The sequence below is a fragment of the Heterocephalus glaber genome, unplaced genomic scaffold (assembly GCF_053883595.1).
Source record: "Heterocephalus glaber isolate CG9 unplaced genomic scaffold, H.glaber_assembly_v1.0 deba00001509, whole genome shotgun sequence".
NCBI lineage: Eukaryota > Metazoa > Chordata > Mammalia > Rodentia > Bathyergidae > Heterocephalus > Heterocephalus glaber.
In genome coordinates, this window is record NW_028258325.1 from 6,597,257 (window position 1) to 6,741,435 (window position 144,179).

The 144,179-nt window shown below is 43.1% G+C and overlaps 1 protein-coding gene, 1 long non-coding RNA gene and 1 pseudogene across 16 annotated transcripts in view; 2 read left to right on the forward strand and 1 right to left on the reverse strand.

The window, feature by feature from the left end:
• The window catches only part of LOC101700277 (uncharacterized), a 26,068-nt gene extending 479 nt beyond the window's left edge, over positions 1-25,589 (forward strand). The window contains exons 2-7 of one of the 3 annotated variants that reach the window (XR_015441273.1): positions 8,016-10,552; positions 13,250-13,400; positions 14,865-14,984; positions 19,140-19,245; positions 22,630-22,699; positions 24,129-25,587. This is a non-coding gene — a long non-coding RNA (uncharacterized LOC101700277). Of the gene's footprint in view, positions 1-8,015; positions 10,553-13,249; positions 14,985-19,139; positions 19,246-22,629; positions 22,700-24,128 lie in introns of all 3 variants that reach the window. The other 2 variants (XR_002395875.2, XR_001183638.3) reach the window with 2 other exon arrangements.
• A 38,357-nt stretch (positions 25,590-63,946) lies between these two features.
• Positions 63,947-94,201, reverse strand: Hs3st1 (heparan sulfate-glucosamine 3-sulfotransferase 1). 13 transcript variants are annotated; one of them, XM_021260280.2, is made up of 5 exons: positions 94,062-94,199; positions 81,917-81,991; positions 67,471-67,551; positions 67,077-67,175; positions 63,947-65,738 (listed from the first exon to the last, which is right to left on the reverse strand). In XM_021260280.2, exon 5 carries the CDS (start codon positions 65,636-65,638, stop codon positions 64,712-64,714), a length of 927 nt encoding a protein of 308 aa, XP_021115939.1. In that variant the 5' UTR covers positions 65,639-65,738; positions 67,077-67,175; positions 67,471-67,551; positions 81,917-81,991; positions 94,062-94,199; the 3' UTR covers positions 63,947-64,711. The 13 variants fall into 13 exon arrangements, with proteins under 13 accessions (XP_021115939.1, XP_021115942.1, XP_087043497.1 ...); XM_021260283.2 differs by lacking the exon at positions 67,077-67,175; XM_087187371.1 differs by lacking the exon at positions 67,077-67,175 and having other exon boundaries at positions 67,471-68,150.
• A 12,606-nt stretch (positions 94,202-106,807) lies between these two features.
• LOC147825057 (UMP-CMP kinase pseudogene) lies at positions 106,808-119,330 on the forward strand (annotated as a pseudogene).
• Positions 119,331-144,179: the final 24,849 nt, after the last annotated feature.

Genomic DNA, 144,179 nt, shown 5'->3' on the forward strand with positions numbered 1-144,179 from the left:
TATTGGCTCTATTGGACAGATGATGGAACTGAAAAACAAGGGTTTTGGGCAATTTGCTCAATATTCTTTAGCCAAAAGGGTGTGAAGCAGGAACTAAAGCCCAGTCTGAAGCCCGAGCTTGCTGAACCATAGAGAAGACCCGGATGGACAGGGGGCGATTAGATACCAGGCGTACATGGTTGAGGGGAAGTTCTTTTTAAGCTCAATGGTTTATTTATTTATAATATTTGTATATTTAGTTAGCACATACACTTGTCACAGTATGACATTTCCATATGTATGTACAATGTGTAATGACTAGGTCAGGGTAATGGGTATATTTATCACTTCTGGCATATCATTTCTTTATGTTGGATGCAACAAGCATCCTTTCTTCTGGCCACTTTGAAGCACACAATTAATTGCTTTGAACCATAGTGATCCTACTATGCTATGGAACATTAGAAGTTATTTCTCCTGCCATCCAAGTTGTATCCATGAACACATTAACCTTTTCCTATGTATCCCTTCCTGTCCATACACATCTAGGTCTCTGGTAACCACTGTTACATTCTCTACTTCTTTGAGATCCACTTTTTACCCTCCACAAATGAGTCAGAACATGTAGTATTTCAGTATTTGTTTTTTTGTGCCTGACATATTTTACTTAATATAATGTCCTCAGCTTCCATCAAGGTTGCTACAAATGACAGAATTCTATTATTTTTATGGCTGTATAATATTCCATCTATACACTACTACGTTTTCTTTATCCATTCATCTATCCATGAACACCTCAGTTGTTTCCATCTCTTGGCTATTGGGAACAGTATTGCAATAAACATGGGAATGCAGATGTCTCCTTGAGATACTAACTTCAATTCCTGTTGATATATAGATAGCAGTAGGATTGCTGAATTGTGTAAGAATTCTATTTACAGTTTCTGAGGATCCACTATATAGTTTTTAAGAAAGGTTGTATTAATTTACTTTCCTACTAACTGTATTTGAGTGCCCCTTCATCTGCATCCTCACTAGTGCTCACTGTTTTATTTTTTTGATAATCGCTATTCTAGTTAGAGTGAGATGGTATCTCACTGTGTTTTTTGTTTGCATTTTCCAGACAGTAATGTTAAGCATCTTTTTATGTACTTATTTGCCATTGGTATATTATCTTTTGAGAAATATCTATTTGGGTCATTTTGCTTTTTTAAAAAAGCAAATTTTTTTGATGTAGTTGAGTTCCTTCCATATTTTCATACACAGTGGTACCTCAGTTCATGAACTTAATCCTCCCCATGATTCTGGTCACAAAATTTGTACTACGATTCTGGTTGCAACCAGTTCATGAACCAAGGCATCACTGTATTCTTCAATATGAATCATTCCCTTATTAGATGAATAGTTTCTAAATATTTTCTCCCTTTCTATAGGTTGTCTCTGCACTCTGTTGATAGCTTTCCTTGCTGTAGAGAAGTACTTTAATTTGCTATAGTCCCATTTGTTAATTTTTGCTTTTGCTGCATGTACTATTGGGAGTTATGCCCATAAAATTTTCGGCAAGACCAATGTCCTCAATTATTTCTCCTATATTTTCTTCTTGTAGTTTCAAAGTCTGACATTTATGGCTTGAACCATTGTCAATTTTTGTATATGTTAAGAGAGCAGTTTAGTTCCTTCTGCACGTGGATATCCAGTTTTCCCAACACCATTTACCCAAGAGAATTTTCTTCCTCCGATGTGTATTACTAATTTCGTCAAAAATCTAGTTGAGTGTCATCACTTGGATTTGCCTCTGTGTTCCTTTGTCTATGTGTTATGTTTGTTAGGCAACATGTTAATGGCATGGTTTGTTTCTTTTAAAGTCAGGTAATATAGTGCCCTCAGCTTTACTCCTTTTTGCTGAGGATTACTTTGGCCATTTGTGGTAATTTGTAGTTTCATAGTAATTTTGGCAGTTTTTTTCTACTTCTGTGAAGAATATCATTGATATTTTTATAAGAATTGCACTAAAACTGCAGATCACTTTGGGTGGTATGAAAATTTAAACAATATTAATTCTTTCAATCCATCCATATAGGATGTCTTTCTATTTTTGTGTATGTGTTTTCTCTTAATTTTTTTCATAAAATGCTCTGCAACTTTTTTTCCTTGTAAATATGATTCTTTCCATTGGTTAAATTTACTCCTGGTTACCTTAGTTCTGGTCACCATTTTAAATGGGCTTAATTTCTTGATCTCTTTCTCAACAATTCTGTTATGATGTGTTAAAAATCCACTGATTTTTGTATTTTAATTTGTATGCTACAATCTTATTGAATTCATTTATGCCCTCCCCCAACAGGGTTGTTTTTTTTTTTCTATACATAGGTCATGTTGTTTGCATACAAAGATAATTTAACCTCCCCCTTTCTTCTTTGGCTCCCAGTACTTTGCTTTCAAAGGTGGCCAACACAAACCCTAATCTAAACCAAGCCCCCATTCCCAAGGAAGCCTCTATTACATGACTCTCAGAGTTGCAGCAAGAATTGAGGGACCCACTGCATCTTTGGTGGCAGTTACTGCTTGGATTTCCACAAGCTTGATGTCATTATAAACAAGGCCGAGTTGGTGATAGTGGGGTTCTCTTGACAATTCCACACACCCCTTACTATTTGTGTATCCACCAGCTTCCAATACACTTCTGTTCCCAACAGCTGCGATTGAAGGGCTTCCCTCAGGCTCTCAGTCCCCCACTGACTGCACAAAAACCCACAAGTACATGGGATGTCTGCCATCCTCTCCCCATAGATTATCCAATGAGGAGTCCAGAGCTTCAAATACTCCACCTCCTGTTCCCCAATTGCCAAGGATCCTTAGAAAGATTAACCCAATGTTACCTCCCAGGTTGCTTTCTTGTACTCAACATGACACACTTCTGTGGCTTCTTTCCTTACTCGTCCTGTTTCTCATTTCTCTGTGTTTCACTGATACATAAATCATCATATCAATGGCTGTGCTATGGTTAAGATCTAAAATGTCCCCCAGACTTCGATACCCCACTGTCACAAATAGACAGATTATCTAGACAAAAAATTAACAACGAAATTTTAGAACTGAGCCAAGGTATTGAACAGACGGACTTGATAGATGTTTATAGAGTGTTCCACCCCACAAAATCAGAATGCACATCTTTTTGGCTGCACACAGGTCATTCTCCAAAGTGGACAACATGCTAGTTCATAGGACATGTCTAAGTAAATGTAAAAGAATTGAAGTCACCCCTGCATATTATCGACTATAGTGCAATAAAATTGGAGGTCAATAACAGGAAACCACAAAACTCCCACAAACACATGGAAATTGAATAACACCCTCCTGAACAACCATTGGGTCACAGAGGAAATTAAAGAAGAAATTAGACAATTTCTACAAGTAAATGATAATGTCAGTACAACATAAAGGAATCTATGGGTCACAATGAAAGCAGTTCTATGCGGAAAATTCATAGCAGTGAATGCCCATGTTGGGAAAACAGAGAGAACACAGATAAACAACCTAGTGCAGAACCTCAAGCTCCTAGAAAGGGAGGAGTATAACAAACGCAAAGCTCATGCAAGAAAGGAAATTATAAAGATCAGACCAGAAATCAAAGCAATGGAGACTAAGATAAAAATACAAAAAAATTAATGAATCAAAGAGTTGGTTTTTCAAAAGAATAAATAAAATCAATAAACCTTTAGCCAACCTTATCAAAAAAGGAAAGAAAAAGCTCAAATCCATGCAATTAAGAATGAAAAAGGTGAAGTCACAACAGAACCAGCAGAAATCCAGAGGATCATCAATACCTATTTGAGAACCTGTACTCTAATAAAATGGAAAACACAGAAGAAATGGACAGATTCCTAGATACATATGAATTGCCAAAGTTAAATGAAGAAAATATAAAAATTCTAAACACCCCAATTACAATGAGGAAAATTGAAAATGTAATAAAAAATTTGACAACAAAGTAAAGCCCAGGTCCTGCTGGCTTCACTGCTGAATTCTACAAGACATTTAAAGAAGAACTATTGCCATTACTCTTTGGACTCGTCAGGGAAATTGAAAAGGAAGCAAAGCTTCCAAATTCATCCCTGGAGGCAAGTGTTGCTTTGATTCCAGAACCAGAGAAAGACCCGACCCAAAAAGAGAACTTCAGACCAATATCCCTAATGAACATGGATGCAAGAATGCTTAACAGGATACTGGCAAACAGAGTACAGAGGGTCATCAAGAAGATCATACACCCTGATCAAGTCAGATTTATCCCAGGGATACAAGGATGGTTCAACATTCATAAATCAATAAATGTAATACACTATATTAACAGAATCAAGGACAAAAACCATATGATCATCTCAATAGATACAGAAAAGGCACTTGTCAAAATCCAACACCCATTCATGATAAAAACCCTACAGAAAATTGGAATAGAAGGTCTTTATCTCAACCTGATTAAGGCTGTTTGTGAAAAACCAACAGCCAACATCCTACTAAATCATCAAAAACTGAAAACTTTCATGCTAAAATCAGGAAGAAGACAAGAATGCCCACTCTCACCACTCCTGTTCAATGTAGTTCTGGAAATATTAGCCACAGCAATTAGAAAAAAGAAAGAAAGAAAAGGAATAAAGACAGGAAAGAAAGAAATTAAACTGTCATTATTTGCTGATGATATGATACTTTACATAGAAGACCCCAAAAAACTCAGCCAAAACACTTCTAGACCTAATTGATAGATTCAGTAGAGTAGCTAGATATAAGGTCAACACTCAAAAAACAATAGCCTTCTCATACACAAATAGCAGACTCATTGAGAGAGAAATTAGGGAAACAATTCCTTTTACAATAGCATCCAAAAAAAAGAAATATCTAGGAATCAACCTCACAAAGGAAGCATAAGACCTCTACACTGAAAACTCAAACACTCTGTAAAAGGAGACCAAGGATATAAGAAATGGAAAGATATCCCTTGTTCCTGGGTAGGAAGAACCAATATAGTGAAATTGACTGTACTTCCAAAACTACTATATAGATTTAATGCAATCCCAATTGAAATTCCAACAATATACTTCACAGAACTAGAAAAAACAATCTAAAAATTCATTTGGAACCAGAAGAGACCTAGAATAGCAACAGGCATTTTAGGCAACAGAGATATGGCTGGGGGTATCACAATCTCCAACTTGAAACTATACTACAAAGCTACTGTGATAAAAACAGCATGGTACTGGCAAAGAAACAGACCCAAGGATCAGTGGAATAGATTAGAAGATGCAGAAACAACTCCAGACATACTCAGCCACCTCATCTTTGACAAAGGAGCCAACCACCCTCACTGGAGAAAAGATAGCCTCTTTAATAAATGGTGTTGGAAAAACTGGATTTCAACCTGCTAAAAATTAAAACTAGACCCATACCTATAACCATGCACTAAACTAAGATCAAAGTGCATTAAAGATCTAAATATTAAGACAGAAACAGTAAACTTGCTGGAAGATAAGTTAGGTAGAACTCATGAGACATTGGCATAGGAAAAGACTTTATGAACAAAACCCCAGTAGCACGGGAACTAGCACGAATAATCAACAACTGGGATCTCATCATATTAAAAAGCTTCTGCACTGCAAGAGAAACCACCAACAGAGCTAAGAGACAACCTAAAATGTGGGAAAAAGTTTTTAGCAACTGTATCTCAGAAAAGGTCTGCTATCTAGAATATATAAAGGACTCGAAAAAATGAGACTGCCCAAATTCAAAGACCCAATTCAAAAATGGGCATCTGGAATGAACAGACATTTCTCAGACAAAGAAGTAAAAGCAGCAAATAAACATGAAAAAATGTTCAACATCACTGGTCATTTGAGAGATGCAGATGAAAACAACACTGAGATTCCACCTCACTCCAGAAAGAGTGGCTTGTATCAAGAAATCAACCAATAACAAATGCTGGCGGAGGTGTGGGGAGAAAGGAACCCTTCTCCATTGTTGGTGGGAGTGCAGACTGGTGCAACCACTGTGGAAATCAGTATGGAGATACCTCAAAGAACCAGGGTTAGAGGTCCCATTTGACCCAGCTGTACCCCTGCTGGGGATCTTCCCAAAAGAATTAAAAGAATCATACCACAGCGATATATGTGCACCCATGTTTATAGCTGCCCTGTTTGTAATTGCTAAAGCTTGGAAACAGACCAAGTGCCCATCAACTGGAAACTCGATAAAGAAGATGTGGTGTTTTTATAAAATGGAGTACTACTCAGCCATAAAGAATGAGAAACTAGAGACATTTATAGCTAAATGAATGCATATTGAGGCCATACTCTTAAGTGAAATAAATAGGACAGACGTGTAAATACCGAATAGTTTCTCTAGTGTGAGAAACTGAAAGTGTAAATAAGGATTAAAATGATTGAAATGAATGATTGATAATTTGAAATAGGAAAATGTCCAAAGGTATAGGGGTGGTGGGAGGGAAAGGGAAAAGGAAAGAAGAGAAAGGAAAAATTATGAGAAAAGAAAAAAAATGGAAACAAAGTCTATGTAAATAGGGAAGGGTGGAGGGGTGAAGGGTGCACAGGTAATGGGGAAAAAAATAAGAACCAAGATACATCATATACAGGTACAAGCACCCAATGATAAATGTAACCACACTGTATACCTAAAAGGTACCAATATAAGAATTTTAAAAATAAAAAATAAAATAAAATAAAATAAAATGTCCCCCAAAAGTCTTATGGATTTGGAGAGTGATTGGATTATCTGAGAGTTCATACTTGACTGTGCTGTTGGAGAAGGGGCCTGACTGGAGGGAGGCCACTGGGAACGTGATTTGGAAGGGTCTATTTTTGTTCCCAGTTCAGCTTCTTTCTTCTTTCTGCTTCCTGGCTGCCACAGGTTGATCAGCTTTCCTTTTCAGTGCCCCTCTTCCATGCCACTTTTGATTGGAGCCACCAACCTTGAGCTGAACCCAACAGAAACTGAGCCAGATCAAACCTCTCCCCCTTTAAGTTGTGGGTGTCCAGTTTTCTGTCTGAGTATGGGCAAGCGCCTAATATAGGCTCCTTCTGCGAAACCAGTTTAAGATGCAAGAGCAGCCCATAGCTTGCTTGTATGAAGAATTCCATGACTGTTCAGTGTTTCTCCTTACACTTAGTAAAACAAGCTCACTGTAACTCACTCACTGTATCTCTGTCATCCTCTCACATGATGGAGCACACATTTAACCCTCATCCACTTGACTGGCTCTTGGGCAGATGATGGTGCCTGTGGTACATTTTAGTTATCTTTTCTCAGGGTCACAAAGGTTTGAATGAGAATCATGGGTCAGCATTCATATCATAAAAAAGCTGAACGGAAAGACTCACCATTGCCACTTGTACCTTTACAATCTGGTGCAGAATGGGATAAGAGAAAAAAATCCTGCCACATTAAAAAAGGACATGTGTATTCTCTTCCAAAAACCATAGCAATAGTAGTGCCTACCCATGATTAACTGATGGCATTTTTTGAGCTCTTACTGCAGCCTATAGAATTCATGTACAGCTATATAGTAGCTGTATCCTACAGTTGTACATGCATTATCTTGCTTGAACCCTACTAAGATTCATTATCATCATTATTTCTGCTTTACAGATGAGGAAACAGAAGTACAGAGAGGTGGTGCTATTTACCCAATACTCAGTAGAAAGTTATGAAGGCAAAATTTGAACCCAGGCCATTGGACACCATAGTCCACAGTCTGAACCACTGCAAGTCACTGAAAGTTTTGTGTAAAGGGGAGCACGTTGTTGTTATGCTTTGAATTTTCACAGGTATTCATTAAATTGAGTTTGAGAATATAGTATGGAACTAACATCCAGATATCACACACGAGTTTGTTTTAGCTTGCAAAAACAGACATATTTTCAGCTCTCCCCCAAAAATGAAATGGTTTGGCATGTGGGAACTGACAAACAGATCCAGATATCAGCCTAATGATGCTTACATTGAACTCGCTCTCATTTGTTGCTCTTTAGAACTCTGAAACAACCATGTAAATGTGAAGGTCACCTCCTAGAAGATGGAAGACTGCATGGAAAAGAAGCAGGGCTCCTCAGCTGAGTCTCCCCAGACTGAGCAGCCAGCGATGCCTGAATTTCTTCACCTTTCCATTATGAACATTTTGGGTCAAATGATTCTTTATGTAGGTGCTTGTGCTGTGCATTGTATGATGATTAGCAGCACTCCTGGATTGATTCTTATAAAATCCCCCAGCTATGACAGTAGGTATTATAACTAGACATTGCCAAGTGACCACACACAGTAAGGGGGTGGGTTTAAATTGGGAAATCACCTTGCTAGACCATCAAGCCCCAGCTGGCACCCCTGGCTGAAGAATCACTCAATTGACTGTCAGAAAAAAGATGAACCATCAGGTGTTAGGATGGTTTGTTTGTCATCAAAAGTCAACTAGCACAGTCTCTGCAACAGAGGCAGTGTATATTCGCCACAACTTTCTGCTTCCTGGATGCACAGAAAGACTACATTTCCCAAGCTTCTTTGTTCTAGGTGGAGAGCGTGCAATTCAGTGCTTGCCAGTGAGGAGTGATGAATCGCTCTATCTGGAGCATGACTGCTGGTACAAGTCTACCTTGTCCATGCTTCTTGTATCTGCTTGCCTGGAAAGAAGGGACTCCAACACAGTGAGAGCTACAAAATAGGAGTCCTTACACCTTCGGCACCACTGGAGAAAAGCTGCCCGGCAAGGTTACCTGATCTCCCCTGGACTGTGACATAAGCCACAATGAGATTTAGGGTTTATTCCTTATCACAGCAAAATCTGACCACCATCTTCCTTCTTAAAATACATTATAGATCGGAAATACCACGTTTAGGTTTTCTTTTGAGACGAGAAATGAGAAAGTTTGAATTAGATTTTCCAGGAAAAGAACAGATTTCCTTCAACAACTTAAGCCAGTTACATCAACTGCCAGAGTGCAAATCCCAGCTTTTACATTCACTCATTCAGTAGATATTTATTACGTAACTCTAAATACCAACAACCACACTGAGAACAAAGCTGCCTGGATGAGTAAGACATGATTCCTGTCCCTGAGGAAAACACAGCCCATAGGAGAAGAAAACCACATTGAAGGAAAATTCTCAAAATACGTCAACCACAACCATGAATAACCTGTAAGCCACGTGCCTTGAGATCTTCAAAACATTAGTAAATAACTGCGTAGAAGAATCAGGAAAGGATTCACAGGGGTTATGCTATTATAGGAGTTGATTTCTATTATACAGAAAAATACAGTGAATATTCAAATTAAAAATTTATTACAGTAACACACACATAGCTATTAATCCTTCTCAAAATCCTATCCCTTACTTCAAACATAACTTATACCATCATTCGTGCCACTTTCTGAAGCAGTTCTGGAAGTCCCACTTTGTGAATATCTTTTTTCTGGCTGTCTCAGTGTCCTGAATTAATTCAAATGTTGACAGCAATTTATGTCAACTAAAAGCCTGACAGTGCATCCTCAACCACATCATGCACCAGATCTGGTGCTGTGCAACTTGTGGCTCTTCCTCAATGTTGAAATGACTACCTCGAAGGGTAGGTGTTCTGAATTGATTCAGGACATCAACAGGATAACTGAAAAGAATGGATAAATACAGATTTTTAATAGGTAACAAAGGGAAAAATGTATGGGAGTATTAACAACAGAAGAACATTGTTGACCAAGGAAGAACAACAGGAAAATATGTGGCAATGTGGAGTGGCATGGGAAAAGAATTGAGGAGACTCATCTCACCGATAGACAATGTTCTGTGTATTTATTGTCATATGAACTACTCCAACATGCAACAGCTTATAGAAACAGCTATTTTCTTTTCCTGCATGATTTTGTAACCAGGGCCTTATCGGATGATACTTCAGCAGCATGTGCTGCGGATGGGTGTTGTTCACATGGATTTGGCTGATGGGTGGGCTAATGTGCAGGATGCAACGAAACTTTACTCCCAAGTCTGATGCCTCCTAGGGCAGAAGGCTGGGCTCCCCTGAGACTGCTGACCTCAGCACCAACATCCCACCTCGCTAGTACAACTGGCCTGAAATAGCCAGACCCTTCATTTTCCGGGGCTCCCAGAGAGAGGCCCAGGGAGCAGAATGTGAAGGTACCAGGATGGTGAGCCTGAGATTACAGACTGACCTGGACTCACTTCTGCCATATTCTGTGATCCACGTAACTACAGAGGCTGCCCAGATTCCAGAGGAAGTGGTCACCCCACTTCTTCGTGGGATGAAGAGTGGAAAGTTTATAGTCCAGAGCAGAGGTCTTGATGTCTCTGTAAACCAGACAAAAGTTTCTGTCCGATTGAACCCTAGCAGTAGGAACATTGATATCTAACATGTTTTTCTGAGCCCAGTTGGACTCCTGCCTTTTTTGAGATAGAGTCATTGTCAGAGAAGAGCCTGAAAGATCAGTAAGACTTTTTTTAACCAAGCCAGCTTTGGCAGGAGAAGCACTCACATCAGATGCAAGAAGACAGAACATTTAGCAAGGTATAAAGCTGGTAGCCCTGCAGTAAGAGGGTGGTGCCCCTACAGGAAAAGCAACCAAAGAGTAGGGAGAGGAGGAATGGAGTGCATTCATTTGTAGACTAAAAGCATTACTCTGGAAGGTGAGGGAAAGAGTTTTAGGGTAATACTTAGAGTTTTGCTTAAGAAAAGAGGCAAATCTTTCGGCCCATTTAGTAAAGTGCAATTGGAACACAGCTCAGACATTTGCTTATGCATTTTCTACAGCTGCTTTTACGCTATAAAGCCCGAGCTGAACAGTTGCAGCATGGACCACAGACTGCAAAACCTGCAGTACTTACTATCAAACCTTTTATTGACATTTTCAGACCTTGCTTTTAAAGATCAATCCGATAAAAAAACAGATCAATCTGATAACAATGATCCTCTACTACTGACCTGTCCTGGGAGCAGAAGGGCAGGAGGATGGATTGTGTTGAAACCATCTTCACGAGTCATGTCAGAAACACGGATGAGGATACACTCATGGTACCACAAAGGGCTGGGCAGAGACAGGAACAGAAAGAGAGGTGGGGCTGACATAATCCTGTGTGTAGTCCACGGAGGATGTGTGTGCTTGCGTGTGTGTGCGTGTGCTTGCGTGTGTGTGCGTGTGCTTGCGTGTGTGTGCGCGCACTTGCCTGGAGAGAGCCAGGAGAAGGAGCTGTCACAGACTGAGATTCCCTGCCCTGTTAGAGTGACAGGAGCTGCAGGAGTGGGGAGCACATGGGGAGAGGCTGTCTGTGAGGTGAGCGCTGAATTCATTCTTCTTGCCTCTGATTGACCTCATCATTAGGCCATTAGTTAAGACAGGCGCCATGGCCATGAGTTTCTTCTGAGGCCAAACAGAATAATTGTGATAGAAGCAATGCACCTTCATGTGAGTTTAAAATGTTTTATTAATTTCTCCGGCTTAACCACTACCTGATTGTTGAAGGGATCCTCTAGCATTTTAACTTAGATCGGCTTCCAGTCTCTGGGTCCTAGTCTATCCTGCTTCAGGATCTCTGTTCATGTTGCTTCTTTTGGGTAAAGGCTGATGAGAAACCTCTCTAGCTTCCAAATGCCCCTAATAACTTTTACTAATCCCTTAGGGTTAGGTTGAAAGACCACTTCCTCCCGGGAGTCTGTTTTGCATTCATGTCTCATTAGTTCCCCCTGAGTGAAGACTGACGCATGCCCTGTTGGCTTGTGCTGTGCTTTTCTGTACCCTGCGTTTGTTCATGCTCTGTGCTGCTTCCAAGATCATCTAGATTAGGACCTACTGGAGAGCTACAGCTATGTGCATATATTTTGTAACCTCTCTATATATCATATAATGCATATTAGTGGAAATACAGGTTTGCAAATATAATTAATAATAAAAATAAGATTTTGGGCTGGGGATTTAGCTCAGTAGTACCTTCACCTGCCTCGAAAGTGCTAGGTCCCAAGTTTGATCCCCGGTACCAAAAAACACAAGATTTTATTAAGAATGTGTAGCATCAGGCACTAGGATAAGAGTTTTCAATTAATTGTCTCAATCTCCAAATAAATCCCCTACAGTAGATACTATTTTTGTGCTCAGTTTAGGGATGAGGGTACTAAGGCTCTGAGAAGTTGAGAACTTTAATCTGATCCAAGTTAACATGGTTGTTAAATGGCATAACTGGAGTTTCAATCTAAGTCTGCTTGACTGCAGACCCCACATGACTAAATTTTATAAAAATGTGGTTTTGAATAGATCCGTGACTGCATGAAGAAAGGAAGAGGCAAGAAAAGGAGAAGCAGGAAAAAAGAAAGGGAAAGAGGGAGGAAAGACAAGCCATTGGTTGGTCATAGAAAAATCCATAGTGAGCTACCAAAGATAACAGGCTAACATCTGCAGGAGAAACCCCACTGACCCTTACTTAGAACACTGTCAGAAGTGTTTTACACATGGGAACTCATTTAACCTTTGCTCAATTCAAGAAGTGCTTTCGATGATTGGTATACATCTAGAACTTGGCCACAGCACAGCTCCCTGGCCACCCTCCCCATGCAAGCTATTGTCTTTTGGTTACAACCCGCCTCCTGAGCTTATTCCCATGCCTACCATCCACTTTCCACTCAAGAGCTAGAATGATTCTTTGAAAGTAAGTTACGCTGTGTCAGTGGTCCTTTCAAACCCTCCAGTGGTCTGCTGTCTTCCAAACCCATTGCTGCAGAGCCGACTAGGTCATGACCCGTCTTGAGCCTAACTCTGTCTTATTTTCCCAGCCCTGTCCCCTTTCTTACTGAGCACGGGCCTCCCCTGCTGTCCTCCACGTGCCAGTGTGCTCCAGTGCATTTGCTGCTCCTCCTGCCTAGACAGCTGCTCCCACAGATCTCTGGGTGACTTATTTCGAAACCCCCTTAGGCCACTGCTTAGATGTCACCCTCCCAGGACAAGGCCTTCCCCGAATATTGTCTATGAAATTGCAACACTCCTTTCTACACCTCCCTACAATTTCAACCCTCTTCCTTGCTCAATTTTTCCCCAAATACTAACATGTATTTTGCAACTATGTATTGTGTAATATCATTTGCGTATGAATTTATTTGTTTTCTGTCATGCCTCCAAAGCAGACAGGGTCAAATCCAGCAGTGCGGGAAGTACGGTCTCTTTTGTTCTTTCCCATTAAGACATAAGAAGCCCTTGACTTTGCCCTCTTCTCTCTGCAGCAGCCAAATTGTGGCACCATGTGGAAGACGGCTGTCTGGACAGGAAGTGCAGCTCAGAGAACAGGTGCCAACTGCTCTTCTGCTGCTCCTGAGCTGCTGCCTCTGAAGAAGCTATGAGGAAACCTCCTTGAATGCAGCAGGGATCAGAGAGGTACCGAGGCCCCTTGCGAACAACCCCAACCTCCCCAAACCCCAATTAGCTGTGATTAACACAGCTAGCCCTCCTGAAGATTCTCTGCTTTGGCCTCAGTGTTTTCATGGAGATGTAAAAGCTGTCAATCAAACAGTGGGGGACTGTGAATCTGTGAATGTCCCCTGGAACCACTCCCATGACAGCCGCAGCTCTCCAGAGTCCCCTGCCCCACCTCGGGAGGTATCCACTCTGACCACAGTGAGCTTGAATTTCAACTGAACAGTACAGGGGAATTCACCAATAAGTAGGCTCGGGAGGAAGGTTTGCATTTAGACCGATTTGGACCTAGAGAGAGGCTCCAGTGTGGACCAGTGAGCAGATTTGAATTTGGACCACTCACAGGTCTGAACTCAGAACAGTCGTAGGCCTGGGCTTGGATGAACCACAGGTCTGCAGCTGCTGCATAAGCAGCTGTCCTTTCACGCTTGTTGGGTTGGTCTAGGAGGGCTCCCCCTTGTGTACTGACCGATTCCCCTGAACTACAGCACAGGTCTTGTTCCAATGAAGCCCTGTTCCGATGGCCCTGCAACTCTGCTCCTGATCTATTTCTTGGCTACTCTGGGCTCAGAAGGTCCTGTAAATCCATTCAGGATTCTTCTCCTGAGTAGTGTGGACAGAATGGTCGTTTTAAAAGACAAAGCAGTAAACGCCAGGAGCTGTTAGTCTTAAAGAGACCTGTGACAAGTCAGCCAGTGGCATCCTGCATTGACTGATATCTAGTAGCAGCAGCAGCTCCCAAAGCTGTAACACTGAGGCCTGAGGGGCATTAGAGCTCAAAGCCCAGAGCTGCACTTCACAAAAGAACCTGCCACCGACTGGAAACACTATGTTTTCAGCCCTTAGAATACAGTAGGCCCTTGATAGAAAGGTATAGAGTGCATGGATAAATCAATCTCCATTTTATAGATGAGAACACTAAGAAAGATAATTTAATGGCTTGCTTGAAGTCACACAGCAAATGACTAGCAGACTATGTATTCAAAGGCAGCCAGGCATCTGGTCCAAGATCGAAGGGTGTAACCCTCTCCTCACTGCTTTCCAAGGAAACAATGTATCCATGGGTTATAGCTCTTTAAATTGGACTGCCTGGGTCTACCTATGATCAACATAGCTGTGTGACTGATCCATGCAGTGGTCTTAATAATATCAAGTCCGCAGAGACAGCATGACATTTAAGAAGACATAAGAAAATGATCTGCAGTCTCTCACGCACCGTAGGTCTGCCATATCGCTTTGCATTACTATCATGATCATTCTGATTGCCGCAATGAGCAAGTTGCTACCCTCCACTGCCTGGGTTTAAACAAGTGGGTCTTGGGTGTATCCCATCCTGGGCTTTATTCTTGCACTTTCAAAGGCAAAGCTGAGCTTCTGCAGAGACTGCTGACCTTGCATGCTAATGCTTCTGATTTTCTGCCTGAGCCCCCAGTCTAGGGCAAGAGGAATGCAGCTCACAGGGGTGAAGGTGCTTTGACCCTGATTCCAATGCCCTTGAGAGGAAGAGCAGCATGGCTGCCCTAGGATGAGCTTCTCATTCCAGAGGTCAGTGAGAAGCCTCATGATGTTTTGCCTCCAACACCGCTTGTTTGCTGTCATCGCAAAGCTGTTGACTGTGGAAAGAATTTGAATTTATTTATTACCCAAGTGGGTGGGGGATTCATAGTTAGCTCAATTTCTCAAAAAGTAAAATTTGGTTCTAAACCTTCTTAGTTACATCCTCTATTTTATGAAGTATTAAAAAAAAATTCCAGGGAAATGTAACCCCCCAAAGGGAAAAGAAATAATGAAATACGATAAGCAACCAAGCACCTTCCATATCGAAGTTGCTTCCTGAGAAATCAATGGACTATTCAGGACCACAGAGCAAGGAGAAGTGATTTCCAGGCACATGGTGAATTCCAGACTCTTCCTGCCCGAGACAGCTCCTCCCTTGGCCGAGCAGCAGCCTGCAGAGTGGGAGTCCTTGTAGCCCAGCCAGAGGTGGAGCGTGAAAGCAGACGCTCATCGGATCCACAAGTGTTGGGGTTCAGTTGATGAGAGATGGGAATATTGCAGCCACATGGAACAATTGTTAGACTTAGAGGCTCCAGGGGATGTGGGGCGTAGCATGTTTTTCAAATGGCAACTGGCTCAGTTTTTCCAGAGTATGGGAAGAGGAATGGTGAACATAAAAACTGTGGTGGTGAACAGGAGCCAGGCCAAGGGGCCTCCTCTGTGTGCAAGGAATCTTCTGATGGCAGAGGGAGCAGGCGAGCAGGGGAGAGGCTGAAGCAGGTCTGAGCGTTAGAATGAGAGTGGATGGCATGGCGGGGGCTTCAGGGCTCTCTTGCCTTCACCTTCAGTCACAGCTAATTCCTCCCACTCGTCCGCACTCGCTGTTCCCTGCAGGCCCTGGTCTGTGGCTGTGCAGGCCATGGGAGTCATCAGAACTCTCAGAAGAAGGAAATGCTTATCCTGGAGTCAAGAGATTTCCAGGCCAGGCTTTCATTGGTTGCAAAACCTGAAAACAGCTGAATTCACAAATGCCAGGACTTAAATATCGTCAGCTACACAGGTCAGAGACTAGCACGTCACTGGCGAGCATCCTAATTAACTGCGGTGGGGTATCCTGGGCTGAAATCAAATTGTGCTACCTCAGACCAATTATATCTCCGCTCCTGGCCTCAGTCTCCCCATCTGTAAAGTCTAAGCATTACTTGGTTCCTTTGAGTTTTCCTTGACCACCAGGCTCTCAAATCATCCTCATTTATCACATATTGCTTCTGTTTTGTTTATCCATCTGGTTACTTAGATTTAGTTACTAAGATATTGTTTTATTTACTACCATAGCTCTAGCAAAAAAAAAATAATGTCTGGTGCATTCTCAGTAAATATGTGTCAAATGAATGAATGGAAAAATATATGAGCGAAATGTTGTCCTTTCTGGGTATGGAGACAGAGTCAGAAAAGTGGATTTCCAAAGTTGCACAGAGAATAAACTTGGAGAGGAGGAACCAGATTCAACTCTGGGTCAGAAGTCTAAGCCCATACTACATCCCCTCCATTGGACGGATTTTCTTACTCAATTCAAGTTGTTTTCATTATTCCTAAACACAGCCTCCTCGGTTTCAGGAAAAATTCTGGAGTTGGATCTCTGGGTTTGGTAGAGGACATGTGCCTCATGACAGTATGACTATGATAATGGCAGAGACACTTAGAAAACTCATTAACACCTAACTTTGGTAGTCCATTCCAAGCACTTGTGGATTCTCACTTAACACTTCTTTCAGTTTTTCCTTCCAAATGGGTGCAACAGGAAATGTCTATTGTTGCAAGAGGGGATCATTGACTCCATTTCTTTCTCCTTGAAGGTGAAATAAAGCATTCAGTTTCGAAGAGCTCCCTGAACCTATTAGAGTCATTTGCTGTAGTGCTTATGGAGTGGTGGATTGCAAACTTCTGAAAGCTGCAGCGACTCCTTGATCTTTCGATTCTCTATTTCAAAAGAAATGAAAGAGGCAGAGAGTTAATTCTTCACTAATGAAGTACAATCCAGCTCTGGTTTGAGGCTTGGGGAAGAAAATATCAAGTCTTTACTTTACATACACTGACACTTTATGCGTCACTTTTCAACAGTGTACTGTTAGAGATTTTGGGAGATGGGGCTGCGCATGTGCAAAGAGGAACCCTGGTCAGCTGTGACTTCCGGACAATTTAGCCTCTGTGTCTGGTGTGGTTTGCAAACACTGTGTTCAGCCCAGGAGCTCTACAGGAACAATACAAGGTCAAACATCCAGCGACTGCCTTCTTATACCAAGATGTCCAAACTTTGAAGTCTTTTTCGAAAATGAACTTTTTTCTCAGATGGTAATTAATGTAGCAGATTAATTGAAATGAAAGCTATAGTTGGAATTATTTAGTCAGTCAAAAGCCCCTGGAGTAGGCAGCTTCTTGGATGGAACCCAATGATCTCCAGCTCCTGGTTCTCATTGCTTGTGCAATCCACCCTCTTTGCAATGAACTAGACCTAAGCCAAGGATTCACTTCTGGCCAATAGAATATGGCAAAGATATGGATGTCACTTTCAAAATTAGGTTACAGAATACTGACTTTTTGTGTGTGAGTGGTACTGGGGATTGATTCCAGGGCTTTGACACTGAGCTACATCCCCAGCCCTTTTTCAATTTTTCTTTTTTTTTTTTCTTTCACTTTGAGACAGTGTCTTGATAAGTTGCTAAGTTACCTAGGCTGCTCTCAAACTTGTGACCTTACTGCTTCAGCCTCCCAGAAAGCAGAGGTCACACATGCACCATCACTCCTGGCTGAGGATTTTCTCTTACTTGCTCTTTTGCTGACTTTGCCTACCATTACAAAGCTGTCTGTGGAGATTCTAGGTAGACCATGAAAACTTAGTACTGAGAAATCAAATTTGCAGCAAATATGACAGGAGGTTGTTATCAATAATAAACACCTCAAACATATCAATAAACATAAAACTCAAATAACCACATGTAAATGAGAAGAGAATAACTATTCCATGGTGGAGATGCATTTGCTTGTAAAGCAACAGGGAGCTGTTCAAGCCCCCCAATCATCAGTCCTGCAAAATTAAAATCATTGCAATGAAGTCTCATCTCTTAAATATCAAATTTGAAAACTTTTTTTGAAAAGTCAGTACAGCATGCTTCCAAGTATATTAAAAGATGACAAAATCTCATGCATTGCTAATTTTTGTATAAATTGTTGCAACCTCTTGGGGAACCAATCTGGAAATATGTATCATAAGTTTTATAAATATCCACATATTTAATTCAATAGTTTTATTCATGAAATATATCCTCAAAATGAGAGTACATATAAACATATTCATCAAAACATTATTTATAATTGCAAAAATTTTAAGAGTTTAAATGTCAACAAAGAGGTTTGATTATACATATCTTATTTTTAGCCTTGAAAATGGTATTTGAATGTGAATGTTACATCATGAAAATTTCTTGTCCTAAAATGACAACTCAACGCATAACACTGATTCCCTATACTGTTACACAAGTGTAAACTAATGTTACATATTCCAAGCACAGAGGATAAAGTTTATATTAAAATGACCAGGGCCTCAACTTGCCAATCTCAGACTGGACTATCACATGGTGATTTAATTCCCACACCCCTGTCAGACAGGCCTGTTAAGGCTCTGATCTCTCTAATGAGGGAGCTAATGGCCTCAGAGACATCTGAACTGATTTGCAAGGTCAGAGGGCTGCTAGATGTGGAGCTGGGCTTTGAAACTCATCTGCCTCCAATCCATGCCACACTCTCACCTGTACCTTTGAACCTCTACTGTTCGAAGATGTGGAAGGAAATGTGCTCTCTAAAAATGGGAATGACAACCTTTGTTGAATGATGGTACCAGGGACGATTTATCATCATCATCATCATCGCCGTCATCTCTTTCATCACTGTCATTATGCTTTTTTCAATTTCTAAGTTTATTTAATGGACATGCATTCCTTATTATTATGTATGGGAAAATAGACAAATGAAAGCAAATCACTATTTCAGAGTGCAGTTTTGTTAGACATGTGGCAGGATGTGACAGAAATGTGCCAGTCTCTCTGACAAGCTGATGGAATGGGAGGTAACTGTGAGGAGACATCTGGCATTGGTCCCATCCCCTTGGGCACAGTTGACCCCTCTTTACACATATTCGTCCCACAGCTTCACTGCTCGGAGCTATTTCGATGAATATAAAATGAAGGGGCTGAGTTAGAGGATTTCCAGAATACCACCGGACTCTGTGCTCCCAGGATGTAAATAGTGCTATGTAAGTACAAGTTTTATTTCTCCTACTTGAAATTCATTTGGTGTCCTACAGGCACATAGGAATTTTTTTCCTTGCCAGTTTTAGATAACATATTGGGGTTTCCTATGAAAAACTGTTTGCCTTTATGTTTTCTATAAATCAAAATTTCAGTCCCAGAAAGAGGTATACTTCAGCTTTCCTTTCTTCTTCTACCTCAAGTGCTGGGGCCTCCGTGTGCATGTTCACTGCATCACTGGGCTGCTGGTGAGTTTTAGGGACTTGTAAGGTGCTGGCTCTCTGCTCACTCCGTACACAGCCTCTGAGCTCCTACCACAGACTCCCTCCCTACGCAAGGTGCCAGGTCTGGAGAAATGCCACAGTGATGGCTTGGACATTTCCATAATTCCTCCTCTGACACTCACTCTTCCCTTGAGCTGAGTGGACAGTGCTTTGAATCTCAGTCCTGCCACACTATTGGCTGTGTGGCTCACATCCCTCAGCACTTCTGAACATCACAACCCAGTATTTATTCAAGTAAGAATTCTCACACGAACATGCAAACTACAGGTAAATCACCAGATTTCACATCTTTTATGTTGATGTACACTTGCAGCCAACATCTCAGCTTTGAAGAAACAAATACATTTTAAGGACCTTAAATGAACCACCTCTTTGACATTTCATAGCATCTTTTCCATAAAGTTATTACTGTGAGTTCGAGGAGTTCCCTCTCATCTCTTCCAAATTACTATGAGTGGGGCTCTGAATAAAATAGAAGCCCAAATGAAGCAGTTATGCGCTATCTTGCCTGTTTCTACAGTGCACATCAGGAACTGACTGAGTGGAAGAACACTGGGTCAGGTACAAGCTCAGTATTAAAGCCCTGAGTTCGGCATTGGCCACGCTTGGCTTCAGAGACTTGGGAGAAAACACAAACAGAGAGGTGGAGAGGACAGTGTGGAACTCTAGGTATAAAGCTGGAGTCATCTGCATGTGGCTGGCTTGTGAAATCCGTGGTGGAAGGGCAGCCAGGAAAAAACACTGAGAAACTCTTTATTTGTCAAGGGCATAGAAGGGGAGAATCGAGTGAATCTAGGCATTGAATGGCACCCAAAGAACAAAACTAGAAATACTTGGTCAGCTGTGTTAATTATAGTCGAGATCTCATGTAAAACAAAATCAGAAACTGCCTCTTAGCTTCTGCCACAAGGATGTTACCAAAGACTGAAAAGCTCTTTTCTTCACATAGTACTCTTAAGCACTGGGATCGAATTTCTTCCGTCTGTCCCTTTTTGGAAATTCACTATGATTCTGGGAGTTATAATTCCATCCCACCTCCTGACGCTTGACACAAGTTTGAGCATCTGCGTAAACCATGGCCAGAAGAAAATGTAGCTGTCTTTTGGTAGTTAATATCTGAGATAAGCCTGGTTGCTATCTTGAATTGAAAAGAAGTAAACCAAGATAGTCGACAATGGCCATTTTTGTGGCATTTAGACAGTGTGAAAGAGACATACAGTCTTCAGCAAGAATGTATGATGGTGCATGAATGTCTGAATCCAAACTTTCGCACATTTTAGCTTTTTTTGGTTTTAGTTTTAACAAACCTCCTTCCACAGTAAATCCTTCTTTTATTCTAGTTCAAGTTGGGCTTCTGTAATTTGCAAAAAGAAAACGTTATGCAAATAAACGAATTGGTTCTATGATGATTAACACATATTATGAAGACAACACATACTTTGTGATCTCCTTTAATCATCACAGTGACTTTACCTATATCCCCATAACATGAACAGGGAAACTGAGGCACCTAGAGGTCAAATCACTTGTATAAAGTCACACAGCCTGTAGGTAGCAGAGCTAGGACTTAGCTCAGGTAGGTATTCACATGTTTGCCCTTTACGCTTTGATCCAGCTGTCTGTGCATTTACTGAATTACTAGCATACAAGTATCTGATGTTAAAAACTTCTCGAGTAGTGAGAGCAATGGCAATGAATTACCCTGTGCTAGGGGGTCTGCAATTCTTGTTGTATTTTAGTGAATTCATTGGTTAAACTATTAGCTGATGATTTGTGGTCTTGGATGTGTGCATCAAAACTAATGCCTAAAGGTATTTGATCAGGTCTCCACATTGGGTACAGAGTTATTTATGACATTCTTTAAGATACCATAAGAATATGGAATATGAGGAACATATAGTTATTAAGGGGAAAAGTTCTGCTTTTAATTAGAGATTGAAGATTCCAGGTATCTCTGTGTAATATGGAACCCTGGACTAGAGCTATCTAGAAGTTAGACAACTTCAGCAAGTGCTAACCAGCATGCTTTTTGAAAGAATTCTGCTAGTCCCTTTCATCTAGTTTTCCTTCCCAAGTGTTTTTTCATAGGGAACTGGATTATAAGGTGGCTCAGAAGAGGGGACTTTCTATCGTAAAAACTAAAGACTCTAGCGCCATGCTCTCCATACGCACACAAGAAATTCTCAATTGGGCACACTGGCCGCGGGTCTCTCATGTTGACCAAAGAGCTGATTCAGAAAGTCTGTCTCCACAAGCGTTGTATTCATCCTGTCAGAGACTTGTTACATTTATCTAACAGGAAGTGATTTGTTCTCTGGATCAATGACCAGCATTCTCTGTATCAGCTATTTTTTTATTGCTCCAGGAAGATTCTCATCCTGCTTTTCCTCCAGCACTGTGTGTCAGAGGTTCAGGAGAATCCATAGAATAGAGTAATTAGAAGCCTTGATTCTTAAGTAAAATTCTGGAGATTGAAGTCAAGGCTTTCCCTCCATTAGTTGTATAAACTTAGGCAAATTATCTAACATGTTGATGTCTCATTTTTTTCTTCACTGTACAATATAAATAGTATACAGTACAGTCACAATGCAGTGACCCATGAGTTTATTTCTTCATTCTAAACCTTAAAATTGCCTTCATTTAATCACTATAAACATTTACTAGGTTTTACCGTGGGTCAGACATGAGTCAAGCAACAGACTCATCTCTGCCTTTGTGTAAATCTAAGCTAATGGGATAGACAGATATAAAACATATAATCATGAAAATCATGTTGCAACTCAGTGCTGCCATGAAGACCTACAGCGGGAAGATTTGGCCAGTTGGGCTGGGGAAGCTCTGAAATTGTATGGAAAGAGTATGTGGCTGAGAGCTCTAGTAAGATTGTTTTGCTTTCCTAGTGTCTACTACAATTCTTAGCTCTTCTGATTTTCTGAGACCTGGCCCTTCCTCTGCCTTACAGCCCTCTCTGCTGGCCATGGGCCAAGTGAAGAGCTCCTCAAGGAATGTGGATCAAGGGCTGACGTTTACACCTGGCTGATCTCTTGCACTGAAGTGACACAGCCCTGAAATTACAGGCTGATGTCATTTCTTTCTGTGTTGCAGGTTCAGAAATAGAGACAATGGATGTGCAGCAAGTGAGAGAAATGAAACAGTCATGTGGAAAAACCCAAAGGCAAGACTTTAAAGAACCAGATCTGGTTCCAGCGATGTCTAAAGGATTGTTGCATTCCATTCTTGCATTCCCTAAGATACTCTGTATCCTAATCAGATCCTTATTTGTTAGTTTGTGAGCTTATTCCATTTAGCCTTCTGTTTCTTGTCACCAAATAAAATCCTAACAAATACCCCAACATGAAAAATGAAGTCCTGGGAGCAAAAACCAGGCTAGAGTGAGCAGAGAGTACAAACTGAAGAGGTAGAAAGCATGAGGAGGCAGCCTTTTCAATAAATCTGCCTATAAAAATGAAGGTAAGGATGAAGTACTATATGGAGAGTAGGCAAGAGAGACAGCAAGTGCCCGCCAAACACATTGTTTTCTTCAATGGTGTAAATTTCTCCCTGCAAAGATGTTTCACACCAGGGTGATATGAGGGTTTGTTTCTTTTTAGTACTGTGATTTTATTTTCTTACTTTTCTTCGCCAGGACAAAAGAGCATGCTTGAATGGGGACTGGCAAGTGTGTCAGTTATGCGTTGCTCATACCAGGCCAACCTAAACTGGGTGACTTGATAGTTTTTTTTTAATTCTTGAATCTGAAGACTGGCAATTTTGGCTGGTGATTCTACTAGTCTAGGCTAGTCTTGCTCATGCGACAGCAGTCAGGGAGCAGACAGCTGGTGGTTTTCTGGGCTGCACGGTGTCACATGGGCAAATTTCAGGAGTAGTGGTTGGCTTCCAGCCATCTGGGAGATCAGGCTACTGGGCTACACAACTTCTATCATCTAGAATGCTTGTCCAGGCATGTTCACAACTGAGAATCTTAAAGAAGCAGGAGGGGGGGCCTCAGTATGCAAGCAGTCTTCAAGCTGTTTTACAGCTTTTGTGACTTTTGAACCAAAGCAAAGCCCTTGGTCCAAAATAGCGTCCGAGTTGATGTTGAAGGGCATTAACAAGAGCTGTACCCAGGGAGGGCATGAACAACTCAGGAGCTGGGTGAACCCAATCCACCACAAGAGTTGCAGACGATGAATATGGCAAAAGAAAATGGGTGTCTGTTTGAGATGACTATATATAACTCCCCGTCTATTATGGCCTTAAAATAGATGGCAGATTTACTGTGAGCTCAACAATTTAAAAAGCATCATTTTAGGGGAATTTCAGATAAAATGTTGGTGCCTGGTGCAGTATTTCATCTTCTTGGACGCCAATCATTTATTTCTCATGGAAGGGAGATAAAGCTGCAGAATGAAGCCTTCCCTTTCAGAAACCAGGACAGCCCACTGCCAGCACTGCACTCTGCTCCACTCTTTAATTACTACCATGCTGATAGAGGTTAAATATTTATGAAGAATGTGCTTTTTATCACCCAATCTAATTTTAAAAGTCAGATTCTCTAATCTCATTGCGATGTTAATAACCTGTGCTTCCCTCCCCTGCTTTAGGTTTTTTGGCAGGCATGGACGACCCTCTGTTCTTGTGGATTTTGTGAAGGTTGACATATTGCTTGGGAGGACTACTATGTCAAGGGTGCTGCCAAGAATGGGGAGTGGAAGAAATTGACAGGAATCTACTTTCCATTCAGCCAAGAGAATCTTGGGTTTGTGCAGACTTAGCTATCCTGGAGAGGAGAATTACACAACTCTATTGGACACTGTTTCAGTCATCTTTGATCTTTGACAAGTAAACCCCTCTGAGATTTAGTTTCTTTGTTGCTAAAATGAATATAATTTTATTATATCCAGACCCATACTTTCTTATTGCTGCTGTAATAATTTTCCCAATTTTTAGGTTCCCAATGTAGGCTTAAAACAGCCTGAATGCATTAGCGTACAGTTCTGGACATCAGACTTCTAAAATGAGTGGAGAGAGTTGATTCTTTCTGGAAGGCTCAGGAGTAAATGACTTCTCAGGCTTTCCCAGTTTTTAAAGGCCTGTCTGCATCCCTTGGCTGGTGACCACCTTCCCCAGTCTCCGATCCCTCAGTCCCTTCTGTGACTCTGACCCTCCTGCCTCTTTAGTAAGGACCTGTAATTACTTGGGTCTCCTACGGTAATCCAGAAAATCTTCCTGTCTAAAGATTTTTAATGACATTCACATAGTCTTTTTTCTCATGCAAGGTAATGTACGCCTAAGTTTGGGGGATTGGGATGTGGACATCTGTGGGAAGCAGCTACCTGCCAATGACGCCCCGTATGCTTGTCGTAAAGATGGTGTAGTCCTTGTAAAGGACTTACCACAGTGTTTGGCACATGGAAAAGCATGAATAAATGTTGCTGTTACCACTGCTTCTCTTTGGCCTCCCCTTTATGGACGGAATCTCCCAGTGACTGCCTGGAAAGTAGTTCCCACGCACAGACCCAAAAGTGTATGAGGAAAGAGTCATCGTGACCTGCTGTCTGAAGTTCATGCTCAGGCCATCAGTCACAGATTGTGCTCCACCCTGTCCCCGTCTTTGTGTAGCTGACCGCCATTCTTTTGTACAATCTCCCTAGCCTCTACCCATGGAATGATCTTTCCACCCGTATCTCATGGTGTAGTGCCTCTTAATTCTGTAAAATGCAGCTCAGACATCACCTCCTTCGGGAGGCCGGCCCTGATCCATTCACTCCCCAGCCTGGCCTCATACCTTGAGCTTTTTCTGCCCTTCCCTGTACGGTAGCTTCCCATTCAGCCTCCCAATCCTCTCCTGAAACTCACTTCACTCAGTGCAAATCACTTCCTTGGGCTGGTCCATCTCTGCATCTGAAGGGCTCAAAGGTGGCTATGCAGTGAGTCTCACTCCCATCTGGTATGGTGGGTTCTTGAGGCATGGGGGAACTGTGCTGCCACATGAACTGCTGTTCTAGAAATAAGGGTTACTTTACTTTATTCTCATCTCCACCCTGACATTAAGTACCACTTCGTTTACAGAAGAGAAGACTGAGTCACAAAGTAGTTTAGCTTTCTTCACAAGGTCCTAAGAATGTGGAGAGAGGAGATAGGTTGTGTCTTGGGTTCCTTGCCCCTCTGCCCTTCCTGGGGCTATCTTATGGTCTCCAGGGTGAATGTACATTTCTCAGACCCGCTGCAAGGCTGGATAGATTAATGGGTGTGTAAAAGCTCTGCGAGGTATTGGGAACACGCATGCAGGTGAGGTAGCCCATGTCCCTCCTCTAACCCTTTCCTTCCAGCCTCACTTTCTTGCTGTTAGTGCATAGTCTTAAGACCTTAACAATGCACTGTAAATTGAGCATCTTGCCGTTGTTCATGATCTACTTCCTATACTGGAAGTGAGAAATCTAATAAGAACATAAACGTTAAATGTCATTGTAGGAACTGAGCACACATATTTACATAATCGACCACCCGCCTTTCTGCCAGAATTCTAGCTCCTCTTCTTGTATAAAAGTTTCCCACATTTCCTCAAACCATTCCAAATCCTTGTAGATCCACAAGTTATCTCATTTATTCATGGAAGGAAAGTTTGTGGCACATCCTCTGTGTCCCCAGCACTGAATATTTGGTGTAACCAAGGCAGATGAAGTCCTGCCTCTCATGGAGCCTATGTCTTAGTAGGATATCCACAGATGACATATAAACTAGCAAACAAACAAACAGGGTAAGTTCAAGTAGAGAAAACTTCTAGAAAGAAAATAAATAAGCAATGTGGCAGCAGACGGCCTGTTAGGACTACATATATGCCAGAGACAGAGGCGAGGACAAATCTTTAAGAAGTGGTCTTGAAACTGACATTCAAGTAACTAGAAGAAAGCATGAAGTTGGGTGCTTGAGGCACAAAAGGAAAACCAGAGAGCAAGGGAGATGGAGCTCCTAGTCACAATCACAGAAGTAGGAGCACTTCATAGATCGGTTCCAGACTTTGAATGTGATTTTAAGGGTGACAGAGTGTCACTAGAGAGATTATATCCAGAGTGGCATGATGAACGGTGAATAGCTCCCCATGGTTGTTTAGTCATATACAGTGAGGGATGGTGGCAGAGGGTGGAGAAATAGTGAGACTGATTCAGAAGCTATTCTTGTATCCACCAGACAGACGGATTTAGGTTGGACCAGGAGTGACAATAATGCCATCAACACACGGAATCTAATATTTGTTAGAGGTCTTTTGCTGCATGCCATTAGCTTCCACGAGGACTGCTAAATCCACCAGGACTGTTTCTCCCTTATAACGTCTGAGCATCAGTCAAGAGTGAAAACTAAAAGTGCAATTCCAGATGACTACTATACTCCCATCCCCACAAGTTGTGCTTTCTATTCATCAGACCTGTAAATGTTAGTCTTTAAACAATGAGAATATTTTGCAGAAAAGCAAAGATTAACAAATCTACCATAAATGCATTGCCACCATCTCATTTCTCTTCCTTCAACAGAGCAGTGCATGGCACAGTCACTTTAGAGAAGATTGGTTAATTTTTTGTAATTTTGCCAAGTTACATTCATTTCTATATTTATCTCTTTCCTGTCCATGAAATTGACTCTTAATAATACACTTGGGGAACAGCTCCACCCTCTATTCTAGATTTCCTGTTAACTCACTATGTGTACAATTGAATACAGTGCTATATTTATTGTCTTCTCTCTGGGTGGCACTGCATGAATTTGGATATATCATTTGCTTTCTGGGCTTCATTGCACAATAAAATACATCAACCTAGCTTTTTCTTAAGAAGAAAAAGAGGAAGATGTTCCTCTGGAAATTGTGGCACAATTATCACATGGTAGGCCATGGGAATGGGAGGCCTAGAATGACTGCAAGAGTTCTTGAATCCATATATACATCATAGTTGGTCTTCAGACTAAATAAAATGAGTTTTCTTTATAAGTGTGAATATCCCTTCCAATGCATATTAATGATGTTTTGTAAACTAGAATCCAAAGACACTGTAAATTTTTATTAGTTCATGCAAGTCTTGTCGTTGTGTTTTTCTTAAGACTTAGATGCTACATTCATGGGCACTTTTCTGCATTGATTGCAAACCTTTAGACCTTAGAAAGGGCTCTTCACACTCCAGAAGGTGAACCTTCTCTGAGATCCAGGCCAGGGAACCACGCAAGTGATCCTCCTGCCTTGCTGGACTGTGAACTACATAAGGAAAGGGCTAAGTCTGATGCCTTCTGTGCCCTCCACATGGTTGAGCACAGCCCTGAGCACCTCTCAGAAAGAAAAGAGAACTGGTCTTCTGGGTAAAGCATGTTCCTAATCTATGTATTTCCTAGACATGCGAGGCTAACATATGAAATAAAACAAAGAAAGAGGGGTTTCATGAAGATGGTTATTGATAAGTTTCAGATCTAAAATGTCCCCTAAAAGTACCATGTGTTCAGAGGTAGGGCTTTGGAAAGACAATTGGATCACAAGGGCCTTATACTCATCAGTGGATTAAACTTGATGATTTCCTAGTAAATGTGCAGTTAAGAGGTGGGATCTGGTTGAAGGAGGTGGCTTATTAGGGGAGTGACCTGGAAGGGGCTATTCTTGTACTTGGCTGCTCTCTCTCTCTCTTTGTACTTCCTAGCTGCCATGAGTTGAGCAGCTTTCCTCTGTAACACCATTCCACAATGCTGTTTCTGCCTTGGCGTAGCAATCCATGGAATAAATCTTCTGAAACCATAACCCAAAATGAAATTTTCCTCCTTTAAGTTGCAAGTATTGGATGCTTTTTTCTTTTTCCCAGAGACAGGAAAGTGACTAATACTGTTATAGTAATAATGATGGTCTCCATTTCAGAAATGGAGATACAGCCCCAGAGAATCCTGGCGCTCAGAGAGATTAGGTAACCTGCCCAATTTAACAACTACTCTGAGAATAAAATCCAGACAGAAAGTCACAGATTTGAATCACAGACTCTTGGTAAAATCACATGTTATTCTAAATAAAAGGAAATTACATCAGTGAATGAACAACCTTATAATGCCATGTCATGAGCATCTCATGTATCTCTGTTCTCAACTGGGATGCTGGCCTCACACAGGGCTTAATGCCAGCCAGAGAAAAGATGGCAATGAAGTGGGGAGAGTGTGTAATGCCATTTGTTTCTCTAGTCATCCTGAGACAGCCATATTTAATTTGCTCATGGAGGATATCTCCCATTGTGTTAGCAGAGCCAAGGAAATTCCTCATTGCAGGGAAGGGCCATATTTATGCTACTATTAGGGAAAGAGCTGCATGATGCTCTGCACTGAGTTAGTGCCCTTCGCCAAGAGCTAGCAGCATTGATGTTTATTATTCACTCCTCATCTATCTTCCCCTTACCCCATGCACAGCAGTAACCAGCACCACTCTTGGCCTTCCCTGAATGAGGATGGAGCTAATGGTTATGAGTCAGTTTCTCCCAGCTGGGCCAAGTCTTTGCCTGTGTCTTTGAGCAAGTAACCCATCTTCTCTGAGGCCACTGTCTTCCTCTGTAAAATAGCAACAGTGACCTTCTATACTGTGATGGTTCTGAGGAATCAGTAGTATGGGTGATCAAACCCCAGGTACAACATCTGCTCTATGAGGATAGTATGCTGATAGATTTGGCTGATGCTGTCACAGAAGTTGGCAAATAGTGACATAATGGAAAAAGCCACTTCTAGAAGCTGGAGATCAAATCTCGGCTCTGCCCCTTATCAGGTTTAAGACATTGTCACCTCTTGGGGCTTCTCATTTGCCATGGGACAGCTGTAGCATGGCCAGTTATTGCTGCTCAGTGTGAGAAACACTTTCCACTTTGCCACAGGCCTGGCCCAGGCTAGGCCAGTACTCCTGGGTCCAGCATTAAGTCACCTGGATTCTGTGTCTGTTCTAACCTGTAGACCTTTGGTTGCCAGGGTCATGCCTTATGTTTGAGGAGCTATCTCAGCAGCTGCTTCCCCAAAGATTACATCCCTGCTGCTCCTACCATCCAAACAATACTGACTGATCGGCCCAGTTAATTTTGGCTGCCCGTCACTGTGAGCACAAATGTGGACAGAACAAAGCACCTGCCTTCAGGAAGGTGGGCATTTAGGAGAAGGAAGTAGGAAAGAATAAAAGCAACCGTGACTGGATGTCTACTCCTGGGCAGGGACTCAGTGCTTACAGCCAATTCCTACACAGTGCCAGTTTTTATAACACAAATGTGTTCCAACAAGACTGATCTATCAGGGAACATTTTGAGAATGATGCAAATTTAATTGCATAGCAGGATTTTGTCCACCAAAAACACTGATAAACGAGAGTGCACCAGAAGAAGTGCTGCATGTAGGAACACACATACACTCTGCACACAAGCAACGTGGCGGACAAGCCCCCCAGTACCTCTAGTCCACAGCTGGGTGGTGGGCTACACCCACTTGTACTATCAGCTGTGGCAATTCTCCATCTAATTCCTTATAACCCTCTTCCTACCATCTCATAGTTACGTGCTGCAAATTTCAGGGTGTCTCAGGGTCATGAGTTGTATTTCTCCTAATATTTTATGCTTTAATATGGATGAGACTGTGTTGCGATTTTTCTTAACTTCTTACCATTTTGTTTAAAAAGTCAGTGATGAAACTTCTGTTGTGTCTCTAAACCAGTTTTTTTTAACTAGAAGTCCTGTTGTTTCTACTACATGATTCTACATATTACAATGATCTTTTAGAAATTCCTCTGTCACATTATAGCAAAATTGATTGCATGTAATGTCTTTTAAGGTATCTTAGTTAGGACAAGAGGGTATTATGTCAGCGTGCTATGTGGGCGTTATTTTCCCAATTTGCAGTTGAGGGAACAGAGGCTCAGGTTGATTCGGGTAGCCATCTAATGCAGGGCAGGGCTGAAATTAAAACCCACGTCAATCTGATTCCCAAGTTTAGCTATTAGCCACAGTGTTTTGAGAAAGGAAGAGATTTACTTCCCTCAAACTCAGGGGATTCATAGAGAGAGGACCACATTTTCACAGAGCACTGGAAGACTTTCAACCAACACTTGCAGAGGTGGATGTTATCCAGAGGGATTTACTGTGCTGTGCAGCCCACTGCTTATGTTGAAGAGTTTAGAGCATCTTCAAGAATGGAATCCCGGTCTCCCACCTGGAAAATACCAGGTATCATCAATTCCTTTGAATCCCTTTAATGCAGGCACGATAGAGTACCAAATAAAGCAGACATTCTTCCTGCCTAGCTCTGCTTGAAGTCCAGTGTCAGGATAGGGAGGAGCAAAGCCAAGCATGGGGGGTCACAGATGCCAAGGAAAGGGGACGTTTCAAATACAAGGGTTTGCGGGGGCAAGGCAAAGGCTCGACTTACAAAGAACTCTGAATTGACAACTACAACATGAGAATCACTCGAGGAGTTGACAGTGGGATCCAGATCATCCAGGCCTGCCTGAAGATCAAGAAGACATGAAGAGATAGAGGCAGACAGTTCAGGCAGAGAAATGTAACTGGTCAGACATGAGGTTATGGGATCTGATTTTTATTAAAATGAGAGAAAGGAGACTGTGTCAATGCTATGGAGAAGAGACAGGGAAGTGATGGCTGGGGTAGGCAGGTCCCTGGGGAAGTCTTTCCTGATCTCCTATACCTGAAGAGGTAATGGCTGATCATGTAGCATCTCCACTATGACCAGGACTATGTGCCCATCCTTACAGCTAGCATCTTTGGTGACTACAGGGATGGCTAGTGTGTATCCGGTGTGATTCTAGCATTTGGACTTCCTGCTGCCAGGTATGATAAGTATACTCAGAGTTGCTGGTCTCAGACTTTCCTTCCCAACTCCAGTCTGCTTGATACTTACTGGCAAAAGCTGAGCCCAGCTGTCAGACAAGATTACAAGCATCTTGGGAGCCCATTGTACTGATGCTGAGTATGTGTGTGGCTCTGTTTGGGGTTGAGATCCCCGTTTACGATGACTCTCTTTTCTCCTCTGGGACACTCCACCCTCTTCTTGTATAACTGCAGAACCCTGTGACTGTGGCCAAGCTGCTAAATTTAAAGCTGGAGATTTCCACCTCAAGGCTTGTTGTACATTGAGACAAAGCAGGGCAGAGCTTTGGAGCCATAATAAACGGTTTGAAATTTGGTTGTCCTATTGTGTGAGCTGGAAACCTTAGGCCTGTTTTCCTTCAAGTATATGGGTATTGCCTCTGTTAGTACTTATAATTTCATGTGATACATAGATGATGATTTCTGAGTTGAAACTCAAGTAACATACAGTTTACCATATTAAAATGAATAATTCAGTAGAATACAGCATGTCCCTGTTATTGAACAGTCATCAACTTCTTCAGTTGCAAATATTTCATCAGCCTATGAAAGCACCTGGTATCCACTAAGTAATCATTCTTCATTCCCCTTTTCCCTAACCTTTCCTATCTAATATGTTTTCTAGTTCCATAGATCTATATATTCTGGATAATTCACTTAAAATATATACTATCTGATTAATTGTGTCTGCTTTCTTTTACCCAGCAAAATCTATTGAGATCCATATAATTTTTTTCAGTGCTTTCTTACTTTTTATGGTTTAATAGCATTCCATTTCATAGATATACCACATTTTCTTTATCCATTTATTTGATGATGGATATTCAAGCAAGTTGCATTTTAACTGCTATCAGTACTGTTCACTGAACATTCACATGCCATTTGCATTATGGATTTATGTTATCATTTCCCTTGGGGATAAAATGCTATGTGATTATTTTAATTAGTAATAATTACATATTTATGTTGATGTCTATTTGAATATATATATATATATATATATATATATATATATATATACATATACACCAATGCCTTGACTTCATGTAAACTATTTGAAATCAATTTAAAGCAAAGAATGTGCACAAAAGGAGAACAAAGTTATGCATGAGTGGCCTGACCCAGGCAGGTGACTTGGGAAACACAGGCAGGCAGAGTTTTAACTGAAGACACTCAGTGTCCTTGTCTCTCAAACAGGAGATAGTAGCTTCCTCACATGTTTGTGTAAGATTCAAATTAAATGACAAATGTGAAACTGTAGTACATATTCCCCAGTCTGCTCACTTTGGGGAAACATTTGGAATTCTGGAAGTATCACTGATTTATATTCCAGTATAATCATATGACCTCAGCCTTCTTCAACACATGCATCTCCCATCCCAGCACTATTTACAATTATTTATTTTATTGTCTTTTCAGATATTTACAATGGGCTGCAGATGAGTGCATCACAGCTGCCCGTGCCTGCACCTGCTGGTATGTGCTCCATGGTACCAGTATCTTACTTCCAGGTGAATCTTGTCCTGCTAGGCTGACACCTTCCTGGGCATCTCAAGCCACTCGGGCTCAGCTGCTGCAAGCCGGTTAGTGCAGCCTGCAGGAGCCTGAGCATGCTCCGGAAGGAGCTCGTTCAGCCTTTGCCTAAGATAGTCCCACTTGTGAAGGGTTTCCCCACAGACTGTTCCACCCCCGTCACTCCCCTCTGCACATCTCCACTCTTAATACCTCAGTCAAGAACCAAGATGGTGCCCAATGTGAGCAAACAGCTGTTTGTAGAACAACCAACTCAGCACCTCTTAGGTAGAGCCAAGCAAACCTCAGTTCCCCATAGGTTTAACTGGAGTCATGCTGGCCCTTACTAGAGACTTAATATGAATAGGACGGAGATGACTAGACAACTGTCCTACGCTCTAACATGCATGTTCACTGTCATAGTAGCACCTCGCTGACCTAATAAGGATAAATTGCACTTGGATGGCCCCAGGGCTCCATTCCAAGTATCCTCAGGAATTCTCCCAGCAATCCTGAGAAACATATAATATTCGCCTCTTCTGACAGATGAGGTGACTGAGACTAAAGGAAGGTCTCCTGACTTTTCCTCTGGCAGTCACTGGTCATGCCAGGTGCTTCCGGTTGAATCATGTCTCCCCAGATTCATATTTTGAAGTCTGCTGTGGGTTAGATCTAAAATGCGCCCCTCAAAGTTCTCATGTGTAGGAAGGTGCCTGGATCCCCGGGCTCTATGGCTGACTTGCTGTTAGGAGGCGGGCATGGTTGGAGGGAGGTCACTGATGATGACTTAGAAGGGGATAGACTTGCACCACACCTTCCCTCTCCTTCTGGGCTCCCATAGGTTGATCACATTCTGCAACCCTGTTTCTGCCTTGGAGTCAGCCAATCACAGACTGAAACCATGAGTCAAAATAAACTTCTTCTCCCTTAAATTGTAGTTGTCAGGTATTTTGTCCCAAAGCCAAGAAAGGGGCTAATGAAAAATCCTAACCCTGAGTATCAGAATGTGGCCTTATTTGGAGATACATTCTTTACAGTTCTTCAAATGAAGTCCCTAGGGTAGGCCTTGATCCAATATATGGCATCCTTATTACAAGAGGAAATTTGGAGACACATAAGAAGGTGAAGGCAGAGTTTGGAGTGATAGTTCTACTAGTCAAGAGAGCCAAGGATTGCCAGGAAACCACCGGAAGCTTGAAAAATGGCAGGAAATAGAAGAACCAACCCTGTAGGCATCCCGACCTTCGACTTCTGGGCTCCAGAACTGTGGGATAATTCATTTCTATTATTTAAACCACCTAGCTTGTGGTACTTTGTTACAACAGCGTAAGCAGACCAATACAGCAGGATTTGATGCCAGGATTATCTTGAAGCAAAGCCTTCACCACATACTACAAGTAGAGCAAGACTCAAGAAAAACACCAAAACACAAGTATGCACACATGCAGACATACACAACACACTCTTTTATGTTACTAGGAGACATCAGAAACTAAAGCTGATGTACCTTTCAAAGTAGTTGTCAGACCACCAGAGATCACCTATTGTATTTTATTTTGCTCAGAGTTCTGACCTGGTCAACAGTATATTTTCCAATGCCAGTGATGGAAGAGATTTTTAAGGGACAACAAAGTAACATGTACCATGTATTGTGTTTGTTACAGTTACAATATATCCTTTCTTCATCACAAAACTCTACCAATTTACAAACGTGCATTAGAACACATATGGCCTCTCAGTTACTGCCCAAAAGAAACTGGAATTTCAAAAGAATAATACCCCACAACAAAGGTAAAGACTTAATGAACTGTAAAATTATCTTTAGAGTAACACTGCATTTTAATACAATAGAATGGTTTACATGGTGAGTCCTCAAAATATGATGAAAATTAAAATAATTTTCCAAGTGACTTGTCTTAAAACACTGGGAGATATGATTTACTGCTATGAAAAAATTCCAGCAAGTATGCTTATGATTCTAAATGTAAAGGTTTTAATGAGCCAAGTTTTACTGATCCTCAAAAATTTAGTTACTGTACAAAATGTAACTTCTTGAGGCTCAAGTTGCTATGAATTGTCTGAATGACCCTACCATGTTCTCTCCTAAGAGGACACAAGTTAGACTGATGTAAAAAGTGCCCCCGAGAATGTCTCCTTCTCCAATCCCTCAGAGATACCAAAAGGGTATCTGGTTGGCTTCTTCAAACTTCGAATCAAGGCATAGTTCTGAACTCATTTTTTTACACCCTGATCCTAGTAGATGAATCATCAGGAAGTGAAAAACAGTCCAGTAAAGGCCTTGTTAATGATGTTTCCTAGAGTCTTTTCTTGGCAATGTTTTAGGTCCAGAGTGACCTGGTTTTGTGCTCCTATTTAGCCAATGCACCATTTGAAGTGTGGTTTAGGCAAGGTCAGCAGACCTTTCAGCGAGTTTCTTAAAATGTCTTGCTTCTTGCAAGTAAAATCTATTTTGCCCTCTGTTACTGAAGAGTCTGCTCCAGGGCAGTGCTGGGAGAGGCTGGCAGGTGGAGGAAGAAAAGAAGGAAACCAGATTAGGACAGGTAAGGGCAGATTGGGACAAGACCCTGAACCTTGTTTGGTTGGTTTCCTAGGGCTGCCGTAACAAGGCCCAACAAACTGAACAATTTAAGCAACCAAAATATCTTCTCACAGTTCTACGTTAAGCCCTAGACGTAGGGTTGAGTGAGTTTGGTTCCTTCTGAGGGATACAAGGGCAGGCTCGGTTCTAGGTCTTTCCTCATTGATCATTCACAGGCACCTCCTCCCTGGGTCTCTGCACACTGTCTTCCCTCTACAAGTGTCTCTGTCCAATTGCTCCTTTTCTATAAGGTTGCTAGCCATAGTGGGTCATGGCCTACGTTAATAATAACCTCACTTTCACTTGATACATCTATTAGGGCCCTATCTCTTAATAAGGTCACATTCTAAGGAATTGGCTTTCAAAGCTTTAAGATGTAAATTGTGGGAGAACACAACTCAACTCACAAAAATTGTTATTTAGTCTTTTAACACTATTGTTTATCTCCAGATGTTCAAAGCAGTCAATAAAGATCGTAAGAGAGAAAGTGTATGTCTTCACCTCTAGGGAAATGAGAGGAGTGACTGCTCTGAATTTCCATGATCATCACTTTACTTCCCTTCACGTGTTCATTCTTTCTCTTCGAGAAAGTGAACTTGAGTGATTCTAGCTATTACTAAGGAAAATGACCTCTGGGTTTCCCTTAGCTTTACCTTGGCCAGATTCCTGCACAATAACTCCATGTTCAAATGAGAGCTTTGCTCCGGGCTGTCTCCGCTGTTCCTGCTCCTCATAGACTAGGACAGTCAGATTGCTGCTACCACAGCTGGAAGGTTTGGGCAGCAAGTGTGCCACTAGCACATCTCTGTGGAGGAGCTTATTTTCAGAGTGTGGCTAACGTGGTCGGTTATGTCTCTCACCCAGGTTAACATTGCTGTTTGGCAGGGTGTAGGGGAAGAAAACAGACTTCTGGATGATAAAGTCCTTGGATCGTATCCTGCTCTGAGGTCAGCTGAGATCAGCTAAGCACAGACCCTTGCTCAAGCCCATGAAGCCTTCTAATAAATCCTAGGATCCACATCTGTAAAATGAGGTCATGACTGCAACTTTTGCTAAGATTCTTAATAAAATTAAATACCTTCATTGACATTTCCTAAATATTTAAGAGAAAACAAAAAACAGTAACACATGCAAAAAAAAAGAAACAAACAGTTGTGTTCTTCCCCTATTGTTCAATTTATAAGGATCTTCACTGAAGATCTATCATACCATTAGGGCGGTTAAAAAGAAAAATAAAAAAATATTAGCTGTCACCTTCTTTCCTTCCACAGTCGATGTCCCTCCATTAATAGTCTTCAGGGAGAGAAGATTAGTCTAATAGGCTATTCAATCATGAATTCATCTTCAAAGTAGGAAAAGATGATTAATTTGTTAATAGACGAGTGTGCTCACTGGAAAATGGATTTTATAACTTGGTTAAATTCTATACCTGTCCAGTGAAGTTTAAGTTTGTGCCTATCCACTTAGCACAGATATTCACTTAGTAAATTGCATATTATGAATATTTACTTAGCAGAGTTTCACTCTTCTACCGTTAAATGTAGTTAGGGTGCTTAAATGAATTTTAGCTTTCTATAGAAAGCAGTAAGAGCAGAACTAGTGATAACTGCTGTGAGCCTTTTTTTTTTTTTTTTTTGGTCAGTACTAGGGATTGAACTAAAGGTCTTTGCACTGAGCTACATCCCCAGCCCTTTTAACTTTTTTTATTTTATTATTATTATGGGGTTTTTTTGGTACCGGGGATCGAACTCAGGTCCTTGTGCTTGTGCAGCAGACGGCGAAACCACTGAGCTAAATCCCCAGCCCTTAACTTTTTTTATATTGACATAGGGTCTTGGTAAGTGCATAAATTGTCCAGGCTGGACTAGAACTTGCAGTCTTCCTGCTTCTGCTGTCTAGAGCTCGGGGATTTCAGGCATGTGACACCATGCCTGGCTGAACCTTTGTTTAAGGAAAATGCTTTCTGCTATCTAAAAAATGTGATGCTCTAGAAACAAAAGTCAAAACAAAAGCCAAAAGCAGTGCTAGTGAAGAAATTGTAAGTTGACTGCTGTAGAAATAAAGAGTTGGCATCACACTGGTGGACGAGATGATGGGATTTATCAATGAGTTGGACCAATATACAGTTTCAGGACTTTTATCTTCTCAGTTTTGCACATCTTTTGATAAATGGCCTGGGATTTCCTTAAGCATTTAGTATGAATTAGTTCATATCACTCTTGAAATGCCCTGAATTATATTAGGGTCTCCCTTTTATAGATGAGAGCAAGTTGCAGAAGAAACTGATCTCTGAAGCCCCTAAGAAATTAGGTGGCTCAGCAGGACTGGCAGCCTGGCTTGAGGGTGGGTTGTGAAGCTCAGTGTGAGAACTGGAGCAGCCCTGAGGCAGCCCACTGGGCTCCTGCTTGGGCAGTTATGGAGGGCTTACTGTGTTCAGGCTCTTCACGTGTGATAGATACCCCGGTTAGCCCTCAGAATACACCACCCAGAGGTGCTGTTGTTCTTATTTCACACATAAGCCATCTTGTTCTGTTCAGGCTGCTATAACAGAATACAACAGACTGAGTGGTTTAAACAGCAAACAATCACTTCTCACAGTTCTGGTGGCCAAGTTCGAGGTGCCAGCAGATTTGGTGCCTGGAGAGGACTTGCTTTTCACTTCCCAGGCAGCTGGCTTTTCCCTGTGTCCTCAATGGCACATGGGGTGAGGCAGCTCTCAGGGGCCTCTTTTATCAAAGGCACGAATCCCATCCAGGAGGGCACCACCTTCATGACCCAAATGCACCATAAAATTGTGCTCCGTAATCCCATCACATTGAGGTTTAGGTTTTGATATGAACTTTGGTAGGACAGAGTCTGTAGCAGAGTTAGGTAACTTGTCCAAGTTCACAGGGTGAACAAATGATGGAGCAGCATTCGGGGTAATTCCCTCTTTGCTGGCCTCCCCTGCAGTTGGGCCGAGGAACTTGGCAGGTTCCCTGGCCTGACAGAAACATCTCAGACACTGGAACGCGTCTTGTCCTGAAAAGGGTACACTGGGATCCATTCAGGAGTGGGGAGGCCAGAAAGGCAAAGGGAAAGCTGATGCCGATGGATCCTTCTCGGGATCCTAAATTTACTATTTTACTTACCTTTGAATTTACTTTTCAGGAGGAGACATTTGTGGAAAGGAAGTATAATGGCATATGGTAAAGATAAGAAACCATTACACAAACTCACAGTGGTCTTCCTTCCATCCTAGCCAGGGAACCCCGTCACTGTGGGGCAGTCACCGAGTTCAGTGCCACACAACCCCCAGAAGTGTAATATTATCAAAGAATCAGGGGGCATTGCAACTCTGTCCTTGTCAACATCAGGACCTGTCGATTTCAGAGACACACTAAGAAATAAACTGGAGAACAAAAACACAGTCAGGATTTTTAGAAATCACTAAATATCCATCCAATGGAAACTACTTTTAAGAAAACAGTTCAATAAAACTCACTGTTCTTAAGAGAATGGAATAATTCTTTCAGAACTTACAGCAATAGGAAATGGTACCTGCTGTACACTTTTCACAATGCAAATAATAACTGAGGGAAAATTCAATGGGACTTTCTAGGTGTTTAATATGTTTCAAAGGAGCCATTTAAAAAACCAGGTAGACCAGGAAATAAGTGCAGCCCCAGGAGTATTATGTGTGGCATAAAATTTTATTTCTCCACAAAGCCTGGATTTGATGGAGACAGTTAAAAACTCTTTAGTTAAAGCCAAAGACAACAAAATAAAAATATACCTGCAACGGTGTTTACTAATGATGTTAATTATGAACGAGATCACCAAGTTCCAACAAGCAATCCTACACTTTCTTGGAAAGAAATAATGAAAAAATTTATTAGAAGATTTTAAAAGGCCTGAAGAGCCTTGAGGACCTGTAATTTGGAACATAGAAGAGAAGTTGTGGGCATCAACTTAATTAAAATGCCAGGCTCATGCATGCACAATACCAGTGACCATTTGTTCAAGTAATTGCACTCATCAGCAAGGTGGAACTTTATGACTGTATTTAACCTTATAAAAAAATCCCAGGAAAGGCAAAATAAGGCTCATTTTCCAGGTGCAAAAATCAAACACAGAGAAGTTGGGGAAAACAAAAAGTCCCCCAGCCCATCAGCAGCAGAGTCATGTGTTTTAGCCACCTGACTCTAAAGGCAATTATATAAGGAGGATTATATAATACGTCTAATGTCAGTGTTAAAGATATACAGATATTCTGGGGGGCTCAGGCAGGAAGGTTGCAATTTTGAGCCCAGTCTGAGCAATTTAGCGACTAGCAAGAACCTTCTGAAAAATAGGAAGGACTGGGAATGTAATTTCTTGCAAAGGCCCTGTATTCAATCACTAATATACACAAAATACTTATTTTTTTTAACTTTCTATGATGACTTCCAGGATAAAAAAATTAGAAGTCATTGAAGATAGAACATCCTTCAGTAGAGATTAAATTGAAGTGAGAAAGATTGACCTGAACTTTTTTTTTCTCTTGGCAAAAGCAGCTTTGGCATGGGTTGTGACAGTCACTCGGCCAGTCAGGACTTGATCATCAAGTTCATGAGAATTTCTGGGAATGAGATAGCCAAACTGGAACACCAAAATGTTTTCTCTTGGTCCACAGGAACATATGGGGAAATGTCAAAGCTGGGCAAAGTTATTGCATGAAATTTTCAAAATCTGTCCATTGGAAATCTCACAGTAGACAGGGGAGGAGTAGAAAAGGCCATCATTGCAAATGAGAATTTTCTTTCACTTCTGGGTATCAGATTTATGAGCAACCAGTTCAAATAAATAAAAAGATGCAACCACACAAGGGTGGTGCTTATTGTTTACATCTTTTTGTATCAGCTGATGGCTGTGGTTTGCCAGCATTACCTCAATTAGTCATCCAAGTGGCCCATGAGACAGGAATGGATATTCTCACTTCTTCACGTAATTCAGTAAGGCCCATGCAGTCGATGTGTGTGAGGCTTCACAGCTAGTCTGCTCTGCACTGGGTCCTCTTCACACTCACACTCATACCACTTGCCTTTCTAGGAGGGTGAAAGTGTGGAGGCCTCTGGGCCCTGTGCCAGCATGAAGAGTCGAAGAAAGGACCAGGGATGTTTTGCTGCCTTGCAAAAGTTTCAGCTACAACAGCTCATGGACACCAAGTGAGACAAAATAGATTAAAGCAGAAATGCTTCAGCCAAAGAAGAATAGAAGGTATTCCAAGAGTATTTCTAGGCAAGCAGAACCGTTGAGTAACTCTAGGGTCAATACACATTAATAAGCAAGCAGATGAGGACCTTTGAACCCAACTGCCTGGGTTCATACCTCAGCTTTCCAGCTCCCAAGGTCCTTAGCATAGGACCAACTGGGACTCTGACAGCTGGGGTTTGGGTCCACAGAATGCCAGTGCTAAGATGAGGTTAAACATGCGAGGCATTTTGGGGAGTGTGTTAGTCAACTCAGGCTGTCATGATAAAATAATATGGGCCAGGTGGCTTAAGTAACGGTGATTTATATCCTCATCATTCTAGACTCCAGGAAATCAAGATTGAGGTCCCATCCAATTGCTATTCTTCAAGGCTCGCACTGCATTGTCCATCTTCATAGAGTGGAGAAAGAGACAGCTCTCTCTCTCTCTCTCTCTTTCTCTCTCTCTCTCCCCCTCCCCTCCCCTCTTGCTCTCCTTTTCTTATAAGATGAACAACATACCAAAGGACTAGAATCCTAACCTTATGACCTACTTTAAACCTCTTTACATTTTTGTCTAGGTCCATCTTCCGTTACTACAACAAAACATTTCAGGCCACATAATTTTAAAAGAATAGATGTTTATTTAACTCATGGGTCTGGAGAATATTGTGTGGTGAGAATAAGAAATTACGCTAGCTCCAGAGTCTCTTTCTTCTACAATCCCACTAATATCAACATAGTGGTCCTGTCCTTGGGATTTCTTTCCACCTTAATTACCTCCCCAAGGACCCCCCCAATGTACTTAACATATAAATGTGGGGATTACTTTCAACATATATATTTTGGGAAACACATTCAAAGTAACATTCCTAAGGACTCTACTTCCATGTATATCCATACTGGAAGATAATGGCTTCAAGATGGGAATTTGGAGAGTCTTGCAGGAAGAGGGCTTAGGAGGTTTGGCCAGGATGATGGTGTTCTTGCGTCAAAGTCATCCATTAGAGGAGCCCGGGCCTCCCCTTTCTGTACTCAATCACTGAGCAGGCGGAAGCTCTCAGGGAGTATGGTTTCAGTGTGTGTGGTAATGGATTCAGAGGGTTAGCAGCTAGGATCAGGGGCCATTTATGCTTCCTACAGCAGAGGTCTGAACAGCGCATTTCCCTGATGCCCATCTGCATGGAAAAGAAGATGGTAGCGAAAGCACATAGTTCGAAGTGCTTTTGGTGGGGTCAAACGAGTTAAATCAAAGTGGGTGACTCAGGGCCTGGCATGTGGTGAGCTGTCAGTATATATTAGCTTTCATTACAATGTACTTTTCACTCATCCTGGGCACTGGGTGAAAACCAAATCCAGCTGTTGTTTCATATTCATCCCAGGCTGTGCCAGTTGGCCATCAACATTCATACTTCAATTAAATATGCCGTTGACTTTATCTCTCTGTGAAAATCTTCCAGAGATAATCAGTGTGAAAGGTAGGAAGGGTTGTTGCTTTATAAAAGGTATAAAGAGCTCACTTTTCCTAAGTTGAAATTGGTGACCATAATGCTCAGCTGTAGTTGGCTTGGTTATTTATCTCTGTTTCAGGGAAGGTAGCTTAGAATTACAAACTGTCAGATTTCAGTGGAAAACATTAAGTCCATGGCTCTAAAACCATGCTCTGCTTGGCATTCTCATGACCTTTCAGCCCTCTTGACCAAGCAACGATGAAAAATGCACTGCCGTGCTAGGTTGGCTCTTCCTGGTTCTGGACTATGTTCTGGCTGTCTTCTGACAGTGTCTCTAGATTCATTATCTGCCACCCTATGCTTTTCTCTATAGATGGACCTCATTCTGGCTTCCAGCTGGATTTAATCAATGAATTTAACCAATATCCAAAAGGTCATTGGCACATGGGAGGAGAAATATTGGGCTACTTATTTCCTTGAATCCTGGGTGGAACTCTGCTTAAAGTCACTACTTCTCTCAAGCCAGTGGGTACTGACCAACTATCTCTCCCACCCCGTTTCTTATATTAGCCTAGGTTTTCACATCATCTGTGGTCCCTGGGTAGCCAGCACACCCATAGCTTTGCAGTTAATTTCACGGACAAGCTCTTCTCAAATTGTTACATTTGCCATCTCTTCTTTCTTATTGGTGTCCTCACTGCCGCATACTGCTTCACACAGAGAAAGGTCTCCCTTAGAGAAGTGTTGGGACTCCTTGAATCATGCAAAAAGGGTCTCAGCTGCTTTCCAAGCCAAAGCTCTTCAATTCACAAGCAGAACTTAATAGAAATCTAAAACTCCGGATATTGCCACTCTCAGATCTGACACTTTTATAGCAAAGCTTTGGAGAAGTATTTCACGAACAAATTGAATTCCAAAGCTATTTTTAAGTATTTCTTCTAACTATCCCATTGAGTTTAACAATCTTTTGTATAACTTCCATTCTAGATTATTTTCTAGTTTTTAAATAATCTACCTAAATGTCAATCCTCAGCATCTCCTAGGGAAACATACACTTTTGAGCCTTTTCTTTGCACTGATAGGTGTTGCATAGTTTTGGTTGGATATTGAAAAACACTGATGGTCCTTTATTTGTCCTCACTTGACAGCACTTGTTTCCCCTGAAGATGGAGTGTACATCTCTAGCGTTAGGATATATTCTACTTAAATGACCAGAAACAAAGAAAAAAGCCTGCAGGGAAAGAAAAGAAAAGGAGAAAGCAGGAAAAAGAAAGCAGAGAGGAGAGAGAAAGAGAGACCAGAGCCTCCAATATAAACCCACACATTTGACCATTTTCTAAATGATTGTTTATCTTCATGGTGCATAGAAAAATATTTTTAAACTGTTGTAATTCTATGCTTATTTTTACCCTCCATTTTCAACTAACATTCCAAACATCTTTCCATATTTTCATGTAGCTTTCTAAAAATATGTGACATAAAGACTACACAATACACCATTGTGTTCCCCTGCCACAAGTTACTTAACCTTGTGTAGTCATGGAACACACAGGCTGTTTGTATTTTATTTGTTCATAAAGCCTTGACTATCCTGAATGTTATAATGGATGTCTTTGGAAGTAAAACATTTTATGTTGCTCTTTGTTTTGATGTTCCTCCCTTAGGTTTTAGTATCAGAATTACCCCTGAGAATTAAAATATTCAAATAATTATCAGTTTCTAATACCATGAAATATACAAGAATTTCTCTATAACTATGTCTTTGCCAGCAAAAAACATCATCAATACAGACCTTGTCTTCAGGTACCGGGGATCAAACTCAGCACCTTGCACTTGTGAGGCAGGTGCGATGTCACTGAGCTAAATCCCTGGCCCCAATGTAGACCTTGTTAATGTTACTCTTCCAACTTTTCTTGTGTTGTTTGTGGTCTTAGCTAATGCACAGTACACAAACTACTGATGCTGTTCTGACCCAGAGACTCAGAAAATTAACCATTGTAGGTTTTCCTTAGACTAAGGTATTATAATAAAATATTCAATTTATATTACATGTTTGTATAAGGGCATACATATGTTCTTTACAGGTATTTCAGTTGATTCCAATATCAGCTTTACAGTATCACTGTTACAGTGTCACTTATGAAATCTTTGTACATGAGTCTCGGCGGCACCATTGCTATTTCGTTAAAAGAGATTTCTCAAAGTGGACTTTTTCCACAAAAGTACCTACTAAATTTTAAGATTCACGACCCATGTTGCTCAGTTGTTTTCTGGAATGTTTTTAACATTTGAACTTGAGATTGTTGTAAGAAAAAAAGCCCTAATTAACATACTCGTGTTAGTTTCCAACATTTCATATTTATACATTATGTATGTGTATATTTAACAATTTGATAGGTGGAAGTCATTTAGTTCTATTACAATTACTGTTAAAATAGCTTTAGACTGTCGGAGCAAGTCCCTGTACTTTTCCCCATTAGGGAGCATACATTTTTCCTCATTTCCAGTACAATGGGCCTGATGGAATGTTTCCTTACTCTCCTTGTTTAACCACTGAGGTGACGACACACCCCTCAGTTTCCCACTTTCCACACTAAAAAGAACAGGCAGCATAGGAGGCACACAGGGAAAACTCAGCTTGTAGCTGGCTGGTGGCTATTAAAGTGCATCCACTAATGTTCCAACTGCTGCCCCCCCCCCGGCATCAGCTGTGATCTAGGCTCACGGAGAATGAGTTACATGAAAGGCTAGTGACCCAGAGATGCAGGGTATCCATGCCTATGTAGTGGATCCCACTGTGTAAGATATCATGCAGATGGCTCTGATGGTTGCAAAATATTCGAGCAAATCTAACATATTTATTAGGATCTGAAGACAATGTGGGATGCAACGCGAGAAAGAGATTTTCTTCTTTAAAATCTCTATTAAAAGCCTTTAAATTGTTTCCCCCACCTCCTTTTCTTGATGCTACATCCAGGACTACTGAGAAAGGCCACAGTCTATGTGAATGAAGGGCCTTTATATTGCTCAGCATATGCCCAGTTTGTAGGAAGCATATTACTAGCTCACACACTGCCACTGGCTACCTGTGTGATGCCAAGCTCTCTGAATTTCAGTTGCTTCCTCTATTGAATTAAAATGTGGAGTGAGATGAACCATATGTTGGTTACCTTTTCATTATCATAACAAAACAGCCAAGGCAGGCTAACCTTACAAAGTACAGAGATTTCTTTAGCTCACAGTTTTGGAAACTCCAGGGCACTGCACCAGCATCTATTCGATTCTGGTGATGGCTTCTTGCTGACAGAATATTGTGGCAACACATGGCACATGTAGAAGGCACAAGGAGTGAATGTGTTTGCCTGTGTGCTGGTGTCTCTCCCTCGTCTTATAAGGCCAGAGAGATGCAACTATGAGAGATCCTCCTTACAGACCTTATCTGAGTTTAGCACTCCCAAAGGCTTCTCCTCTGATCACCAGAGTTATATTAATTCCCACCATCTTGATGCCATTAACACATGACATTGGGGATTAAAGTCCTGCATAAGTTCAGGGAAACAACCATATTCAAACCACAGCAAGCCACAACACCAGCAATGTGGCACAAAACAAGAGAACTACTGGACCCCTAGCTTTGCACATCTGCAGAGTGTGATGAAGAGCAAGAGACAGGGAACCAAAAGAGGGACACTGAGTCACAATCTTCATTCCAGTGCCACCCCTGCCATGCATGGAGTCAGCCACAGAGCAATGAGCACTGGAGCAAAACGTATTCTGTTCCTTTGCCAGGCTTTACCCGGGTACAAAACCCGGTGAGTGTGCAGAGTGCTGCTGTGCTGAATACGCAAGCCTGAGAAAGACAGCAAAATCACATCCCCATGGCCTTTCCTCGGTCTTCTACAGGATCCGTTTTCATCCCAGGGCTTCACAATGCTCTTCTCTCTGCTCTTCTCTCTCTGCTTCCTCCTGCTCTTCAGGTCTCTATCCACTCCTCACCCCTCGGTCCTCGGCTCACCTCTCTCCACCGAAGCCCAGAAGGCAGGCGTACATCTGTCAACATAGAAGAGGACATATGACCCATCATGACATCGGCCTAGCAGAAAAGGCTGAGAAGTGACAGCGAGCTGAAAGAGGGGGCCTTTAATCACTGTTTAGCATTGTCAGTGCATTGCGCTAATAAAAAGGCAGACCTCCTGCAAATCCCTCTCATTACTCTTTCTCAGCTCTGCGCAGACACTGTGTCCCCTCATTACCTGCACAGAGGGCAGAGTGTTCTCTCTGCTGTGATCCTGGGAGACCACTGACTCTGAAGATGATCACTTCTCTGTGTAGGGAAAGGAAATATACATTAAGGGAGCTGGAGGAGCCTCAAGAGCTATCAGCTTGTTAAGGCTTGTATCTAGATGGCCCCCCAAAGCCTCATGTACTCATAGGTGGGGCTTTTGGGAGGTGGCTACATCTAGGGCATGTGAATATGGATGATGGGTGTATGATATTTGGATTAATCCCCTACCTGGATTAGCACAGTTCTGGGTGTGGCTGAATGGATTTACTGAAGAAGGAAGCCCCATCCTGGGTGGGGGTGGCACTAATCAACAGGCTCGTAGCCTGGATGGAATATAAAAGGACAAAAAGAAGAAAGGCTCTCTGCTGCTTGCTGTCCCCTGCTTCCCCTGCCAGAGACTGTTTCTCCTCTGTGATGCCCTTCTGCCATGCCCCTGTGCCTTAGAACCAAGATGACTATGGACTGAAACTTTGACAACTGTGAACCAAAATAAACCTTTTCTGCTTTAATTTATGGGTGTGAGGTGTTTTGTCCCAGCAACAAGAAAGTAATTAAGACATAGCTGTTTAGCAACTATTTAAATATTCCTTCAACAAGCTTTTATGGAGCACTTATTATGAGCCAGTGCCCCAGGAGGTATGCAGGAGACAAAATAGCAGAACAAAATGCTGGGCTTTTACCTGGTTGGAGATGTAGGCTCAGGGTAGAGTATGACACCAAGTACCAAGGCCTCCCCAGTGCTTGGCAAATGCCATGGAAGTACTGAGTCTTTTTACCCTTTCGGACCAGGGAAGTCACATCCAAGAGCTGAAAGTCACACAGGTTTCTGCAGGGAGGCAAGGCATAGAGATCCGTCCTATTTGGGAATTCAGGTTGTTGTGCCTGATACTTCTGTGGTTTAAAAGGCAGCCGAGCAGACTGAGTGGCAAAGAAAGAGGGTTAGGTATGCAGCAATCCCCAAATGCTATTTTGGGAGCACAGGGGCAAAATGACCTCCCATCCTCGGGCAGCCATGACCGTGTGCCAGTGGGGGTGACACCCTTGGTCTCCCAATTCTGCAACAGTCTCTGGCTGGCTCTGAAGATCGCAGTTTGCAACTGTCAGTGGAAGGAAGAGCAGACCCCTGCAACATGCACCTGCTTTCACTTTCAGTGTTCTTATCCCTATATTTACTGTCATTCTTCTGAACTTCAAAAATCCATTCATGTTTATTAATGATATCTATAGTACATCGCAGCATGACATTTAAAAACTTAAAGTTTTTTCAATTAGGAGACTGCCAAGGAGACAAAAATCCCTCACATGAGAAAGGCTTTTAATCCTACCAGCTCCCGCAGCTGTGAATGAGAGCTCACAGGCTTTCAAACTCCAAAGTAGTTTTCATAGGAAGAGGAACCAGTTGAAAAGCATTTCAAACATTAGTTGTTGTTGTTTGTTCAGCCTTGCACATGTTAAAGACTTTGGTAGGGAAAGCCCATGGTCTCTAGTGCCGTGATAATAAAATACATAATGGGTGGTCGTGCCAGTATTAAAATGCAGCATTTGGGCACAGAGCAAGGGAAAGCAGAGCTGGTGTCCAACAGAGTGAATGTTGGCTTTAGTTGGAGATAGTTTAGGTTCATTTCCAGCCTCAGTTTCCTCTCCTGTAAGGAAGCATTGCTAAGATTCGAGGAGAAGAATGTACCAAGACATTAGCTCTTGCTTCCTACGTTTTTCCACCCCCAAAAGAAGTATATCATGAACTCACGTTTAGTTGGCTCCTTATCCTTGCTTGGGGGATTGTGTCTGCTGGGTAAGCTTTTGTTGCATTACAATAGCAACACCACCCAATTCCCTAGGATTTATACACCAAAGTATGTCTTTGGCTCACACTAAATCCACTGAGAACCAGGCAACTTCGGGACAGTTGCTCCCACCCCGCTGGCTCCCACTGTCTGTGTGGCTGCGGAGGAGAGCACCTGCAGAGTAGATGCTGGCCCGGGTGCCATTCAGAGTTCTTTTCTCTCCTTGCACTGGGGATTGATTGAACCCAGGGCCTTTGCACTGAGCTACATCCCCAGTCCGCTCCTTTTTATTTTAAAACAAGGTCTACCTAAGTCACCAAGTTGCTCATGCTGAGTTTGAAACTGCATTACTCCCGCCTCAGCTTCCCAGAGGGCTGAAGTTACAGGGGTGTGCCACTTTTTTTAGCTGGACCCCGGTGAAGCTATACTGTACCCCAAAGGTCACAATGTCCCTCATAAATGCAGCTCCTGCAGCTCCCTCATTTTTGTCTCCTGTTTTGTATACGGAGAAAATAAATATCAAAATCCATCTCTGCTCTGTTAAGGTACAGTCTGGGACCATTCTAAACCCAAGTCCTTTCACCAGTCCTTTGTGGGCCCCAGCTGTAGACTAGCACAATACTGATTTGCTGATTCAGCTGCTCTGACCATCGAAACTCCTGGCCGGTGTAGCCTAAGAACTGGAACCCAGACGTCCATGCCCAAACCCACCCTGATACCCTTTATCTGAAATACCAAGAAAAAGGAAATGAAGTTTGTGAATTGATGAACCCAGGACCAAGGAAAAGGCATCTACAAAGGAGTCCTCAAATTTCCTCTTGTAAGAAGTGTGACAAAATCTTTAGGGCTTTTAAGAAATTATTTTCCAGCTTCCACCCAGCACAATGTTAAATATTGAAGGTATTAATTGCAGTTGGAGCACCCTTTTACTCAAAATCTTGGTCAGAGAGATAGAGAGTCAGAGATAGAGAAAGAAACAGGGAGAGGGACTCAGAGAGACACAGAAAGGCAGAGAGAGAGACACACAAAGAGAAAAGGAGGAAAGGTGAAAAAATGGAAACAAAGCTTTTGTAAACAAGGAGAAGAGGGGTCAAAGGGAAAGGAGGGGAACGGGAAGAAATAAGGATCAAGAAACATCATGTAAAGATACAAATTCCCTGGGGTGAGTGTGATTATTACGTATACCTAAAATGTACCAATACACTTAATTAATTAAAAAAGACACTTTGACATTAGTCCCCCTAAAAATGTTCCCTTTCACTTCCAACGCTCTTATTCCATCATTTTTGCCACTTTCTGAAGCATTTCTGGAAGTCCTCTTTCCTGAGTGTCTTTATAAGATGTGATCAAACCAGTGAATGACGCTGCCCAATGTCATCCACTGGAAAGGCATCTAGGGAAAACACTGAGGTATGTCCTCATCCACCGAAAGTCCCTGTTCACTGAATATGGCACCATGAGACTTCTGGCTCTGCCCCAATGTCAAAATGTCTGTCATGTTTCAAATAGATTAAAGACACTCAGGCAGCCATCACAGCACAACTAAAGACACTCAGGAAAGTGAGTTCCTACGTCACTGCACTGTCTTCTCTGTCTCCAGCCCCACGGTAGCCTCCAGGGCATTTGCTCTGGTCTTTTGGCAGAAGGGGAGACACAGGTCTGGTTAGCAGATGTGCTGCACAGTACGCAGACACTACCCGGAAGTGGACAGCTAAGCATGGCAGCCCTTTCCGGAACGTTCCTGAAGGACAGTAGAAAAGGGAAATCATCCCAGTGGGAATAACCTTGGTCACTGAACCTGGTTTTATAGCCATAGGATTGACCCTTTTTCGGGGCTTGAAAGGCAACAGCCTCCATTCGTATTTCTGTCTCCTCCACTGGGTCGTGGGCTCCTCTAGTATAAGGACTCAATCTGAGCCACCTGTTATTAAGTAGAAGTGAGGATAGAGAGGCGCAAACTGTAAAAAGGAAAGACAGGCCTGGGTGGCCTGGGAAGGAAAGAACCTGAGGCGAGACAACCCAGACTTTATTGTTTCCACTTAGCCATCTATAGGGCTGGAGCCAGAAAGCAGTCTTAGGCTAGAAGGATGCGCTGCTGAAACCATGTCCAGGGAGGTGTGGAGGAATGTCTGGTCCTCACCACCTCCTTGTTGAAATGGTTGCACTTCCCTCTGGAGGTCCCCGAGTGTGGCCAAAAGCTTTTCTGGAAAGAGCCCAGTGATCTTCAGTGTACTAATCCTTGGGCTCTTTGAAGACTTCAGGTCTGAGTCCTGAGGCCCAACAGGCTCCTGCTGAGCCCTGAGGGAGGCGGGATAATCGCGCCTCGGCTCCAGTTCTGTGGCTGTTACCTGCTGTGGCAAGGGGCTTTGCAGATGGGATCGGGGTAGGAATCTGGAGGTGTGGAGGGTTTCCTGAGGGATCTGTGTGGGCTCTCTGAGATCACAATGGCTCTTATAATGGAAAACAGTTCAGGGTCTGCAAGAAGATGATGTGGTGCAGAGTGGGCTTCAGCGGCTAGAAAAGTCGTATCCATGATGCCTCTGTGGGCTGCCAGGAGGAAGAGATCATTGCCAACTCTTCGATTTCAGCTCAGAGAGACTGATTTGGGGCATCCAAATTTCCGAAATGTAAGGCAAATTTGCATTGTGTAGAGGACTGAGCTTCTGGCACTGAGTTACAGTGGCAATGGGAAATCCATATATGTTCTTTTATGGATTTTTCTCCATTTATGGAAGCCCATTTGCAGCTGATGGATCTATTCCTTAAGGAGCAAACATGCCAGCTCCTTATTGATATATAAAGAAGCCAGAGATGGCCTCTGTGCCTGTCCTCTGGGTTGTTTACATCTTCATGGGAGGCTTACACATCAGCTCAAAAGCCCTTCAGACCCAAATTCTAATTTTCACATAGTCAATTATTTTAAACAGAGCTAAGAGAAGCTGTTTAGAGCTGGCCTACTTTGCATATTCCAGGAAATCTCACCAGACAACTGTTAAGCTAAGAAAGGGTCTTGTAATCATGAGTTTAGAAGAGGCAGTCGCTACTCTTGGGAGCTCTTGGTATTGCTTTTGAGTGACATCTACACACATGCTCTGGCTTGTGTCTAGATGTCCCCCAGAAAGTCTCATGTAGTTTTCAGTAGGGCTTTTTCAGTGGTGGCTGGATCTAGAGTGTATGATTGATTCATGGTGCAATGCTAGGATGAAGGGCTTTAGGATTAAGGGTGTGAGTGCTACCCACCCTAAGTAGTCTGGATAAGACACCAGGGATAGAAAGAGCTGGGTCATCTCTTGTTGCTTTGTTATCTTCTGCCTGCTGTGGACTGTTTCTCCTCTGTGATGCCTGTCTGCTATTCCACCCCACCTTGGAGCCAGCCAATTATGAAATGAAACCTCTATAAACATGCTATAAATCTTTCCTCCTTTAACTTTGGGTGTCAGGTATTTTGTCTCAGCCCCAAGAAAAGTAACTAAGACAACACACAAGGTCCTCTCCTTTCCCTCTCTCTCTGGGAGTTCCTCTGCCTTCATCCTTTCTTGCATGGTGTTTCTCAGGCCCTAAGCCCTAATCCTTGGGATAGTGTCATTCAGGAAAGACTTCTCTTGTGCAGCTTTGTCCAATGCCACCTTAAAAGGCTTATTAAGTTTTATAACGTCTCAAGATTATATTTTTCCCGCAATCAGTCCTGATTCCCCTGAACCCTCTATACTTAGGAGCCCCAGTAGGGGGGAAAAAAAACAGTGACCCAGGACTTATTTTAAACAACTGCACTCTTAACAAAATAATCTAGCCAATCTCTAGGGTATTGTTTTAATTCTCTGTTGCTCTGACCTGTTGGGTATTTTTTAAAGAAAAGAGACTTGTTTGGCTCATTATTTTAGAGGCTGTACTGACTTCTGCTGCATCATGACATGGAGGGAGGCATCATGCAGAGACAGAGCAAGCTGTTGACTCATATCTCCTCTTCATGTAAAGCCACTAATGCCCGTGATGGTCCACCACATGATCTCCTCTAATTCTGATCACTTCTCAAAGGTCCAGTTTGCAAAGATCATCAGCATGAGTTTGGAGGTTGCATTTCCAATGTGACGTGAACTTTGGAGAAACATATTTAAATCATAGGTAGTATCAACCACTCTCTCTATGTAAGACTGTGTACATTTGTACTAAAATCCTGTATGTGAAGTTAAATATGAAATCTTACTCCCAACAAAAGAAATTTTTTCTCTTGGTATCTGTAAGGAAGCTGCCTAAGAGACACACTGATACCTGCTCAGTCCATAAGACCACTGATAGATATAAACTGAACAAAAAGTGGAAATTTAAGGTCCTCCCACCCATTAATTTATATTTTTCTTTAGTTTTAATAAAGATCATCTGCTTTTACCTGTTAAGGAGCTCATCTTTTTAGTAATTATTTTAAACAGTTTGGTTAGCTTGTGCAACTCAAGATTAGGACATTTTATCAAACAGAATTGACAGGGCCACGGGTTAATTTCCAACCTGGAAAGAGTTGACTGATGATGAATTTACCTTGAGGTTATGATGTGGAACATTTTACAGGTAAATTGGGAACCACATGATTTAGAGAGGCAATAATGTTCTTCTCAAATAAGTGAAATTGAAGACTCTGTGTACAGTTGTTTAAATTACAAGTGTAAATGACTTATTTGGTTTGAAGCTAAGTCAAAAGTTAGGCACATGAAAAGTGGATGTAATTACATTTGCTTCACATTAGGTAGCATGTCTATTTCCCATCTATAAACTGATAAATAATGCAGCAATTGGAAACTGAAATTGTGATGCAAAAATGAGCATAGATTTGGTGCTTTTATAAAAGTCCCTTATGCATATATTTTAGAAGATTGAAGAACATGCTTACTTATGTGCAACTGCTCCCTTGTAACTAAATGCAAAGTTCAAATACAGCCTAAGACTGATGCTTTCCCCTTTTGAGGAGATGCAGATAGAGATATAGATGATATAGATATATGTATAGATAGATATAGGCATAGATATAGATACAATACTTTACATGTGTATATATACACAATATATGTTATATATAGTTATATAATTTTATGTTACATATCATAATTTTATATATTATAATTAATATAATATAGTCTATTACTTGTAATTACATAGCTACACATATACACATATTGAGATGCATATATAATTGTGGTAAGATATATTGCATAAATTAGCCATTTTAATCCTTCTAAATATATAATTCAAAGTTATTCATGACAGCCAAAATATTGTGCATCCATCACTACTATTTCCAAAACTTCTCTATTGTCCAAACAGAAACTTTATGCCTATTCAGTAGTTAAATGCTTATTTCCCACCTCCCACCCAGTCCCTGGTGACCTGTAATCTACCTTCTGTCTGTGAATTACCCATTCTAGATGTCTGCATAAGTAGAGTCAGACAGCATCTGTTCCTTTGGAACGTGTTTGAGTTTACTGTGCTCTATCAGAACATCATCATTGTTCACACCTGAGAATTACTCCATGGCCTGGATTTGTCACAGGTTTCTTGTCCAGTCATCTGCGGATGTGCACTTGGGCTGTTTCTACCTCTGGACAACTATGAGCAAGAACGACTAGATTTTAATATCTACATGGACATAGCTAAGGTGACCCTAGAACTTTTCCATTCCTTAAGGACTCTGTCACCCTTTCTTCCTGGAGAGGAAAAGGAATAAGTAGGATTCTGCATTTGCAGAGCAGAGCAACTGTATTTTGAAGAAATATCTTCGGTACAAATAAATAAAATTGGCAGCTAATAGAAAGAAATCATTATTTTACATTGTTGAAAAATAGCTAACAGCTTTATCAAAAGAAGTGAATTTTCTATTTAATGGAAACAATTTTCTTTTAAATTTTTCGTTAGAAAATCATTTATCTCTATCTGCCATGTACAGAGAAGAAAGCAATAGATAGGACATTCAACTTTTTTTTTATTATTTGAATAATTCAGGAAAATAACATGATTATCCTGAGAGTTGGCTCAAAAATTGCATTTATTTGCAGCAAAAAAAAGCAGCAAAATATGTTTTTTCTTACTCTCATTTCACTCTCCTACCACTACCTCATACTTCTGGCTAGCAAATACAAGGTGTGATAGAAAATTATGGTGAATATGTAAATGTAAAAAAATCATATTAAAAGGCATAATGCCATTCAGTCCTTTCAAAATAACCACCCTCGGTTCAAATACACTTCTCACAGTGTTCTTCGTGCTTTCTGAAGCAGTTCTGGAAGTCCCCTTTCCCAAGTGTCTTTAGTTGTTCTAGTGTGGCCTTCTCAATGTCCTGAAAAGATTCTGAACGTTTACCTTTTGTGGTCATTTTAACATTGGGGAAGAGCCTGAAGTCTCATGTGCCACATGCAGTGAATGAGGTGGACGAGGGCCACCGTGACGTTTTTTCGGGTCTCCCTTTTCATTGGGTATCACTCAGCAGCAGCATTCGACACCACAGTTTTGATCACATCTCATCAAGTCACTCCTGGGTGGAGTTTTTCCCAAACTAAGCATGTTTCCAGTTTGAGCCAGACCCTAATCAGGTGCCCTAGAACTTCATTCAATTCTGACATTCTCAGAGGTTAAAATCAGACCCCACAGGTAAAGGCCTCCCTCCCACCTGACCATGCCTGCTGCACACATCCATGGAAGGCCATGCGTCACCTGTGTCTCTGGCCCACTGGCTACATGTTATAGGTCCCTACCATCTTCTCGTCTGATTTGGTGTTTGCTAGAATAGCCCACAGGACTCTGGAAAATGGTTCATTACAGAAACATGTAGCTCAGCAGCAGTCAAATGGAGATGATGTCCAGGGCAATGTTTGGGGCAGGGTCACAAAGTTGTCATGTGCTTCCCAGCCAGGTGGCCCTCCCTGCACTTCCAAGTGCCCAAACCCAGAAGCACTCTGAGTTCTGTCCTTCTGGGTCATAATGGAGACTTTCTCAGGAGACTCAATTGATGAAATTGCTGGGCATCAGTGAAAAACAACCTTCAGCATCTCTCTCCTTCCCTGGAAATCCAGGGCAATGCAAGGAGGGACAGGACTAAAAGTTCTGACTTCCTAGCGACAAGATTGGCTGCCTTGGCACAATCCACCATCATTCGGCTGTGCAGACGCTTCAGAGAACTTGCCTCATTCATGCAGAAGTGAAGGCTTGTTTTAAATAATCAAAGACTGTCTTCTCACCTTTATTACTCATCATACGTTGGAAAATCCAAGGGCTTATTTGTGCTAAGACAGAAATTGGGATGAAGATCAAACCATAGTGTGTGTGTGTGTGTGTGTGTGTGTGTGTGTGTATATATATATATATATTTCTTATTATCTCATTATATTCCATTAGTTTATGACTTAGATTTATTTGAACATTTATGTTTAGAGGCACAAAAAAATCTCATAGATTTCAGAAGTATTGACCTTGATGATTCTGTGCTTCGATAACTGAAAGAATATTCTATTGTCAGCAGTGTATTCCTACTTACAGAACCCTTGAATGGGTGCCTGAAAAGTGTATTAAAGAAATAAAATATATACTCTGTTGAGTGTCTACTGTGTGACTAGCTATGCTCACAACTTTCAAGATCCACAGTTCTTTATCTAAAAATCTTCTTCTGACTTAGCACACTAGGAAACTGACCCTCAGAAACAGTCAACCAATTTTGCCTACCACTACCCAGATTTTAAGTGATGATGGCAATACTTAAAACCTACTTTTCTTGCTGAGAAAATAAACAGAGAAATAGTGGAAAAATGTAAATCACAGCTGAATTGGATACTTGAAGTGCAAATCAGAGCTAGGTATAGTCTTTAATCGTGTGGAAAATGTAAATTGCTACTAAAGATAGAACTTCCAAATTAAAGAAAGGGGAAATAGAATCTTCCATGCATTCTCTTTTGAATGCTCTATGCAGCTTTTAATATCCAGTGCTTAATGTCTCAGTAACATTCCTTAGTGGGAGACAAATTGTCCAAGAGGTTGGGTTACTGGGCCAGGGTTTATGCTCTCATATAAAATGGTTTTCCAAGATGACTCCAACCCACACTTTATTCTAAGTGTGTCTTTGCACAGAGGTGAACATCTTCAAATTCGGAAGAAGCAGCAGAGTACACATGCCTGCCTTCTATGGGGGGAACAAGGTGCTTTGTGTAAAATCATTTCATTGGCATCACACATGATCAAAAGGTTGTATTGAAAATTGTCAAATGCCTTAGGCCAAAATAGTTGAAATTACATAGCAGGCCCAAGGACTTAATAATGATAACTTACATTGTGTAATGGACTTAAATATCATGAAAGCTTACACCTATATTAATCACCCTTTTTTAAATAGGGCCAAAGATCCATTAAGCATTAAGCGAGTGTTCTGTCCATTTTATTGTCAAAGAACACTCAGAAATGGTCAAAGAGTGACCCCAGTGAACCACACCCCCTATTAGCCCTTCAGGTGGTCCTTCCCCACTCAGGGCCTGGGCTGGCCTGTTGAAGCAATAGAATATAGCAATCATTTCTCTAAGTAACACTCACATCTGTTGCTTTGGTCCTGGAATATTCTGGGATAAACCAGCCAATATAAGAAAGTCCCACCAATAATCCTAAATCAGCTCCAGTTGGCCACATGTTGGGGGGTGGAGGAGAAGAGGGAGACTGACTGCCCAGTTCCCAGTTGCTGCTGTCATCCCAATTTAGATACCAATAAGTGATTACAGAAGCTGTCTTAGACATCCGCTCAAGTCAGCCTCCAGAGGACTTCCCCCAGGCACCATCTGACTACAAATAGGTGAACCCCAGGGAGCACCCATCCAGCTGAGCCCATGCAACCCACAGAACCACAGGGGCTAATACATTGCTCTATAAAACACCAAGTTTCAGGTGGCTTGTAACACACATATAAGTAACTGATATACTATATCTGCTTAGATTTTATTGTTTTTCTATCCACAGCAAAACACTACTAAATGAAGAGCATAATTTTAATTGGCAACTTGCAGCTGAACTTCTGTCCTGTGTGAGGCAGTGGATTCCATAACAAGAAACAGACTTTTACCTGTACTGGGAGTGATGACCACAGATATTCTGATCCACAGTGTGGAAGTCTGGCTTCCAGGTTTGGAAAATTTTGGAAAGACAGAAACCAATATGTGGACACTTGTTATCTCTGAATAATCTTAAATGAAGACTCTGGTTATTAAACTGTGAACATGTATTCCTTGGATAACAAAAGGCTGTGTGCATTTTATCTGTTTTCCAGAGAGAGTAAGTCAAGATGAATAGTCTGGTAAAGAGATTGTCTTTGTATCAGTCACCCATCACCTAACAAATTGCTTCGAACTTAGCAGCTTAACCAACGTATTTAGTATAATTAAAAATTACAGTGAATGCTCAAATTAACAATGATTTATGACAGTAAAAGACACATTGTTATTAAACCCCCTCAAGATACTCCACTCACCTCAAACACACTTACCCCATCATTTTTGCCACCTTCTGAAGCGGCTCTGGAGTCCTCTTTTGTGTCTTTAGTTGCACTGTCATGGCTGCCTTGGTGTCCAGAATCGATTCAAACTATTTATGTTTCATGGTTACTTTGACCTGAGGAAGAGCCAGAAGTCACAGATGCTAGGACCTGTTGAATAGGATGGATAATGGAGGAGGAGGAGGACGTAGCATACCGGTTCTTTGGGCTTGCCTCTCCCCTGGATGGTATACGGCAGAAATGTTCACCATATTTTTGATCATGCCTTATAAACATACAGAAAAAGGCTTCCAGAACTGCTTCAGAGAGTGGTGATAATCATATGACAACTGTTGCTTGAAGTTGGGGGGACTATTTTTAGGAGGATTGATGGCAATAAGTCTTCTACCATGTAATTCTACCAGTAATTTTTAAAATTTAAACCTGCAGTGTCGATCACTCCATGCACATCTATGACCTCAGGCTGTGTGGAGCAGGGGCCTGAGCATGCTCCTCCCTGTCTGTGTTGGTCTCCCCTGCAACAATCAAGCTTCAGCCACAAGACTTTCATATCTGGAGCTCTGGCCCGAGCTCACAGGTTGTTGGATAAATATAGTTCTTTGCCATCGTAGGATCAAGGCGTCTGTTTTCCAGTGGGATATTGGCTGAGGCATTCCAGATCCTATTGATCACCACCATCCTCTCGTACAACTAGGCCTCTTACATATATCACAGCTGATGCCTTCAAAGCCAGAAGATCTCTCTCTCCCATTTCTTTCTCTAAGTACATTGATTCATATGCACATGGTGTTGCTTCATCCCATCAGCATCAATAGATTCATCTAATCAAGAGAGTAAATAACCTCTTTTATTTCTAAATTTGCCCATATTCAAGGGGAGCTTTTTGTGTAGGTTGTGTATGCCAAGGGGGTGATTCTAGAGTTCTGTCTACCACAGTCTTTGTCCTAAATCTAGCCTAGTTTCTGGATCTCTATTCTTTATTTTTGTTCTCACTAATGCCGTGGGAAGTATGTTGAAGTAGTGTTGTTCTTCTCCACCGAAAGGAGGTTAAGTACGCTTTCTAGCATTCAATTCACAAACTATTCTTTTCATCTAACTTTCTGTCTAGTTCCCATCTAGTCAGGCACTGTGTGAGGAGCCAGGAGGTTGTAATCATGAGGAAGAACATTTCAAGCAGGATACTTAACATAGAAATAGAGATGCAACACCTTGTAGCGTAAGATGGAGCAATGCATTCATTTTTGTGGGATCCAGGAATATTTCACAATGCTGAAGCTTGACATGGATACATTGGTACTATTTTGATAGTACAATAAGCCAAAAGGCCTATTTGATTACAACTTCACCTACAATTGTATTTAGCAATTTTATGTGCAAGCTAGTAATAAAGTCATTTTCTGCTGTCTCTCATTTACTTGGAAGACTTGCCATAATGCTGAGTTGGTTCCATGATCTTCAGAAATACAGAGAAAAGACATGATTGCATGACTCTCAGAATGGATTCCCAAACCAAAGCCTGAGACGGGGAGTCCCATATTCTTGGCAAATCATATACTGAAGATGGGCTTTCAGGAAAAACAGCAAGGCGTTGAAGTATAAGGACCAAGTACGGGAAGACACTAAAAAGTCTGGTTTTTGGAGAAGTCTAGCCTCAGTCTGGTCTCCAGAAGACTCCGTGCTTGGGTGAACTACTGAGCTTGTGCTGCCCACAGGGGGGTCTGTTGCCGCACGGCTGGGCTTCCCTTCCCACTTTCATCAGATGTTAGCCATGCACTACCCACAGGAAAGGGGCTAATACTTTCCGGGCATCATCAGGCAAGGCAGCTCCTGCTAACTAAGGATTCTGCTTCCGAAAATGGTGCAGCAGTGAGCCATTAGCATCCCATCCTGTGAGAGACATGAGTTGGGACACTATGGGCCTGGAGAGGGCCCTGGTACCAGTGGGTATCTTCACACAGCTGGCATACGGGCAAGGGAACAAAGACAGTGCATATCTGATGACCAAACAAGTCGGCCCGCTTTTCATAGCACCTCCATGCTTTTAACCAGTAAACCACGTATACACTGACTTTTTAGTTTCACCTATTTCACTTCTTTGAATTTTCCCCCAAACAGAATGAAGCGCCCACCTATTTTTATGGAAAAGGAAATGAAGGCTCTGAGAATTGGAACCTCAGGCTACATGACCGATAACTGGATTCATATCCTAGTCTCCTGGCTCTAACGGCTCCTTCCTCTTTTTTTAAACCTCACTCAGGAGTTTGGGCAAAATAGAGTAAAGATCTTAATGTCAAGGTGAAGAGCCAAAGGTGTTTCTAATATCAAAGCACTTCAGTCGAACAACTAGATGACATCTTAAGCCTCGGTCCCTCTCCCTGTTCCCCAGTGTGGTGAGCTCTGCTCTGGTCTGTACAGCAGGCTGAGGTGTCCTCAGTGAGTTTTTCCCAGGAGTCTGTTTTCCTACATTCCTCTTATGTCAAGTCCCAGCCACTTTCTCTTGAAGGTCCCCTTGCGTGCATCCTGCTGTCTGTCTTGCCTATACGTGCCCTTCTCTGGCTCTGCCTTATGGCCAGAGACTCATGCTTTACTTCCTTCCCCTCTTACACACAACTGGAGGTACAGAAAAATATCAGAGCTAGGACACTAGAGAAAAGCTCCAGTTGCAGCCAGCAATAACTGTGCTCCAGGCAAAACTTCCAATCTCTGAATTTTCTCTTCTGTAAAATTAGCATGCCATTTCCCACTTCTTGAATTGTTATTTGGGTTAGAAGCAACATGGTATTGCACACTTAGCAGGTGTGCAGTAAATGATGGCTATTTTTATGCCACAGAAACACCTGCCTAGGAGTAGAACATGCATGGGACCCTGCTCAGTAGGTTTCCCACCCCCACCCTTGAAAAGCAGCTGTCAAGGCCACAAGTGGCTGACAGGCAGGGGCTGCTCGGTGCATTTAACGCATGGGGCCCTCCTGCTAGACAGTCTTGCCTGTGTCTCCCCTAGCCGCTTCCCCTTCCCCATCGTTCCTGATTCTTCAAGCTGTCCTTACCAGGATGAGCTGCACTGGTGACACCACTGTCTTCTATGATTTGACTTCTCCGTGGCCATTCCTTCACCAAGCCTTCCCGGGAAAAGGCAGTGGGTGCAGGTGAGCAATATTCCTTCCTGTCTTCTAACGAAATGACTGGCAGGCATGATGATCTTTTTTTTTCTTTTGTGGTGCTAAGGATTGAATCTGGGGCCTTTGCACTGAGCTACATCCCAACCCCTTTGTATTTTATTTCTTATTTTGAGGAGAAGCTTGTTAAAAGGCTCAAACTTGATCTCCTGACTGAGAGTACTGGGATTTCAGGCATGAGCCCCGATGCCTGGCTATGACAATCTCTTATGCCTGTTTCTTCCACTCTAGAACGTGGCTTCTTGATTCATCCCAGGGATGCAGCTGGATTCATGTCAAGTCATGGAACACAGCTTCACTGCCCAGTCTGCTCGTGGTCGCATGTGATTTCCCTTCCCCCTCCTAGCCCCTCTTTGGTTTTTTAATGAAATGCAGAACAAACAATTAATGATAATGATTTCCTGGTGCACTTTCTTTTCCTTTCTTATGGGATGAAGACCATGTTTGGCACAGAGTAGGGGCTCAAAGAAACAATGAAAGGTGGTGACCTCTGGCTCCATCCCTATAAGCAATAAGTGTGCTGAGCATGGGCCTCTTTTCTCCTGTGCCTCCCAGGGTAGAAGGACCAAGGCAGCCTGTGCTCAGAGGAACAGCATCGCTTTTCCTAATCTAGCCAATTTCCAGGCTGTGTGCTGATAACCACAGTGCTGACAGGATGGCAGCACTATCTGCTCCTGTAGGAAGGAGGGGCAGGTGCAGCTCTGACTCAGGAGCATCACAGGCACTGCATGTTCCAATCCCCACACTCAGCTGCTGTCATAGGTCCTCTGAAGGACCCACCTGGAGGTGCCCAGGCCGCCCAGGGGCCTGAGCTGGGGCAGGAGCCTCACTCCTTCCAGTTAGCAACTGCCTTTAGTAATAGAATTGGTGTTATGCATGTTCAGTGATGTAGTTTAGATCTACAATGTCTTCCAAAGGTCTCATGGGTACAGAGGTGCACTTCTGGAGTGACTGGATTGTGGGGGCACTGTGCTCATCAGTGGATTCATCCACGGATAAGTTCATAGCTAACTGTGCAGTTAGGAGCTGGGGCCTGGTTGGAAGAGCTGGGTCACAGCAGTTGTGCCTCTGGAGAGTGCATCTCCCTCCCAGTATCTTCCTTTCTCTCTGCTTCCAGGCTGCCATGAGGTGAGCAACTTTCCTCCACCCATCCTAACACCAAGCCGTTTCTGCATTGGAGCCTGCCAACCATGGAGTGAATCTGCTGAACCATGAGCCAAATGGAACCTCTCTTCCTTTAAATCCTGGGTGTCAGTACTGTGTCTCAGCAACAGGAAACCTGACTAATACACTCAGGAAGGACCAAATGCCATCTGGCTCCCGAGTTGCTGCATTTCAGCCCTACTAGAACAGACCTGGGTCTAAGACAGCCTCATCCGAGTACAACAGTGCTCGGATGAAATCTAAACACCTGGAGAGAGTCTGAAGCCCTGGCTTCCTATTCCCTGCATCTTTCTAGTAACTAGCTGGGGTGACACCAAAACGTGAATGAATTGATACTGTCACCGAGATACTGGATCCCTTTTCCTTGGTAGATAGGCATAAATATTCCCTTAGCCAAGACTCTGTATCCCTAAGTCATCAGTGAAATAAATTTTAATCCACTGATTACTTTACACCCTATTCCATCACGTATGCCAGCTCTAGCAGCTCTCTTGTGTCCCTCGTTCTGGTTCTGCTTTCTTCCATTCTCCCTACCACCCCTGGCTGAAGAATTCATAGGTGATACAAGGGGCGTCCCTTTCTGGCATCAGAGATTCTCCTCAGAGTCTTCCTTCAGTGCCACATTTTTAAGCAGCCTTTGGAACACGATTGAACCTTTCTTGGCTCTCATTCTTCAGCTCTCAAGTGACTGATAAAAGTGAGCTTCCATGGTGTGCTGCAGAGGGAAGCACTCTGTATCTTGCAAAGTACCATGTCCACTGGAAGTCTACTATGAATACTTCTGCTCCTCCCTCTGGGGAGATGGTGGATTAATGACAACTTTAACAGTTCTGAAGGCGAAGCATTTTTTCTGCTGTCCCTGCAAGGCCTGGGGTGGACCGTGGGCCGTGCTGAGGTCAAGGCAGGCTGGGGTCGCTGAAACCCAACCAAGGTGACTCACTTCCCTGATAAGGCTGTGGAGAACATGCAGGCTCCTTCTCCTCCTTCCTTCAGCTCACCACACCTCTTATGGTGGAAGGCTTTTGCCAACAGGGCAGAAAAGTCAGGTTGAGTCAGGAAGAACTGTCTCGGGCCCTGAGCTTTTTCCCTTGGAGTTTAGAAACATCTGGGTAGAAATGAATGAATAAATAAATAACCTAGGCTTTGGCTGCAAGTGGATTTCAAGTCCTGGCTTATAGTCAGTGTGACCTTGGCCAAGATCCCCACGTTTTGGAACCTTTTTCCCCTTTGAACTCGCCACAATAATTCCTTCATCCTGAGTTTGCCTGTGGGAAATTTCAGTGAGATTGTATGCGTAGGGGACCATTAATAATAATGCCTCCATCTCTTCCTTAAGTATAAACTATGCCAGGAAATGGTTTTGGTTTGGCTACTTCTATTTTCTTATTGTAATGAATGGTTTATTTACACAGGATAAAAAACTTAATGTAGGCACTTGTATGAGGCAGCCTGATTGAGGAGTCCATGCGAGCTCATGTGACCCTTCTCCCTAGCAAGGCGGCAGAAATGAAACCTTCCCTTTTAGGGTGCAGGTCCCAGGCTGTCTTATTCTTCACCCCCACTTCTTAACTTTAGCCCTTGGGAGCTGAAAATGTCTTTCACATTCAGGATTGCAAATTTGGAGCCGATTTTGAAACATGCACATCCTTACATGTCAGTGAATATGGGATATATGCCCATAGATGCATACTGATCTTTTGGGAAATAAATTATCACCAAAGGCTATCAAGGCAATCCTTCCTGTTGGCTTTTCACAGATCTAAAAGATCGAGACAAGCACAGATTCTGCAATTTTTGTTCTCTATTCAAAGTGGCTTTCTGGAGGTCAGCTGTCTCCTGGGGCAAAGTATGCAGACCCAAGATCATTTTGAAAGCCAAGGGTTTATTCTTGTTGATGGTAGGTTTTCCCCATTACTGAAATCACAACTAAATGCAAATATTCTGGGAGGCAAAGTCAGATCATAGAGAACTCTTTGCTAGTTATATCTGCTTCTCCATTCTTAATTTCTCCTTATCCACTTTGAGTTTTTACGTAGGGTTAAAATCGACATTCTGGGTTTTATTTGGAATGGGTAAAATCATCACCTCCCAAAATAATAAGAAATCTCAGTGAAGATAAATCTTCTGATACAAGTAAAAAATAAATCTGATGACCACAGTGAGACATTAAAAATTTTAAAAACAACACAGAAAGGAGAGAAGGGAGAGAGGACCAGAACAGCTATGAAAAAATCTTCCTTTTAAGTAACAAAAGAATATAGACTCTATAATAAGTGCAGCACAGCCAGCAATTTTGATTTGGGGGCAAGATAATTATATTCAAAAAAAGACAGCGTCTCCAGAAAAATCTTTTTTTCCCCAGTGAAATAGTTTTAGTTCCTTCATATAGAGACATATATTACACAATGTTAACAACCATGAAAAACAATACAAAATGCCCTCCATTTAACAAGTAGAAAAATATAACTAGTATATATGGCAATTGTGAATCTAATACTGTACAGAAGTAATTTATGGATTTTACAAATAAATTATAGCTTAATTGCCCTTTTTAAAACTCTTTCCTCCCCCAGATATACACCAGAAGTTACAATATAGGAAAGGTCCTGAGCCCCGGCTCCTGGGAATCAGTGCCAGTCAAATGTTCTGCCCACGAGTTCGAAGAATTTCTTATTTGGCTCATGAAAATACTCGTGCAGTTTACTGAGTAGTTTGGGATCCACTTGCGGGTGCGCCCGGCCTTTGGACTCGTGCAGGCAGCGGTCCCGCCCACTGTCCCGGAGGCAGTAAAAGCCCTTGGTTTTGTTGAAGTAGAAGTTCGAGGCGTTGATCTGGGGCGCCAGCTCGAGGAAACGCTCAACCTTCTGGATCTCGGGGAAGGGGTCCCTGATGAGGCGGTCGCCGTCCACAATGTGGATGCTGCGCAGGGGGAAGAAGCGCATCCAGTTCTGCATGTGCACGTGGTAGAGGCTGCGGTTGAGCGCCTTGTAGTCCACGTTGAGTCGGCCGTCGCGCACCAGGAACTCCTCGATGGACGGGTAGGGCTTGCGTTTCTGCATGTGGTTGTAGAACACCTGGGTGTAGTCGGACAGCACCCGCTCCGACGGGTCCCGCAGGATGAGCAGCAGGCGCGTGGCCGGGTTCATGCTGTGCACGCGCCCAGGCACTTTGGGCGAGGTGAAGTAGGCGGGCGTCTTCTCCACCGTGAGCTGGTGCGGCCCGGACAGGGGCATCTGGCTGAGGTACCAGCGCAGGCCGTGGCTGTAGTGCTCCTCCCAGTCGAAGAAGTGCACCTCGTTCTCGGCGGCCGCCACGTCGGGGTGCAGGCTCAGCATCTCCAGCAGCGCGCGGGTGCCGCCCTTGCGCACCCCGATGATGATGGTGTGAGGCAGCTGCCTGGCGGAGCCGTTGGCGGCTCGGAGGTCGTCCTGGACGGTCCCCGCCTTCCGCAGCGGCTCCTGCTGGCTGGGCTCGGCCCCGGGGCCGGCGGGGTGGGCAGGCGGGAGCTGGGCCTGGGCCACCAGCAGCACCGCGCCCAGGAGCAGCGCGGCCATGCTGGACACGGCGGGAGCTTCACGGGGCCTCACGTCGCAGGGTCATGAAGCAGGGGAGACTTCCAGTCAGTGGCACGTGGGGCTCGCGGGCCGCCAGTTACTGGGGAGGAAGAGGGGAAATATTAGTCCAGAGTAAACACAGGAGTCATCCGGGGGGCGGCTGTAGCCCTCCAGCCTTCACCGCCCTGGGCCTGTCTTGCTTTCAGTTCTATTTTCTAAATAAAGCAGGCGGTGGCAAACATTCTCTTTTTGTTGTTGTTTTGAGACAGGGCCTCTCTGTAGCTCAGGTTGGCCTCGAACTCATGACTCTCCTGCCTCGGCCTCCAAAGTGCTGGGACTAATTACATCATGCCCAGCGGGTGACAAACATTCTCTATAAATGGCTGGAGTAAATATTTTAGGCTGAGAGGGACATATGGTCTCTATGGCAACTCCAGTTCCAACTGCGGCCTTACAGATCTAACTCAGCCAGAGACAATAGACAAAGGAAGGGGAGTGGTCATGTGCCAATAAAACTTGTTTATGGACCAACCCTTGATATGTTTAGCTTCCTAGCCACACAGAAATACAGCCAAGTTCACTCGTCAGCCAGAGTTTGCCAACCCCTGCTATAAAGAACACGGTTAGCGAAGTCCTTTGGACTCGGCAAGCATCCATGAAATCTGGCAGCCCACGGCAGAGGGGCAGGTGACACAGGAGCTGGCCTTGTTTTGTACTCCAGTCCCCCCTCAGGTGCTCCTGATCCAACAGGGCAGACCAATCTGGATGGAAGAGTGAATGGTTGGTCCTAAGACTTTGCCCAGCACCCAACTCTGGCCATGGCTCCTTGGGGCAGCGTGCTTCCTAGCAACACGATTTGGGTTTGGGCAGGACACGTGGGCAGACGTGGCGGTGTGCCAGACCCAACCTTGCTGCAAGAGGCCTTGCTCCCCTGCACTGTGCCGTCAGCATAAGAAGACGGTGCCTGGCCAGCTGCTGTCTGGGGGAGGATGAGAGACAGGTGCAGCAGAGCCTTCTAGCTCAAGTCTGAGGCATGCAGCACAACCTTCCCTGCTCCTGAGACAGAGTACACTATGGCTTCAGTGGCTGAGTCTTACTTCGGCTCACACTGCAGCATGGATTTTGCAAATGTTAATTGATGCAACCTGACTACAGACAGCAGCAGGGTGACAATGTACAGGTAGTGTACTATGAGGGCATATGTTCATTCATTTGCCTGAGCCAATGGGGAAAGTCTTCATAGCAGAAGAAATGATTAGAGTGGGCTGAGAGAGATTAAAAGGCTGAGGTTACCAGGAAGAGCAGGAAACCTTGTGCAGGAAGCTTTACTACCTACAATCTGGCTCACAGTCATTCTTTTGATCATCAGCACAACTCTACCTTGTAAAGTAGGAAGGCAGGACAACTATCGCCCCCACTTTATAGAGGACTGACTTACCTAAGGACAGGCATTCAGTCCGTTTTAGAATTCAGAGCTCCAATTTGGAACTGTAAACGCAGGGCTGTCCTTCCAAACTTCCTCCCTTCTACCAAGCTTCTGAAATTGATCACATTTAGACAATAAAGTCCTTCAAGAAAACAGGCCCCAATGTCCACGTTTCCCAAAGACAGAGAGGTCACTGACGCTTTCTAGGAGGGGGTACCCAACAACCTGTGTGTGACACTCTCCCAGAAACAGGGGACAGGAGGCCCTCGTGTGAGCTGCCCGTCTGGACATGTTAAGGGAAGGGCTGCAGACAGGCCCGGATGGGGACTGTAAGGTTTTCGAAGCCAGTAAAAACATTCTCATCCAGAAGACTCATTATCTTTTTCATAACTGGTTTAAAATTTACCTATGAGTTTAAGACTTGTCCAAAACGTGTACAGAAAGTACAGACTCCAGGGCTTCCATATCGTACTGTCTGTTCCCACAACTGTAAATTACAAAGCAAGCAGTTAACTAGATGGATACCTTTTGAGCACCAGAGTACATCAGGAGAGGGGACTTGGTGAGTCAGTGATGAAATTCCTGTGAGGGGAAATGTGTTTTAAGAGAGGCCAAAAAAGATGTGGCTCTGGGTTGGTTCCGCTCAGTGTAAGGGCCAATTGCAAGTTTCAGAATGTTTCAGTCAAATTTCATTTCCTTCCCACTTGCTCATTTGGATTGGCTGAAGGACTGGTTGTGCTTTCCTTTCACCCAGTGGGCTATGTGTGTCTCCATGGAGCATATGTGTTGGGTTGATGGGTGAAGGAGGAGGCTCCGACTACACCCTGGAGCGCTGGGCTCTGTGTGGTGGCCACTGCCATCCTCATGTGAGAGTTCTAGATCCAGACTTGGGAAGCAATAACCGTCCGTAGTGTTCAACATCTAAACGACAGAGGCCGAGGCCAGGCCGGACTTTCATATTGTCCTGCTGTTCTGCTCTTTCCACTTCAACATGAGCCGTCCCAGTTACCGAAGCGCATGTCTGAGATTTCTCCCGAAAGGCGAATTAGGAGCAGACAGCAGAGAAGAAACTAAATATAGTTTAGCCTTTACAAAAAAAAAGGAAGGAAAAAGAAACTGGGCAGTTAGTAGTTTAAATTCCTTGCTTCTATTTTAATATTTTCAAAAAATAAATTTACTGATGTCTAAACCTTTTTCATTCCCAAAACATCTGAGGTATATGGGGAAAAATTAGCTCAAGTCTTATGGGCACGCATGACATATTTATGTGTAGGGGCTGTGTGCATGCATATGTAAATATATATAACACACCATATGTTAACATATGTAGTATATTAACATATGAAATACAATGTTGTACACATACGCAGTGGCCATTGGGAGCCAACTCCTGGATAATTTGGGCTTCCTGGTGGCATAGCCAGAATGTCTAGGCCTTTTAGTAGCACTGTCAGGAAAAAAAGATCCCCAAGTTCACATGAACCTATAAGCCAGTCAACCGGTCCATCTTGAGCTTGACAGTGGGCCTTGAAACATGAGAATGTAGGACAGCCCTCGCCTTCCCATTCTGCGGCAAGGAGGCCCTGAGATGACTGCCCACAGCTGTACAGAAACTCGGGCCTGGAACTTGGGAGTACTGAATTCTGAACCTGTACCCTGGCTTCTAAGGAAGTGTCTCAGTGCAAATAATAACAGTGCTGTGGGTTCCAAAAGAGGAAAGACCCAGGTAAATGTGTCCAGCAGTGACATTTCCTTGGCCACCAACTCCAGGAGGAGCTGACACACGGGTACATGCAGCACGGAGTCCATGTCCTTCTTCACTTCTGTTCAGCGGACGGGTCAGAAGCTACTGCAGAGGTGTGCAGTGCTAGTTCTGCTTCTGGTGCTGACTTTAGTCATAGTGATGGAGCCTCTCTGAGCCTCAGTTTACTCGTCTGTAAAATGGCAACATTTCTACCTGCCTCAAAGACTTCCTTTGAGATTGAAAGGAGGCAGTATGTATCAGGGTTGTCCAACAGATGTATAAGGTGAGCACAGGGGAATTTTCCAGGAGTCACATTAAAAAAACATGTAACCCAATATATGCAAACTTCACGGCTCTAACGTATAATCAATATACAAAATTAATGAGATATCTGGCATTGTACCATGCCTAGGAAATCCAGCACTGTGCGTATATATTTCTCCTTTCAGCACACACTGCCCTCATCCCCACAAGGCACTGAGAAGAGTTGTCGTCTTTCATTTGAAAGCTCCCTTTTAAATTTTTTAAAAAATTTTTTCTTTCTTTTTTTGCCAGTGCTGGAGATTGAACTCCAGGGCCTTTGCAGATTGAACCCAGGGCCTCCGCACTGAACTACATTCCCAGCCTTTTTTCTTTTAAAGATAGGATCTCACCAAGTCACTGAGTTGCCCAGGTTGGGCTCTGACTTACGACCCTCCTCCTGCTTCAGCCTCCCAGAGAGCTAGGATTGCAAGAGAGCACCCCTGTGTCCAACTCCGAAAGCTCATTCAATGTGGAAAGCTCTCCCTGTAAATCAAGATTCCCTCCCTACTCACAGCAGAAGAGTTTCCAAGCAGGAAAAGGACCAGGAAGGCAAGTTCGAACCTGCAGGCATCGCAAAGAAATTCTTTATTCTCCCTCATGGTAAATTCATTATTCTCTCACAGGAAATGAACCAGGTAACGCTGAACACATGTGATTTCATGAAAGTGGGGACCCACAGCCGTCAAGGCCAGACATGGAGCTGTCCATGCCTGCGGTGGGGGCCTTGTCCCTCGGCAGGAACAGTGACTGCTCCCTTCTCTGACACCTGCTACTCACAGACTGAGCTGCCTGTTCTCCTCACTGGAAGCCACAGAAGAACTACCATGACTACAGGAAAGGCAGGCTCGCAGGAATGCAGTGCCTGGAAAACCAGAGGCAGTGAGGGGATCAAACTCGGTCTGAGTAGGCAAAGACAGGGCCTTCACTTTCCTGTCTGTCAGAGCCTGATGTCTAAACCTGCTACTGATGTCTAAACATCAGTAAAAGTAGTGTGCAAATAGTCAGCAGGCCCCGTGGGCTGATTCTTAACCAAGAATTGCCTGTGTTTGATTTTTGGTAACTGGGCCCCTTGGTCTGATTCTTCTGCTCTGTTGGACATTCATTCCTGGTACCAATTCTTGGATGAGGCACAGAATTCCTCTGAAGGCCCAGGCTTGCTAGAAGAGCAAAATGAACCCTCTTTCCTTTTGTAGAAGGGCTAATAGGTCCCAAAGGGAGATCTAACCACCCCTTACTTTCTCTTATTTCTTCTGGGCACTGCGGGGGCCAAACCAAGGTGGAGTTCTAAGAATTCAAGACAGGGTTCTCTCTGTCTGTGTCAGGGACAGTGGGTTTCCTTGGGTCCCACTGCGAAGTTGTTGACCACAACAACTTTTGCCAGGCAAAAGAGCCCAAGGAGAGGCTACAGAATTTACCACTTGGAAACTGCTCTTAAGCATGGAATTAAACGAAAACTCCTTTCCAAGCTGGGAAAACCCACCTCCTCCTCAGTCCTTCATCGGTGCTCCATCAGCCAAGCTCAGCCTCACTTGCTTTTCTGTCCCTTCTGATACTCCAGGATCATCCCAGCTTTGGGGCCTCGCCACTGCTGCTTTCCCTTTCCAGGAAGCTGTGCCCTGGGATTCCTGAGGCTGGCTCTTTCTTGTCATTCAGATGTATTTCAAATGCCAGCTTTCCTCAGAGCATGAGCCCACCTTTCCTTGCTAATCACTTTCTTTCATACAATCACGTTACACTGCTCACATGCTATGCATGTTTACTGTCTGCACATTGTCCAGCCTCCTTGTGGGTGTCTCATCTCCCTCTGCTGCACCCCCAGCCCCTGGCACCACTGATGTCTGGCACATGGTAGGTACTAGAGATCCATTTGCTCCATAGACTTGTCAAATGCAGTAGACAGGTAGGCCCGTAGCTAGGAGTTGCTGAGGAAAGTCTTTAATTTAAAGAAAGAAGAACTTATTTCAATTGTCTTTGAAAAAGATTTTGTCAAAAGGTAGTCTTCATTCCCTAGAGAGTCGAGCAGAGACCAGATATGAAAAGGGATATTCAACTTTTCTTTAGGTGATTGGACAACATCACCTAAAAGTCTAGAAAATATTTTAATTAAAAAGGAGGGGAGGGCTGGGAACTTAGCTCAGTGGTTCTGCCGCCTGCCTCACAAACACCATGTTCTGAGTTCAATCCCTGGTACAAAAAAAAATGAAAATAAAAAAAGGGAGGGGAAGCTATGAAATATCTCTTCAAAATATTTTATTTTTTCCCATAAGTTTCCTTATTATATAATTCACACCTTGACCTAGATTTCAAACGTAATTAACGGTAATATATTCTCTCAGTCTCAATGCTGGAACTTACTCATGGATCAAATGAAGTAACTGGAATGTTTCTCAAAAGGTAAACTGAGCACATCAGGGACCATGATGCCGACCTCCTTCCATCCACAGGGCAGTGACAGCCCCTGGAAGAGAGAGGTGGCAGCACAGGTGGTGCAGCCAAGGATCTCCTCTAGGGGAGCACGGACCCTCAAAACACCTGGCCACAAGTCATCTATGCCTTTAACAAGAGATGGAAAAGAAGAGATTGCGTGCTGAGCACCCACTGTGCACCGGGCAGTAAACACTTGCATATCAATTCCCTCTTCTGAGACTCACAACACTACTGAGAGATGGTTGTTTCCATTTAATTTTATATTTATAAGCCATGAAAAGGTGGTGAAAAGTAGGAGGAAAAAAGCAAAGCAAAGAAGCTTTTTTAGTCAGACAGATACAAGTTGGAATTGTTACAGCTAACTGACCTCAGCTAAGTTTCTTCCTTCTGAGGGGCTCAGTGTGCCATTTTATAGAATAAGCTTACACCTTCTTCATACAGGTGACTCCACCATTAAATAAGATCACACATGCTAAACAGGCAGCACAGTGCCTAGCACCCAGTAGAGTCAACAGTCATGGCCTGCCTTTGTCCCCAGGAAAGACTTGGAAACATGCTGTCAGGGTTAAATGGCCTCCCCAGGATCACAGCACCAGGAAGGACTATATCAAAACCAAAATTCCATGGACCATCTCCAAAGCCCTTTGTGTGTTTTTTCCTCCTCTGAACAGGGCTGCTTCTCCATGGGAAGTGGAGAGTGCATTCCAGGCAGAGGGAGGAGCTTGCGCAAAAGCATGATAAGATAGCAGAAAGTGTGAATCTGTTATGCTGCTATGCAAAAACTGCTTCTTTCCAAGCATCCCAAAGTACCGAGTGATTTAACTTTCTGGGTAATGACAGTGTGAACAACAGAAGTGTCATTTTTTTTTTTTATGCAGCTGAAATTCTGAGCACTCCAAAGTGTAAGGTTATTTGCTCATCTCTAAGAGTCAAAAAATGTCTTCATGTTCATGTTTGCACAATCATTTAATAGCCTGTTGCTGTGGTGTCAAATTTCCATCCTCCGAAGGTCATCTTGGAAATCAAGAAAGAGGAAACGGCTCCAGCTTGTGCCTGTCAGTCTATGAAAGGACATTGATATTTTAAGACCTGCATAAATATTTATTTTCTTGAAATTGCCTATACATACATGACACTTCAACAAATATTGACATTCACTGTGGTTCGGTTGGTCTCATGGTCATTGCTGTGAAGTGGGATGGGGTGGGACAAGCTCAGGGTAGAAAGGAACAAAGCTTAGTTCTCATAATCTTAATAAGGTTCCTTGGACCACATTTACCATGGGGGCAAAATAGAAGTGTTGTAGACCCCATTTCCCCACTGAAAAAAATGAAGACTCTTGGAAGGCAGCTCTTCCAGGTATGCTATGCCCCTATGCCCCCTGCGATGCTCAGCAATGCTAGGAGATCCATGTTGCAAAGGATTAGCTGGATAAGAAACACCACACTGTAGGAATGAAGGGAGGAGATGCCTGTGCAGACCAAGGAAGGCAGCAGGACGTCCTTGCAGGAGCAGGGATTTGGGCCCAGAGATTTATTATCTCAGTGTCATCTTGGAGCCTCTGAGGGCTCCATGGCAAAATAAGAACGGTAAATGTAGCCTGCTCCTTGGGGTAGCCTGACGTCAAGCTACACAGCATCATTTTCCACACTGGGTGGAAGATGAGGCCCAGGAATCCAGATCAACAGTTCAGAGGGAGGCGCCTCTTGCTTCCCTCCCAGGAGTTCAGGCTGCATGTTACAGTCACTGAGCACAGTGTTGCCAAGCAGGATACGCACAGCACAGTCGCCTGGAGATCCAATTCAAAAGGCTGATTTTATTGCAGGAGGTCTGGGGAGAGACCTCAGAACCGGCATTCCTAAGAAGCTCTCAGAGGAGCCTACCTATCCACCTATAGTCCTCAAATGAGTTCGGAATGTGGACACCCAGTCAGATTCTGATTATCTCAGCCCTTAAAAGAGGTGTTCTTTGTTTTTTGGGTAGTTTCTTACTGTGGTTGGGATTGTTTTTAATTCCAGGATTAAAAGCAATCCTGGTAAACAACAAAGGGGGAAGTCAGTCTGGTCCCAGAGGTGGTATTATAGGAAGAAGGGCAGAGAAGGCGATGCTGGAATCAGAGCATTTCAGTCAAAAATCCGGGCTCAGATATCAACCCTGTAATTTAAAACCCACTAAACAGCCTTGAAACCCAAAGCCTGAGTTCAAATACACTGGCCGTATGTATTTATTGTAAGGATTAAGTAAAAGAGCATATCCGAATACTTGGGCTGTACCACCCTGTCTGGCCCATGGCAAGTCTTCCAATCATGGTAGCTATTTTTGTCCCTAAAATGCTGAATGGTATAAATGGGATGCAGGGACGATAATTAGTCAAACACATTTGTTCACAGTCCAGAGTACCGCAGTGACTCAACCAGACAGAGGCTCAAGGAGGAAAGGAAGTGACACACCGAAGCGAAGCAGGCTCTGTGCTCGTGGAGGGGCAGAAGAGGCCCTTCCCAGCCCCTCCTAAATGAATGATGAGCGGCAGGTGTGCGCCTTGGTGAGCCCCAGGCAAGGAGGTGGAGCTGCTCCTCCGAAACGTGCTTCAAGCTTTGTCTGTGTTGCTGGGCTCAGAAGGCAGCGGTGACCTAAATAAATCCTTCATTAGACTCAGAAACACACTGGCACAGGCAGTGCTCCATGACAGGAGGGCGGACAGGGCCTCTCCCATTACTTCGTGCAGCTGAGTGGAAACAGGCTCTGCTGCAGACAGGAGGCAGAGCGGTGCTGCCACAGCCCACTCTGCTGGGTGTGGCTTTGGTTCTGCCCCAGGGATGACTCCACCTCCTCTGGCAGGTGCTACCTCAGCTGCAGGGGCATCACTGGCTGGGGCCCATGGCTTCAATATCCAGGAGAATTCCATGTGTCTCCCTAGAAATGGCCAGGAGGGGACACAGGGCACTGGAAGCAAAAGGGCCATGTGTCATCTTATTCTGTCTAATTATTTTGCAGAAAGGGAAGCTGAGGTAGGGGAATGAGAACCCAAAGGTCAGGTAAGTAAGTAGATTCTGAACGGGGTAGGATAGCAAGGTCTCCTGATCCCTGTGCCCAAACACATGGACATCTGCACTGCTTTTTGGATCTGGATTAGGGAGATTAGAATAGTTCACAGCTGGAAAAATATCCACGCAAACCGAAGTACATCAGTCTGTACCTGGATGGACAGAGATGCAGGAAGGATTTGCCTGATTGTCTGAACCAGCCTAAAATGGACTGAGTATTTGTGTCCTCCAATATCCATCTGTTGAAGGCTTACCCCACTATGTCACAGTATTTGGAGGCAGAGATTTCGAAAGGTGAGTAGGTTTAGATGAGGTCATGTGGTTGGAGCCTAATGTGAAAGGTTTAGTGTCTTTGCAAGAAAAGGAAAAGACCAGAGCTCGCTCTCCTCACCATGGAAAGATACAAAGAGAGGGCAGCCATCTACATGCCCAGAAGAGACTCTCAGCTGGAACCATATGCCCATGCCTCCATATTGGTCTTCCGGCCTGCAGACCTGTGAGAACTAAATGGCTACTGCTGAACCCCTACCCTAGGACATTGGCTTATGGCAGCTCAGCTGACAAGGCCAGCCGAAAAACGACAATAGAGAATGCATTGGTCTGGGACCCTTCTGCTGTACAAGCACAGAACTGCCTGCTGGATCCAGCCACGTGACCTCACACATGAAGCCAGTTGGCTGGTGCAGCCCTGGCAAGCAGCCGTGCACGTGCTGCATGCGAAGAGCCAGCTAGGCAGATTCTGGCAGATGCTGTTGGAGACCAGGGACCAGGGTGGTCTGGTCTTCCTATTTCTCAAGATTCAACTATGCATTTTTAAGTGTTGTCCTGATTTTTATTAATGTCAACAATGGACATTAGTTACCAAATAAGGAGAAGATAAGAGAAAACTTTTTAAAAATTACAGAGCAAGCCTGGCAGGACCGATGCCTAAGGTCTCCATGCACCCACAGGTGAGCACTTTTACAAGGTGTCGACAGGGTGCCTAAGGCTGCGCTGAGCAACCAGTGCTGTTCTCAGAGAGCAATGTGGAAGACACACGTGGGAGGAGGCAAACACTGAGTGCAGAGGAGATGTGCACAGTGCAGCCCCATGAGCGCCCAGCCAGAGACAGAGCTGGCAGAGGAGCAGGGAGCGTCAGGTTGGCGGCCACAGGGCAGGTGATGTCCACGCCCAGCACTGCGCTCAAAGTCTCCCAGGCACAGGCCTTCCAGAATGGTCCCCAGCAGGAGCTGCGGCTTGGTGAGGTGGAAGCCCTGGCTGGAGCTGGGCTTTGCCGTGGCCACACAGCTACGACAGGTGTTCCTGGAGACAAGGCTGCAGGAATCTGGAGTCCTCGCCTCAGAAACCCCAGCTTCCCTTCTGTCTGTTCTGGGGACAGAGTCCAGGGAGTGCAGAGGAACTTAGACACACAGAAGAATGACAAACAGGGTTCTGAGCTCGGAGTCTAGCAAAGCCACTTCACTACAGATGGTTCTAACGGGGGTCCGGGGGGAGTTAATGGGAAAGCTTGAAAACTGCTAAGAGATTTCTGTTTCCTTGCTAGGAATGGAACCTGTGGTCTCACACAGGTAGGGAATGTGCTCTACCACAGAGCCCCCAAGAGATATCTGATTATTTGTGTGATTGGCTCATCGGGGTTCATTGAACACATACTCTGGGATTTACGACGGGTGACAGCCAGACATGGCCGTTGGAAAGCCTGTGATTTAAAAATGCACCAAACACCCGTAACCAACTGAACGTCACAGCACGGCGGCTCGGGGTGGCAGCTGTTCCTTGTGTCCAGAGCACTAAGCTCCAGCTCCGTGGTGTTGCCCAGCAGCTCAGACAGAAATGAGACCGAACACTGCTGGACCAGAAGGTGCTCGCAGTTCAAAACATGGTTCCTACACAGGCATCTCACTTCTGCACCTTCATAAAGTGGAAGAATGGCTACGTGAAACCATCCCAAGTCAGGCACCCTTGGGATTGCCAGGCACCGTGAAATGAACCAGGAAGCGAACAGAGGCTAAGACACAAACAGGCCCGCAAGGAGTTGGGACCTGACTGGGCACAGTGACCAGGGCACCACAGGCTGCGCTTCGTACTGGCCATGTTTTCCCTTTCTTGAATAAATGTGTTTGCTGTTTATGTGATAACACTAAGGAAAACAACAGTGCACGATTCTTTCCTCGGCCCCCAAATGTGTACATACACCGCTGTCATTTCCACGTGTCCCTCACTTAAAAATAAGTTGAAATGCTATGCAAGTTCGATATTTCTTTATTCAGATGCTTTGGATTCTATAAATTTAATTAGTATCCTATTTGCCGCTGCTGCAAGCTTCAATTTTATTTCTCCATTAAGATTCTTTTTTTTTGAGACAGGTTCTCACTAACCCACTACATTGTCCAGGCTGGGCTTGAACTTGTGATGTCCCTGTCTTAGGCTCCCAGTGCTGGGGTTTCAGACGTGCGACACTTTCTTATATCCATAATACATTTTCTTTAAGCAAGGGACACCTGCTCCCTTGTCTAGCTCATCTTGAGATAGTTAAAGGCCATGTAATCTATCCAATTTACCACAATACCCAGATCTTACCCCCAACATAACACTATGAGATCTCTCTTTATCTTTTATTACAACTGCAGCATCTTCAGCTCAATTGGCGTGTTTCAAGTTAGCTCATCGTGAGCCTTGGCAGTCTTTCTTTCTAACTTATGTTTTGCACGTTTCAGAGATACGCTGTCTGTGCTCAAGCCTGTAATCCCAGCACTCTTTGAGGCTGAGGCACAACTTGGATGGCAGCTTGGGCAACTTAGCAAGAGCCTGTTTCAAAATAAGCAATAAAAACATGGGCTGGTGATGCAGGTCAGTGTAAAGGTCTTGCAAAATTGTTTCTTACTACTTAACATAGGTGAAACAAGGTGGTGTCTAGCAGAGCAATTCTGGATGTATGGAGGTGAGTTACAGAAGCTCAGAGGAGCGGGATTGGTGGTTAGGCACAGGGGACTGAATCCTCCCTCCACACTGCATTCCCTCTGCATGACCAAGAGCAGCCTGGGTTTCTTATCTGAAATGTGGGAGTGGCAAGAAGAGTAGGATTGTTCTGAGAACTGGAACTGCGGTGTGGAAACCCTCAGGGAGAGTCAGCCATTGTCACCTACTTAATCCCCAGTGCTGCAGGTGACAAGGGATCTATTTAGGTCATCAAAATCACTAACCCAATCTCAGGAACACAAAAGGCATCTCTACAAAGTCTTCACTGCTTGAAAGGCCCAATGCAGGAGAGGGCTGAGTGGGAGTCCAGGAGTCAGAAGCTGGCATCCAGTCCCGAGTTCTGCCCTCACTGCCCTGCGACCTTCAGCTTGATGAAGAAATACTCTAAGCCTCTGTTTACAAAGGAAATAATGCAGAAATATACGCTATGATCTCTTGACATGCATCTTAAAAGTAAAAGCTATAGAGAATTAAGAAATATATTTGTCTTAGCAATTTTCTAAAACGCTGAACAAAATACTGACTTTTACTGCTCAAAATGATCCACAGAGACTTGTCACTTGTTCCACAATTCATCTGACATTTCCTAAGTTAAAGATAGAAAAATATATCGAATTTCTATGCTGCTAGATAAGAGTCTTATTGCTAGGGGGTGTTAGGGGAATGATGTTACCTCGAATAGGAAAAAAAGACTCCTTCCTTGGGTAGGGTCTCTCCCACTGTGGTTGCTACTCGCATTCCATACAGATTATATTTAGCACTCATTCAGTGAATATTAATTAAACCTAGGACCTGAGGAAGAGGTAGATCAGTTAGCCAAGGTAAGAATCTAAAGAAGGTGCTTAGTCATTACAGGAACAAAATAAGATGGGTGCCAGAGGAGGAGGAGGTCTGCATTGTTCTGCACATGCTGTGGTTTGAAAGTGTCTGCCAAAAACCAAGTAACGCTAATTCCCAATGCAGCCCCGGGAGAGGGTGCCTAAAGGGGAGGTGTTCGGTTAGGGCAGTTCCATGTTCAGTAATGCAGCCACGCCTCTGGTACAGCCTCTACTCCTCTTTCTCTGGCCCATCCCCCCTTTGCCATGGGATGACTACTCAGCATAACAGCCCTTGTCACACATCAGCTCTTGCCTGCAGGAAACATTTCTGTTCATGGAAATCTACCCGTCCTAGGTATTTGGTTCCAGCAGCAGAAGTAGACTCAGATGGAACCGAATCTTTGTGTTCCTCCACAATTCATATACTGAAATCTAACCCCACTGGGACACTGCTGGGAGGGGATCAGATCACAAAGTGGCACCCTCAGGGCTGGGATTACGGCCCTTAGGAAGAGCTCCCAGAGCCAGCTCATTCGCTTTCCCCCACATAAGAATACCATGAAAATTTGGCAATCTGTACCCAGAGGGACCTCACCAAAACCCACCTGTGGCGGCCCTCTGACCTCTGACTTCTCAGCCTCCAGAACTGTGAAAAATAAACTTCTGATATTAACCCACCAAGGTTACCATACTTTGTTACGGCACTCAAAATTGACTAATGCAAGCATTATATAAAAGTTTCTCAGTGACTCTATTAGAAGAAGCGTTTCAGCTTCAGGCAGGGACAAAAGGATTGTGCCTGTGGTACAAAAATTTCAGTCCCTCTGTCTCCACAGGTCGGGTTAATGACCTTCTAGGCTGGGTGGAAGCAGTTTACTCTAGGGCTTTTGTCTCCTTCGGAGAGGTCTGGAAGTTTGCCAGTGAGGCCTGGGGAGCTGAGTGGTGGAGCATGAGCTTAGCATGTGTAAGGCTGTGGGTTCAGACCCCAGTACCCGCCCCCCCTTGGGAAGGAATAGAATTGCTTAGGATAGCAGGGAGGGACTAAGAGCTGTCTCATGGGCCCAGCATCCTGGTTCTTACCACTTACAGTGCTCAAGTCCTTCCTAAACAAACAGAAAAGCAACCTTTCATGAATATCAGGAATGCAAAAACCAGATGATCAGACCGGAATTTCTACAATTCAGTGTCAAGACCGGAATAGACATGCTGTGTATCAGGCACTAGGGAATCGGAGACAAATCCACATCCAGCCTGTCCCTTCTCAGACAATTTGAGCCCACACAGGGTACAGTGTGTGTGTGTGGTGTGCGCACGTGTGGGGGAGGAGATTAATAAATTAAAAGGAGGCAATTATACTATAGAATTTGTCCTATTAATGTGTGATAGGATCAGAAAAGCTGTAAGAGAGCTACATTTGGAAATGGTTTGTTTTGTGTTTCAAAATGAAAGCAAAGACGGTGTAAAAATGCTGTGTTTCTTCCCCTAACTCTTAGTAGATAAGGAGGGAGAGCAGGGCCATGGGGAAGGACAGAAGCAGCCTGCCAGCCATGGGCTTTTACAGGCTTCTCCATCTTCTGCAGTGACCCCAGGATAGGACAGGACCGAAGAGGTTTCACTCATGGAGCACCGATGCCAGCCCCCCTAGAGGAACCTGCTGCAGAAACTCTCCGGCACGTGTGATCACTGAGCTGAGGTTTTCAGATTTCCTGCTACTGTCACACCTTCTTAAGGCCAGCAATGCATTATTAATGAAGCTTAACACATGCTTCAAGACCCTGCAAATTTTCAAGCTAAATGATGATTTCATGAGCATAAATTTTGAGAAGAATCTAAAGGATATAACTGACCTCGACCTCCTTGGTCAGTCCCATTGCTTTTTTTGCTGTAACAACCACATTTATGCATCCAACAAGCTGGCATGAACATTCAGGCTTTCTGTTCCAGATTAGTATCAATCTGGGAGAGTCACTGAGGTCCACTATGCCACAGAAAGCAACTAAATGAGACGTTTGGGTAAGTGTCCTCATGGTCTATGGCTTAAAAACTTGCTCCTTAGACCATGGCACTAGTGAGAGTTAGGGAAACATTAGGAGGTAGTCCCAATAGGAGGCATTAGGCCCCTGGGGCCATGTCCTCAAAGAGTACTTTGGGATGCTGCTTTCTTTCTCTCTTTGCTTCCTAGCTGCCAGGAGATGTACATCTTCCCCTGCCACATACTCCTGCCTTGATGCACTGTCTTGCCACAGGCCCCAAAGCAGCCAGCCAATGGACCATGGATTGAAATCTGCAAAACTACAAGCCAATATAAGCCTTCCCTCTTTTAAAGTTGATTAGCTCCAGTATTTTATCACAGTCATGGAAAGCTGACTAACGCAGTACACTGAATTCAAGTGAAATGATGCTTTAGAAATTATCATGAGATTTCTAGATGGGCTTTCTTTAGTTTTCCTTAACTAAATTAGGTTCTAAGATTTCGTCTTACAATAACTATCCTCCTTTTTCTCTTCCAAACATGGTAAAAATTAGCAAACTCAACATTTCCCCAAGAGGCACATGTTACTTGCTCAGGACTCAGTGGCCAGGCCTGCTATGTGCAGGCTTGGTGGGGCCTTGGTGAGTAACATAGGACCAAAATGAGAACCCTCCCCAAGGAGCCCCTGTGCAAATGGAAAGGTAGAGATGGAAACGAACACTTCCGGTCTGTATGGTCAGCTTTCTGCCTCCAGGATAAAATACATGACACCCACAACTTGAAGAGGAGGTTTATTTTGGCACACAGTTTTAGTGGTTTCAGTCTATGGTCACCAGAGCCGAGGCAGAAACGGCACGGTGGAAGGGTCTGGTGGAGAAAAGCTGCTCATGTCATGGTGGCCAGGAAGCAAAGAGGCAAAAGAGAAGAGCTGGGGAGAAGAACATACCCTTTCATATCATGTCCCCAGTGACCCACCTCCAACCAGGCCCCACCTCCTAACAGTGCATTCAGGCAAGAACTCATCAGTGGATGAATCCACTTCTGAGTACAGTGCACCCGATCCAACCGCTTTCCAAACACATAAGGCTTTGGGGAGACATTTTAGAAGTAAGCTCTAACACAGTCCAGTGAGAGGAAAGTGACTATGGAACAGGTACAACTTGGGCAATTAAAGGGGGTGGGAAGTACTTTAGGGAGAAGTCCCCTGCGGGACACTCAGGGGTCTGATGAGGATGAGAACACGGTTCAGTCATTTAAAGGAAGCCCAGGCTGGGGGAAAGAAAGAAAGAATGAAAGAAGGGAAGGAAGGGGGAGAGAGAGAGAGGAAGAAAGAAAAAGTTGCGGGCTAAAATTACCTGATATTTAAATCTTGACTCTTAAAAGCACTTCTTTCCTCTCTGGGCCTCAAGCAGCCCATCAAGAAGAGGAGCTCTGCTGACCCTCTTGGGTGGCCTCAGAATGAAAGGAAGGGCCGGGGATTTAGCTCAAGGTCCCAATTTCGATCCCCAGTACCACCCCCCAAAAAGAATGAAATGAAATAATATTTAAAAACAATGGTAGCCCACCTGGTACAAGATCAATTGTCAGTAAACAGGAGCTCACAGACATTTCCTCAGTCAATCACAGCTTGGTGATATTAGCTTGAAGAGAAAAATGAAAGGACCATAATAGCAATAATTTCAGTTTTATAACAACTACTTTTGTCTGCTTAAATAATTGTCATAAGTAATGAAAGGAGCTACAGCATTCCAAAAACTGACAAGTTACAAAAAAAAATTCTTCAGTGAAAGTGTGAAAATTTTGCTGTTCTAGTAGCTGTACCGAGACACAAATGACAAAGAAAAAGCAAAACAGAAAGCATAAAGTAGCTCTTAATCCAGCACTTTTACAGGACAGTGATCACCAGACGATGGACGCCTTTATCAGAGAGCCTTAAAGAACCATTCAAGTGCTGAATGGCTGCAGGTGATGACAAGCTTAAATCAGCGGGGCCTGGCGGGCCTTGGAATGGGAACTGCAGCAAACAGCCTCCTGCCAACCCGGAGCCCTGTGCACCTCCTGCTGGGGTTTGTGTGGTGAAGGAGCCCCAGCAGGGGCCAGGGGCCAGCATGAGCAGCTGCCCTGCCCGGCTGGCTGAAGTGTCAGAGTTCCTAGAGCAGGCGTCTTCAGGCCCACATGGCTGGTGCGCAGAGGGCTTTAGGGAGCAAACTGCAGCAAGCGCAGAATACAGGTGGCACTGACCCTACCCCAGGGACAACGCCTTGGGTCACCTTAAATCACTTTTGAGGTGACAAAAGACAGCTGCCCGTGTAAACTCAGGAAACTCAAGCCAAAAATCTACAACATCAACCTCCCCCTCAAAGACCAGTATTTCTATTTATAAAGATGGTGCTTCCCATTTATGACAACAGCGCTTTCACTTCCTTGTTGCCAGGACCACAGGTACTTCCTTTCCCACCGCTCACACTGGGTGCAGTGGGTGACCCGGTACAAAGACCTGGACTGGCACAGAGAGTGCTTTGTCCTTCTCTCCAAGAGCCACTTCCTGAGGGATGCCACTGAGTCAGCAATTATAACCGCGTGTCACTGGCAGGGGGGGCAGTGCTCCAGCAGCCAGGGAGAGGTGGGCAGGACTGAGACGAGCACCCCTGCCGGGGCCTCCTCCCTTGGCTGCTTGTCCCATGCCGGTGGTGGCAGGCCTGTCTCTAAGGGACCAAGGCAGACAGAGCAGTGACTGTCATAAGCAGGGCAGCTCCCGGGCTTGGTCAGGAAGAGGCCAGGCACCAATGATCCCAGCATAACCTGACCCTTAGAGCTTCAGGCCAGGTGACAAGACAAGTCCAGTCCCCTCACTGTCACCTCATATAAAACTTCGACTAGGAAGAAAAAACGCAGTCCTGTCATGTGACTGGAAGAGAGTTGAGGTAACTACCACATGGGTGGCGACTGCAATCCACAGGGCACTGGAAGAAGAGGACAGGGCCTGGATGGACTAAAGGATGAGGCAGCCTGAACCTGATGAGAAACGGGAGAAGGAGGGGAGCCTGCAAGCGCGGGAAAAGTGCACACACAAAGCGTGGTGTGTCCCCATCTCTGATCTGTCAGGGGAATGTGGGGGCTCCGGTCAGATGATGAGGTGTGAATACAGAACAGAGAATGAAGGATGAGGCCGAAGGATCAGAGTCTGTGTGCCATGCTGCAGACCCAAGGATTGAAGTTCACTGGCACGTTCACCACCGTTAGAAACAGAACAGCAAAAGAAGGGCAAGCTTCTAAGCACCCACTATGAGCATTAAATGCTCAAAGTTAATTCAATGCATTATCTTTAAAATTATCATTAACTGCACTATTGCATTTAACCCTGATGACTCAGTCAAATGGAGTACATGTTAGGGCTTCTGCTTTTTTCATCCAACAGTTATTTCTTGAGTGCCAATGGTCTGTCAGGCACTTGTTCATGTTGGCTCCAGGTTGGGTGACTCACTCAAGAAAATTCCCCAACCGACTACAATTCCTGGAATAGATTTAACCTTAAATAAATGAGTGTATAAAAAGCAAACAAGAAAAGTTATGAAAGTGTCTCTGAAGTTTATAGTGAACTTGACCAAGGTGAGCCTTTTGTGAGGGCATGTGGCTGGGCCATGCTCTCTTTTTGGGTCCAAAGTCTTGCACTTAAACACAGGTGCCATAAATAAAATCGGAATCCACGGGACATTCTGCAAAGAGCACGGATCTGTCTGGTTATGTTTGGATTCTGCAAAGATTGCTAACGTTATTTTAGCAGATTGCAAATGGTTGCGCAAGTTACAGAGCTGGGGAGGACCAAAAAAAAAAACAACAAAAAAAAAACCCCTGAAGTGTACAAGATTTGTATTTCAGCTGAAGATAGCAATAAAAAAGAAGTTATGAATTGCAGCAGGATCAATCACAGTTGCAATGTACAAACATAAGTGTAATAGTTGCTTGAAGGCAAGAGGAATCAATTCAGGGTTACCATATTCGATTCATTTCCCCCTTTCATTGCTTCAAATGTCTCTGTGCCTCAGTTTCTTATTCTGTATTATTATTTTTTAATCTTTAGTCATATAACCAAGTTTTTGGCTAATGGGACCTAAGAAGGACATTTCCTGGGGCCTTTGGAAGAAGGTATTCTTCCCTGGTTAAAAAAGGAGACACTTAACTCGCTCTCCACTTCTTTGGCTCAGAGTGATGTGAAGTGCTGTTGAGGAAACTGTGGTCTTGCGTCACCTGGAGGGGAACAGGTGGACAGGATGGCGGTGAGCAGTTAGATCCAGGCTGGCATCCTTGATCTGCTTTTCAATCAAAATTAGGCTTTCCAGCAAGAAAAAACTAGTAAGTCCTACTACATGCTGCCCTATAGACCGTTACTACACACCAGGCTCTCTAACGGGTGCTTTGGATTCCTCATACAATATGATTCTCTCCGAAAAGTCCACCAAGAAGTATCATTCCATTTTACAGAAAAGGCAGTCAAGGTTCACAGAAGCAAAATCATTTCCACAATGTCAAATACATCAACCAATACAGTCCTTCCCTGATCAGGGGCATTCGCTTCTGTCAGAGGGGCAGGGGGGCCACTCCTTCCACAAGGTGGCACTGAGTTCTCTTGCTTCTGGTTGTTCAGTTGTTACGAGACCTCAAGCTCTCAGAACAGGGAGGATGGCACATGCTTCCCTGTCTATATCACAGTTCATCCCTTTTTTGTTGTTAGTCTGAGAATGAAACCTTTTGTACCTTGCCCTCAGGTTACAGGGCATCAGGTTCAGGTGCTGAGGAACTCAGAGATGCGGAAAGGAAGTGGTATTTATCTAAAGGACCACACTGGGATTTACCCATTTACCCAGGGCTTGCTGAAGACTGCTCGGGTCACAAAGTCTCACTGGGCTCCTTGCTTTTCATGTCCTTTTGCCTGCTTTTTGTGGGCTTCCTGTGTCCATTCTCATCTTTGCTTCTCTTGCTCTCTGTCCTTCCTGCTTTGTCCCCCTTCTTCCCTCTCCGGCCTGTACTTCGCAACTCCACTCTTTCACTGTGAGGAGCTCTCACTTGTTCAGGCAGGCTTGTTTGAACTTAGGATTCTCCCCTCAGCCTCCCGAGTAGCTAGTGCACACTGCCTCACCTGGCTCCCTCCCTGGTCCTTGTGCCTCCCCCTAACCTCTCCTCTGCACTTTTTCTGCCCTGCTGCTTGTGATCTGTCATCCCAGGAAGTGAATGTAAAGGTCTACCTGCATTATCTCATTTAAGACTGATGGAACGCAGGGCAGGGGACTGACACACTCTCCTATAAATACGATGCCAGAGATTTAGCTGTTGGTCTCCGGGGCATGACACTGAGTTTGCCATCCAGAGTCTGTCCTTGTTTTCTTGTTATCTTATTCATTGCATCTCTCTCTTGTCTTTTACCACTAATTAGGAGCCAGGCATTATGTATCCACTTGCCATCATTTATGTGCTTTATTGAGCACTAAACAACCCTCTCCTATATTTTTAATCAGGTCCATTTCTCAAACATGGGGCCTGAGGTCCGTGATATGAAGTAACTGACCTCCTGTGCCACATCTGAGAAGCAGCCAACTGGATTTTAACCAGGACTCCCCAGCTGGCTGAGCCTTTGTCCTAACTAGATGCTGTTCTGCCTTTTTTCCGGTCCATATTCCAAAGAAACATTGCTCGCGGGCAGTTTAGGCTAAATGAGGAGTTTTTAATATTACATGCAACAGAAACTAGTTATTTGAGCAAGAGCAATGCCTCAGTATTGAAGAAGCCGTAAAACGCTGCGTTGGAAACTACACATGCAACAGAATTCTTCTTAATTTAATTCCCCACCAGGTTATTACCCGAAATGGGACTACAACATTCTCACAGCCCCCCCAGAACAGCACGCTCTGGTGGTCTTGGGGACATATCGGGCTCCATTTTCGGCCCAAGCCCATCTACTCCGGGGCAGCGAATCTGAAAGGCCCTCTAACAGTTTTATTAGCTTTGCATTCATCGGATGCAGGAGCAATTTCAGGTGTGAGTTTTCCAAGCACAAAATGTGCCTTCACTGTGCTCAGTGGAGCCCTCGTACGGGCCTGGCTTTCTAATTCCAGGCCTCCAGGAACGCGCTCTGAGCCCTATTTGTACTTAATGAGCGCCTGCTTTGCCGGGCCCCACACTGCCCCGGTGGCCTCAGGGGCTGGGACACCCTCTTCCCAGGGTGTGGAGAATAATCTGGCTCATGATTTCAGGGCCAGGACAGAACCTGGCTCCTTTATTAAATGCACAGTGGGTTCTGTTTTGCTCTTTTTAGCAAATAAATAAGCTCTCTTTGGTTTGAGTGTTCTGTTGCTTGGCTCACTAGGGAAAACAAGCCTTCTCTTTCATAGTGGACCATTCCCTCCAGGCTAAATCATCTCACCTTGAAGACTACAGTGTTTTCCTTTCTTTAATTTACTGTGCTTCTAAAACATTCAGAAAAGTAATCTCACTGAACAGCTACCAGAATAGGGTTACTAAATACAATACAGGGTCCCCAAGTTAACTTAAATTCCAGATAAATAATATATAAATTATATCATCCAGGGCCTCAAGCATGCTAAGCCTAAGCTCTGCCACTAAATTATAACCCCGGCCAACAATGAGTAATGTGTTTAGGATTTAATATTGAGGACATACCTAAAACACGTGTGGCTTATCTGAAATTGAAACTGAATTAGGTATTCTGTATTTTTATTTGCTACACCTAGCAACTTCACATAAGAAACAGAAGATTGTTTTTATAGATCACTGTGCCAGGCACTGCATGCTAGAGATTGCCCTTTATTCTCATGCGACTATTGAGAAAACAAAGGCCCAGAAAACCCATCCAGGTTTCCTGGAGTGTACTGGCCTGTGCCTATAATCGTACCATTCCAGGAGGCTGAGGCAAAGGGGTTACAAGTTCCTTGGAGCACAAAGCACAGCCTGGGCAAGTTATTGACGTAGTGAGATGCTGTTTTCTATTTTTATTTTTTGGTACTGGGGATCAAACTCGGGTCCTTGTGCTTGCGCAGCAGGTGGCAAAACCACTGAGCTAAATCCCTGGCCCTAAATTTTTTTTTGGTACTGGGGATCCAACTCGAAGAGACGCTGTTTTTTAAAAGAGGAGCAGAGCTGGGGTATAGCTCAATGCAAAGGCCCTGGGTTTAATCTCTAGTAGTGCAAAACTTCCCCCCCCAAAACCCCCCAAAAACAAGCAAACAACTTCAAAAGCAAATCACAGCAATCTATAACTTATGCCCTTTCCCTCCTTCCTGCCCAGAAAGCTGGGAAAGATGTGGTTGGAGAAGCGATCCGAGAAAAGTGCAAGCTCTCACTCCATGTCACTATTTATTTTTCCGAGCTAGGCAAGCATGCCTTTTCATTTCAGCTGCATCTGCAATCACCTTTCTCTCGCTGTATTTTAACTGCTGATACAGGACTTTGATTTAGTCTCCTAAACTAAAGAATGAAGACATTTACATAAAACAACCTACTGCAGGGTGCACATGTACCAAATCTGCGGAAATTCTTGGGGAAATTTAGCAAGACCTAAAGCACTGAAATGGAAGTTCTTGACGGATAAAAGAAGACGTGAATGTTTTAAATCTAGATATATTTCTTCCCCTATAGGAAAATGGGGACTACTCTGTCCTCCAGGGATTTTAACAATCTCCACTTTAGCCCTCTGCTCAATGCAGTTAGAAAATCTAGTAGAACTAGCATCTGTCACCTTCTCTCTTGGGATCTAAGCACAGTTGCTTCACTTCCTTAAATATGAAATGGAGATTCTAGGAGCTTCTCTCTGCCCTTGAAGGTCTGGGCACAGAGAGATAAAGAAGACAGCAGGCAGCATCATCACACTACAGTATATGAAATTGATGCACTGTCATTATTATAATCTTTTCATGCCAGAGAACTTTTACATGGCCAAGATCTATGCAGCGAAGGGCTAATGTTCAGGGTTCCATTTATTTGGCTTTGCTGACCACACGGAAATCCCAAAAACAGTTCGATGAGTTCTTCACAAACATTTAGGGCTATGCAAACTGGATGCTGTTTGATCATTTTTCTTCGGCATTTCTCCCCCATACCTCTCTCTCTCTCTCTGTTTTGTTAAATTTCTCTTCCCCCAAGAAGTCCTCTCAATTACCCTAGAAATGCTGCCCAGTTCTTTTCTGAGAAACTACTTGGAACCAGATATGCTGTTCCAGAAACTGAAGCAAACAAACACCTCCAGCTCCCTGCTGTCCTGGAGGACAGAAACAGGTGGGGGAGTGAGACATAGTAAGCAAGTGAGACAGTGAAGAGAGAGGGTGACTCCAGATAAACACACTGGCTGCACAGCTGACTGCAGGAAGCCCTGCTGTGGAAGAAACAGGATGACGAAAGGGGCATATTCTTGGGATGGGCGACCAAAGAACACTATGTATTTCCACGCATTTCTCAGTCTCCTGGATGCCTGCCCGCCAGCTACACAGTTTGTCTCTGTGCTCCTCAGCTTGCTGCGTGCCTGGATCCCATCTTCAGCAGAGACTCGCCCTTGAGCCCTCCATGGGGTTGGTTCATCACTGGATCCTAACACTTCACACCATGCCTAAAACACAGGGACTCTCAAAATATGCAATCAATGGTCGCTTTCATTAAAAGTAAGATTCTAGGCCAATATCAAGGACTAACTCACAATTGCAGCTCCCAGATTACAATCAAGGCTCCCAACTCCCACACCAAAATGTATTTCACGTTGGACACGGAAACCTGACTTTGGTTATGCTAAGCCCAAGACCAGACTGCAGGCTGCCGGCGGTGACCGGCCTGAGGCCTGGTGACCACTGCCCTGACATTTCATATCGCCTTCCCCTGATTTATTTGTTTCTAATTCTTAGAACATCACTGTCTAACCAGCAGACGTTTTATTTATCTCTCTTGCTTTGTGTCCTTGTCCTCCTCTAGAAGATAAACACAAGGGCGAGGATTTCTATCTGTTTTATTCCCTACTGTGCCACCACTGAGCAGAACAATACTTGGTACAAGGCTGGAACTCCATAAACACGTGTTAAAGGAATAAATGTGCTCTTTGAAACTGCTCACTGTGGCAGGGACGAGAAGCGTTGCAGCAGATTAAAACAAACACTCTGCCAACATGGAGGGTAACCGATTAGAACCCTTCCTAACTCACTCCCTTCGGCACTCTTGCCGGGATATTCTGGGTAACAGACTCTCCTGAATCTCCCACTCCAACTAGTGAAATGAAAGTCCACGCACTGGAGGCCTGTGGAACAGAGAGGAGGTCTAACTACCCACACAGAGCTTTGCGGCAATAGTGCAGTAGGTGCTGGCACTTAAAGTCAGTCGATTCCACACACAACTGGGTGTGAACTTACAGTTGAGCCTGAGAAATAAATCATTCCACCTGGCCCGGCCAGGTCTGAGGTCCTGCCTGCAGCCTTCAGGGGGGTAGGGGGGTCTGAGCGTCGGGGTCCCTGACGGAGGCGGGGCCAGCCGCACAGACGCTGCCCCTTTGCTCCTTGGCCGGCCGGCGAAGGCGAGTCTGCGACCTCTGCTGGAAAACCATCAAAGAGCACGCAATAAAGAGGGAAAAAATTAGAAAAGATGCCCACTGGGATCCATTTCCTTCATGTTGAAGCTCTTCCTTGGAATCATAATGTATTCATTTTTCCGAGACCTCCTGTGGCATCACAGAGCTATTGACAAACTCTGGCCCAGTAAATATTATTCTAACGGCCCAAAAAGCTATGGTCTGAATTCCCTATGGGCAGGGGAAGCTGACAATGCTTCATGCGCGAGGCAGGCCAGAAGACGGAGGGTGGAGGCTCTCTGTGCATCCACCGCTTGCAAGGCTGCCTGGCTTAGGGAGAAGTGGGGCTTTCTTGAAGAATAGGAGTTCTCTCGAGGAACTGGTGAGAGGCTGCAAGGCCAGGGTGGAAAGCGGGAAAGAATGAAGGGAACCAGGGTCCAGGGATGATGTCAAGATGCTGCCAAAGGGAGAGTTCCCCAGGACACATCTCGGGACATTCCTGTTGCTGCTGATGTCAGCAACTCGACCCATGACCCAGGGTGGCAAACACACCACTGTCCCTGGGTCCTTCTGCTACTTCCTCAAGATTCCAGACCCCAAGTGGGCGCATGTGATGGCACCTAAGCGCAGGACTGGGTGATACATGGAAGGAGGAAGGGCCCCACCTCCCAAACTCAGCGTCTGTTTCTACCAGGAGGTGGGTGCCGCCTAAATAAGGTGTGTGTTGCTGGACACCTTCCAATCACTCGGTAGGATTTCCAGTGGTGAGGGACAAGAGGGCGCTGTGAGCAGCACCGTGCGTTCCTCTAGTGCACTGGGAGCAGGCAGATCTGAATCCCGATCTGGATCCTTCGTACTTTCTGAAAATTAACGAAGCTTCCTAATCTACAGTGTCCTGAGTTTTAAAATAGAAAGGACGCCATCTGCTCTCTGGGATTGCTGCGAAGCTTCCGATCAATCATTCATTCACTTCTCCAACACATTTATCTAAGGAACATCTACGAAATGAACAATTAAAATGCCAGTCAAGTGCTAGTGCTCCCTCTGATGACAGATTTAGATAAGGGACACCCAGGCCATTCCATGACACCGGTCACGATTCCCTTTTCTCCCACTGATTTGCCTACCCAAACTTGTATCTTTTTTTCTTTTTGATGAACTGATTTCAAATTCCCCCTCCAAACAGATTTTCTCTAGACAGATGTCACAAACTAAGTTAAAAGACAAAACGAGAAGTCTAAAAATTAAGTCTGATCCTGAAAATAAGAGATGAATAATTCTGAGAAACAGGAAGGGCTGAGGCTGAAAGAATTTTTGGTCACCAGAAACTGGCCAATGATAAGACATCCTTTCCTTCATTTAATGTTTAGCACTCTCATTCACTCATTCATACCCAAACTGCAATTTACGTGGACATCAAGAGAGGCACAAAATAAAATACAGGAAGAGTAAATCAAATAACTAAAACTCCGTAAGAGTCTTACAATCACTCACACACTTTTCATATACATTGTCACTTTCTGCTAAAAATGCCTCAATTCCTATTTTGCAGAGATCTCTTTTGCATGGGAAGCTCAGAGAGGGGCAGTTTGCCTTTGGTCCTGGGCCGGGAAGTTGGCCTTCCACCCACGTGTAAGTCTCTTGCTGTCCCCCATGAGGAGAGAGCAGCCTTGATGGGAAGCGTTTGTCCAGGGAGCCAGCGTGAGGGGTCACAGTCTCCCTAAACCCCCAGAAACAAGCCTGGCCTTTGCCAGCCCCACCAGGAGAGTTACTTCCTCTTGAGATGGATGGAAAGTTACTGCTCTTCTGAACAGCCAGGACCTTTCTCTGTGCCAGCCACAAGGGTCTCCACAGCGTAGGAGCAGGGGCAGGCCTGGAGCCTGACCTCAGGCGCAGGCTGAGTTCCGTTCCATCAGAACAGCGACACATTTCACTGCCCCTCCCTCCATCCCTCCGAGCTTAGGTCCAGGAGAGAACAAGACTCAGCCCTGGCTGTGGGCTCGCACTGCCAAGTGCCCTGCGCGGACAGGCAGCGTGCACAAACAAGCAGTTCATACCAGCCATTCTGTCTGCCTAGCCCCTTCCCAGTCACCACCCAAATTTTAATCCAAGGCAAGAAAAGCTTCCACGTGGCTTTGCCCTCAGAAAGCCCCTGGGATTTCTCTAGGAGGAGAGCACTCTTGACAGCCTAAGCATGAGCCCCTCTATACTGTGTAGTGCAAAAAGCCCTGGAAAGGCCCTGCTGGAGCAGGGGACGAAGCTCCACACAGACAAACCATCTGCTGTGTAAAGAGCCCTGGCTCCCTCACGTGCCCATCTGCAAGCCCAAGGCTCCACTTTCTCACCAGCTTCCCCAGTAAAGATCTCCCTTTCTAAAGCTGCTGTGCTCTGTAGACTGGGCAGCCTCACAGTGGACAGCAGCCAGAAACAGCTCAGAAAGCCTCACCGTGTGATCTTCACTCCACTCCACGCTGCCGTTGTAATTAACTGCTCTTGCTTAAGAGTGCTTAGTCATGAAGTTGTCCACCCCTGTCAAACAGCTGAGAGAGACTGGCAGACGAGCCTGGAGAAGCGGACCTTTCCCTGCCTAGCGCTGAGAGGAAAAAAGAAGGCCTTACATAACACGATGGTCCGCTTCAATATGTTATTTCTGCAGTCCTGTGAAGAAAAAAAATCTAAGCACTGGAAATGCAGAAAAGGGTAACGCAGGGATCTGCAGCTGCAGCGTCCGTCGCTGGAATTTCAGTAGGTCAGGGTGATTCTAATTGCACCCGCTGTTGCCGGGAAAGCAGAAAGCAAGAATAATGCTGAGAGCCGAAGGATGCGCTTTGGAAAAGCAGGCAGGCAGGAGTTGAGTTATCTCTCCCTTCTTTAATTTTTTTAAAACTTAGAATTCCTGGAATTTACCCTTTGGTGGACGCCGGCCCCTGCGTTTCTAAGGAACAAGGTAAGGTTTGAGTGCAGAGCGAGCACTTGCGCCCGGGACCTAGGACCTCATGTGCTCTCCGGCCGCAGTCGCCGAGGCTCCTGCCAAACCCCGGACCGGGCGCGGAGACTTGGCGGGGCACGCGGTCGCCCAGCGCCCCGGGCGAAGGCCCCGGGCCAACGGGGCTTCGCTCAGAGCCGGGACTGGGGAGGAGAGGCGCTCAGCTCTCCCTCTGTCGCCCTTCGCTGCTCTACCGGGGGAGACTGCCCGAGAGAGCTCAGCCTGAAGACGGTACAACCGGAGCCGCCTCCCAGGATGCCCCCAAAAGCATCTTGGCACAAGTTGGGGATAAAATTAGCCGGGGAAAACGCCAAGGGAAGGGGAGGAGCGAGTGTCAGGCAAGGCAAGGCAAGGCAAGGCTACGACCACTTCTGCAAGGTGGGGTGGGGAGGGCAGGACCTGCGCGAGGAGCCTGCGCCCTGGCTTTGGGTTCTGCTTCTCCATCGCCTCGCCCCTGTGCGCTCCAGGTTCAGCTTGGGGAGCCGGCTGTCGGGCTCCCGCATAGGACAGGTTGGAACCAGAAGGGAGCAGCGTGGAGTCCGCCGCGGGGAGCTGCACAGGTCGGGCTGCGCGAGGGGCCGCGCGCTCCAGGGGCAGATGCGCACCTGCCTCCCTCACCCCTGTGCCCAGCTGCCGAGGGCACCCGAAACAGAAACCGAGGAGGGAAAAAAGTAAAAAGTAACAGGAGAGAGCACCGCGGGAAGAGCAGCTCCTCGCTGTCAGCGCGGTCGCCTCAGCCCTGTCCCTCGGGAGGCACCGGTTCCCCTCGCCACCCCAAATGCGTGGAAAGCTAAATCCGACCAGGGCTTGCCGGGCGCGCTGCCCCGCGGGCCGTGCACTCCGGCCCCAGCTCTCCACCCCGGGGTCCCCAGCAGGTGGTGCCTGCCTGGTCCTAGTAGAAGCCGGGGGCGCACGGTGGCCGCCGGAGCGCAGCTCTCGCTCTGCCACGGAAACACATCCAGCCCAGCGGAGTCAGAAACTCACACCAGTCCTCACAGCCCAGTCCCGGAGAGTTCCGGGGACAGGGCCCGGGTCCGCGGAGGCAGGGGAGAAGCCCGGTCTCCCTCCCTCGGTCCCCGCTCGCCTGCGCTGGCCGCCACTCACCTGGGGCTCCGCACCCAGCCCAAGTCGCGCGCCGGCCGAAGTCGCCCCGCCGCGCCCCACTCACCTGAGCCGCGAAGCGGTCCAGCCCGTCGGGCGCCCCGAATCGGCTCTCGGACTGGGCCATGGGCAGCGCCGCCGAGCGTTCGCGGCCGTGGGGCGAACCCCGGGACCCCAGAGTCCGGCGGGCGGGAAGGGGACGCAGAGACCGGCGGCGGCGGCTCCGGGCTGCCAGCGCGCAGAGTACCTCGCAGGCGGGCGTTTTGGTGCCTGATCCCGGGCAGGGGAGGAGCAGGGGGAGGAGCAGGAGCAGGAGGAGGGGCGAGGAGGCCGGGCCCCGAGGGAGCGCGCCGGGCAGAGAGGATCTCGAGCGCCCACTGCTGCCCGGCGCGCAGCTCGAGTTTCAGTCCGAGGCCCGGAGTGCGGGCCAGACGGGCGCCCCGCATAGCAGCCTCGTCCGGAGGCCCGTCCGCTTCCGCGCCCCGGGCTGGCCCGAGCCTGGCGCCACCTGCCCGCGCTCTCCGTGCCTGCAGTCCCGGGATCTGCCCGCTCCCTGGCCGGCCTGTGGGGACCCGCCTCGGACGCCGGCGCGGCCTGCGGGCCTGGAGGCAGGAAGTGGCTGGGTTCTCCGGAATCCGCCTGCGGCCGCGCCGCAACGGAACCGCCGGGACTCGGCCTCCGAGTACGCGGCGTCGCCCTGAGCGCGCCCACCGCGTGGCAGAGCGGTGCGGACTCGCGAGGAGAGCGCGCGTCTCCTGGGCGCCAAGGAGGATTGCAGACGTCCAGTCCTTCTGGTCCTGTCCCAGTTCGAAGCCCGGGAGATTTGCAGTGAGAACCCAGCAGCGCACAGTAGATCAAGTTAAGCTTTGGAGCGGTGGAAATTGAGAACCCCAAAACTGGGCTGCCGGCTTACCAGAGCTAAAATACGTGGTTTCAAAGTCAAGCCAGAAAAAGCCCCGCATATATGAATTTCAGAAAATCAAATGCACATCAACGTAACTTCTTTTGGATTTTTATATATTTCTTATATCTTAAGATTTGTAAGAAATATTTGAAAGGAGCCAGATTTGCCATTTATATTTTTTAATTAATATTCTCCCGCTTAAAAGAAGGTTTTTATAAAACAGTGACCCCTTAACTCCTGCCAAAATTAGCCTCTGTCCTTCTAGAAGGTAAAGCAATGCCAGGTACTGTATTTTCTGGCGGATATAGGCAGAAGGCTCTGGGAGGCTGAGACCACGCCTTCCTCTTGAAAAATAAGCCTTCAGGCGTTTTAATGGCTATGGGTACTACTTTGAGTCAGAGTGATGTTGGCATGCCCATTTTAGGTAAAAAAATGTGAATTTTAAAATGTCACTTTAAAGCTGCCCTTTGAAAAACCTTAGCACTCAAATTTACATTTAAAAGAAGTGCTTTCTTCCCGTTCTGTAAAGTTGTGTAAAACCAGGTATGAAGTCCATGACTAAAGCCCTGGCGATTCCGATATCTTTAAGCTCCTGCTAGCAGCCAGGCACATTGCAGATCATGAGTTGTTCAGCATTAGGGAGCAGTTTGATGCTCTGCGTTGCCACGATTACTTTCACAAGTCATTTGTGAGACAAAAAAGACTAGCAGAAATTGCATTTGCACGCTGGCGGATTAACTGACCTACTTAATTGCTTACTAATAGGCCTTGAAAGGAACTAGAACCACAGGTCCTGACCCTGGTCTCTGTTAGTGGCTTCCATTTGCAGAAATGACTCCAGGCCTGTCTGGCAAATGACAAGAATTTGACAACTGTCATTGCAGTTGTCCTCTCTCTCCCTTCTTTTCAATTTCTGCAACCATTAACTGGTCAGTAATCAGTGTTCTTCTGTTGAAATAAGGAGGAGTTGGACAGGACTTTTCTGTTTCTGTTTAGTTTTGTCTCTGCCTAGCGATTTGCCACCTCTCCTAGACATCTACTCTGATGTCTTCTGGGCTTGAGTTGAAGCTCCTCACTAGATGCTCATATGGTACCTGTTCTTGATTAAATATGAAGTGTCCCCAAATCCTCAGTCCTCAAGACAGCAGTGCCTGGAATTAGAGCCTAGAGAGGTGACTGGATCATGTTGGAGCTGACTCCCATTGATGGATTAATCCACTGATGAGTTCATATCTGAATAAGCTATTGGAAGTTGGAGCCCCCAGTTAAAAAGTAGGTCCTTTCCTCCAACACCCATCCAGTTCCCTCTCTCCTCTCTCTCTCTCTCTCTACCTCTCTCTGTGTGTGTGTCTTTCTCTGTCTTTCTCTCTCTCTCCTTCCCGGTTGCCATGAGGTGAGCAGTTTTTCCTCGCCATGCCCATCCTCCATGATGTTTCTGTCTTGGAGCCAACCAACCATGGACTGCAATCTCTGAAACCGTGAGCCAAAATAAAACTATCCTCCTCTAAGTTGCTTTTCTCAGGTATTTTGTCACAGCTCTGCTATAATGCACAAACATTGCGGCAAAACTATCTTCTTTAGGGTCAACTTCCCTAGCAAATTAGAAGTGCCTTGAGCAAGGAACTATGGCATAATTATCACTCCCCAGAATTTTGCATGGTGTCTGAAACATACTGTGCTCAGATAAATGAATACATTTATTATTTTAAACCTTTGTAGGTTTAATTTCTTTTAAGTTGTGATGTTTTGGGTCAGCTATATTATCTCTGTTTTAAAGCTGAAGGTGTAAGAATAGAGACTATTAGACATGATGGTAGAAAACTGGAAAAGCAGTTGTCCGTCATAGTTGTGTGGCCCATACAGTGTTATCAGCTGGAAAATGAGAGCACATTAGTAGATAACCTACACTCCTGATATTTAAGTGATTAAAATGTTTCTTGAGCACCTAGTATGTATTCAACACTGAGGGAAAAATGACAGGTTAAGACATCGCCATTGCCCAAACGGCACATAAGATCTTTTCTGGAAAAACAAACCCTATTTTCACAGCCCACCTTTACAAAAACCTACTGGTATTGGTTAACCATGCGAGCTATGTTCGCAGAAGATGAAGGTTCAGGAATGAAGTTGCAATAAATGCAGCTGACCTACGAATTTGGTCAGCATTCTGCAGGAACAGCCATTGATATAACTGGAGCTTCTGTATAAAATGAATTATCTAAGCTCCACCTTTTGTTCTTACCACCATTTCCTTCAAGCTGAGATTTCCTTAGTTTACAAATAGGAAAACTGAAGCTTACAGAAGGTAAGTAATTTGTTCAAGGTGACATAGGAATAAAGGTTTGCTCTTAAGCAGGTTTGCAAGTCTTTAGCCCTTTGTCATTGAGTGAGTTTTTTGGTACAGCAGAGAAGGGAGGGATTTATCTAGGGCAGCTTGCCTCCAGTAACAACTAGATTCCTACTCCAGTGCTCTTTGTAATTCAGTGGTTTGCTTGCTTTCATTCTGCTTATTATCTTTCCTACCAATATGTAATGGGCTTTGGGATGGGGGCTGATGGGGGGAGGAGGAAGATTGAGAGAAGGGGAGGTGGGGTGGGGGGGAGTGTTCTTGCTTCTTCTGAAGATGTGTAAGATCCACATTCACTCTACCCGGACTCCATGGGGATTTTACCTGTAACCCCTCTCTACTTGAGTGGCCCTGTATACCACCTCCTTTCATCATGGCCACTTGCAACTTTAAGGTTAATAGCATGAATATTAAAGAGTCCAGTGGGATTCTTTACAAGCAGAGGAAATTGGGATCAGGTTAAAAATCCAATTTTAATAAACTTTCCAAGTCCTGATTTAGATGGTGTGCTAATGGCTCTTACTGCTGAATCACCTGAAAAGTCAAATGTATTTTTAAAAGATCTTTGTTGTATGGAAAGCTCCATGGGTATTGCTTAATTGTGCATTGTGCATTCATTCCGGTCTTCATAGAAAAAGATCATCTGTAAAACTGAAGAGAGCTGCTAGGAAATGCTGTTATCCACCGAGCTGACTGAGTGATGGGAGTGTGTTGGGTTGTCCAGATAATTTTCACTGGTTTTGACCAAAACAAAGAGATCATGATTGCTCTGCCAGAAAGCAGTATCCTTGAATAACTCCACTAATTTGATTGTGCTGAGGTCTAGAATTGTTTTTATTTCTTTTGATTTGCTAATTAGCCAAAGCAGTGTGCTTGTGAGAAAGGAAATGAAAGTCATGTCCACAAAACATGGAGGAGCTGAGTCCTTCCAACTAAGATCTCCCATCATGTTCTCCCCACCCTCTCCTAATTTATCTATAGATATGTGCAGAAAGCCCACCCATCTCTAATTAATGGTTTCCTGGGTAATTCTATTTTCTGAAAACATGACTTTTGTTCTTATCACACCAGATTTACTGTTGGCATGTGTGGTTGCAGGGCAAGTTATGAATTACAGGACTTTTGCCTCAGTGATCCCCTTCCTCACTGCTATGATTTAGGTCTGAATGTCCCCCTAGTGCCCATCTGTGAAAGGCTTAGTCCCCAGGGTGGTGGTCATTATGGGTGATGGAACCTTTAAGGTGCAGGGCCTAGGAGGAGGTTCTTAGGTCATTGATGATGTGTCCATGAAAGAGATGAAGGCAGTTCTCTTGTGAATCCTTGGTCCTTCTCCCCACAGAGTGTTGATAAAGGGGTGAGCCTCCCCCATGTCCCCTGGCTTCCTGGCCCCTAGTATGATGGCTTGTTCCTACGGGTGTTCCCACAACATCCCAACCCACCATGAGTTCATGCAGCTAAAGGAAACACTTGCAAGAATCTGCACCATGCTGTTTAGACTCTCAGTTTCCATAGCTGTGAACTACATCAACCTCTTTACCTATAAGCTAGCCTGCTTTTGGTATTTTGTTATAGTAACAAAGTGATGACTAAAGTGCACATATTAAATAAAACTATATTTTGTGAGTGCATTGATATAAAGATGAATATATTATTCCTGTAGATTTAAGTGTTTTCTTTAACCTCAAAGTTTATTTTTTCTTCTTATTTTTAAAATAAATTATATTTTTAGAGGCTTTAGAAGCCTTCAACACTCTCATGGGCTCCAGGCACCGAGCCTATGACTTTTAATGGCCCGGTTAGATGATCCTGCAGAGCATGAGTGCTGAGCTGATTCAGGTAAAGGAAGTCTGTTAAATACTATTTCATATAAATAGCTCATAGTTCATCCATTGTGTTGGATAAACAACTTTAGACAACATATTGCTTTTATATATGATCTTCTGTCAAACTTTGCCCCAAATTACACACATTAGTGATCCAGAATTGCAATATTGCAGGCTTGAAGTGGTCCTCTTGTTCACATTATTATATCCTGCTGAGTGCTGGAATGCCTTCAGGGCAACGGAAAATTGGGGCACTCTGTTTGATTTCAGGTTTGGTAGGAACAAAGCTGGCTGATCCTCTGATGAATGAGTCTCGATGATTTTCTCTTTTAGACCTTATTCAAAGATACTGGGAAATTCACTATGTTCAGGAAAAAAAGAATTCTTTCTCTCTCTGCAGCTTCATCTGTTCAGTTGAGCCAGCGTTTACTGGGTATCTGCTTCTTTATAACACGACCTCCACTAGGAGCATGGGTGGACATTTATAGGATGAGTGGAATCCAGTAGCTCCTCAGAGTTCATATGTGTGAATAGAAACATGGCAACCCAGCTTAAAGACGCTCTTGGGTCTCTGCGTACAATGGAAGTTGAGGCAACATTTGCTCTGTGATCTTCTGCCCTCCCATCTCAACCCCCACCTCTCTGTCCCAGGTAGAACATGGAGTCCTCACTGAAGCCCTCTGGACATGGCCCTGTTGTTCTCAAAAGCTGAGGGCACTGCCATCTTCCTTGGAAGCTTTCTTTTGACACCAGATTTAAAACAGAGCCAAGGCTGTATGTATCAACTAGAGTTCTCTTTTCACACACTTGTGGAGCACTCTTCCTATGAAAGGGTTTACAATGACACTTAAATATATTTTTTTCTCCTTTATGGTAGTTATAAGTATGCCATAGAATACTTTGAAGCTCGGGTAATTCATTCCTAAATGGAAAAAATACTAACATTTTTATTTAAAATGATCGAAGTAGCTTATCTGAACACTTATACAATACTTATTGTAAACTAAGTTTTGTAAACTAAAGGAAGATAGATATATTGTACAGTTAGGAAATCCCACCAGACATCCTGTGAAACCAGCCTGAGGTACTGTGTGTGCACATGAGATAAATCATGGCATTTGTGGAATAGCTGTGTGCTAGATTTATGTATATTCTCCCTTTGCTCCTGTTTTATATACAAACAGAGAAGTTAAAATTGTAGGTCACCTGCTCCATCATGCAGCTAATAATCCTGGATTTTGAGGCAGGTCAAAGTCAAATCTTACCATCTTTTCTTACCTAAACATATGCACATCATAAACCTAGAAAGAGGACTACAGTGTGTTGTACTGCAGTTTTTCAAATGAAAGAGAAGAGAATTATGTTCTTCATGGTTTCAAAATGTACTTACATTCAAGGAGTGTAACTATCCATAAGGTATAAAGTCAATACTCATGTGATTGTTGTAACGCATTCTGTAAACTAATGGACAAAAGAAAATGGTAGGTTTAAAAGCTCAGATCTTGGGGTAATTGCTTTTGTCTCCCCACAGCTGTTAAGGAGTTGTAATTTCCAGGCAGAGTTCATCTCACATCGAGGCCCTTGATTTCTCGTGATGTTTCAGATTTCAGCTTCTGTATCAGTGGTCACTTATTCAACTCAGTATCACTCAGTTCTTTAGCTTAATCTCTGCCCAGGACTTGGGTAGACCTGGAGATACATAAGTGAGTTACAGTCAGACCCTGTAACCGCCTGGAGCTGAGCGTGGGAGAGGTGTTGATGTTTTCTTTGATGCATATAATGCTGTTTGCTAGCTTTGGTTCCTTCTCCTGAATCACCCAGCCTTCCTGGATTTGCCTCTTCCTGGAAGCCACCTGAGATGGTGGGACATTCTGCCTGCAGAGGGAGATGGAGACACTTGTTTGTTGACAGTGTAGAAGAATAGCTGTAGATTCTCCCATCTGCTTTGTCTTACTTCCTCTTGGGAGCAAGCTGGTTATAAGGTAGCATCCACACTGTGCAGCTTCTCTGCTCCAGCTGTCTGGTGAGTCCCCAGAGGAGGGAAGCCAGCCCAGGGCTGGGGTTGCCTCTTCCTCCGAGAGTGAGTGTGCCCAGCTCTGGGGTTCCAGTGCCAGGTCTCTTGGGTCCCCTCCAGCCTAGCCTCTGTCAGTAACAAAGTGTACACTTAGCTTCCATCTGTCTTAGTCTTCGTTGCACAAAAAAGGAAAGGGGAGTATCATGTACTGAGGCTGCTTTAAACTTCCAAAACCAGTGAGCTCCCTTGAATCCTCTCTGTTACAGCTCCTCGCTTACTTCCACCTTGCCTACAATCAGTACTTGCACAGTATTTCTTTAATTGTTCCCTGGAGTAGGGCTTTCTGCTGAGGTTATTGTAAGTCCATGGTGTTTGTAGACTATGTCTCTGTGGTTCTAGTTATACTTAGAAAAGGAAGTGAACTCCCCCAGTAAACATTAAATAGATAACACAAACTCTTAAGAGGCCAGATGCCAGCACTAGATGGCTGGGGTTGAAATCCCAACTGTGCATTATTAGCTCTGTGAATTTATCCACAGTACTTAGCCTCAGTTTCTTATTCTATACAATGGGGTACTGAGGACACCTTTCTTGTGCTTCTATATATTAAGGCACATGGTATACTCAGAATAGAGCTGCATTGTTATTATAAATTAGAATTAAATCAGATGATCCCATTTCCTTAGAAAGAAAAAGTACAAATAAAAATCCCCTCTACTCTCTTAGTCACTGCTGGTGATCCCCATTTGACACAATCTTTAAAAGACTAATTCTTCTTGTGACCACTCAGCATCTGCTCCAGAAGTCATTACTGCTGGAAAATTATAACCAATCAAGAAAGTCCTCAAACAGCAAGGCTGTGGGGTCAGACAAGACTAAATTTGAATTTCTGTCCTCCAAATCCACTCACATACCCTCTCTAAACTTCACTTATTCCTTTTAGAATAAACACAATGACATTTATGTACAGTACAATATTTTGAGATTTGGTAAGATGGTTCAGCTGAAAGCACTCACAATGCGTGGTGTACAGTGGGTCGAAGTGTGTTGAATGACTGAATACGTGGAATATTCCTCCAAGCCAATGGTTTCAAATAGCGCCATTCGCCAGAGCTGTTGTCGTTTTGTATGTTAACTTGTGTTCACTCGCAAAGACAGTGACCATGAAAGGACAGAACACTAAGAAGAGACACTCTGTGTTAGGCAGATTTCCATCACTGTGATAAAGGCACAGGGCTGGGGATAAGATATGGTCTCCCAGGACATGCATCCATAACCTATTCCTTTCAACTAGGCCCTAGGTCCCAAGTTTCCATCACCTTCTAATAATGTTGTGAACCATCCACCAATGGCTCTAACTGATGAAATTAGAGCTCTCATGATCCAAAAATCACCTTCCAACCCTCCCCCCCCCCAAACATACAGACTAAGCCTTCAATACATGAGCCTTTGGGGCACACTCTAATGTTCTTCGCTGGCCCCCAAAAGCTCCTGTCCATCTTATAATGCAGAATGCATTTAGGGCATCCCTAAGAGGGTCCAAATTCTTAACAGTTCCACTATTGATCAAATGTCCAAGTCCAGAGTCTCCTATGACACTTAAAGCAACTCATCTGTGAGCCCCAGTAAAAGTCAAACAACAGTTACATCTTTCCAACATAAAATGGTGAGACAGGCATAGAGTAAATATTCCTATTTCAGAAGGAGGCCAGATGCAGGTAATGCAAGGATCAGATATAAGCAAGACCAAAATCCAGCAGGGAGAAGATTAAATTCTATAGCTTCATATCCAGCATCCAGGGCATATGGTAGCTGGGTGAGGGCCACGCAGAATTCAAGCAGCTCCAGTACCTACGCCCTTGCTGGTTGCAGCTCAAATACCTTCTCCCTGGGGGCTGGATCTTCTCACTGCCTTCAGATTTCCTCAACAGATGTTCCACGTGCTTGGAATAGTCTATCTTCCTAGGGTCTCAGCTGCAGCTTTAGCTTCACTTTCACAGCTTCCCGTATGAACCCCAAGGTTGCCTACAAGGTCTCAGGCCCTGTCACATGTTCTCTGCCTTCCCAGGTCTTTCCTTGAAATCTCTGTGTAAGGTTTTGTGACTCTGAGCTCTTGCCTTCTGCGTGCCTGCAAACCAGGGTTATGTGGATAAGACCGAGGTCCCTTGCCAACAGGAGCAGTAGCTGGGTCCATTTGGTCCACAGTTGCAGTGGCCTCAGTGACTGGACATCTGAGCCCTGTGCAATGAATCCAGGGGGAACAACTTCCTAAGCTGCTCTGTGGAAGCAGGGTGCACTGTCTCCCTCTCCTCAAAGAAAATCTATGAAGACTAAAGTTTGTATCCTTCAGCCTGCAATCGGAGTGGTCTGGCTGATTCCTCAAATGCCTTGAAGTCACCTTTCTTATTGTTCCAGTGCAAAGCACTTGCTTTCTTTTTTAATGATACCAATCTCTTTAGCAACTACATCTTCCTTGGCCTCGACAAGAAACATACTTCTTTATTGGCAAAACAGTAAGTTTTCCAAATCATTCTTTGGTTTTTGTTCCCCATTCTCATTGTAAATCTGGCTAAGAGCAGATACTCATGCCACAGGCATGCTGTGCTACCTTGAAATTTTCCCAGCCAGATAAAATAATCCTTCACTCTTAAACTCAACCACACACACTGTCTCAGGACTTGGATAAAAGGTAGACGAGATTCTTGCCAAAATGAGAATGACTTCTATTTCAGTTTCCAGTAGAGTCCGGTTCCCATCTGAAACGTCAGGAGCAGTCTTTACTCTCCACATTCCTGCAGCATTCTGTCTTCTGAGCTCCCACCAAACCTTCACTTCCAATATTCCGGGGCTTCTCTAGCCTGTCTCCCAAATTTTCCAAATTCCTTCCACAGGCCAGTTCCAAAATCTTCTGTATGACATAGTCAGGTACAGTCACAGAATTGACTGCACTTCTCAGCCCCAATTGTCTGTGTTTGTCAGCTTTCTCTCTGTGTTAAAATGCCAGACACACACACACACACACACACAAACTATAGAAAGAAAAATATATTTTGGTGCATGGATCCTTAGGTTTCAATCCATGATTGGCTGGCTTCATTGAATGGGTCTCTGGTAAGGCAGAATATCATGGCAGCAGGAGCATGGCACCAGGGACAGGTATATTTCCTAAGGACACATCCTTATGACTCACTCCCTTCAACTAGGCCCCCATCTCCTATGTTTCCATCACTTCCCCATAATGCCATCCAATCGTGAATCTATCAATGAATTAATCCAGTGATAATCTAGAGCCCTCGGAAACCAATAACCTTCTAAAAGCCCCATTGCTAAACATTCCTGTATTGGGGACCAGGCCTTGAATACATAAGTTGTTGGGGGAGACTTTACATCTAAACCATAATACTCTTCATGGACATACAGCTGACCCATTTCCTTCTGAAAAATCAAGATTGAGAGGCATTTTCTATGAAGAACTCACTCTTTTTGGGGTAAGTTTACCATTACTACTCCATTCAGAGTGGAAACATGCTGCTCGTGCTGGAGCACATCATTTTCCTTTTCTATCATAGATGATAGATGTAGGCACAACAATGCCTACTCCCCACTAGAGACATCCAGCTACTGTTCCCAGAAGCTCTGAATGCATTACTTTACATGGCTGTATGGGTTGAACTTTAGGTACCCCAGATTCATATGAAGTTACAACCCCCAGAATCACATCATGTGGCTGTATTTGAAGATCAGGTCTTTGTAGAGGTGATTAAAGTAAGATGAGGGCACTGCATGAGATCCTCATCCAATATAATTGGAATCTGTGTACCAAGGGAAAAATTAGTACAGACAAAAAGGCAAAGGAAGACAAGGGGAAGACACAGGGAGAAGTAAGCCCCCCGAAAGCCAAGGAGGGAGGCCTGGAACAAATTCTCGCTCACAGCCCTCAGAATAAACAGACACTGCTGATACCTTCATTGCAGACTTTGGGTCTCCAGAACTGAAAGATAAATTTTTGTGCCTTCAGCCACCTAGTCTGTGGCATCACACTATGGCACCTCTAACAAATTGTTATAGATCCATAAAGTATTTCTTGTTATTTAACAAAATGAAATAAAATTTCTGGTTGTTCCTACAACTAAGGACATTAACTTCATGATGCCTGTCCATGATTACCTAGGTGCTCTGTTTCTGTCTTCTGTGTGTATAGAATATCTTTTCATTCAAATGTCAAATCTCAGCCTAATTTTATTCAATACATACACTCAAATCATGTTACTATGAATCTCAACTGAAATGATGCAAGTGTGAGTGTATCAGTCATATAACAAACTACCCGCCATGGTTCATGACTTTAAACAATATTCATTCATCAACTCAGAGTTTCTGTGGGTCAGCAGCCTGGTTTCGCATAGCTGGGTCTTCAGGTTTTAGCGTCCTCAGCTATGTTAAAGTTGTTGATCATGGCTCCAAAGGCTCACAGGGAGAGGATCTGGCGGGGTTGGTGAGAGTAGGCCTCCTTTTACAGGTTGTTGAAATGAGGGTGAGGCTTGCTTGGTGGCTGTTCCAGAGCCCATTCTTAATTCTTCACCATGTGGGCTCTTCATACAGCAGATCATAACATGGTAGTTGGCTTCATCAGAGTGAGTATCTGACATAGAAAAAGAGGTGGTCCAAAATAGATAACATAGTGGTTTGCAACCTAGTCTCAAAGCTATGTCTTGTCACACTTGACATTTCCTCTATGTTGGAAACAAGTCTATAGGTCTAGTCCACATGCAAGGGGCAGAGGATACTTAAAAGCACAGATGAGATGGGATGGGTGGAGCCAGTTACAGAGGCTGCCTGCCGCAGGAGGACTTCAGGAATGAGCAGGCAGTGACACAACAACCATGTTGACCTATTGAGCAACCAGAGTGGTAAGACACCATCAATCTTGTAAGACCCTAAATTTCATACACATTAAGATTCAAAAAACAAAACAAAAAACAGAAAAATTAAAAAGTCAGGTCACTGAAATCTTTGAAACAGCACTCTAAAGTTATGTTTTATAACATTCAATGACTTTCACATTACCTTCCACAAAGTATTTATAATGGAGGATGATATTCTAATAAAGTTTGAAAAACCTCTGAATCAACTGTTGAGTCATTTATCAATTAGTGAGTCATTTAATCAGTCAAGGGATGGATCTTCCTGTGCTCTAGGTATGTGAGCAACCCTCAAGTTGTCGGTCAGAGTTATAGAAAGAAGCTCCCTTTAGATTCAGGTTTGGAGGAGTTCTGTTTTCCACTGCCTGTTCATGGAAGAGAGCCTTCACAAAAGGGGTCAGAGAATGCCCAGGGAGATCATCACCTTGGCTTCAATAACAAAACTACAAATGACAGAATTCCCTACTGAACAATCTAAAAACAAGAAGGGAGAAAGGAGAATTTGCCAGCCCAAAGCAGTACATGAAAGGATAGCATGTTGTCATTAGATCTCCAAATCACAGCATTCAAGGGTTAAGTCACATGCTTAAAGTTTACTTTTAAATTAGTTTTCTCATAATGCACTACTTGTTTAATATAGCTAATTAGAAAAATTACCAAGACAATAGAAAGAAAAATAAAGATACCGTTAATTCTATTTCCTGGAGGCAATCTCTACGTTGAGTAAATAATGTAATAAAACAAGAAAGAAAGTTGAAATTGTTACTTTATTGTACCTGTGTATTTACAAGCATTTACTATTTAAAGTTGATTGTTCTTAATTTTGTTAAATGTAATATTTATTCTGTATTTAGAGTTCCAATTTTTTAGACATAAGTGCAGTTAGGGGAAGGGTTTTTCATTTTAAAAAGTTAAGTAGTGTGTAATACTTCGATATTTACTTTAGGAAGAAAATAAGTTTAAAATGTCCACGTTTATTCGTGGAGTTCTGAAGAAGGGCAAGCAATAGATCAACTCTTGCTTTTACCTAATTCTTCAGTGGGGAGTAATAAAGTGTTTCCTGCGGTATAGACAGTCTTTCTTCTACCACTGACCCACTCCAGTTCCGTGTCCTTCACCTCATCAGCATATCTCCCTCCTCCTCCAAATACCTCACCATCCTCAATTTTAAAATTAGAGCTTAATTTTGCAAATGTTATTTTAAATGCCATTCTATTGTGTCTTTCTGTATCTCAGACTTTGTCAACATTATTTATAAAATTCATCCGTATTGTTGCATATAGCTGAAGTTACTTTTTATTGCTGAGGACTATTATATTATAATAACATAATGAATGCTCTTAGTCTTCTTTCTGTGGGTCATAGTTTGTTTCTGGTTTAGAAGTTTCACAAAGCATGCTTCTATGAATATTCTTGTATATAGTTTGGCACCAGTTGCAAATGTTTGTATTTGCTGTACACCTGTGAGTGAGGTAGCTATATCACAGGACTTGCAATGTCAAACTTAATGGTGGAGGGTGGATTGTTTTCTAAATAGGTTGTACCAACTTATGCTCCATCCATATGGTTCTGTTTCTTCTCTAAACTTGGAATGATCAGTCTGTTTGATTCTAGCCACTCTGTTGACCATGTACGTTGTGCCATTTGGCTTTAACTTGGATCTTTGTGATGACAAAGAAGGTTGAACTCTCATGCCCTTGTCCAATGGCTATTTGGATACTACCTAAGTCAGCTTTCCAGTGATGTGTTACTCAGCATTCTGTCATTGTGACAGACACCTAAAGGAAACAACAGAAAAAGGAGGAAAGCTTTATTTCACCTTATGGTTTCAGAGGTTTCAGTCCATTGTTGGCTGAGTTCATTGATTTTAAGCTGGTGTTGGGGTAAAGCATCAAGGTGGAAGGGTATGAAAAAGGATATCTACTGAGAGCAGCCAGGAAGCAAAGAGAAGGAGACAGCGCAGAGAGGTAGGGTTTGTGGGACAAGATATGCCCTTTAAAGCCTGGATCCCGGTGATCTGCTCTCTAAGTATGCCTCACCTCTTAACATTTCTTCCACCTCCTAACAGCCCACTAAACTATGAGTCAAAGAATGGATTACTCCATCGATGAGGTCAGAGCTATTACTATCAATCATATCCCAAAGACTCCATATCTGAGCACTGCTCCATTCTGGACCAAGCATTCTCTACATGAGCTGAGGGAGGCCACTCAAGGTCCAAATCATAACACATCTTTATTTTTCTACTTACTTGTTTGTCTTTCTGTTACTAATTTTTAGAAACTTCTTATATAGTTGGGGAAAGTTACTGCGGCTCAGCTTTCTTATATATAAAATGGGAAAGAGAGTGATATCTGCATCATATGATATTATTGTGATGGTTATATAGGGTACTGCAGGTAAAACCCAAAAACTGGATGTGGCACATGGTGTTTTTTAGTCACTTTCCCGTCACTGGGACAAAACACTCCACACTGCAAATTAAAGGAAGAGAGGTTTATTTTGGCTCACAGATTCTAGAGGATTCAGTCCATGATCTGCTTGCTCCAAGGGAGAGTGGGCATGGAGGAAGGGCCAGGTCAGAGAAGAGCTGCTCCTCCAAAGACAGCAAGGAAGAAGAGAGAGAAGGGAAGAACTGGGGGCAAGAATTACTCTTCTAGGCAGAGGCCCCAGTGACCCACCTCCAACTAGGCCTCGCCTCTGCATAGCATTCAGTGACAACTACAGACTGACCCTAACCTGCAATGCAAACACCTTTCAAACATTTGAGACTTCGGGGAGACATTTAAGATCTAAACCATTGCACGATCAGTGCTCCATATTATTGTCATTAGCCAGGATCAACACCAGCATTTGTGGGCACTGAACCCCAGCCAGGTCTCCCAACTCCCATTCACCACGTTGAACCATGCAGGGAAGCCCCTTCTGCCACTCAGACTCATCACCTCACCCCTGCTCAGGCCTGCCTTGGGCGCCCACGCCAGCATCAGAGTCTGTTGTGCGGTTATTAGGGCACAACGCTACTTTAAAACATTGCAATCGTGTTCTTCTGGATAGGAGGAAAAGGTGGTTTCTAAAATGGAAAATACTGGAAAACATTCATTCTCACAGACTCTGCATAGTGCAATTGGCACTTGGCATGTGCATTCCAAAGTTTTAAAGACTGATATTGCACCAAAAGAAAGAAGCAACAAAACAAAACTGCTCCCTAAACACAGAAATAAAATGTATTAAAAATTAAAGGCTATACAATGTGAGCAATAAAGTGTTTCAGGCTAAGTGCCCATTCTTGCCTCATCCAACTTTTCCTGGTTCACCAGCCACACTTAAGAAAAAAGGAACAATTTTTCTCTTCTACCCTATTGAGAGCTGCTTTGCTCCTGGTGGTCAGACAATAAAAATTTCTTATAAACAAACAAACAAATTTTAATCAGTCTTATTTTTCCCCTTCCACTTGTGGAATTTTCCCCAGTAGATGAACTAATTCTGTTTTGGGGAAGGAAGAATGGGAGTGTCATAAGTTTGCTTTTGCAACCAAATCCAACAATCATTCAGTTATCATCCCTCAATGAGGAAGCTACTAATATCTTCCTTCCAGAACCCTTAATTAAATTTAGCTTCTTCTCTGTTTCCCCCCTCAGGATTAATTCCTTTTCCTTCTCACATTAATGTAACTCTTCATAGTTGTAATTTCTCAACTGTTAAATTTCATTTCCATCATTTACATTTCTGTACATTTCTCTCCCCAAATGGAAAGTTGGTTATTGCCTTCCTACACCTGTCTCCCAGGCAAGAAAATGAACCCACTTAGACCAAAGCTAACTCATTTATAAGTGTGCACATGGAAATGTATTATTGCATGTAATTAATGTATATGCAAATACAGATATTTGAAGGTGAAAATGATTTGCCCAAGACTGTCTAAAATGATCTCCATTTCTGAAGGTCCTTCACAAGAGTTCTCTCTTCCATAAAATCTTCCCTGGTTTCTTCTGGGAGGAAGGAATATTGTGTCACCTCAATCCCTACAGCACTTTCAGAGACTTTCCTATAGGTCGATCATGCATATTTGCATACTGCCATGCTATCTCCAGCGCCTGCCTGTGGTGAGAGTGTGCTTCTCTCTCAATGAGGCTGTGTTGGGCACGTGTCAAAATTTAGCAAAAGGCATGAGACAGTTTAACCATATCAGGGGAAGCTTGCAAAGGCATCATGAATTCCCACCAGCTCTCCTCCTCTTCTCCTGTCCCAGGTTCCTTCATCTCAGTCCTTAGAATGAGAAGCCACGTGAACACACAGGCATTGAGCTATCACCCCTCCATGTGACATGAGTGAGAAATTAATATCTGAGACTTGGGGTTCATGGTTACTTTGGCAGCCCCACTCTTTGTGAAATTGTTCCTTTACTTGTCTTATTCAAGGTACATTCCTCAAAGATAGGAATTGCATCTTCTTGGTTCGACTTCTGCGTGGTTTGGTGCTTGGTATGCATTGGCAACAAATAAACGTTGCAAGATATTTGAATGATTTGATGAAAACCTCCTAGGAGAAGAGAAACTGATTTTCTGCCACAGAGGCTGTGTCTACTGGAAATGCTCTTTTAGCCTAAGGAGAAATCTGACCCTTCAGTATTTCCACTGTGGGCTTTACTTCATCGTTCAGGTGCATTCAAAGCCATATAATCGCTCATCCCTAGATCAGCCCCCCACCTCACCCCCAGTGAGTGACAACGCACACCTATTCACTTTAGGATTTTGTTTTCACACATTCAATAGCTCAGTCCTTATCTATTCTGCTATTTCCCATGGTTTCAACACATCCAGTCTCTGGTCCTTAGCTTTGCATTTGCCCTCACCTAGCCATGTCCTCTTAGAATGTGAGAGAGGCAAAGAGTACCATCTTCTGTGTGTCCGCAGAGTAGCACAGAGCGAGGAAGGGTCATGTCTCCCTTCCCAATAGCCCAGTTACACTGCATCTGACGAAGGCCAAATTGCCTTTGCTATTCTTGGCAGCCACCTCGTGATGCTGAGTCATCCAGCCTGCCACATCCCTTGAGCTTTATTCACAGCCTTTGTCACCGAGTGCTGCTGCCTCAACTTGTGCAGTCGGTTCACAGGACCCGAATGTTGATTCTTACTCTTTTCCTTGCTAGGTTACTCACTCCGTTTCCTCTGGATTTCAGGTCCTGTCTATTTGATAAAATGAAGGTTTTTATTTCAGAGAAAGAGTTTCAGCGGGGAGCAAATAGAAAGGAGAAACAAATGTCTCCTGGTGTGAGTAGACATCCCCATGATCTGATCCAGCAGCCTGTTCCTAATTTTGTGAGGTTGCTTGTTGTTAAACCTGAGCAGTCTTTTTAGCTTTTTAAGAATAAAATTATTACATCAATAGCAACATTTGCTTCTATCTGTGTAAGGTGGAGAGACCCTAAGGTGGCCCCTGATCCCAGTCTCTTGGTAATCATGCACTTGCATGATCCTTGATTATAATACTTGAGTGTTGACATGTTCTGGACTTTCATTCTGATCAGTAGAATATGGGAAAGGTGCTAGAATATATGTGATTGCATGCACATATTTAGATTATCAGAGATTGTAATATCAACTCGTTAGGAGATTTTCCTCTTTAGCCATGAAGCAGCAAGGATCCATGTTGTGAGCTGAACTACGGAAGAGACCTCACGGCAGGGGAACCAAGGGCAGCTTTTAACTGACTTCGAGCAACAGGGTGAGGTCCTCAGTCTGACAGCTTGAAAGAAACAGCAGGCGACCACCAACCATATGGGCCTGGAAGAGGATGCTTTTGCAGTCAGATTTTCAAGGGAGGCTTCAACTCTTGTGACATCTTATTTGAAATTTTCCAATGAGACTTGGAAGTAGAGGAACCAACAAAGCCAGACATAGATTACAACCCTCATAAAATGATAGAATAAATGTGCGCTATTTTAGCTACTGAACTAGTTGTAACATGTTACCCATCAATACTTAACTAAGATGCGATGGAATTAGGTGATAGAAGCTAAATTCAATTGGAAGCCCATGATATAACGAGGCTCACTGTTGCTTTTGGTTTTGGTGGATTGGGCTGGCTTATAGAACCTTCAGTGGTTCTCCTGTCCCACACTACTCGGATGCTGAAGGCTCTTGGTTATCATTACAATTACAGGTATGTTTCTAATATTTCCTAGACTAACTTTATGCTCACCTTTCTCCTCTAATGGTCCCAGATCTCAATTTTTCCTGCCTTTTGGGTTGTTTGGTTCTGTATCTAGGTCTGGATTTGTGCTGTGAATCCTCCTGGCCTTCTACCTTTGATCTCCATTGTAGCAGCGTTCTCCGGTTAGATACCTGTGGTGTCACGGGGAGACATTTCCATCTTGTTTCTATTGTATCTTCCAAGTCCGATTCTCCAGAATTCTCCTAAAAGAGAAACACATCATGATACAAGCTCTTTGAAAAGTAAAAAACTTCTAAGCAATAGTGTGAATGTTAGCACAATAATAAACATTTCTGGGAAATCTTTGATGTCATGAGGCTATTTTGAATCCTGCTCATCAATTGTGATGGCAGAGTTTGGGCCGTGGGACTGAGGAAGGAGCTGATGCTTGGCCTTTGTAATTGCAAAAAATAGTGTGCTATTTTTACATACGCTGATCTTGCCAGGTAAAGGTCTCATAGATTCTGCTGGTCCTGATGTATTTTAAACTCTATGCTTAAAGAGGTGGAGAACCCAGGTCCTAAACACCTAGGCTTGCTCTTTAGAACCATTAGGATCTTTGAGCTGGGGAATGTGAAATCTAAAATTTCTTTTTAGATCTGATGTTTTAGTTCCAGGTAATTCCTTAGTTTAGCACTGAAGAGGCAAAACGTATATTGTGAACAACTTGAATCATGCCAATGGATAGTCTAGAATTTTAGGGAAATCAGAAATAGGACTGAGCTAACACAAATACAAACCCTTCATTTCACTAACAGAAAAATGGACACTCAGAAAGGTTTAGTGCCTGGAACCAAATTTATGCAGTTAATTAATGGCTGCATCCAGGCTTGATTTCAGACAAAGTAGCCGTGATGTTCTTTGAAAGGCCATAAAGAAATTGAAGTCCGGAGGAGAAAGCCAGTCACTTTCAATTACATGAAGAAGGGGGGACTTCTACCACAGGAGGCTGGAACTGGGGACAGGAATCAGATCCAAGCAGAATCAGTTTCCATCTCCTTGTCTAGACTTGCAGGAGTCCAGATAATAAACATAGATGAAAATAGCATCTGCTAAATCAAGAGAGAGCAGGACCAAGAAGGACAAGGAGTCAGGCATAACCTTTCCCTCGGGGTCCTCTGCAGAGAAAGCAGGCCTCTTAGATGAAGTTTTGATATTGCAGGACTGCTTATTTCCTTGTTTCTGTTCTTCAACATTTAGTAAAAGGCCTATTGATTTTCATTATTTTTAATTCCAGCTCTGCCTCAGCTGTATAGTGGGGAATTAATTGAAAGGTCTTTTCTGTCTGGACTGGAGCATTTGCAGAAGATTCTAACCTCTAAGGCCAGTACAGAGGTGAAGCATGAGCCAGAGAAGGGTGCTAAGCCAAGGGAAATTGAAAAATGAAATCAGAGTTTCAGACTCAAGCATTTCTCCCTTCAGAGTGTTATTATTCCATTGCTGACTCCGGAGAGTCATTTTTGCGTATAGTCTATTTAGAGCCCAGGTAGAAGGCTGCCTTTGCCATGATTTATCGTCTACTTCATCAACACTTCCTTGTGTGTCCCATAATCCTTAACTGGATTACATGCCTGCATCCTCAAGCTGCCTTGCCTTGGAATCAGCTATGAATGAGTTTATCCATCCCACCAGAGTATAATTTTTCTCATTGTGGGGAAAGTATCTTTTCTACTTTATGCCCAAATGTCTGCCCCTCACCACCCATTTTGTATGGTTAAGATACTGACTGGAAGGTCGTAGATGTTGAGAGGAATGCATTCTGTTGAGCAGCAGCAGCATGTAGAAGTTAGGTTGTGACCTCTGATGTCACCCTGGGTTTAAGACCTGGCTCCCATGAGTGTTCAGTGTGGCTTTTGCCAAGACATTTCACTTTTCTGTGCCCCAGTTCTAAACTCTATAGGGAATCGTGTTAATGATGCTTACTTATTGGGATGGTGTGAGAGAGTGCTAACTCATGAAAAACACTTAAAGCCTGCCATTGTGGGTACCTGGACACTCTTCTGACAGCAGTTTCCATCCATAGGGCTCTGTGTTCCTTCCTCTGCAGAAGCTCAGATTTGGTTCTGTCAACAGACACATTCCAATTTCTCCCCCTGAGATTCACTTCCAAGATAGCATGCCTAACATCTCATCTACTCTCTCTCTTTTAATATGCAAGAACACCTTCTGAAGCTGGTTTTGCCTCAGTTTCTTTGATTTGCATCCTCTATGGATCCCCCAAGGTTGAACTGTAGAAACATCACCCTGCATGATCATCCATCTCTTTTCACCTTTCTTCATTCAATCCAAAAAGGTTAGGATTTGAAAGACATTGCTGGGTCTACTTTGCAATCCCAATGAGAATTCCATATTTTATGTTCTGATACACTGTGTGTATGTGTATGTGTGTGCCCATGCATGCTTGTGCAAGAGATGAGGTATGGATTCTGGTCTCTGTTGTCTCAGGTGAGGATTCTGGATAGATGCTCTTATTTCTTGTTCTGAGAGCTGGGGGGTAGAGCGTTTCTTTTGTGGGAAACTGACAGGTGACCATTACCAAGACATGACTTAAATGTGTTGAACACCTGCGGTCCTTCCTGGTCAGTGATTCTTGAAGTGTGGTGTAGAACCATAGCTTCAGCATCTTCTGAGAGCTTTTAATACATACTCAGACTCCACCTCAGGACTCTGGAATCAGAAATTCTGGGGGTGGAGACCACAATCTTTATTTCCCAAACCTCCCAGAGCCTGCCTATGTGTGCAAAATTCAGAACCATTACCCAAGTGACACTTTTCAGAGATGGTACCTCAGATGACAGAGAAGTCCCTTCCATGTGACCCTTACATACCCATATCAGATAAGGAATTGTGTGTTTCCAGAGTTATGTTTCCAAAATTCCGTGGGGACCAGCATCTTATGGTGGAACTCATTAAAAAAACTCTCTCAGATTCCACCCTTGACCTCATGAACCAGAATCTTGATGGGAAGAGCTTGAGAAAATGAATTCTGAACCAGAGTTATAAGAGAATCTTATCCACAAACTTTAAGAAACTTGATGGTGGGAGAAGTGGCTCTATGCTGGGAAGTTTTCTCTACTTAATATGTTACAGCTGAATACTGACTCATCAGAAACTATCAGAAGAACAGAATATTACCAAAGGGTCCAGTCTTTTTATCCTCATAAAATGAACAGCTCAAAGCTCTGCACAATCCAAGAGCTGCATAAATGTCTGTCCTTGCAATTGCTTCCAGACACGAAAGGCTTCAGTCTCTGGCCCTTGCCTTTATTTCTCCGCTTTTCCAGAGTCTCTGGATGATGCTAAAATGAGATGTCTTTGATACCGCTGTGTCAGCCTCTTATCAGGTCTCTTTTTGCCCTCCGGTATTCTCACGTGTGTGTCATCCTGACACTACTGTTTCTATTTTCCTACCCAGTTCCACTTATACGCTCTTAGTATTCTCCACCTAGATACTTAGTCCTGTGCTGAAAGTTGTTTCCACTTGCTCTGAAGATGAAAGTTCTACATGAGGCCCAGCCCCTCTTATTTGGCTCAGCCAGACTTCTTTAGTAGCAACCGAGAGCTGAGTCAGGCAAACTTAGGTGTAAAGGGAGGTTATTGGGAAGGTTATTAGGAGCCCTTGGAAGAGGGAGTGAGGATGACCAGATGTCAACATGGATAATTACCAGGGAGGTAGATCATGAAGACTGTAGCACAAGTCACAACACTGGCATGACCAGGCATGCTGTTGATAGCGGTGACCGCACATTCAGTAATGTCACTCTTTCGTGATCCAACCTCCAGAACCACCGACTTGCTGAATCCTGTCCACGTGTCCATTGCCTGTTGACCCAGGGCATGATGGAAAGAACCATGGGCACTTTACCTTCTCTGCTGAGAACCAATGTTTCCTTGCCAGCTCTTCCTCTGATAGGAGTTTCCCAAAGGGAGATGAGGATAATAGGAAGAGGAAGCTGGTTGTCAGAGAACCTAAAATTAATAAGCAATACTGTGCAAGTGTTCTAGCCTCTAAAATTTCAAATATTTGGGAAAAATATGTTACACAAGACTTAAAAGCTTTCTTGAACACAATTTATCAAAAAAACTTGCCTGGCGGCGGCTGCACACTGCCCTGCAGCTGAACCTAGCCCTCTCGGGCCGGCCCCTTTCCCCACTCTGTCCAAGGCGTAGTGCGTGCTGAGCTGCTGCCGCTGCAACTGCTGCAGGTCCTGGGCCCGAGCTCCCCGCTGCTGATCTGCCCTGAGGGCCGCTTCTCTGCATTCCTCGCCTCATGAAGGCACTGGTCACGTTCATCCTCTGGGGCCCTGGTGCTGGCAAGGGGACCCAATGCGCCCTCATCATGGAGAAATATGGCTACACACCTTTCTCCAGGAGAACGTCTTCGTGAAGAAAGGAAGAACCCAAGAGTCACAGTATGGCGAACTCACTGAACAGCACATTAAAAAGGGAAGATTGTGCCCTTTGAGATAACTATCAGTTTATTAAAGAGGGAAATGGATCAAACAATGGCTGCCAGTGTTCATAAGAATAAATTCTTGATTGATGGGTTTCCAAGAAATCAAGACAACCTTTGAGGTTGGAACAAGACCATGGATGCGAGAGCAGATGTATCTTTTGTTCTTTTTTTTGACTGTAATAATGAGAGCTGTATTGAACGATGTCTTGAGAGGGGAAAAAGTAGTGAAGTGATGATAACAGAAAGCTTGGAAAAGAGGATTCAGACTTATCTTCAGTCAACAAAGTCAGTTATTGACTTATATGAAGAAATGGAGAAAGTCAAGAAAATAGATGCATCTAAATCTATTGATGAAGTGTATGATGAAGTTGTGAAGATTTTTGATAAAGAAGGCTAACTAAACCTGAGAGCATCCTTGAAATCATGCTTGAATATTGCTTTGATAGCTGCTATCCAACCCCTTTTTAAGGCGGTTTTAATTTTTCAAAATTACATCTCAATTAATGGCTAGAAAATACATAGTCAGACATTAAATTTTTATTTTATTTTATTCTTTTCATCACAGGAGTAGACAATGAATTCAGGTTTAACTTCATCATAGTTATTGCTGTGTTCACCAAACAAAGGTATCAGGTAGTTCTTTGTTTTTATTAAAAAGACTATCCCTTTTAAAGTTTGTGCCTTCTGTGAGCAAAAATTTTTAGCATGCATGTTATTATCCCTTTAGTAATTACAACATGAGAGGCCGGGGATTTAACTTAGTGGTGCCGCCGCCTGCCTCACAAGCACAAGGACCTGAGTTTGATCCCCCGGTACCAAAAAAAAAAAAAAAAAAAACCTGTAGTAATTACAACATGCGATCTGGGCAAGGTGGCCACACCTGTAATCCCAGTACTCGGGAGGCTGAGAAAGGAAGATCATGTGAGTTCAAGGCCAGCCTGAACTGCATAGTGAGACCCTGTCTCAAAAAACGAAACAAATATGTAAATTACCACGTTAGGATTAGGAATTTCCACTTCCTTTTCTTGCAGGTTTCAAATTTCCAACCTGTTAAGTGAATTTGTGGACCAAATTTCAAAGGAACTTTTTATGTAGTCAGTTCTTGAATAAGTTATTTGGTAAACAAACTCAGAAAATAGATTGCTAGCAAAATTTTAATATTTGTCAAATAACTGACCATTTCCTAGAGAAAGATAAGACTTCTACAGCTTTTGCAAAATTGCATGACAGGCCATAGTCTTAGCTTTCATGGTTTGGGTCAGATACACAAGGGACTCAGAGCCTGACAGCATTGTCAGCTTTATTATAACTTAATCTGAGGGTGTGGGACAAGGGTCACATCTAATGTTGTGTTCTTTATGCTGTTATATGGTGTTATTCATGATTAAACTGATCAACACAATTCGTAGCAACAGAACCTTGAAATGCATGTGCTAGATGTATGCTGAAAGGATTCATTCTCACATTAGTAACGATTCAGGTTTTGGGTTTGTTTCCTGAACTAATACAGGGTCAGGGTAAAATTAGACAAAGAGATTTAGTGGTTAAAGTGCCCATTCATATTTTATTTTCTGGAACACTTTCTTCATAGTTATGTGTTTAAAAATATTTTAAAAAATCATTGCACTTTGGTCCAAAAAATAATAAATTTATCTTATAAATGTTAAAAATAAAGGACTTTCCTTCTCTTCTCTGTCTCTTCTCGCTCTACTTTCACTGGGGAAGATGTTTTCCTTAATATTAAGAAAGTCCTGGATGAACTTGGAAGGAGACAGGGAGAAGCAACTGTGGGAAAAGAAATTGGAATGAGTTGTGTCTGTGAAAGAGGGTGAATTAAAGCCACCAAAAGTTTGCAGCAGCAAGTTTGGGTTCTGTCCATTCCATAGCCATAGTGTCCACTTATTCCTTTAGATTTGGGGGATGCGTCCAACACTTAACTCAGAAATTGTCCTATACACTTTTCTCTGTGAAAAATAGTCCAAAAGAAATTTGACAAGAAGTGTTATACAGAAACAAAATACTTATTTCATCATTATATATAACAGTCTTCAAATTGGAAACCATCTAAATAGGATGACTCTGTGCTGTGCTGAATTTGTAGTATAAAAGCTTTCAAAGCATTTAAAATTCAGAAAATGTTTTTTTAAAAGTGAACTGAGAAACATAAATGCATAAAATGTTGAGTAAAATATAACCACATTATATGGAGTAAATTCAAAGAACAAAAGCCTACACAATGAGAAAGCATGAGTTAAGACTTAGAACACTCTCACAGGGACTACTTCTAGATAACAGGCTTCTTGGTGATTTATTTAAACATACTTTTTTCATGTTTCGCATTTTTTTAATTTCAAAAATTTTCACATTGGGGTACATGAATTTCTTTATACCAAAATAAAATTAACGTTTTTTTAGCAACCTAAAAGAAAAGGTCCTTGGGCCAGGGATTTAGCTCAGTGGTTCCGCCACCTTATGCTCAAGCACAAGGATGCAAGTTCAATCTCAGGTACCAAAAAAAAAGAAAGAAAAGGTCCTTGATTAGCCATGGACCCCTCCCATTCATGGCATCTACTGAGATGGACAGTCTCTTGCTGAGGTCATCACAGGCATCAGTGTGACCTTCTTACACCCTTGTTTTAAGACCAGGGATTGTATTGCCCAAATCATAGATGATTCCTTTCCTTAGGTTTTTTTTTAATTCTTCTTTTATTCTTTTACTCTTATTCTTTAGAAATGCAGTGCAATTCCCAGGACTAGAGGCAATCATAATAAATGGATTGAAAATATCAATTTATTTTATATCCCTTGTATTAGTAACATTTATATAATACTATCCTCTCTCCTTATTCAGAGTTGTAGCTTCCATGGTTTAGTTACCTGCACTAACCATGGTTGGAAAATATTAATGGAAATGTCAACAAGTAAACTATTCATAAGTTTTAAATTGTGGGCCATTCTGAGTAGCATGATGAAATCTCACACTGTCCTGTCCCACGCTACCTGGGATGTGAATTATCCCTTTTTCCAATGTATCCATGCTGTATGTACTACCAATTCATTAGTCACATAGTAGCTGTCTAGGTTACCATATCGACTTTCAATATTTCTGTGGTTGTAGTCAAATGACTCTTATGTAGTTCCTTGTCTAATTCACCTCACTTTCTCTCATTATGTAGGCATTGTATCATTTCCTAGCATAAAAAGTAGAGTAAGTACAGTATAATAAGATATAGAGAAATAAAGTACACTTTCACAGGAAGTTTATTAAAATATATTGGTATACTCTTCTATTTATTGTTAATTATTATTGTTAATCTATTACCAGGTGATTAACAAAAAGATCAACTATTTTAGAAGTTAAACTTTCATAGGTATGAATGTTAGGAAAAAACAAGCAGTACATACATGTTTTCATGCTATTCTTAGTTTTAGGTATCCACTGGGCATCTTGGAACATATCTTCCAAGAATAAGGGGAAACCACTGTCTTGTCTTTATATTTCATGTATTATCTTTATAAAGTGTAGTAAGTCAGATGCTGGGCTATTGTTTCAGAAATCCAGCTCAGTGGCACAGGCCTCTTGGCAAGCAGGAGGCCCTGAGTTCAATTACCGGCACCCTCCACACCCCCCCAAAGAAGATGCTGGGGTATTGAAAAACTTTCTTCCCATTCCCAAACCACTGTTTATGGAGAGAAAATAATGTAAGTTTTGGCTGCAACCACTGACTACATCAAAATGAGAAATAAATATAACCATTACCATCTTGAAGTAGGTGCAGTGCACACTTCCTTCCATGTTTTTTTACTAGCAAATTAAACAACATGGACAGATATCTGCTTTAGGGACTTCGATATACTTAGTTCAATTCTAGCACTATGCATGATGTCCTAAGGAAGAAATGTAAAAATTTTGATGTGTTTATTAGTTTCGTATTTCTTTTTCTTTCAAAAATAAAGAAAAAAATGAATGCATGGTGAGTATTGGCCAACTTTGGGATTATAAAAAGGAAATTTCAACCAGAATTTTCTTTACTCTCATTATTCTAAATACAGTGGGCAGACTACAGCATCAGCACTAGTAAATGCAGATTCTCAACCTCACCCAAGACCTGTGCAGTCAAATTTATATTTCTCTCAAGATCCCTATGTGACTTATTGGCAAACTAAGCTTTGAGAAATAGTCTTCTATTAATGTAAAGCTTTTGACTTTTTCAAGTATAGCTTTCTATAGCTACCATTAATTCAAATTCTGTTTATAATAATCCTCACATCAGCTTTTACTTAGTTAATGAAACATAACAAACTTAGAAATCATTTATTGAACTCAGAAAAAAAAAGCAACTCTTTTAAAATCAGAGAAAAGTTTTGAACAGATATTTCAGGGTGATAATAATACATGATAGAAGACTCCAGCTCTCATTCCTAATTCAGAGGTCTCCACCAACGTACTGATTTACCTGACAGCACTCTGACCTCTCAGGACACAGAGTATTCAACCTTGCAGCCGCAGCAAACCAGAAGAGGAAGTTGGTGCCTTAAATTTCTTATGAGGTGGAAAGTATTTAACTCTCAACAAATGAATTCTACACTTAAGCTTTGCTGCACTCCTGTGCCACCTCCTCCTTTAGAAAACTGATCCAAAACAGAGCTTACCAGTGGTCTACTGCCCATTTTTAACTTGAGATATTTGGGTTCCACCACTCCAAGCCCAGAGGAAGGGGCTTCCAGGCCACTGTTTCACTGCTCCCAGCACAGAGGAGGTAAGCTATGTGGGGGCCAACAACACCCCACCACCATTGAAATGAGAAGATATGTAAACAAGTCTCAAAACCAAATTTCCAGATCACCTACAGCAACTCAAAATGGAAAGGAGATGGAACACTCTGATACTCAACAACCTGGACTCCCTGAACTGGCAACAAAAGAGGATATGGAAAAAATGAAATCAGAAATAATTTCTCAGATAACAGCAGAGATTGTGCCCATAGTGCAAGACATGATTAATAAATCTAGAGAGGACTCGGATAAAAAAATAGAGGAGCTGAGGAACATGATGGAATCGCAACAGAGGAAACAAACGGAATCCATAAAACAGATACAAACAGATTTCCAGGAGATTAAAAACCCCATGGAAACTCTACACAGCAGAATAAGCCAATGTGAGGATAGAATTTAAGATATAGAAGATAAGATTGCAATTAGTGACCAGGAAAAGAAAAATTGCTTCAAAATTGTAAGGGACCACAAGAAATCAATCCCGCAGCTGCTAGACAGTGCAAAGAAGAATAACATAAGACTGATTAGAGTCAATGAAGAAACAGGAGCGAGTGCAGATGACATAAAAAAAAACTGTTCACAGAAGTAATGGCAGAAAACTTCCCAAGCAGGGGAAAAGAACTTGACATACAGATAAGTGAGGAATATAGGACTCCAAATATCATTGTTCAAAAAAAAATCTACACATAGGCATATAATTGTTAAGATTCCAGAAACCCAAGAGAAGAACAAAGTTCTACAAGCAGTGAGAGAAAAGAAACAAATCACTTACAAAGGAAAGCCCATCAGAATCACAGCAGACTTCTCAATGCAAACCCTTAAGGCAAGAAAAACTTGAAGTGAGCGAAAACAACCTCCAACCCAGATTAATATACCCTGCAAAACTATCTTTCAAAATTGATTAAGAAATAAGATACTTTCATGACAAAGAGCACCTTAGAAACTTTAACTTAGAAACCAAACCAGCACTCCAAAAAATTTTAGACAATATCCTAGAAACAGACAATGAGGATCACAACCACAGAAAGTACAGCAGAATGAATCCATTGGGTATGACAAGAATTAAATGTAAAGAGGGAGAATCCAACAAAAAGATAAAGTCATGATGATGATAAGTCAATATGTATCAGTTATAACCATGAATGTTAATGGTCTCAATTCACCAATCAAAAGAAATAGACTGGCAGAATGGGTCAAGAAGCAAAATCCAACAATATGCCCCATACAAGAAACCACTTAATTCAAAATGAAACTCATAGACTGAAAGTTAAAGGGTGGAAAATAATAGTCCATGTGGTGGGAACCTGAAAAACAGGAGTAGCTATCCTCTTGCAGATCAAGTGGATTTTAAACCAACACTGACTAAAAGAGACAAAGAAGGACACTACATCATCATAAAGGGAAAAATCCAAGAGGAAGAGATGACAATCTTAAATATCTATGCACCAAACACTAGTGAGCCCAACTATATAAAACAAATAATAACAGACATGAAAAATCATATATGCACTAATACAGTGGTAGTGGGGGACCTCAATACCCCACTGTCACAAATAGCTAGATCAACTAGACAAAAAATAAGTAATGAAATATTAGAACTCAATCAAACTCTTGACAAATGAACTTAACAGATGTTTACAGAGTGTTCCACCCCACAAAATCAGAATACACATTCTTCTCAGCTGCACATGGGTCGTTCTCCAAGATAGACCAAATACTCACTCATAGAACATGTTTAAGTAAGTGCAAAGGAATTGAACTTATCCCCTGTATGTTATCAGACCATAGTGTGATGAAATTGGAGATCCATAGCAAAAGAAACTGCAAAAATTTCATAAACATGTGGAAATTGAACAACACACTTCTGAATAACTAATGGGTCACAGAGGAAATTAAAAAAGAAATCAGTTCCTATAATTAAATGATAATGACAATACAACATATTGGAATCTATGGGACACAATAAAAGCAGTCTCATGAGGGAAATTCATAGCAGTGAATACACATATTAAGAAAACAGAGTGAGCCCACTTAACCTGATGCTGAACCTCAAGGTTCTAGAAAAAGAAGAGCAGGACATACTCAAAGGTCATACAAGGAAGAAAATTATAAAGATCAGAGCAGAAATCATTCAATGGAGACTAAGAGAACGATACAAAAACCTAATGAAGCCAAGAGTTGGTTCTTTGAAAGAATAAACAAAATTGACAAACCCTCAGCCAATCTTATCAGAAAAAGGAAAGAAAAGGCCCAAATCCATGCAATTACGAATGAAAAGGATAAAATTACAACAGACCCAGAAGAAATCCAGAGGATGATCAACACCTACTTCCAGAACCTATAAAACAATAAGATGGAAAACAGAGAAGAAATGGACAGATACCTAGATATGTATGAATTACTAAAGTTGAATGAAGAAGACCTAAAAATTCTAAACAACTCGATATTAACCAATGAAATTGAAAACATAATTAAAAACTTACCAAGTAAGAAAAGCCCAGGTCCTGATGGCTTCCCTGCTGAATTCTACAAGTCATTCAGAGAGGAACTACTGCCACTACTCTTTAAACTCTTCAATGAATTTGAAAGGCAAGCAGTACTCCTGAATTCATTCCTGGAAGCAAGCATCACCTTGATCCCCAAAGCAGAGAAAGTCCCAACCAAAAAAGAGAACAATAGGCCAATCTCACTAATGAACATAGATGCAAAAATCCTTAATAAGATACTGGCAAATAGAATGGAGAAGATAATCAAGAAGATCATACACCCTGACCAAATGGGATTCATCCCAGGGATGCAGGGAGGGTTCAACATACACAAATCAATCAATGTAATACACTATATCAATAGTGCTAAGGACAAAAACCATATGATTATCTCCATAGATGCAGAAAAAGCATTTGGCAAAATCCAACATGCATTTTGATAAAAACCCTACAAAAATAGAATAGATGGTCTCTACCTCAATCTGATGGAAGCCATCTATGAAAAACCAACAGCCAATATCATACTAAATGGTCAAAAACTGAAATCCTTCACACTAAAATCATGAACAAGACAAGGATGTCCACTATCACCACTCTTGTTCAATATAGTTTTGGAAACATTAGCCACAGCAATTAGACAAGAGAAAGAAATAAAAGGAATAAAGACAGGAAATGAATAAGTCAAATTGTCATTATTTGCTGGTGAAATGATACTCTATACAGAAGACCCCAAGAACTCCACCAAAAGTCTCCTAGACTTAACCAAATTCAGTTAAGTAGCTGGATACAAGGTCAACACACAAAAGTCAATAGCTCTCCTCTACATGAAAAACAGACTCACTGAGACAGAAATAGAGCAAACAATTTCTTTCACAATAACATCTAAAAGACTGAAATAGCTAGGAATCATCCAAATGAAAGAAATCAAAGACCTCTTCTCTGAAAACTATAGCACTCTGAAAAGAGAGATTGAAGATGATCTATCAGAAAATGGAAGGACATTGCCTGCTCATGGGTAGGAAGTATCAATATAGTGAAAATGGCCATACTTCCAAAACTGCTATATAGATTCAATTCAATCCCAATTGAAATCCCAGCCATATACTTCATGGACCTTGAGAAAACAATCCAAAAATTCATTTGGAATAATAAGAGACCCAGAATAGCAAAAGCAATTCTAGGTAACAGAGACATAGCAGGGGTATCACAATCCCCAACTTGAAACTATACTACAAAGCTATTGTGATAAAAACAGCATGATACTGGCAAAGAAACAGACTTGAAGACCAGTGGAACAGATTAGAAGATGTAGAAACAACTCCAGACACACTCAGCCATCTCATCTTCAATAAAGGAGCCAAATACTCTCACTGGAGGAAAGATAGCCTCTTCAATAAATGGTGCTGGAAAAATTGGGTTTCAACTTGCCGAAGATTAAAACTAGACCCATATCTCTCACCATGCACTAAACTAAAATCGAAATGGATTAAAGATCTAAATATTAAAATAGAAACTCTGAACCAGTTTGAACAGAGGTTAGGTAGAACCCTTGAAGACATCAGTGTAGGAAAAGGTTTTATGAACAAAATCTCAGTTGTCCATGAACTAGCACAAACAATCAACAAGTGGGACTTCTTCTTACTAAAAAGCTTCTGTACAGCAAGAGAAACCACCAGCAGTGTGAAGAGACAACCCACACTGTGGGAAAAATTCTTCACCTGCTGTACAGGATACAAAGGTCTACTATCTCGTATCTATAAAGAACTTAAAAAAATCAGACCTCCCTAATTTAAAGACCCAATCCAAATATGGGCACCTGAAATGAATAGACATTTTTCAGACAAAGAAGTAGAAATAGCAAATAAACATATGAAAAAGTGTTCAACATCACTGGTCATTCAAGAGATGCAAATGAAAACAGCACTGAGATTCCACCTCACCCCAGAAAGAATGGCTGCTACCATGAAATCAACAAATAACAAATGCTGGGGGGCTGTGGGGAAAAAGGAACCCTGCTCCACTGCTGGTGGGAGTGTAGATTGGTGCAAGCACTGTGGAAATCAGTATGGAGATACCTCAAACAACTAGGACTGGAAGTCCCATTTGACACAACTATTCCCCTGCTGGGGATCTTCCCCAAAGAATTAAAAGAATCATGCCACAGTGATATATGAACCCACGTTCATAGCAGCACAATTTGTAATAGCTAAAACTTGAAAACAGCCCAAATGCCCATCAACTGGAGAATGGATAAAGAAAATGTGTTTTTTAAAATAAAATGGAGTACTACTCATCCATAAAAAGTGAGAAATTAGAGACATTTATAGCTAAATGGATGCACATTGAGGCAATACTCTTAAGTGAAATAAACAGGACACACATTTGTAAATACCAAATAGTTTCTCTAGTGTGAGAAAGTGAAAGTGTAAATAAGGACTAAAAGGTATAATAGATAATGTGAAATATGAAGAAAAGGGGCAAAGGGGAAGGGGAAGTTGGAGGGGTAGGGGAAAGGAAGGAAGGGAATGGAATTAATATGAGAAAATGAAAAAATGGAAACAAAGTCTTTGTAAATAGGGAAGGATGGAGGGGTTGAAGGGAGGGCAGGGGAAGGGGAAAAATAAGAACCAAGAGAGATTATGTAAAGGTGCAAATTTCCAATGATTAATATCATTATATTGTATACCTAAAATGTACCAATAAAATAAAATTAAAAAAAAATACATGATAGCAAGAAGTACATGAAAAGGTGTTAAATATCATTAGATATTAAAACATTGCAAATGAAAACCACAGTGAAATGATGCTACATAGCTATTAGAATGATAAAAATAAACACAGTAATAAAACTACATTATTAAGTGTTGGTGATCTTGTAGACCAGTTAGTTTTCTTATATATTTTAGGCAGGAATGTAGAATGATACATACACTTTGGAAAGTAGCTTGACAATTTCTTACAAAGATAATGCTTTATCATCACAAAATTTGACAATACTATTCCTAGATATTTGTCTAAGCTAAGTGAAAATGTGTCACACAAAACATGCATATAAACATTTATAGTAGATCTGTTACTCTTTGCCAAAACCTGGAAAAAAATATTTATATATATCTCAAAGGGCAAAACAAGGAACAAGTTACTTATATATATGATACATACAATAATGTGATCGATTCTAAAATGCATGATGAGTTATATTAAGAGAATGGAGCCAGGCTTCCATTTGTGTGATATTCTAAAAGGACAAAGCTATGGGGATGCAGAACTGACTGTGGCTGCCAAGGATTCAAAGTGAGGGTAGGTGGAGTATTTAGTCACAAAGGCATAGTAGTTGCTGTACTGCTGGGTGCTCTGTGGTCATGGCGACACTACCTTAGGTATGCACCAAATCTCATAATACTATAATTGAAAAAGTGCATTTTAATGCATGTAAGTTGAAAATAAATGTATAAAAGCTATTTCTTGCTTGCCAATGAGACATAACTTGCCCAAAGCTAAGTGCGATGAATAATACCGCACAGTGACCATGGTGACAAGGGGTTCTGGGCTCTCATCCCTTCCCACATTTCCCATCACATTGTTGTGGGCTAGTGCAGACTGCTTTCTTTGGCTGTTTTTGTCCTCCTTCTTTGATCATGCACATTTCTCTGAGCTGTGTTCTCCTCCCCTGTAAATAAGGCCTGACCTATAAAACACGAGAGGGAATGGGAGCATAGAAATTTGCATACTATAATTAAAAGGCTGTATCATGAGCTTTCTTTCTTTGGCTATGTAGGAATGGAAACAAAGGTGCACCTCTGATTCAGGGTTTGGAGTGTTGTCCCTGGGAACTGAAATGAATAAAATAGTCCCGGGAAGGCTTGGGTGCCTCACAACCTTAAAGCAGCCCTGGGATACATCCTTGAAGCGTGAAGCACCTGGCCTCACAGTTCTTCCTGGACTGGCCTCTACCTCAGGTAAGGGGACCTTTCCGGTTGGCTCCTTTCTATACAGGTGTGCAGAGAAGATAGGAGCTTGGCCCAGGGGTGACTGGCCGCTTCTTATCCACAGAATTCATCTTCATGTCTCAAACTCCAGTGAGTATGGCAGTGAGCTGGAAACCCAGGATGCACAGTCTGGAAACTAGGACTTTCTGCGGACTTCTCTGCCTTTACCTGGTGATCACCCTAACTGTTTACATCCTCACCATTACCAGAGTAGGAAATTTATAGTAAAATTCCACACAGCATACACATGGCTTACCGCATTTAACACTTTAGTATTTAGGGTCAGATGGGAAAAGAACGGCTGAGAGTTTTTTTCCTTCTTTTTGTAGGACCAAAGGAGTTCTCAGCTCTGTTCCCTCCCTTTATATTCATTTTCATTTTTGTTTTATGCAGTGCTAGGAATCAAACCCAGGGCTTCATGCATGCTGAGCAAGTGATCTCTAACCCCAAAGCTTCTCTATGCATTTTTCCATAATGGAGTTTCAGTCCTGACTTTTTCTTTTTAAATTTTTCTTTTTTTTCTTAAATTACAGATGAGTTGCATGAAGTCCACAGGTGGTAATAAGGTGGATACATTATTTAGCCTGCAAGTTACATCCTTAGTAAATCAGATTTTAAGCTTTAAACTATGCCTTTATAGTATTTGACTGTGCCACTGTTGGCATCTTGTATATAGGAGTCAAACTGCTTTGCGCATATTGAAGTTAAGGGAGAATAAATAGAGACAGTTCATGAAGTGCTTTTATTTCTTTAAGGCCAATAAAGTAATAACAAAGTCACAATGTTCAATGGGACATGAAAAGAAAATAAAAATACAAGGAGACAATGACAGTTAAAGGTAGAGTGACTGAAAATCTACTTTAGTCACATTGAAGTGAAAATATTAAAGAAACTTAGCTTTAAAACTGAATTAGACTTGGAATTGTGACCTTCATGACTTGGAGTCAGTTCTCTCCCTAGTGTGGTCTAGGAATGGTGCCTTTCTCCCCCTGACACTCATGGACATATAGAATCCACATCGCGTTCTTCTGTACTAAGCAGCTCTCGAAAAGAAGCGCACTAAGGTGCCTTGGAGACCATATGATCCAGCCCTGGGGTGGGAAATCTTTGGAAGTGTTTTGAGGTAGAGTGGCAGGCAAAAGCCAAACAAGAAAGCTGTAACTATGTCCAGGGTTACCCAGATCACCCAGAGGAGACAGCTTTAGAGGGCTCCTACCAGCCAGGCTGTAACAATCTCAGTATCAAAGGAGAGTATGCCCTACAGCTAAATGAAGTGAATTGAGTCTACAAGAAAGCCACCCATTTAGACAACATTAGTTCATTAAAATGTATAAGATGATAATTGTAGTACAAAAGAAGGATGAATGCAATTTTTACATTAGCTATGTATAATTCATAAAGACTATTGATATATAAGATGTTCTCCTTTATGAGTACATGTGTGTAGGTATCATTTTGTACTTTTTTATTTCTCTTATCCCTGTGCCTAGTAGAGAGGTAGGCAAAGTTTTCTGAAGGGAGGTAAGAGTAGCTCCAGGAGCAGGAAAGGCTGGCCCTTCAGGTCAAGGGCAGCAGACACGGATAAAGTGGACAGAGCATGAGTGCATGGACACAGACAGACCAGTCAGACTTCAGAAGGACGGGCTGGCAGCTCCGGTCCACCTCTCGTCTCCTGGAAACCAAGCCTCTGAACAGTTCAACCCATTGTATTGAGATACAAACTTATATAATGATTTCAGTTGAAAATTGAGGCTAAATGCTCCTGAGTAGTTCGTAACGGCACTGTACATAAGTTTAAAATGATTATTTAGTTTTTCATAGTCTAGGAGGCAGAGCGGTCCAAGATCTAAGGGTGAGCAGGGTGGGGTCTTCCAGGGGCTGTGAGAGAGAAGTGTTCTGGCTCAGTGGTAAACGTCTTCCTGTTCCCTCCCCTCCCCTCCCTTTCCCATTGAGCTGCATCCTCAGCCCTTTTTCTTTGTTATTTTGAGACAGGGTCTCCCTAAGTTGTTTAGTTGCCTAGGCTTGGCTCCAACTTGCGATCCTCCTGGCTCAGCAGCTCAGAGTGCTGGAGCCATGGGCATTTGCCATCAGGCCCATCCAGAAGTAGTAAATTTGATTTTTTGTATATACAGAGACCCCTCAGAACTCACATGCCTAGCAAGACTCAGGCAACATTTGGGGCAAGCAACGAATGAGATCGCAGCACCCTCGAGCCCAGAGCGGATGTGTGGTCCTTTGCATTGGGCCCTTCCCCTTCTCAAATCCCAGGGCTCCTACTGATGAATCCCCAAGTAAAACAAGGAGGCTGGCTTTCACTCAAGTGTGTATTCCATTCACTTCACTCTTCTGCATGAGTAGGACCCCGGTAGTGTAAGAATCACGACTCTGCCTCATTGGAGGACACAGGGGCTGTGACGCCTTCTTAAGGAGGTAGGACAGGGGGTGATGTTTGGCCACCAAGCTGACTCACATCAAAACCATCCCTAGAAATGCTCATTGACATTTGTATGTATGTATGTGAGTATGTTTTTTGTTGTAGCACTGAGGATTAAACTCGGGGTCCTTCTACCACTGAGCTACATTTCCAGCCCATTTTTAAGAAAGGGTTTCCCTAAGTCATCAAGTTGCTCAGGTAGAGCTTCAATTTAAGATCCTCCTGCCCAGGCTCCCAGAGGGCTGGGATTAAATGCATGTGCCATCATATCTGGCTCACTCACTCATTACTCTTGGCCCCACTGATGCTCCGTGTTTCCCCAAATGCTTGCCTTTGCTCTTCTGGACCTTTCCTGGTTCATCACGTTCCACCCCACCCTTCTCTGAGATGAATAAACATGAGAACCAGCAGACATAAGAAAATGGAAGCCAGGTTAATTTTAAACCATGAGCACTGAAAACAACTCAAAGGTGTTTGTCAGTTTTAACATGGTGCATATGACAGTGGAACAGGTCATGTTACTGATTAGTCAGTCCCTGTTATGGCCTTGCAGTATCATAAACAACAGCAATAAAATTGCATTGACAATGACTTGCTGCATCTGAGGATTCTGCATCCAAGGATTCAACCGATTATAAACTAAAAATATCTTAGAGAATTGTATGTGGCCTGAACATATACAGATGGATTTTGTTGTAATTATTTCCTAAAGAATTTAATATAACAACTATTTATATTGCACTTACATTGCATTAGGTATTGTAAATAACCTAGAGATGATTTAAAGCATGTGGGTAGAGGTGTGTTCATTATGTGTAAATACTGCACCCTTTTATATGAGGGGCTGGAGTAGCCACAGATTTTGCCAACCCTACTAGGTCCTGTAAGCAAGTCCTTTGGACACTGAGGGACTGAGGTAGGAGGTAGAGCAAAGATAAGCAAACAGTGAAAAGCTATGGGGAAAAAAGTCGGGAAACCAGAAAGACCAAGGATGACTCTGTCAGAATATCAGGAAAACAATAGATAAAGGTCAGCATGTCCTACCAAGGTCCCCAGACACACACAAAACCATAAGTCCATGACCCTGGCCTACATCTAACCTCATTTGTAGTTTTTATCTCCCCACCCATCTCAATGGGCTATGGAGTCATGACCCTTCCCCTAAAAATGTTGCATGGTCAAAACTACCTCTCCTGATAGGTAGGTCCAGTCAATGTACCCTGCTGGGCCATGACTGCTGTCAATCCCAGTTATAGATCTTCCCATAAACCCAGGAATTTAATGGACCCAGTACCTGCCCCTACCCAACCATGTGCTGTTTTCTGTGGCCTTTTCCTACCCTATGGAGTGTTCTGTTGGTTTTTTGCTTTTAATAAATCTTACTCCTGTTACTCCGTTTGACAGTCTTGCTCAATTCTTTGTTTAGGATACCAAGAACCTTGGAACACTCCCCTATAACCTTCCGTCAGTGCAGTATATCAGGCAGTAAAGTATATCTCTCTTCCTCAGCTAGGCAGAGCAGAAATGAAACTGGCAATATTAGTATATATGCTGAGCTGTAAAAACTGTGTAGACATTCCTTAATTACCTGAATGATTATAAAAATAAACATTCTATCTTCACAGAAAGGAAATAACCCATAGACATCATAAAAGAATGCTGATAAACCGTTTTCTTTTAAGAAAAAGTATGATAACATTTTATTCCCATGACAAAGAAAGGCCATGCCCGACTCTTGAATCTGTTAAATTAGTATCATTTCACTGGTGCATCAATACTTTAAGATTTTAGTTTTAAAACTGCTTTTTAGGGTTTTCAGTCATTTCAGTGTTGTCATCATTGAAAAAATAAATGTATATTTTTTTTGCAGGGAATGAACTGCCAAACTGGCATTGATTTAGAGAGAGAGAGAGAGAGAAGTGAAGGGGGGAAAGAAGGAAGGGAGGATTGAAATTGTGCAGTTGGATTCAAGAGGTTGCAGGTGGTGAGGAAGCTATAGGGTGACATCTTTTTCAGAGGGGGAAGTGAGTTTTAAAGTCTATTGCATCTGCATAGTATTTGTGAATAAATCATTCTGGAACCAGTTCCCTGTAGACCTCTTGGAGCCGTGGACTCAGCTGCAAGCCCTCAGCTCCTCCCCTCTGCCCACTCCAGGTTTTCTTCTCCAAGAAAGCTTGTGTCAAGTGGGGACTTTCACACTTCTGTGAATTCTGTCATTGACTCGCTGTTCTTCTGCTCAGGACTCAGACTGAACTTCACCTCCACCTGTCCTCGGTCTCTCGGTGGCTGGCGGATGGTGGGACATTCTCTGTAGTTCTGAGTCAGTAGAGTCAGTATGCTATAGGCACCCCTGTCTGTCTGTCTGTGTATCTGTCTGTCCTCTATCTATGTCCCCCTTGGTTCCATCTCTCTGGGGAGCCCTGGTGACGGCGGCTTGGACCCTGTGTCTGGAGACTGATTTCCCTCTCTGTGCTCCACAGCCCAGCAGGTGGGAGCCCCTCGAACATTATAACGTTTTGTCATCTTTTGTGAGAAGGAGAATGTTCCTATTCATAACTTCATTTAAGCCTCAATTGCGATGGGAATTGTCAGTCAAGAGAGGCGTACATGTTACTAGTTATTTCTTAGCCAGAAAAGCTGAGGAGCCGGAAGAGAGGGTGAGCAACTGTCCCTAAAGGAGTTTCTGGAAGGGCAAGGTGAGGTGCAGGCACCCAAAGATGGCAGCCTCGAAGGCTCACTGGGACCTGTGGCAGAGCCTGAGCAGAATGTAGACTTGCTCTGACCTCCCAGTGAGGGGCTCGGACAGCAGCAGGTGAGTAAGGGGCAGGGGACATGGCAAAGCTTCAGCTTTCTCACACTGCCATTGTCCATATTCTTCTCTTCCTAGGCTGAACCAGTGGCCTTTAGATCCTCTGGGATCAGTGTAGCCAGAGAGACCAATTGTGCACCCCTGCCTGGAAACTGAAAAGCTGCCCAAGGCTGGGCCTCAGCTCCTCTGCTGCTAATGGGCCTGAGGACTTCAGGCAAATGATTTTTCTCTTTCTGGGCCTGTTTCCTTATCAAGCATCTGAAGGTACTAAAACCAATATTCCAGCGTTGTTCTCCCCAGCAGTAAGATCCAGTTTTCAGGTAAAATGTGACCAGAAACCACCCTGTGCCAAGCACAAGCCAGCGGACTTTTTCTGCCCAGGGACAGAGCAGAGGGCAGGGCCTTGCCCTTCCGAATTCCTGCTGGGGAGTAGGAAGTCCCACCCGCTCCCCAGATTCCCATGACATACTAAAAGGAGTGTGGAAACCCTTAAGCATTTTATCTTCAGGGATCTCTAACATTATGTAAGACCACCCTGTGTCTCAGAAGAGACCACACAAGGAAAATCCTTGAGCAAAAAGAAAGCAAAGAGCTTTGTCTCTGTGATGATTACAGTGTTTGGAGTGAGGAGCAAAAGGCCCCTGGCTTGTGGCCTTCAGAGCACTTGGGCTGCTGGCCTCAAAAAGCATTGATAAGAACACCAGCCTGGCACTGTTCTGGGAAGGTGGCCATGTGTTCCCTGTGGGAAAAAGTGTTGAGCAACAGACAGAGAGAGAGAGAGAGAGAGAGAGAGAGAGAGAGAGAGAGAGAGAGAGAGAGAGAGAGAGAGACCATCTCAGTGTCTTTTCTTGATAAAGCATTCCCTCTGTCCGAAAGCTAAACTCAGCAGGAACCGGGCAGAGTGGCAATCCCCTGGGCTGTGGTTCGTCACCAGTCACCACCTGCAACTCTTCTCACTGCCAGCTCCCTCAGGAAAGGCTGGCTGGAGCTTGCTCACTGGCTCTGTTGGCCTGGAGGAATGGAGGAGGGGGAACCTGCCTGCTGGGAAGCTTCACTGGCCCTGGACTACTGGGGGTGGCAGGGGATCCATTCACTCCCTCATGCATGAGGCACTCAGGAGTAGAATAGCATCTGCATAGCGGAGGACACTCAGCGCTCAGTGGGTTCTCCCGGTGCTAAGTGCTTAGAACCAAGACAGGAGTAAGATTTCTCAGGTGATTCCATCTCCGCAAATGAGTTGCATCTGCAGGTGTATTCCCCCCAGGAGCACTCCCACTCTGTCCCTCTGATCAGCTGTTCCTACTATGCTCTGTGTAGCAGCTCTGCTCTGGGGTTCCCGTGAGATGTGCTGCATGGTAGGTTCTGGAGGACAGGCCTGGTGTCCAGGGATGGCAGAGCAGAACCGGACAACTGGGAGCCAGTTAATGTGGAGGGAATGGAGAGGGAGGGGAAAGGGGATGTGAAAAGGATCAAGATGCGTGATGCACCTGCATCGACTCCCCGTGATGACAGCAATCATTACCGCCTGCAAACATGCACCGTGAGCCCATAATGTTAGGTGAAATAAATCAGACACACACGCTTAAGTGTCCCATGATTTCTCTCACATGAGAAATCCAAATTATAGATAAAGAGCAAAACAAAAGGCAGATAATAGGACCTAGGAAGGTAGATCTTTCTCCATTGGGAAGGGAATCAAGATAGGAGAGTAGAGGGAGGAGGGGAGGGAAGGGATGAAACAAATGGAGGAAGACTGTTACGTGCATGCACAAACTCCACACAAGGAACGTCGACATTATATACTGCAAACCTGTGCTGATAAAACCAAAAGGAAAAAGAAAAAATTAAAATTAGAAAGCAAAAACCAACAATGCATAGTAGTTGGAAGAATGTAGCCGTAACTACACCATACTCTGGACCCAGCTGCCGATCCGTCTTCTTATTCTTCCTCCCTAGGGCCTGGGAGACCCTAAAGTTTAGTTTCTCACCATTCCTGCTGGTTTCCACTCCTTAGAATCCCTGCCAGGACCCTATCTTCCTACAGCCGGAGGAAGCGACAACAGTCTAGATTCAAATCCAGGACCCTGCTACATCTTACAAACTGTACATTCTCTTTCTGGGCCCATGTATCTTTATCAATAAAAAGTGAAAGGGGAAACAAGATTTCCATACCCAGAGCTATTACAAAATTGAAAAGAATGTAGGTGACCTGCCTAAGACATTCCACAGCAAGGGATGGATATGTAGTAGTTGATAGACACTAACAAAATCTTCAGTGTGTTTCAACTTGCAATGCTCATTGAACTGCTGGGGAGGTAGCTTCTCTCTCTCTCTCTCTCTCTCTCTCTCTCTCTTTCTCTCTTCCCCCTCCCCCCCTTCCCATCCTCTGTATACAGTTTTTCCAGATTCATGTATTTTAACAGTTTGCTGCATTACTTTGCTGCATTTGCCCATTGTCTTCTCTCTGTATATAGATAGATGGGTAAACATACGTGAATGTGTGTAAATTACACATTAATTTTTTGTACTTCATATTATGTATGCAAACTACCAACAGGCTTCCAAAGTTTTTAATTTCTTTTGTAAACCATTATGTACATCTTATCCTTCTACTTATTAATATCTTCATGGACAATCACCAAGAATAAGAATATTCTCCTAAACTACTATAGTACCATCGCATATAGGAAATATCTCACTGGTAGAAAACTTGGAATTGCATTCGAATACGCCCTGTTTGTCAGCTGTGTGGATAATGTGCAGATGCTACTCCCTGCAGGATAGGATTGGGTCCATGCAGTAACCGTGTCTGTTCAGTCTCCTTTAATCCGGGAGGCTTCTCCGTAATTCTCAGTTCCAGGACACTGAGAGTTTTTAAGGAATCCAGGGCCGTTTTAGAATGCTCTTCAATATGGATTTGGCTGATGTTTCTTTGATTAAATCAGACTCAGGCTTTGTCTCCAGGGGTACTGCTCATAAGCAATGGTGTTTCTTTTTCTGTGCATCAATCCAGAGGCATTGACACCCGTGTGCTCCTCGTTGCTAATGTTAATTTTGATCACACTGTCAAAGTGTCATCTGTCTTCACCACTGTATAGCTATTATTTCTCCCCTTTCACCTAAGAAGAAATCCTCGTGACACCCTCTGAGATCAGGAGAGCATCTGCCCCTCCTTATGCGTCCCCCTGCTCCTCCTCACTTGGCACCTGTGGGGTCTCTTGCCCACCCACTCCTTGACAACACCACCACCCCCGGGCTTCTCATGTCGGCCTTCTGAGCTAAGAACCCTGAGTAGGAAGGCAAGACATCCAAGGACAGAAGTCAGGCTAGAGAGATCTGGCCTGCAAAGGCTGGAAACACATCCAGGGGTAAAAGCAGGGAAAGGAAGAACTTTAAACACGAGGGAGCAGAAGAAAGCTGCAATTAGAGAAATCTCAGTGGTGTAGGAAGAGCCTGGACGTAGCTGCCCACGGAGATAAGTGCTGTCCTGCTTGAGCCACATTCAGATTGGCCAACTAGGAAAGTCCCTCCCCGCTGCTGGTCACCCACAAAACTCTGATGGTCTTACTTTTCTCACAGGATTTTCCTGTGTTTTCAAGTGCTATGGAGTGTAAAGTGTCAAGCACACTGCTAGCTTCATGGAAGTGCTCATTAAATGCCCCTTTCCTCTCCTTTTATGTGTTGAGACATTTCCATGGAAACTCACCTTTCTGCTTTCACTGAGACCCCTTTAAAATTTTTGCAATTACTCCAAAGGCTCCATTTTTTAAATCTGAAATGAGAAATACTAAAGGTAATAATATACCAGATTTTCTAATAAAAGTCAATTAAATGCAGGCTTGAAGCTGCTTCAGAACTCAATGAGGAGGTCTTAGAGATGCTTATATTTCAAAATCATTTTCATTATTTTTGGTCAATTAAATAAAACAAAACTAATTATTTTCCACAATGATAATGATATTTCACTAGAATATAACAATAATAATTGCTACTTTGGAAATTGGATACTTAGTATTTTCTGGGCACTTGGCCAATTGCTTTACTTCTAGCCCTCCCACTGCCTTATTATGTTGGTATTCTCTCCATTTTACAGATGAGGATACTGAGGCTCCGTGTGCCAGAAGGTGGAAACCAGGAAATAGTGTTCTCTGTCTCCAAAGCATAGGTAATCTGTGGCCTGGGTTCTTGACAATGATTTCAGTGAGATGAAATGTCATGTTTCCCATGTGCTTCTGAAATTGGTTTATCATAGTTGCAAATGCAACCAGCCATGCATGTGAGACAGGGATGGTTACTGCTCAGCAGATACTTCATGTATTCTCTTTCACATTCCATTCTTCCGTGCCATTGGGTTGAGGCCAAGTGGCTGCTGGCCAAATAACTGTAAGAAAAATGACACATGTTACCTTTGCCAAGACAAGTATTAGCTGATTTGCTTGTTTCTTCTCTGTCTCTCTGTGCAGAAGTGATTTCAGAATCATCGTGGTGGGATGGCTATGACATGAAGATCTGTTGGATCTCTGGGTCATTGAATAAAAAAGCATCTCACTCAAAGAGCATTAAACTTTGTGTGTAGAAGAAACTAACCTTTGTCACATTAAGCCACCATAATTGTGATGTTTATTTGTTACTGCAGCATAACCTAGCCTACCTTGACTAATACAACAGTGAATCCTTTCTGATCTCCATCTGTCACAGGAGGGATAAGACCATCATTATTTGGGGAGCAAAGGAGGGTAGGCGACTTCCTTTTTCATCATCAAAGTGAAAATTTAATGACAGGAATTTGTAACTATTTTTAGTCAAACCAAACATAGTTTTGTTTTTCTGAAACAGAAGAAAGGTAAAGAGGAATCAGAAAAACAAATTAACAAAAATTTTAAAACTTTCTTCTTGTTTTTTTTAATGGAGGCTTAGGTAGAGCTAAATGAACAAATTCTCTGCTTTAAATCAGATGAGTAGAGGTAAAATCATTTGCAAAAAGAGGTAGGTGCACACTTGAGATTTTGTGTTTTAAATATAACGTTCTTGCAAAAAGCATCTGCAGACATCAGAATCTAAAAGAAAGGAATCCCAACTAATGAGATGCAGAGTAATTAGAGGAAATCATTTTTAAATCACTGTAGGTTTTTATTTCTGCACTTGAAGGCCAGGTTTTGTTGGAATCTTATTAACAAGATGGCAATGCCTAGATAACTAAGACTGATAAGGAGCAAATACAATTTGACTGGAATCTGCTACAAACACTACATGTTTTGAAAGATTACTATAAGTGACTTTCATATTTGTGTAATTTTTGTATAAAGTAAGTTTTTGTTGGACTATAAAAATATTTTTCAATTTCTCTCGAAGAGAAATGGCAAAAGAGGTTAATTAAAAGTCAATGGAAGACTACTTAGGCACTTAATATGTAATTTCTTGAGCTTCAAACTTAAATAGCTCAAAACTACAAAAAATAGCTGACTATAATAATTCATTCCCTTCTTCTTTAAACAGCTTTGTGTTTCCTTGATTTGATTTATAATTGCATCCCCAAAGTCAGTGAAATCCTAGCTGTTGAATAACCTGCCCCATTTGAATGAATGAATGAGATTAAGTATCCAAACAGAGTTAGCGGGTACAATGGGGTTCTTTTCTGATCCCTGAAACACTAATTACAGGATGACTCTAAACTCTGGCATTGCTGATGTTATCTCCTTTGCCTCTCTGCCCCAATCCTGCCATCTTTGCCCTCCCTGTGTTGGATTAACTAGCTGTTACACATCCACCAGAGTCCTACGAATTCTTTGCGACCCAATTCAAGCTCTTCTTACTTTGAGAAGCCCTCCCATACTCTGATGGCTTCTCCCTCTCTTGATTTCCTGTTATACTTTTCAGGTCATCTACTCATCATTCCAGGAAGTTTGTGTTTTATGTTTCATTGTTGATTATGATTAATGATCTTTTTGTGATTCTATGCTGTTATGGACTGAATGCTTATGTTCCCTCAATCTTAAACTGAAGCCTAAATCCTTAATGTGATGGGACCTCTGTGGGTAGTTAGATGAATACCCTACAACTAGGACTGGTGCTTATAAAACACTAAAGAAACTAGATATCTCTGCCTTCCACATGCTCACAGTGTGGAGTCAGCCATCTGTAAACTAGAAGCGGCCTTTCCCAAGAATCTGACCATGCTGACCCTCTGATTTTAGAATTCCATCCTTCTGAACTGTGTGAATTATACATTTATTTTTCAAGCCACCCCATCTGTAGGATTCTGTGACTGACCTTGGACTAATTAAGGCAGATACCTATCTCTTCCTTTACACTGTAAATTTCCTGGGATTAGGAACATTCCCAGTCTCTTGCAATGCTCCCCTGCATTGGCTAGGTAGCAAAGAAAGGGTAAACATTTCTAGGCTGTGTGTAATTCAGATCTAAGTTCAGCTCCATCTCCAGTAACAAGTTACTCTTCCCATGAAGAGGAGGAGAATAAGCACATATTCCAGCTCAGGAACAAAGTCTCCACGCACAGCCTCTTCAAGCTATGGGACTGAATGGAGCTGAACTAGGCAGAGAGTTCTAGGGCCAGGAAGAGAATCCTTAGCTGGGTTTCCTGTTATATTAGAAATCCAAGATATAAATGAGGAGCAAATAAAAGATAGATAAAAGGAAGTATGGAGGTAGATCTTTTTCAAATGGGAAGGAACTCAAGAGATGGAGAAAACATACAGGCAGAGAAGGAGAAGGAGATGAAAAAAGAATTAAGATGTGTTATATACAAGTACCAACTCCACACAAGGAATACAATCATAATGTACTGCACACATGTAATAATAAAAATGTAACACAGAAACAAAACTAAAAATGTGATTAACAGAAATTTTCAGTGTGTTGTAAAAATCAAACATTTCTTTTTTTTTTTTTTTTTTTGGTACCGGGGATCGAACTCGGGACCTTGCCCTTGTGAGGCAGGCACCGGAACCACTGAGCTAAATCCTCAGCCCAAACATTTCCTTATTGATATTTAAAATTAACTTTGGATATGTTTTACACAGAGTAAAAGATTTTCACAATTGCTAACAGGTTGTACTCATTATGGACAAGCTGCTGGTGGACCACAGCAGGGGAGCCTTATGTTTTGCTTTCAAGATCAACTACCAGAAGTTTCAAGACTTTGAAAGTATTCTCCTGGCTCTAAGCTATTTTCCATATTTCCCATCTACCTGGAACCAGGATGGCTCTTTTGTCAAGAGTTTTCTTAAAAACAAAAATATTTACCATGGTAACTTCATGTATCTGCTACAGTGATAAGAGGCAAAGAGAGAACTTTTTCCAACTTTCTTCCCCATCCAAGCTAAGTTGATTTTTCCTATCAGATGCAACCTGCCCTTCTATTGTTCTAACATCTGTCCTCTGCAATTCCTCACCTATTGTCCTTTTTTGTAATGTAAGCTCTACAAAGGTATCAACCACATTTATCTTGTTAGCTGTTGCATCTGTCATGCCTACCACAACGCTGTGCCACAGAGAGGACTCCTAAAGATCTTGCTAATAAAATTGAAACAGCCACCAGGCTTAGGCAATGAGGAAGGAGAAAGCTAGGCAAGCCATACAGTCTTGACTTAGACTGATATCTGTAAAATTTCTAACAGTATCAAGGAAGAGATTGGCATTTATACTACAAATCTACCAGGCAGTGTTTACAGTATCCAATTTTTAGTAGAAAAATTATAAACTGTTTTGACTTCGCATTTTGTGGATTAATTTTCATCTCTTTTTTCCCTAAAATTATGTAGCATTGCTCCTGACATTCCCCTAATACACAGGTTGTTTTATACTAAAATTTTCCTTTAAAGAAACTGTTTTTTAGTGAAATATCTATCTGGATCTCATGACCCCTACCTAATCATTGTTGTCAAGTTTTAGTCCAAGAATGGATACTAAGATTTATACCTTCACATTATATAAGGAAGCTATCACTAAAAATTGTTAATATTGCCTTAAAAAGTTCATAGCTGCATATTATTTCATGCCAGACACTGTGTTAAGTAATTTAGATCAATTACTGGAGAGTCACAACCCTCGTCCAAGGTCAGCACTATTACTGTTCTAATTCATTAATTTATAGACCAGACGTTTATTGGGTTTGTGCCATGTGCAAGGCACTGAACTTAGTACCAGGGATATAATGGGGAATGCAGTAAGTATAAATTCTCTTGGAAATTGCATTCTAACAGAGGAGAAAAGAGAAATGAGACAAACACTGAAAGTATCAATTATTTTATATGTTAAGAATGTTATAAAAATACAGCAGGGAGGTGAAAAGGAATTTTAGGCAAAGCAATTTTGCATGGAGAGCTCAGGGCAGGTGTTGTCGTCTGGGGAGTGTGACCATTAATTGTGATATATCAATTTTATTTGAGTGAGAACCACCTAGCAGATGTGAGAGTACACTTTGGATGACCCACCTTGGATGTTGGTGGCCCCAACCACACGGCAGGAAGTAAGAAGGGAGGGAGGGAAGAGGTCCAGTTTTTGAAAAGCTTTAGTCTTTGGACATTGGCCTCCAGTGTCTCCAATCTTCTAATGCAGACACAGGCTGGTGGGTCTCCAGTGAGCTTCCAGGCCTTCAGCTTGGGTTGGCGCTGCATCCTGGATTCCTCTTCTTCTGCAGCTTCCACCTCCTTGGGCTGAGCACCTGCCGGGTCCTCTGGTGCTCGAGTATGCAGACGGCCATTGCAGATGCTTCTGCCTCTGATCCCATGGTCTGCCTTTGTGGTCTCTTGGGCCTCTGATCCTGGAAGCTGTGTAAGAAATCCCCTGGTGGTATCCACATGCTTTATATTGATTCTGTTTCTCTAGAGAACCCTAAGCAATAGAGGTTATTATAACAGAATTCCATAGGCAAAATGCCTCATAAAAACCAGAAATTTGATTTTCACGGATGTGAAGACTTGGAAGTCAAAGATTAGGGTCCTGGGAGGTTCAGTGTCTGGAGAGGACACATTTTCTGGTTCACAGATGCTGGCTTCATATGGTAGGAAACCACATAGCATCTCTCTGGGGCCTCATTCATCACTGCATTAAGGCCATTCATGAACAAATTTTTGCCAGCTGTTCCTCAGATATATTCTAATATCTGGAACCTATAAAGAAGTTTAAAAAATTAAATCTCCCAAATTTAAAGACCCAACCCAAAAAATGGAAAGCTGAAATGAAGACATTTCTTATATGAAGAGGTACAGATGCCAAATAAATACATGAATACATGTTCGAAATCACTGGTTATTTGAGAAATGTAAGTTAAAATACTGAGATTCCATCTTACTCCAGAAAGAAAGGCTACCAAGGAATCAACCAATAACAAATACTGGCAAGGCTGTGGGGAATAAGGAATGCGTTTCCATTGTTGGTGGGAGTTTAAATTGTTTCAACCACTATGGAAATCAGTATGGAGATTCTTCAAAAACTAAAATTAGAGGTTCCACTTGACCCATTTATTCTCCTTCTTGGAATCTTCCCTAAAGAGTTAAAAGCATAATATTACAGCAATATATGCTCATATTGTTTATAGCAGCACAGTTTGTAATAACTGAATCTTGGAAAAAATGCAGATGCTATGAATGGATAAATAGATAAAGAATACATGGTTTTTATATACAGTGGAGTACTACACTACCACAAAGAAGGATAAATGAGACATTCTTAGGTAAATAGATGCACCTCGAGAATGTAATTTTAAGTGGAATAAATCAGCCACACATGTTTAAATATAGCATCGCTTCTCTTGGGTGAGAAACCCAAATGGTAAATTAAGGACCAAAATGAATGATAGGTATTGAAAAATAGGAAGAAAATGTTCAAATGGGAAAGGAAACAAAGGAAGTGGGAGAGGGAAGGGAAGGCAAGAAATAGGAATAAAAAATAAATTAAAAAGAATTGGAAGAAAAAAGTTTTGAAAAGAGAGAGGGGAGGAAGGATTGAAGGGAAAAGTGAGGAATGGGGAAAATAATTAAGATGTATTATGGACAGGTACAAATTCCTTGTGATGAAAGTGATCATTATGTGTGCCAAAAGTGTGCCGATAAAATTAATTAAGGTCAGAGTACATTGGAATAAGGTAATGTGGTGAGAATAAAAAGGGGGTGAAATGGGGAATTTGTGAAGAGTATGCTGGATCATCCAAGGCCTTGTAGGCTACTCTGAGGCTTTAAGGTTTTGTTTTGATTGCTAGAAGATGCTGTTGGAGTCTTTTCTGCAGAGAACAGTGATCTGGTTTACATTTAAAAGGATATTCTGGCTGCTATATTGGGAACAGATTGAATTAAGGAAAGGATAGAAATAGGAATTCTAAATAGGAGGCTGTTGCATTGCGCCAGAAAGGAAGATGTGGTGGCTTAATGTGGCAATGGTGCAGGTTGTGTGTATTTCCAGATAGAAACCATAGGATTCATCAGTGGAAGAGAATACAGGTTATAAAAGCATGAGAGAAGTCAGATATGAAACCAAAGTGTTTGCTCTGAGCAACTCCAAACATGTAGTTGCTGCTTACTGAGAGGGAGAGGTTGAAGGAGGTAAAGGATCTGAGAGAAAAGAACAAATCTGCAGTTGAACACGTTAAGTCTGACGTTCCTAGTGGATATCCAACAGAGCTGTTAAGTGGCTCGGGACTGTGTATCTGGAGTACAGAATGTTGCCTAGGGCAGAGAAACAAATTTGAGTGTTCAAATGCAGAGGACCATAATATTGATTATAAAGAGTTAACCCCACAATTGGCTTGTTTGGTGAAGTAAAAATGGTGGAAGCCTATGTGCCAATATCAGAGTAACTGGCACCCAAATTCTGTTTCCACAACTAAAACCTTCTTAACTAGAAGGATAGTGTTTTAATTACAACCATATATTTTGTGTACTCTATTCCTAATCTGAGAATGTTTTCTCTTCTCCTTTATGAGCCTTGTTTACATTAATTTCCATAGAAACTGCACTAGTCCTGCCCTTGCACGTAGCTCACCCTTACGCCAA

Excerpts from the sequence above, each read along its gene's own strand:
- Hs3st1 (XM_004847279.3), bottom strand. The coding sequence starts at position 65,638 with ATGGCCGCGCTGCTCCTGGGCGCGGTGCTGCTGGTGGCCCAGGCCCAG.